This window comes from Oryx dammah, unplaced genomic scaffold, assembly GCF_014754425.2.
Source record: "Oryx dammah isolate SB20612 unplaced genomic scaffold, SCBI_Odam_1.1 HiC_scaffold_28, whole genome shotgun sequence".
Taxonomy (NCBI): Eukaryota; Metazoa; Chordata; class Mammalia; order Artiodactyla; family Bovidae; genus Oryx; species Oryx dammah.
Window position 1 is genome coordinate 51,028,761 of NW_024070212.1, and position 144,179 is coordinate 51,172,939.

Genomic DNA, 144,179 nt, shown 5'->3' on the forward strand with positions numbered 1-144,179 from the left:
TTGATTTCGGAGTTTTGTCATCTCTATGCATTGAATTTTTATTTCATAAATATGTGGAGTTGGTGATGGACAGGGAGGCCTGGCATGCTGCGATTCATGGGGTCGCAGAGTTGGACACGACTGAGCGACTGAACTGAACTGAACTGAACAGCATAGTAGTCTTTTGCATGTCTTTTCCCCCTCATAAACTATCATCTTTAAGGGCACTGTATTTCTCGCTCAGCATTGTGTTTATGAAATTTATCCGTATTGATACAGTAACTCTGGTCATTTATCTTCACTGCTATTAGGTGGGCTTCCCAGGTGACACTAGTGGTAAAGAACCTGCCTCCCAACGCAGGAGACATAAAATATATGGGTTCTATCTCTGGGTCAGGAAGATCCCCTGAAGGAGGAAATGGCAACTCACTCCAGTATTCATGCCTGGGAGTCCCATGGGCAAAAGGGCCTGGTGGGCTATAGTCTACAGGGTCACAAAGTGTCGGACATGACTGAGGTGATTTAGCACACATGCATGCTATTTGGTATTCTCTAAGTCATCCAGTGAAGAACATATTTAGATTGTTCCCCATTTTTTGCAGTTAAAAATGAGGCTGCCATGAATAATATTTTAAGAATAATAATTTAAACTTTTCCTTATGCACACATGCAAAAGTTTCTTTTCCAAAAAGTGAAATTTATGGATCATGGAGTAGATACATATTAAACTTTCCTAGATTGCTTCTCAAGTGATTGTGTCAATTTATACACCCACTAACAGTTTTCTTTCACCAACCAATATTTCTCTTGACTATACATCCTTGCCAACACTCAGAATGATAAAATTTTGGCCAGTAGGATGAGTGGGAAATAGTATTTTCATATTGTTTTAATTTGCATTTCATTGTTTATTAGTGATGTTGGATAGCTTTTTATATGACTTTTGACTTTTTGAGTTTCTTATACTTTGAAACCCTCTTCATCTCTTTTGCTCATGTGAAATCTTTCATGTTTTTTTAATACCCTTTGTGGAAAAAAAATATATCTTTAGGCCCATTATGGAATGTGATAAGGTAATTTTGTGGTTTACTATGAAAAAAAGTCATTCTGTCTTCATCATATTCAGACTGGTTGGAGAAGAATTTGACCTGTAGCCCCATGTGACATTTTTTTTTTAAATTTTACTTTACAATTCTGTATTGGTTTTGCCATACATTGACATGAATCCACCACGGGTGTACATGCATTCCCAAACATGAACCCCCCTCCCGCCCCCCTCCCCACATCTCTCTGGGTCATCCCCGCGTACCAGCCCCAAGCGTGCCATATCCTGCATCGGACATAGACTGGCAGTTCGATTCTTACATGATATTATACATGTTTCAATACCATTCTCCCAAGTCATCTCACCCTCTCCCTCTCCCACTGAGTCCAAAAGTCCGTTATACACATCTGTGTCTTTTTTGCTGTCCTGCATACAGGGTCATCATTGCCATCTTTCTAAATTCCATATATATGTGTTAGTATACTGTATTGGTGTTTTTCTTTCTGGCTTACTTCACTCTGTATAATTGGCTCCAGTTTCATCCATCTCATCAGAACTGATTCAAATGTATTCTTTTTAACGGCTGAGTAATACTCCATTGTGTATATGTACCACAGCTTTCTTATCCATTCATCTGCTGATGGACATCTAGGTTGTTTCCATGTCCTGGCTATTATAAACAATGCTGCGATGAACATTGGGGTACATGTGTCTCTTTCAATTCTGGTTTCCTCAGTGTGTATGCCCAGCAGTGGGATTGCTGGGTCATAAGGTAGTTCTATTTGCAATTTTTTAAGGAATCTCCACACTGTTCTCCATAGTGGCTGTACTAGTTTGCATCCCCACCAACAGTGTAGGAGGGTTCCCTTCTCTCCACACCCTCTCCAGCATTTATAATTTTTGAATCACTTGTCACCTCTCAGAAGGATATGTTGAGGCAATGGCTACAACAAAATTTCACCATCGTATAAGGACCCTGAACAAGGCACAGAGGACTGAAACGTTGTCTGTAAAAATTCAAGCCTAGGTGAGAAGCTTCAGTCTCCAAGATAAAGCTAGAGATTTACTAAGACTCTACACTTCAACTTTCACTTTTCATCTGAAAACCTCCAGGCATTCAGGAAACATTAATTAATTAAGCTTTACAACAGCCCTGTGAACTAGGTAAGGATATTCAGGAATGCTTCTCCAGGGAAACAATATGGCAGCTGTTTGGCAACATGCAGGAATACTAAGTGGCAGGCAGAAAGGAATTACAGACACGTGCAATTAAAACATGAGAAGAGCTCTTGGAGGTGGGTGTTGTCTTGGAATTTGGCTGGGCTCCTAGCATTGATTGCTTTAGTGTCAGCAGGAAAGCTGGTTCTGTGAGTACTGCTGAAAGCCCAGGTGAGCCTGGACCATTTTGAGTCTAAGTGCAGTACTTCAGTGTTTCCTTAGAGAAGATGATGTTTGCTTGTTTGTTTATTCGTTTAATTACATGAACTACCACTCCTCATGCTTCAAAGCTTACTCTGAGGGGTGAACAGAGCTAATGTAGAAAAATAAGTAAAATACGGACCCTTCTGAGTGAAAATGTCTATTTTTCATGATCAAAAGATTTCCTCTGAGTTTTCTTTTTTCTGTCAAGACAATCTGGGGCAGAGAACACCAATTAGAAACAAAAATCACATCAACAATGCTGGTATTTAGGATTTAGAAGGGATTTAGAAGGAAAAGTGTTTACTGTTTAAAAGTTCAAAATTTAAATAAATTAGTTTTCTTTAGTAAAGAAAAAATAGGAGGATAATCTAATTGTCTTTTCTTCTGTCTAAAAGTTTTTAATTTTAAGATCTCGTGGGTTTTTTTGTTTTGTGAACACAGGCACCAAAGTTATAAGTTTAAGGTCGAAAGAGTTTTGGTGAGTCCTAGAGAAGAATTATTCACTTTCAGTGTTAAAGGAGAATATAATTAGTGTTATTGGGTGTTTCTACCTGTGCCAAGTAACTTATATATGTTAATTTTATTTAAGTTTCTATGTATATATTTTCTTCATACATCTAATATTGGGTAGGTCAGGAAGTTCATTTGGGGAAAAACCCAAATGAACTTTCTGGCCTACTCAATATGTTAATTTCACAGAAAGATATACAATGAAAAGTAAAATATCCCCACTCTCACCATCTCTTCCTTTTACATACATTTTCAGAAAAGAAAAAAAGGTTTTATACATCTACCTGTATGTGTAGAAATATATATGGTGAATATACAATTGTAGGTATGTTTATGTGTATATATTTAAAATACATGTATCATTTTAATTTATGCAAATAGAATCATATTATGCATACCACTATCTTCATAGATTTTAAGATGTAATATATATGGGAATTTTTTCCCCTTAAGCATGTATAGACTGCCCCCATTATTTTTGACTGCATGATATTTCATTGCATGAAGGTACTGGTGCTTGTTGATGGATATTTAGATTGCTTCCTTATTTTATAATTATTAACAATTCTAAAGATATATCTGTATCCTGGCATATATTTTTGAATACGCATGTCCATAGAAAAATTTCTAGCCATGGAACAGTTGGGTTAAAGAATGTATATAGAAATTTAATAGATATGAGACAAATTGCTATCCAAAAATCTGTAAATTTACATTTTTCTGTCAATAATAGAAATTCCTGTTTTGACACACTGTTGCCAACACTGGGTATTATGGTTTTTAAATTTTTGCCAGATAGGTGAATTGTGGTCGTTCATTATTTTGATTTATATTTCTTTAAATTTAAGAAGTTGAGAATGTTTTATATGTATAAAGGACCTTTTTTATTAGCTTTTCAGGGAACTGCCTGTTCATTGTTATTGACTGTTTCCTATTGCATTGTTTTTTAAAATATTTGTTTATTTCTGCCTATGCTGGGTCTCTGTTCCTGCATGGGCTTTTCTCTAGTTGTGGAGAGCAGGGGCTACTCTCTAGCTGCAGTGTGAGGGCTTCCCATTGCGGTGGCTTCTCTTGTATTCTCTACAGGCACTAGGGTGCTCATGTCTCCTGCATTGACAGGTAGATTTTTTTTTTAATTTATTTATTTTTAGTTGAAGGATAATTGTTTTACAGTATTGTGTTGGTTTCTACAAATATCAACATGAATCAACCATAAATTTACCCATGGGCAGGTGGATTCTTTACCACTGAGTCACCAGAGAAGCCCTACATTGTCTTTTAAAAATTTATTTATATAGTTCAGTTTAATTCAGTTCAGTCGCTCAGTCGTGTCCGACTCTTAGCGACCCCATGAATCACAGCACGCCAGGCCCCTGTGACCATCACCGACACCCGGAGTTCACTCAAACTCATGTCCATCTAGTCGGTGATGCCATCCAGCCATCTCATCCTCTGTTGTCCCCTTCTCCTCCTGCCCCCAATCCCTCCCAGCATCAGGGTCTTTTCCAATGAGTCGACTCTTCGTATGAGGTGGCCAGACTATTGGAGTTTCAGCTTCAGCATCAGTCCTTCCAATGAACACCGAGGACTGATCTCCTTTAGGGTGGACTGGTTGGATCTCCTTGCAGTCCAAGGGACTCTCAAGAGTCTTCTCCAACACCACAGTTCCAAAGCATCAATTCTTCGGTGCTCAGTTTTCTTCACAGTACAACTCTCACACCCATATATGACTACTGGAAAATCCATAACCTTGACTAGACGGACCTTTGTTGGCAAAGTAATGTCTCTGCTTTTCAATATGCTATCTAGGTTGGTCATAACTTTCCTTCCAAGGAGTAAGCGTCTTTTAATTTCATGGCTGCAATCACCATCTGCAGTGATTTTGGAGCCCCCACAAAATAAAGTCACTCACTCTTCCCACTGTTTCCCCGTCTAATTGCCATGAAGTGATGGGACCAGATGCCATGATCTTTGTTTTCTGAATGTTCAGCTTTAAGCCAACTTTTTCACTCTCCTCTTTCACTTTCATCAAGAGGCTCTTTAGTTCTTCACTTTCTGCCATAAGGGTGGTTTCATCTGCATATCTGAAGTTATTGATATTTCTCCCAGCAATCTTGGTTCCAGCTTGTGCTTCTTCCAGCCCAGTGTTTCTCATGAGGTACTCTACATGTAAGTTAAATAAGCAGGGTGACAATATGCAGCCTTGACGTACTCCTTTTCCTATTTGGAACCAGTCTGTTGTTCCATGTCCAGTTCTAACTGTTGCTTCCTGACCTGCATATAGGTTTCTCAAGAAGCAAGTCAGGTGGTCTGGTATGCTCATCTCTCTCAGAATTTTCCACAGTTTATTGTGATCCACACAGTCAAAGGCTTTGGCATAGTCAATAAAGCAGAAATAGATGTTTTTCTGGAACTCTCTTGCTTTTTCCATGATCCAGCAGATGTTGGCAATTTGATCTCTGGTTCCTCTGCCTTTTCTAAAACCAGCTTGAACATCTGGAAGTTCACGGTTCATGTATTGTTGAAGCCTGGCTTGGAGAATTTTGAGCATCACTTTGCTAGCATATGAGATGAGTGCAATTGTGTGGTAGTTTGAGCTTTCTTTGGCCTTGCCTTTCTTTGGGATTGGAATGAAAACTGACCTTTTCCAGTCCTGTGGCCACCACTGAGTTGTCCAAATTTGCTGGCATATTGAATGCAGCACTTTCACAGCATCATCTTTTAGGATTTGAAATAGCTCAACTGGAATTCCATCACTTCCACTAGCTTTGTTCGTAGTGATGCTTTCTAAGGCCCACTTGACTTCACATTCCAGGATGTCTGGCTCTAGGTGAGTGTGAGTGATCACACCATCGTGATTATCTGTGTCATGAAGATCTTTTTTGTACAGTTCTTCTGTGTATTCTTGCCACCTCTTCTTAATATCTTCTGCTTCTGTTAGTTCCATACCATTTCTGTCCTTTATCGAGCCCATCTTTGCATGAGATGTTCCCTTCGTATCTCTAATTTTTTTGAAGAGATATCTAGTCTTTCCCATTCTGTTGTTTTCCTCTATTTCTTTGCATTGATTGCTGAGGGAGGCTTTCTTATCTCTCCTTGCTATTCTTTGGAACTCTGCATTCAGACGCTCATATCTTTCCTTTTCTCCTTTGCTTTTCGCTTCTCTTCTTTTCATAGCTATTTGTAAGGCCTCCTCAGACAGCCATTTTGCTTTTTTATATTTCTTTTCCATGGGAATGGTCTTGATTCCTGTCTCCTGTACAATGTCATGAACCTCCATCCATAGTTCATCAGTCACTCTGTCTAGCAGATCTAGTCCCTAAAATCTATTTCTTACTTCCACTGTATAATCATAAGGGATTTGATTTAGGTCATACCTGAATGGTCTAGTGGTTTTCCCCACTTTCTTCAATTTAAGTCTGAATTTGGCACTAAGGAGTTCATGATCTGGGCCACAGTAAGCTCCCAGTCTTTTTTTTGTTGACTGTATAGAGCTTCTCCATCTTTGGCTGCAAAGAATATAATCAATCTGATTTCAGCATTGACCATCTGGTGATATCCATGTGTAGAGTCTTGTCTTGTGTTGTTGGAAGAGGGTGTTTGCTATGACCAGTGCGTTCTCTTGGCAAAACTCTATTAGCCTTTGCCCTGCTTCATTCCGTACTCCAAAGCCAAATTTGCCTGTTACTCCAGGTGTTTCTTGACTTCCTACTTTTGCATTCCAGTCCTGTATATTGAAAAGGACATCTTTTTTGGGTGTTAGTTCTAAAAGATGTTGTAGGTCTTCACAGAACCATTCAACTTCAGCTTCTTCAGCATTTCTGGTTGGGACATATTTATATAAGGTCTTTTTAAAAACTAGGAAATTAGCTTTTGGTACATGGAACAATGGATTGGTTCCAAATTGGAGAAGGAATATGTCAAGGCTGTATTTTGTCATCCTGCTTATTTAAGTTATATCCAGAGTACATTATGCAAAATGCCAGGCTGGATGGAGCTCAAGCGCGAATCAAGATTGCCAGGATAAATATCAATAACTTCAGATATGCAGATGACACTGCCCTTATGGCAGAAAGTAAAGAAGAACTAAAGAGCCTCTTGATGAAAGTGAGAGAGGGGAGTGAAAAAGTTTGCTTAAAGCTCAACATTCAGAAAACAGATCATGGCATCTGGTCCCATCACTTCATGACAAATAATTGGGAAACAATGGAAACAGTGGCTGACAATTTTCTTGGGCTCCCAAATCACTGCAGATGTTGACTGCAGCCATGAAATTAAAATACGCTTGCTTCTTGGAAGAAAAGCTATGACAAACCTAGACAGCATATTAAAAAGCAGAGACATTACTTTGACGACTTTTACTTTTACTTTGACGAAAGATCCATCTAGTCAAGGCTGTGGTTTTTCCAGTAGTCATGTATGGATGTGCGAATTGGACCATAAAGAAAGCTGAGCACCAAAGAATTGATGCTTTTGAACTGTGGTGTTGGAGAGTCTCTTGGACAGCAAGGTGATCAAACCAGTTGGATGCGACTGAGCGATTGAACTGAACTGATCATGTATATTTTAAGTGATTAAAAAACAAGAAAATATTATTTTATATTTGCCCACATATTTTCTAATGTTCTTCATTCCTCTGTGTAGGTATAAATCTACAACTGGTATCTTTTCCCTCTGCCTACATGGCTTTCTTTAGTAATTATTACTGTGCAGTTCTGTATTATTTACTATTTCAGCTTTTATATATCTGAAAAAGCCATTATTTCATGTTCATTTTTGAAAGATATTTTTTCTTGACATAGAATTCTAGGTTTACAGATGTTTTTTACTTTCAATTTAAAGATGACACTCCATTGTCTTTAGCTTGCATTGTTCCTGATGATAAGTCTGCCGTCATTTTTAAGATTATTTCTATTATTTTTCTTTTTTTTCTGACTACTTTTCTGGTTTTTTAATCATTGATTCTAAACAGTTTGTTTAATATGTCTCAGTATAATTTTCAGACTTTTCTGAGTCTACTGAGCTTCTTTGATCTTTGGGTTTAAAGTTTTCAGCAATTTAGAAAATGTTCAGCTATAATTTTTTCAAATATTTTTCTTTCTCTGTTTCCTGTTCCCTTTAGGAACTCCAGTTATATAAGTTAGGTCACCTGAAATTGTTTCCTTTTTTTCTATTTGTTTTATTTTGGATAACTTCTGTTGTATGTCTTAAAGTTTGCTGTTCTTTTCCCTTGAAATTTGTAAGTTACTCTTATCCTATCCTAAGTGTTTTCCATTACAGAGGTTGTAGTTTTTATTTCTAGGTGTTTGATGTGAGTTTTTAAATCTTCTATATATGCAGTTAACATTTTTCTTCTTGCTTCCTGAATGCATGAAATAGTTACAGTAGTGTTTTAATGTTCCTGTCTACTAATGCTGTTTTGTGTCACTTGGGTTTAGATTGCCTCTGCTCATTATTGCTCACATTTTCCCCCCCTCTTTGAATGCTAAGTAATTTTTGATTTTTTTTGCCAGATTTTGTGGCTTTATCTTTCTGTGTGCTAGATATTTTTGTGTTGTTACAATATATAATATGTGTTCATTTTAATCTTTATTAAGCATAACCAGAGTAATGTTTATTCAGGGGTACGTTTTTCCTATTGCTGAGGCAAAAGCCTTCTGAATACACTGCTGATGCTCTGTGAGTTATTTAGTTTCTCACTTTGGCTGATAGAAATAGGAACTATACATACCTGTCCCTGTGTGAGCTCTAGATATTTTCCCCTCTAGTCTCTTTTAGAAGGTTTTTCCTTTGCCTTGAGTTGTTCCCATGATAGTCAAGTGGACTCTGCAGAGCTGCACCATGTCTTTTCTCTCTCTCTCTTTTTCTCAGTGAATCTCTCTTCTCTCCTTTTTTCTGTTTTGTGAATTATAGCTGTGATGCCTGATGTCTCAGCTCAGGGTAAGAGAGTCTCCAGCCTGCAGGGACTTTCTGGGCCTGGCTACTTGTTGTGGAGGATCCTCTTGCCAGTGCATCCTGGCCACCTGGTGTCTCTTGGTGAAGGTAGCATAGTATCAGTCCTGGTGGGAAGGAGAGTATTACTTCTGGCTGTTTGTTATCTGCAGGGCTTCTCACTAATCTGATCTGCTTTCCCTTTCCTTCACCTTGGTGTTGGCAGTGGGACTCACCTTTGATCTAGATGAGTAATGAGTATCCTGGGGGATCTTCTGTTGTTCTGTTGGAGGTTGGGAAACATCAGGGTTAAATCTTTATTAGAGCGAGAGTGGAAGGGATGTTGATGCCCTTGCCTACCACTGCCCCACCATGTTATTCCTCTAGTCCTGGGGTTCCCTAACCAGTTCACTTTCTCTTTCCACCTTTCAGAGTTCTCATTTGGTTGTGTCTTGCATTATTGCCAGGATTGTACTTAGAGGGGTGGGGAGTAAAGAGCTTGTGACATTTTGTTAGAATCAGAAGTCTCAAGACTTACTTTTTTAATAATTGGAAATTATTTTTTATTGTGGTAAAATATACCTAATATAAAATTTGTCATTTTACCCATTGTAAAGTGAACAGTTCAGTGGCTTTAAGTATATTCACACTGTTGTGAAACTACCACCAGTATCCATCTCCAGAATGTTTTCTTCTTCCCAAACTGAAACTCTGCACCCATTAAATAACTCCCCCTCCCTATCCCCCAAGCCCCCCAAGTAACCACCATGTTACTTTCTGTCTCTGAATTTGACCACTTTAAATAACTCATATGAATGGAATCATTCTGTGTTTGTCTTTTTGTTACTGGCTTATTTCACTCAGTATAATGTCCTCAAGATTCATCTGTGTTGGTTCATTCATCTAGCTATTTGATAAATAGATGAAAATATAGGTTAGTAGTTTTTCCAAACCACAGCTCTTAAACGTGGTGGGATTTTAAACCCACGTCTGCATAATTACTGCCCTGGTCACAGGTCTGCTTGTTGTCATGTAAGGCTGTCAGCATAATTTCATCCATTTGTTTATATTTTGATTCTTCCAACTAGCATTTATTGAGCTCATGCTGAGTGCTGGGCTTTAGGGATGGAGATGTTGGGTACAGAGCTACAAGATGCTGTTTCTGAATTCAGCAAGCTCACAGCCTGACAGGAGACAGAATCAGTAAACAGTGGGTTACTGTATAACCACAGTCAGTGGTTGTAGTGGGATGTGATACGCTATATAAGAGAGGAAAGTGCTGAAGAGGAGGGAACCCTCACTGACTCGCAAAGTCACGAATGTAGTTTCTGGACAGAATGTTGCCTAAACTGGAGTCAGGGCAACCTGACTTGTGTTTTCTGTTATAACCTAATACAATACCAGGAGTACTTGAGACACTATTGAATTTTGGTTATTGCACTTAGTTATAGGAGTTAACCAGAAAATTCAGGCAGGGATGTATGGGTGTGTGGAAACATGTTCTAAGAAGAAATAATGTAGGAAAAGGGATAAAGATGATGTAGAATGTGGTCCGTTTGAGGAAATGCAGAGGTCAGTGCAGCAGAAGTAGATGGGATGTGTTGGGGAGCAGCAGTAGCGGAAACTAATCAGGGCGTGGGGCAGGTCATGAAGTGTGCTATATACAGTGCAAGAGAGGGGCGTCATTGGAGGGCAGCGGTGTCAATGTAGCTGAAATCATTTAGAAGCAGCTACTGGAAAATGTGCTCTGTTTCTATTGTCCTATTTGGGTAAGAATTTTGTCAGATTTGATTTGTTCTTAGATCAAACATCTTCTTTGAAAAGTGTAGGCTTCTATCCTGCTGATTTTACAATTACTCTTTTTTTTCCCGAGAGAAATTTGCTTCAGTGCATGGCAATCATACGCCATCTACATATTTAACCACTCTTAGAATACCTTCAATACTGTGGCAGACACTACTGTGCTCTTCCCTGTGGGTGCAGGAGGAATGAATTGCCCTGTAACTTGCTCAGTGAAACCCTTCCTGTGTGTGATTTCCCCCAGGTGGAGGACTCGGGCACACAGGGTAAACTTTTCAGGGCTTGAATGTGTCTTCACCTTCTTCTCTGGAGCCACAGACCATCTGGAAATAAATATCTTTTTATGTTGAGTCAGGTTCAAAACAACATACAAGGCACCCAATTTACACCTGTGGGGAAAGAAGAAACTTCAGTGAGAGCTAATTGAATAGCTTTGCCCTTGCAGCAGGCACTTGTGTTTCTGTTAGTGGAAAAGAAGGCCCCTGGAGAACTAAGAATCAGGCAGCCCAGTTTTCCTGGGAACCCTTGCATTCTGGAGTAGTGCAGGATTTCAGAGTCAGTCTTCCTGTTTTCTGAGCATGCAGAGTATTTGCAGGATGAGCAGTCTGTTATTTCTGTGACAGCTGCAGCAGCCCTCTCTGAGGCTCTTCAAGCTGCCCACAGAGGGTGGTCACTGGGGATGGGATAATGGGAGGGGACCCCAGGGTGGGACACATGATCCTCCCTTGAAAGAACCCATCATCTGATGATTTTATAGATATTTGCCTCTGGAGTATGAAGGACTGTCAAACCAGTAGCTAGTGAATCATGATAGAGCGGATCAGACTTGCCAAGGCAAAAGGGAGAGAGCACCACTGGTTGAGAGAGCCAGACAGGGTGCTCCATTGTGGTGGGTTAGAGCAGGATTTTGAGATTAATTTGGTATTTAGCTTGAAGAAGAGGAGATGTACAGCCATTCCAAGCAGGTGGAAAGCAAATGTAGTTGGAGACAGATCACTGGAGTTTTCCAAAAGACCTATCTGATCTTGTCTTTGCCCTGCTTAAAACCTGTCATGGCTCATTTTTTGTGAGACAAAGTGCAAGCCCTTAGCTTGGCATATCACTAGTCTCTGCTTACCCTACAGCCTCCTCATCCCCGCAACCATGTGCCTTGGTCCCTAGTCTCTGGAATACCACCCTCTTATACCGTTCTGAGTACTCCTTGCTATTTCATGCCTCCATGATGATGCCTCTACTGTGTCCTCTGCCTAGAATGCCCTCTCCTGTCCTCTCAGCCTGTTGAAGTCTCATTCATCCTTCAGAGTTCTTCTGAAATTTCACCAGCTACCAAGGGACATTAGGTGATGACAGTGGGAGTAAGTCCATTTGGTCTGACCCCAGAGCCTCTGCTTTTCACTGCTGTCTGGGCCCGTGTCTTAATTTACAGAGGTGACAGCATAGAGAGGTTAATGCCATTGAAAAAAAAGTTTAGTATCACAGCTCCCCTAGAAATGAGAAGCATAGCTCACCATGCAGGGCCACAGAAAGAAAACTAGGTTTTGGTCAGGGAGCAGAAGGAGAGCAAGCGGCAGTTTAGGCAGGAGCATTACTGGGGTTTCTGAGGGAAGACAAGGGAGAGCAGGGAGAGCAGCTTAAGACTGGCTAGTATGCCCGTAGGTGTTCTCTGCTTGCCTGCTCTCCGTTCTGAGGTGATGGCCTTCTGAGATTTTTAGACCAGATAGAGGAGCTGTGGTTCTGGAGTGGTCAGCTTGCAGGTCAGAGGCCTGCTCCAGGCCGTGTCCTTTGTCGTCTCTAAGAACTGGCTTAGAACTCCAGCCAGAAAGGTTTTTTGAAGATGTCAAAACAACATAAAATACAGAAATAAAAAACATGGCAACTACAATCTCTATGCTGTCTTAGTTGGTGGCACAGATGGTACAGAATCTGCCTGCCAATGCAGGAGACCCGAGGTTCAATCCCTGGGTTGAGAGGATCCCCTGAAGAAGGAAATGGCTACCCACTCCGGCATTCTTGCCTAGAGGATCCCATGGACAAAGGAGCCTGATGTCCTACAGTCCATGGGGTAGGAAAGAGCCGGACACAACTGAGGGACTAACACTTTCACTTTCACACAATCTGTTAAGTAAGAAACCACCATGTGCTACCATTTTATACTGTATGGAATTAGTCTCAGTAGGTGAACTGAGTGCTTTGGGAAGAGAGGTTGCCTGGTATTCTAGTTCCCTGCCTGCTACACCATGTTAAGCAAGACATATTTACCTGTGGGCTTTACTTTTCTCATTTGTAAAATGTTAAGTTTGGTCTTATTTATCTACAGACTGTTTTTATTCTATTAATATTTTCATTATCTCATATTCCAGAAATATTGGTAAACTTTAGCACATTGATATAGAATTGTATTCAAGCACCTAAACAAATGGCTTCTGTTTAAAAAGTGTATGGTAAGATATGGCCTAATATGAATATTTGTTGTTGTTTAGTCACTCAATCATGTCCAACTCTTGAGACCCCACAGACTGTAACCTGCCAGGCTCCTCTGTCCATGGAATTCTCCAGATAAGAATACTGGAGTGGGTTGCCATTTCCTTCTCCAGGGGATCTTCCCCACCCAGGGGTCAAATTCCTGTCTCCTGCATTGAAGGGAGATTTTATTTTTACTGCTGAGCCACCAGGGGGATTTAAAAACAAATTGAAAACAAAATAGCACACACCTTTGTAAAAGCTGGAGGAAAGGAGGATAAAATGAGTCAGAAAGATTCCTCTGTTTGTTGACTGTGTGACTGAAGCAAGATTATCCTCTCTGATTCTCAGTTTTCCCCTCTGAAAATGAGTAAAATAATACTCTATAGGGTTGTTCTAAACATTAGGTCAGGTCCTACGCATAAAGATCAGCATGTAATATATAAATAACCCAGTAGGTTTTAGCTGTGGGTTGTGGGATGGTATGGCCATTACTTGTAGAGGGTGTGCTAAGAGGGCCAAGACCAGCCGCCCCTTATGACCTTCTTGAGGAAGTTATTAAGAATGAAGGACATCATTTCCAGGATCAGGTCTATTAAGAAATGAGTGAAACCAGTGTAGAAAGTAGTATTTATTTTTACAGCAGTAATCTCATTTATATAGATAAAACATCACTGATTGATTTATTTTTGTCTTTTCATGAGGAAAATGGTTCTTTTGAGCCTAAATGAAGGAGACTCAGTGCCGTAGCCCTGACGAGTAACCAACCATTACTGCTGCAGTGCGGGAGCCCAGGTGAACCGCCCTTCTCTTTGCTCGCCACTTTTCTGTCCTACTTTTGTCCGGGGCGCATTCTGGGTTCTCTGTCTCTCGGGGTCCGCTGGTGGTGCACGGACACCCACCCAGGGTCTGACTGCCTGTTAGTGCCGCTGAGCCTTGTTCTTACTGGCTGTGGTGACGGTGGCCTAGGAGCCCCCACAAAGCCAAGGGAAAGGTAATTGCTTAGGTGGTTATTGCCTAGGTCTGACTTCTATGGTGATATGATTCTCACCTTCTGACTTCTCACCTTCTATGGTGATATGATTTTAAAGCCTCTGTAATTGAGGTCAAAAACATTTTAACAAGAACACATCCTAAGAAGGGAATTTCCTTAGGCTTATGGAGAAGTTGAAAGGATTCAACTTTCTAATGGTGATTTATGTGTCCATAATGGGGCTCGGAAAGTGACCATTTATTGGAAAATATTTTCCTTTTTGACAAGTCAAACATCACAGTATTATGGAAATGGAAAAGAAATGCCAGGGTGAGAAAATTCTACTTTTGAAATAATAGTTTTTATTCTTTGATAGTTAAAAAAGATGTTTGAGTAAGGGCTTTACTACCTCATTAAAATAGTGCCATCTAGTGGTGACAATTTCAAATTGTAGCTGGGTGCCCAGAGAGTTGTCACAAACCTTCAGGGAGCTGAGCTTAAAGATCAAGCAGCATTTAAAGTTTGATCTTTTATTTGTTCATGTATTATTTCACTTCATTATCATTTACTACATGATGGGAATCTTTATGGATGCTGTGTGAAAAGAAGCAAGCAAGCCTTGACCTCAAGGCATGCACAGTCTAGTTGGGGAGAACGCTTGTAAACTAGCGACTGTGGTCCAGCAATAACAGCTATGGGAGCAGCACAGCGGGACCTTGTAGTTGTTCAGTCGCTCAGTCATGTCCGACTCTTTGCACCTGTATGGACGGAAGCATGTTAGACTTCCCTGTCCTTCACCATCTCTCGGAGCTTGCTTGAACTCATGTCCTTTGAGTCGATGGTGCTATCCAACCATCTCGTCTGCAGCAGAGCCTAGACAACTGAGATGTCACAAGAAGCTTCAGTGACATTGCTAGAAAGCCCTCCCATGTGTATTGAAGATGTAACTTACAGGAAGTATGGTGGCAAGGAGGAGACAAGCTGGTGGAACTATCAGCAGCTTGCACAGGGCTGGATTCCTGCCATTGCCAGACCTCTCTTTTGGGTTTCTCCTTGGATCTTTGGCCCTACCTCTAAATCAGGGAACCAAACAAACTTGCAGTTTGCTATCCAGTGGAACTCTCTCTTTTTCATGGGTTTGACTCTTGACCAAGAGTCAAAGTGGTATGCTTAAAGCCCTGGACATTTTCCAGGAAATAATTACAAATCTTTACATGTATTATTGCTCTTTGCTCATTTATCTTTTCCTTTTCTTCTCCTCTGAGAGGTTCTTTTTTTTTTAAAAAAAAAAAAAGTTTTCCTATTCTTTACATAGCTTTGTCTCTGTGTAATGCAACTCACACAGTTGTTTTTTTTTTTTTTTTTGAGGAACACTCATTGTGTGATCCAGTTGAGATATCTAATCTATCCAGCTCCAAAGGTTGTTTTCTCTTTAAAAAAACAAGGCCAATAATATTGACCTACCTACCTTAATTAGTGTTGGTAAAGTGCTTTAATTGTGATTTACTATTTTATACCATCTAAACACAAGCAAAAGACTTGTTATGCCTTTTCTTCACTTGTTTTAAGTTTCACTGTGTGAAAATTTCCCCTCATACTGTTTTTGGGTAGAGTTTAACACTTGAAAATTTTCCACTTCATTTACTTTTTAACACCATACTCCTTGAATAAGTCTTTTCACTTTCCTTCTAATTGGCTTTCCTTGGTTTCCTTAGTTTTCTCCTCCTTCTTTCCTCTCCATTTTTTCTTGAATGGCACTTTTCCATCTCTGTCCTTCTTATATACTTCCCTTATACTGTTGTAACTCTTAGTTTATTTTTTCTTTCTTCTATTGGCTATCCAAATTTTTTTTCAACCTGCTACTTCTCCTCTCTTCTGGTTCTTCCCATTCCATCTCTCTCTCTTCCATATGTCTCTCATGATGTTTCTTGTGCTATCTTTTATTTTCCACCTCTGGGAAGTTTGTAAATAGCCGCTGCTGATTGAGAAATCCATGTTTACTTTATCCCAGTGACCAGACAGGAGCACCACTCTGCTGGTGTAAGGAGGTCAGAGATCTCTGAGGAAGAAAGAGTGAATTCATTAATTTATCAGACATGCACTGAGTGCCTGCTAGGTTCCAGGCATTGTGCTAAGGGCTGGATGAAAACAGATGCAAAGAATGAGATGGTCCTTGCTTTCAGGGAGCTCATAGTCTAACCAGAAACAAATAGGTCAACACACTATTATGATACAGTTAAGAAAGAGGCTATAATAGAGATAGGTAGGAAGCATTATGTGTGTACAGAGGCCTGAAATAAATGTGTCTGGAAGAGGTGGGAAAAAATTCATAGTGCATTAGGCATTTGGACTGGAACGTGAAGAATGATTGGAGGATCACCAGGAAATGGTTTGAGACACTGAAGGGCCATTCCAGGGTGAGAGATGATTTACTGAAACAAGGAACCTTAAGTGGATGTGGTGGCTCCAGGGCAAGGCAGATGGGGGATGTGGGGTATCTTGGTAAGAGATGATACTGGAGAGATGGGAAAGAGTTTTGTGGAGATTCTTGCATTCTGTGTGATGGAGTTATGGAATCCTGTAAATATTGGGGAGCCATGGTATCGATACTTAGGTATCTAGGTTTGAGGTTCAGTTGCTAAGTCGTGTTTGTTTGCAGTCTCATCAACTGCAGCAGACCAGACTTCCTTGTTCTTCACTATCTCTCAGAGTTTGCTTAAACTCACGTCCATTGAGTCAGTGATGCCGTCCAACCATCTCATCCTCTGTTGCCCTCTTCTCTTCTTAGGTATCTAGGTTATGTGTAGCTTAAGGGGCTATATGAAAATGAATGATGAATGAATTCACCGGACATTTCAGAGGTCAAATGGACCCATGGTGAGACTGGATGTGGGAGGTGAAAGGGAGTGAGCATTGAGGGAAGATTTACCCTCACTGGCATATTTGTTCCATAGGATCTCAAATTTTCCTGAGTTATTACCCTTTCCTTTTTTTTTTTTTTCAGTAGAATCTTTCCTAAAGAACATAAAATTTGAAGTTTTCTCTTTAGCTAGGAGAAATTGTTCTAAATTGTGGCAACAACATTCTCTTTTTTTATCTTCCCTGAGTTGGGCTTACTTGTCTATCCAGGTCTGGTGGTTCTCAGGATAAGCATAGGTTCTACTTTCAAGCTTCTGAAGGAGGCAGATTTGCTGTGGTATGTGTGGGGTCAGTGCTGTTCAGGTGAAGCCACAGAGCACTTCACCCACTTTACCCTCTCACGGTATAGACGAGGCACCCTGTGGATGTTTATTGGATGGAGGCAGAGCTAATTCTGAAAGGTGGATACCATAAAAAGTATATGTATTATCTTTATATGAAATTATTATATGTGGAGGGAGGGAGACTTGGAGAGGTTGAACGTCAGCAGGCTTTACCTTCTTGCATTTTTTTTTGCTTAGATCAGTATTGAAATTTTGTATATTTTTCATAGTCAAGTAATGGAGTAAGGGAAGGATGTCAAACCAGTAAAGTTTGTGGAAACTTATGACCAGGTTAGGACTCCTCTTCCTCTGGAGGATTTGACAGGAGGTAACTATGCTGAATTAGCATAGGACCTAACCTCCTGTCTTAAGAAATGACAGATGTCAAATTTGGGATCTAAGAACACTCCTCTCTCCCCACAGCAATTGCCAACCTGTTAAATTCAGCTAATGTTTTTTAGATTTCATGTTTGTTTTTTTTCTCCTTTTAGGAGGGTCACCTAACATTCATGAACTCTTCAGATTAATCATTCCCACTCTACTTCTTCAGTGTCCTGAGGGCATAACCCGTTGTTTCATCAGGTGTATCCAGAAATTATTCTGGAGGCAACAGTGCCCTGGTCTTGAGTCTCCATCTTCATCAGCCATTAGATTGATTGTATTAGTAGTCTCAGTTGTGTATCCTTTCCATATTCATGCACCTTTGGGTGTTGGCTTTATAATTCCTCTCACTGGAGTTGAGTTCTCTGCCTTTTGGTTCTGAGTTTGGCCATGTGACTTCTTCTGTCCAATGGAATGCTGTTAGTTTGACTCCAGTTTTGATGTTTAATCATTGACGATGTTGAGGCTTCCAACCTTCCCTCCTCTACTGCATCTGGCCTTAGGAAAGAAAACACACACGTGCCTCCTGAGCTGTTGGCATTGACAGAAAATCTGAATACCCTAAAACCCACACGATAAACCCTTCTTCACCCCACCACCACCACTATAAAGATTCAACCCACTTCCTCCTCTCTTGCCATTCCAGAGTGTCTTGTGTCTGTCATGCTCCCTCATGAAATCCCTTGTGTGATTGATAAGTGTTTTTAAAAATTCTCTGTGTGTGAAGTGTCATCAGCTTTGACTTGCAGCCTGTTAATTGGAGGGTGGGGGGTGGTGTTGTATGTCCGCCCTACCTTCAAAAGATGACTACAAAACAACTGTATATGTGCGATACTTGCAGATGGTTGAAAAATGGTTTACATGTTTCTGCTTCAACTGCTGCTCCTCTGTCACGACCATGAGAACGTGCCTGAGCTAGCCTTCTAGAGGCTGAAACACATGGAGCAGAGAGCTGCCCCTTCACCCTGGTGAGTGCATCAGTCAACAGAGAGCTGACCCGTTACGTGAACAGCTCAGCTAAGATCAGCAGACCCCCCTAGTCAACCCACAGCTAATTGCAGATGTATGAGTGAGACCAGGCAAGACCAGCCAAGGCCAGCTGAGATCAGCTGAACTCCAGACTTTGAGCTATATATATGTTCATTGTTGTGTACCACTGAGGTTTTGTGGTTGTTATGCAGTAATATGGTGGAAATAATGGGTAAATCAAGTGTGGGGTGTTCTGGACTCATCATGGTATAAATAATTTAAAGTCTCCAGACTTTAACAATTCTTACTGAAACCAGCAAGTCTCTTTCCCCCTCTGTTTAAGAGTTTATTTTGTTTAATTGTGTGTGTGTGTGTGTGTGTGTGTACATGCGCCAGGACTCTTAATAAGCAATTCCAAAAAAAAGCCTTAAGTAAGATTAGCAATTTGCACCTTTTTAAAAATTAACAGCACTCTGTTGTTTTGATATTGAGCTCCATTATCAATTTGCATCTTTAAAGAGGTGTAACCTTTCTCAGATATTTTTCTTCGTGTTCTTATATTTAACTAGCAAGACTTGATTTTTACATTGCTTATGTTGCATTTAGTTCTGCACAATTAAAGCAAGGAGAGAAGAAAAAGCCCAGGACTGGAGATGCAGGGGCATGATATAGATTTCTGTAACCAAGTTCTTCAGGTACTTAAGCCAAACTATGAAGTACCTATGCGTCTCACAGACTTCACTTTAAACCCAATCAGTCTATTTTATCAAACCATGAACAAAACCAAACTTTTTCAACAATAGCCCAGTTAAAAGTGGAGTCTAACCTATATATTTTTTCAATCTCCTGAGCTGGAACCAGGCGTTGAAATTTTCTTGAACTGAGTTGATATTCTACTGAATTAAATCCCTGTTGAGATCCTGGGAGGGGAGCAGTAATTCTTGGCCACTATTTAGAGTTATGTGTGAAATCTAAAAGCTTTGTTTTTATCTTTGATTAAAGCCAGTTTCACCTTGGATAAGTTGTTCTTTCTAATGGAATATATGAAAAAAGATGATATTATTCACTGTAGAGGAGAAACAAACCTGAAGCATTCAGGCAGATTATGTTTGTCTTTACCATGTAATTTAAATCATTTGTTAAATCTTGCTTTAGACCTCAGTCTAGCCGGTTGCCATGGGATGTATCAATGTGTCATCATCCCCCATGGCATTGTTTTCTTGCTATTTATATAGTGTTTTCTTTTGGGAACCTGATCCTGGAAATCTCTAAGGGATAGTCTCTAATTTCTAACTTAAGTTATCATTAAAGTTCAGTCAAATGGTCCCCCAATTTTTAGCTCATGTGTTTCTGTAATCCAACTTACAGATTTGAAAAAATGATCATTTATATATAAACATATATAATATGTAAATAAAGATAATCATATCACTTAGGATTTGAAGACATTTTGGCTACATTGGTTAACTTAACAAAGATTAATTTTGGCAAATAATGAACTCATTTACTTTTCTAAAGATAATACAGAGAGGCCTTTCTCATATTAATTGAAAAACTCAAAGAGGAGTGAATTGTTAAGACGCTAAAGGTATGCAAGAATTGTTATATGAAATGGGCTGTGTTTGGAAATATAGGAAGAATAAAAATTGATGAGTAGACAAGTTATAAAAGGAGGCAGGGTGGTGATGAGTAGGATTTCCAAACACAGCAGAGCCTGAGGAACCATTAACAAAATTTAGCTTCTAGCTCAGCAATCAACAACAGGGCATCAGAACAAGAGGTATGGTTGTCTCTCTAATGAAGTGCTGTCTGCTACCACTGAATTCAAATTTCAGGAAACCACTGTTCTGCTTTGAAAATTTTCTTGTTTGATGTTTTCTCACAAAGTGGAGGAGGAAGTGGCAGTTGATTCCAGTGTTCTTGCCTGGAGAATCTCACGGACAGAGGAGCCTGCTGGGCCACAGGCCATGCTCATGCTCAGTTGCTTTAGTCGTCTCCATCTTTTTGTGACCGCGTGGACCGTAGTCCTCCAGGCTCCTCTGTCCATGAGATTCTCCAGACAAGAACACTAGAATGGGTTGCCATGCTCTTCTCCAGGGGATCTTCCTGACCCAGGGATCAAAATGGAGTATCCTGTATTGCAAGCAGATTCTTTACTGCTGAGCCACCAGGGGAGACCCGGCTACGGTCCGTGGAGTCACAGAGTCAGATATGACTGAGCGCGCATACACGCAATGGCAAAGTGCTCTGTTCTTGTTGTTACAAAAGAAAACCAAGAGATATAAAGAGAACCCTGATTATCACTGCCACTTCCCCTTCATATCCCGTGCTACTGAAGGATTCCGGGACAGCTGACTGGTATGGACTTCAGATTTTGCTCCTTTTTTCTTACACACATATATACAAAAATATGTTCTCATGCATAATTTAAAAATGTTTGTATTGAAATAAGACCACACATTAATCTGTATTTTGCCTAAAAATTTGCTTAAATGTACTTGGAGTATAACCTGGAAACTCCTAAGAGAGTGTAGATACAGGTTGCTGCTGCTGCTGCTGCTAAGTCTCTTCAGTCTGACTCTGTGCGACCCCATAGACGGCAGCCCACCAGGCTCCGCGATCCCTGGGATTCTCTAGGCAAGAACACTGGAGTGGGTTACCATTTCCTTCTGCAATGCAAGAAAATGAAAAGTCAAAGTGAAGTCGCTCAATCGTGTCCGACTCTTAGCGACCCCATGGACTGCAGCCCACCAGTCTCCTCCGTCCATGGGATTTTCCAGACAAGAGTACTGGAGTGGGATGCCATTGCCTTCTCTGAGATACAGATTAACGCTATCCTTTTTCATTTTAATGTTTTCTTTATGTGTACACATATACACACATGTGTACATGCACACAGAATTTTACATAAATGGGATCTTTTTAATTAAAACGGTTCTTACATGTTGATTTTTACTTTCTTTGCTGCCCTTTTCCTTGCTCTCTTGCATTCCCTCCTTTTGTCTCAACATTGTTCCTACAGTACAGTTTGGTATATAGCCTTCAGAAATTCTCTCTATTCTCCTGCAAACTCTACACCTGGGTGCGCATGCACAAACACACCCTCTGGCAGATAGATTTCACTTTGCATCTTAGCCATACAGTGTTTCAGATTGAGGTTGGAAAAGGTAACCCTTTTAAATCTCTTTTCTCCTTTGATCTCATCTCATAAAGGTTCTCAGTGGTTTTGATCATTGCCCACTGCTCTTGTTTTTCTACATAAGCCACCCAGGTAATCTCATACTTTTTTACAGTTTTAATTACCACTGTTTTGTTGAACATGCCCAAATTACATTTCCAACTTAACTTGCTGCAGGGTATTTCCAGCTAATTTTTCCATAGGCACCCCACACTGAGCATGCTCCAGCATTTCCCTTCTCTCCTCCCCTTTGTATCCTGATTATCTGTTGCAGTTCATGCTGCCATCATCTATCTGGATGTCCAGCTAGGAATCTGTTGCTTATAATCAGTCACCAGATTCTGACAACTGTATCTCCAACACAGTTCTTGATTTATTTTCTCCTTTCTGTTTTTCCCTATTAGAGTACTGGTTCAGATGTTCATTAAGCTTCATATAGATTATTACAAAATCTTTCAGGTTTTAAAAAAATCAGACCCCATAGCAGTGGGTCACTGGGGCCATATAGCCCCTAACCTATTGAAGAAAACACATATTGTTTTTGATAGGGTTGGAAGTATGATGCAACTGTTTATATGAAGGCTTTATTTGTTCTCTCTAGAGTAGAAAGTGTAAAATATTGTTCAAAATTTTAAACAAAGATGAAGAATAGCCATGAGCATAAGAATCTGGGCAGGAATACTCTGTTCCAGGTATAGGAAAAGCAACTAAATCCAAGGAAGCATTGATACTCTAGCAACATGAGGCATACTACCTTTACCCCACCCCGCCCCCCTGCAGCCCTGCCTCCACCCCTGCTCTTGCTGGTACCTTCCATTTTAGACAAGTGATTTCTATGCCATTGCTTTTGTCTCTGTTCTCCTGCAGCCAGAATGAGTTATATAAAACACAGATTTGATCTTTTTATCACTTAGCATTGTGGTGCATAGATGAATATGGTTGATTTTAAGGTTAAGTTCAGACTTAACCAGCAGAAGAATAACCAAGGAAACAAGGACCATGAGTGATGGAGAAGCTGCTATCAGAAGACCACTGGTCTCATTGGTGATGGAAACTGAGCTGACAAGACTCTCCTTGGCTTTCCTGAGGCACTGATACCAAATCACCCATGTGAATGGACTCTTTCTAACCTGTGTTGCTGGTCAGTACACTTGGTGTGTATTCTCTGTAGGATACTAAGAGCTAGAATAAATGTCATCTGTAGCTTCTTGGGGCTCAGTTAGATGTCAGCTGGGGAAACTGAGCTTAGGGAATAGAAGGTAGGAATGTTGGGTTATGTGACAACAGACAGAATAGAACAAAGTGTTTGGAAGGAGGTATAGATGACAGTGTTGTAACAACTGGTAATAGGAAGGAAGAAGACCCTAAAATTCTGATGATGGGTGTTGTTTCAGTGAAAATCCATTTTATTACTGTTGAATTTTTCTAAGCCTTTGAAGAACATTTCAGGAATAGGGCAATAAACTCGTTCTCGTTAGTCATGGACATCCAGCCTCCTTAAAGACTCTGTTGGTAGTTTTGGTAGTTGTTATGGATGTGAATCTTGTGTCATGGGGATTTTTGTATTATAATATGACAGGAGGGCCATAGAATGAGGTGAGGTCAGTATGAAGTTCAGTACCATCAGTGACCAAGAGTGTTGCCGGATTAAAAGGTGCTGAAGTTTCTTTCTGGGTTCCTTAATCATCTCCATGCTTCACAGATAGTTAGGAATGGACTATTATATTTCATTCTGGACACTGACTACCAAAAGTTCCATGTTACTTTGTGAAAAGTTTGAGAGATGTTTCATTGGCCTGAAGGCAGGATCATAGCACAGAGGTATTTTATCTAGTTTAGGTCTACTCATGTAGATCACATAGGTGTAGGAAGCTCTGAATATGGGCAGTGTCAGAAAAAGCTTGAATTGTTAGGTACCATGGGGCTTGTTTTTTGATAAGGGAAATTGGACCCAGTTTTCAACAGAAGGGGGTTTGGTCCTCAGGGTCCTCAGGGAAGGTCTAGCACCAAAAAGTTCTGGAAGTTATGGGAGAGGGCTTCTGATTCCAAATATTAGTAGGACTCAGATGATATGAAAGTTAAAGTGGAAAAGGAATCAGACATTATTCTTTCTGCAGAAGCAGAAGGCTAGTTTTTTTTTTTTGGTCAGTTATATACCTATAAATCATAATGTCATTAGCTTTGGCCCCAAGGCTGTCTAATAAAATAAATGAGTCATAGCCCCCCACATGGAGAAGGCAATGGCAACCCACTCCAGTACTCTTGCCTGGAGAATCCCATAGATGGAGGAGCCTGGTAGGCTGCAGTCCATGGGATCGCTAGGAGTCAGACACGACTGAGCGACTTCACTTTCACGTTTCACTTTCATGCACTGGAGAAGGAAATGGCAACCCACTCCAGCGTTCTTGCCTGGAGAATCCCAGGGACGGGGGAGCCTGGTGGGCTGCCGTCTATGGGGTCGCACAGAGTCGGACACAACTAAAATGACTTATCAGCAGCAGCAGCCCCCCACAGTGTGCAGTCTTTACATTTAGAGGCACCATAAAAAGTGGGAGTTAATAGTAATACCTGTTTTTCTGTCTATCAAGGGCTAATGCCTAAATGTGGGAGATGGAACAGCTGAAAGTGCAAAATGGTAGCTGTCTAAAAGCATTTTCCCTGACCTTCCTTAAAGCCAACTGATCGTTATCATGGACCATGTTCCTATTGGTGAATAAACGTAACTACTAGGTATAATGATATTCTTGTGAGAGGGGTGGAAAGTCTGGAGATTTATACTGCCCCCTTGAGAAAATTCTCACTTTTTTGTCTCCCCTGCAGGACGTGTCAGAGTTAAAAGGAGATGACCCTCCCTAGGAGCTCCCCCAATGTAATCTATGCTAGTGCATTAGTATCAGCTAATACTAACCAGAGGAATGCATTGCTATTTAGTCTAGACTGGAGAGGAGAGAGAAAATGAGCCAAAAATGCCTTGACCTTCAGAAGCCCCCCAAACTGTGATGTCATAAAAATGAGTGAGAGGTTGGTGACTAAGTTCCACTCAATTACAGTTACCTAGAGGGTAAACAGGTAGACTTTAACAGCAATGTCAGCCCCCTGTTAAGCCTTAGGCTGGAGAGTGAAGAGCCTCCAGTCACATCAGTTGGCGTGAGATGTGTTGCTTTCTAAAGTTTAATTTTCAGGACTCAGCAGCTTCAAAGCATTTGGTTTTTGGTTTTTGTATATTGGGGGGGGGCAAGGTAAAATAAAATGATTAGGCAAAATATATCCATATCAAGGTCATATTAAAAGCCTGGTTTTACCCAATGTTCTTCACCATTCTATTCCATCTAGTGAAATTTCTCTCAGCTCCTTTTCATTCTCAAGCCATTGTTTAAGTGCTCCTGTGGTTCGGCTTTCTGGATTACAGCATGGCACAGAATGGGCAATAAATATACTGCTCTGGAGATGAATTTCAAGTATTGAGTCTTCCAGAAAATTTGAAATTTAGCCAGGTGTCTTTTCCCATTCCTAGTTTTTATTCCTTATAATTTCTGAGAAACTTTCCTGCTAGCAGACTTCTCAGACAGTGACAAACTGGATCCTCATTAAAACAAAGAAAGGTTAAGGGGAAAAAATAACCTATTTAAAATGAGGTAACTCACCAGTCTTTCAGCTGTAAATTGACAATAGGATTTATATAAATCCATAATTGTATCTCTTTTACCTGCAGTTAGGCTAGTTAATGATGAAAAAAGTATACAGCTGATCGTGTGGCTTTAATGAGGATTCTTTTTACAGAGTTAAAAAAACCCACCAAATTAAATTCTGCCAATTTACTCCATTGCAAATTGAGCACCACCCTCTGAGAAAAAAAAGAGAGGAAAAAAAAAAGAAACGAAAAAAATCATCAAGTAGCTTAAATCAGTTACAGCTAAATGTGTAAGTCAGCATGTGCTTTAGCCTTTAGTCATGAAGAATATATTAGATTTTAAAAATAAATGGCTTTCTGCTGAGTCTTCATTGCAATGGCTTTCTGACTTTTAATTAAATTTTCAGTACTTGTGGATGCTTCCTCATGTACCCTGGCCACAGAGCTCGAATTGCCTCCATCATTAACTGGAGTGGAAAACCCAATTGGAGATTATTAAGCTTGTTCATTCCTTTGTTATCAGTAGCTGGTGATGCTCTCTCCTTTTTCACTTGTTAAATAAGGATGGAGTTTTCTACCAGGATATTTTCCAAGAAGGAAATAAGCTCTTGTAAACAGAGCATGATTAGCCCTAATGCAGGAGCTTGTTAAATGTTCCTCATTATACATTTCTGGTCTGTTTCATCAGTGTTAAATGAACTTAATGTAAATTAATAAAAACAGGTTTGCATTATTTGTAACAGCATTGAAAGTAAAGAAGAAAACTGTAAGCAACACTGAACTCAGCAACTAATGTTGAAGTTTGCACTTGTTCCCGCTGTCCTTTCTATTCTATGGAATTGAATAAATTGTTCTGAAGATTTAATAATCTTTTGGAAAGGAACACTACAGTTTAGGTTTTACATTAGAGACTTTAGTTGCTAATTTGATGCTTTTCTGCAAACTTTATTTTTATTTCTGAGAAACTTTCCAGAAATAAGAGATTTATGAGAATTATGTATTATTGTAGGAACAAGTCTTCAACAAAGAAATTTGAACTTCTATAACAACCAGGGTCAAGAACAACATAATTTTGACTCTAGGTCTAATGGTTGGTTTTATATTCATATTTGTTTTGATTTATAAAAATGAGTTCATTGCAGAAGCTTAAGGCAAATGTGTGATGTAAAATTCACATTGTTTTAAACAGTGACATACTTAAAATACAAGGCTTTTTCTCCTAATTAAGAAGAAGCCAAACTGAACAGACACTTAAACATGCACAGAAGGTCAAAAAGCTAAGGGCCACTAAGCTAAGTGAGAAAATGATTTATCTCTGAGATGTGGAATTAGATGCCCATGAGCAGGTAAGAATAATTGGGGATCCCAACATTTAAAGTTTCAGGATCTTCGTTAACTAAAGTCAAATGCACCTAAATTTCAGACTCCTTTAGGTGGTGGTGTCAGGAATGTGAGGCTGCAGTGACTTCAACTTTGTGGTTATTGATGGGGCCAGTGGAATGTCTGTATGTGATCATGGTTGTTTGTTGCCTCCATGAACATTGAATGCTCACACGGACCAAGCTAGTGTCTAGAAATTTTGTGAAACCAAGGTAAAAGTTACTAAATTATGGAAAAATGCATCATGCACCTAAGGATGTAGTCTTATTTTCTGTAGGAGTTTTCTGGAACTTAACTTTTTACTAAATATTTTGTAGCCCACAGACCCATAGTGAATATTAACCATTTGTATAACGTCAGTGGGAATGTGTTCTCAGAGAATGTCATTTTCCCCAGTCTGGAACAGGAAAACAGATTGTAATCCACAAATATCACCCATGGCAGATACAACTAATTGTTCACAGAGCTCTTTCCTGCTTAACCTGAATTGGCCTCAGACTCCTTCCTTCTCAGTGCAATAATGTAGGCACACCCCACCAAAAGATTGCAGTTGTTACCTGAGATGAGGCTTTTTTGCCATCCCTATTCTAGTTAGAGCTTCCCTGGTAACTCAGACAGTAAGAATCTGCCTACAATGCAGGAAACCCAGGTTTGATCCCTGGGTTGGGAAGATCCCCTGGAGGAGGGCATGGCAGCTCACTGCAGTATTCTTGCCTGGGGAATCCCATGGATAGAGGCTGCTGGGCTGCAGTCCAGGGGGATTACCAGGAGTCAGACATGACTGAGTAACTCTCACTCACTCAATTTCTAGTTAGTGAAACTTTGTATTATTTAGATTTAGTCAGAAATTTTTTTTTAACTTTTGTGGCTGAAACATTCTACACTGTTTTCTGTCTTAGTAGGGAATGGTAAACACATTTTAATTGTCATAGCATGATTCATTTTAATCTTCACTCTCTGGAGATTTTATTTTGATTCAGTGCCATCATTATGAAAATTAATTTTATTTTTATAATGAATTATATATTTAGAAAGCATAGCAGATTAGACTGAAATTGTACTGGACTCAGAATACATAGTGGAAAATTTCTTTTTTCCTCCTTCCTTCTTTCTTTCTAACAAATCCTTGATTCCTTGGGATATGGCCAGATAACCAAGAAATAATTTAAGCTTTTCAATGGCTTAGAGGAAAGGCCAAACATAGGCCTTCTGAAATGTCCAGTTGAAAATGTTTTTATCTGGCTTTATCACAGGGTTCCCCATTTTGAATTTCAATCTCCTTCTGCTTTGTTGCTTTCTGTTTATCTTCTGCCCTGGTTCAACCTTGATCTTATCCTCTGATGTTTCCATGCTGGCTTCCTTGCTAGTGGCTAGTTCCTTGTCCTGGTCCTTTGGCTGGACTGAGAGACATAGTTTTCTCCTTACTCTCCAAGTAAAGCATTAAAAATAGATTCTGATTTATTGATGAAAAGCTTTTATTAAATTGGCTCTATTTAATGGTTTACTAAATATAGTAACTAAAAGAACAGCAAGCTGAAACTCATTTTTGCTGTTATGTAGTAAGGACCAACCAGTACTTCTGTGTGTGTCTGAGTGTGAAGATCACAGGGAAAAGATTAGCCATTCCAAAACAACCTCAGAGAAATCAAATGTTACCTTAGTATAAAGAAATTAAGAGGTTTGACATGTTTTTTTACAGGTAGAGTAAATGTGCTAACAATAAACAGCTCTAGATAAAATCAGCTTAAGGCATACACAAATGAGTAACAAAGTATTCTTAAAATTAGAAGAAAAAGAAATGAATTATATGTTTGTGAAATAATATTAATTTAACAATAATACTAATAGTGATGATCAGTTCAGTTCAGTCGCTCAGTGGTGTCTGACTCTTTGCGACCCCATGAATCGCAACACGCCAGGCCTCCCTGTCCATCATCATCTCCTGGAGTTCACTCAGACTCACGTCCATCGAGTCAGTGATGCCATCCAGCCATCTCATCCTCGGTCATCCCCTTTTCCTCCTGCCCCCAATCCCTCCCAGCATCAGAGTCTTTGCCAATGAGTCAACTCTTCGCATGAGGTGGCCAAAGTACTGGAGTTTCAGCTTCAGCATCATTCCTTCCAAAGAAATCCCAGGGCTGATCTTCAGAATGGACTGGTTGGATCTCCTTGCAGTCCAAGGGACTCTCAAGAGTCTTCTCCAACACCACAGTTCAAAAGCATCAGTTCTTCGGTGCTCAGCCTTCTTCACAGTCCAACTCTCACATCCATACATGACTAATGGAAAAACCATAGCCTTGACTAGACGGACCTTAGTTGGCAAATTAATGTCTCTGCTTTTGAATATGCTATCTAGGTTGGTCATAACTTTTCTTCCAAGGAGTAAGCGTCTTTTAATTTCATGGCTGCAGTCATCATCTGCAGTGATTTTGGAGCCCCCCCAAAATAAAGTCTGACACTGTTTCCACTGTTTCCCCATCTATTTCCCATGAAGTGATGGGACCAAATGCCATGATCTTCGTTTTCTGAATGTTGAGCTTTAAGCCAACTTTTTCACTCTCCTCTTTCACTTTCATCAAGAGGCTTTTTAGTTCCTCTTCACTTTCTGCCATAAGGGTGGTGTCATCTGCATATCTGAGGTGATTGATATTTCTCCCGGCAGTCTTGATTCCAGCTTGTGTTTCTTCTAGTCCAGCGTTTCTCATGATGTACTCTGCATAGAAGTTAAATAAGCAGGGTGACAATATACAGCCTTGACGGACTCCTTTTCCTATTTAGAACCTGTCTGTTGTTCCATGTCCAGTTCTAACTGTTGCTTCCTGACCTGCATATAGGTTTCTCAAGGGGCAGGTTAGGTGGTCTGGTATTGCCATCTCTTTCAGAATTTTCCACAGTTTATTGTGATCCACACAGTCAAAGGCTTTGGCATAGTCAATAAAGCAGAAATAGATGTTTTTCTGGAATGCTCTTGCTTTTTCCATGATCCAGTGGATGTTGGCAATTTGATCTCTGGTTCCTCTGCCTTCTCTAAAACCAGCTTGAACATCAGGAAGTTCATAATAATTGAAGACTTACTATGTGCTGACACTATTCCGAGAACTTTTTGTGTGTATTAACTCATTTCATAATCACAACAAGTCTATGGGATAACTTATCTTATTTTCCCCACTTGATGAATGAAAACATTGAATTGCATAGATAACGAATGACTTGTTCTTTGTATATAGCTAGTGAATGCCAGTGGAGAAGGCAATGGCACCCTACTCCAGTACTCTTGCCTGGAAAACCCCATGGACGGAAGAGCCTGGTAGGCTGCAGTCCACGGGGTCGCACAGAGTCGGACACGACTGAGAGACTTCACTTTCACTTTTCACCTTCATGCATTAGAGAAGGAAATGGTAACCCACTCCAGTGTTCTTGCCTGGAGAATCCCAGGGATGGGGGAGCCTGATGGGCTGCTGTCTCTGGGGTTGCACAGAGTTGGACACGACTGAAGTGACTTAGCAGCAGCAGCAGCAGTGAATGCCAGAGCTGGGAATTAACTTCAGAGGATCTGACTCCAGAGTCCACATTTGGTATGTGCTCCCTGAAGCCAAAATCTGTGTTTTTCTCCTTGCGTTGTTAGACTTAAGAAAGAATTTCTGTAGGTACAGTCACATCTTGTGCCAAGCTCTTTTGGGGAAAAGAGACATTTCCAGATTGATAGAAAGTGGGTGTATTACCCAAAGGGCTTCATTTTTATTAGTATAAAGATACTAACCTCCAACAAGTCAAAAGAACCAGAAACTAGAAAAGGATCATCAAATCTCAGACTTCTGGATAAAATTAGACCTTAAAATAATATTATTCTTCATATTAATTAAATTCCCTTATTTCTTTTTTTGCCCCCTTATTTCTTTTATGATTGTGTTGGGGGTGAAGAAATGAGATCATTTGTTATTTTATTGCATGATTTGAAAATGTTCACAGGCATCGAAGGAGGTGGGTGACCAAAGCTTCAAGTTGGTATTAATAAAGCAAAAGCTGGCACAAGTCAAGGTGAAGAGCTGGGTCAAAATCTCCCATCTAGTTAGGAGGAAGTAGAACAAAAACAACTGGAAGGTGCATGTCGGTGATCTAAACAAAGCTGATGATGGTGTGGGTGATGGTGGGGTTCTGGGGCAGGGGAGATCTGGCCAACAGTTGCCACCCAGGTCATCTGACAAAGCTGTTGATTGTGGCATACCCTAAAGTAGTTGCTTTTAAGAGCTTGCGTTTTGGATCGACTCTAAGAAGTTGCCTTTTAGAAATAGATTACTGTTATTTCATACTTACTGAACATCTAACATATATGAGGTCTTGTGCGGAATCCTAAGATGAACACAGGGATACTTAGAGGTAATTTAAAAGACTATAGGCATTCATGTTTTCCTTCGTCCCTGTTCATCCCTCCTCATATTAGCAATGCCGATTTAGTTAAGGGATACTCAGAACAGTGCCATGAGCCATCCATTTCAGTTCAGTTCAGTCGCTCAGTTGTGTCCACCTCTTTGTGACCCCAGGTATGACCTGAATCAAATACCTTACGATTATACAGCCATCCATTTAATTTTCATTAAAACTCTCTTCTCTGCCACCTTTCAGGCAGGTACTGAGGTAGGTAGCGCCGAGGTTGGTGCTAATTTGCACAGTTAGAATATCATCTCTTCTGTTCATCCTTCCACACATCAACTCTTTATCAAGTAAATGTACACAATGTGTTAGGCTCTAAAAGTGTACAAAAATTTGAAAAAACTGATAAGGGAACTAAGAATTGCTAATTCTAACTTCTGAAATCTGCAATTTACTTCCGGGGAAAAAAAGAAAGCATAGGAAGAAACATTTCTTATTCATATAATTTTTTTCTAGAATGCTGATCTTGTTGAAAATAATCCCTGAGACATATAGCAGAAGTGAGGATTGCCATGGAGGCTGCCATGCTGGACTTCCTCTGTAGGATTCTTAGAAGAATTTTGAGTGGTTTTCATTCATGTTTGCCAATTTCACAGACTTTCTTAACATAAATTGAGAAAGCAGAGGGAAACTCTAAGTGCATTTTTTTGAGATAATTTTCTAAGAGGAGTTTTCTCAGAACCAGTTTGGCTCATGTGTCTCTCTAATAGGACAAAAGGCCTCCAACCCAACTATTCACCTCCTCCATCCTGCTCTTTCCTTTGTCCTGCAAAACAGCCTATGAGTAGATCAACTGGCTTAATTAGGAAGCTATGCTGGGAAAGAGTGTGGGCAGGAGGAGAAGGAGGCGACACAGGATGAGATGGTTGGATGGCATCACTGACTCAATGGACATGAGTTTGAGCAAACTCTGGGAGATAGTGGAGGACAGAGGAACCTGGTGTGCTGCCGTCTTTGGGGTCGCAGAGTCAGACACGACTTAGTGGCTGCACAACAGCATGCAATAAGATGTAAGAATAATAACTTGTTTAGTCACTAAGTTGTGTCCAACTCTTTTGTGACCCCCATGGACTGCCTGCCAGGCTCCTCTGTCCATGGGATTTCCCAGGCAGTAATACTGGAGTGGATTGCCATTTCCTTCTCCAGGGGATCTTCCCGAGCTAGGGATTGAGCCCGCATCTCTTGCACTGCAGGCAGATTCTTTACCACTGAGCCACCAGGGAAGACCCTAGTAGTAGCTACAACTTATTAAATACCCACTTTGTAACAGTAGATTACCCATATGTACCATTTCTTTTAGTTCTTATGGCAACTCTGCAGGGCAGGTACAATTCCTATTAGGTGGTTGAGAAAAGTTAAGTGATGTTAGCCATTCAACCAGTAAGAGGTGGAGCTGAGGTTCATAAAAAATGTCTGCCTATTGTAAAGCCAATGCTTTCAACACTTCACCATCCTGCTTCCCTGTCTACCTTCTGTTAAAAATTTTGTGTCCCCTACTTCATGCCAGAAACAAAAGACCAGTCATTGCCATGTTATAAAGTTAAATACTTCGAGGGGCCATTCAGCCCCACTTGGGGCTGAACACTTAAGAACCAACGCTTTGGGTACAGGCTTAAAAATTAGGCAAGTGGGTTGGCTGGATGGGATTTAAGGCCCTGGAACTCTTTGCTGAGCAAGGTGCTCCTTCCTGTCAGAACACGTTTCCATAGAGCCCTGCAGCCTGCAAGCTGGTAGCACCTCCTCCTGCTTCTGCCTCCTAGTGGGCTGTCTGAGGGAGGCTATACATATGTATTAAGTTATTAAGCGGTGGTATGGGTTCTCACAAGTTCAAACACAAAGCATGCTGTGTCTCTGCTGGAGCATCTCCAGGAGGGCCTGGATTAATAGAAATGCAAATGGAGCATCTGCACAAGGCCGTATGATTAGAGCCTCCCCCTCACACCTCAAAGTCAAGAGCAGAAAAACACTGCATGTGAAATACAACAAAAAATGGTGAGATAATATGCAAAGTCTGTTACCCATTTCAACAGCAGTCAGCAAAACATTTCTACTCACACCGCTCAGAACAATTTTGCCCTAACTTTATTATGTAAGCTAACATTTTTCATTGGGATAAACTTGCCATTGGTCTGTTGAGTCTCTACTGACTCCTTTGATGCTTAAGACTCTGCACATCCTTATCAGGCCCGCTCTAGAAAGATGCTGTTAAAAGGAGAAGTGAGGCTTTCGTTTTTGTTTTTCCCACCTCTGCTCTCTTCATTTCTCTGGGGTAGAAACACGATGGTCAAAGAAGCAACTAGCCTGGAGTTTACTTTTTTCGTCTTTAGGAAAGAGCTAGGGATCTCAGCCGGCCAGGGCCGCCTTCCAGCTTGGTCTGGTGCGAGGCACAGCCTTCCCCAGGTTGGCTTGGACTATGGGGTCAAGTTGCAGGTTTCGTCTCCATTTGACTTAGATGGTGTCAATCACTTTTGCAGAGGTGCTTTTAATTCTGTGCCTTGGCAGACAGCACTCTGTGACTTCTCAGGGCAGGGACCAAATCCCGGCCCCAGCAGTGTTCGGATAGGTGTGTGGGATGATCAAATGCGTGAATGAATAAAAGGAAAAAGAGGCTGCTTGCACCCTGGCGCGTGCCATGGGCAGGAGGGGATCTGTGTGAGGGAGTGTGAATGATTCAGTGCGGCCATCCCCATTGGACAGACAGGTCGAGCTTGCCTGTAACTATCCCTCGTCTCTTTTTTGCTAGTGTTTTCCCTCCCTAAACCCATCCTTCCTCTTTGATTTAGTTAGTTAATTTGGTCAATGTTTGGCTGCTTGACTTTATAAAAAATACTCTTTCTCTAGTCATGACTCTGCAGGGTTATGTAAATGAGTGAAGGATTGCTGCTTTTTCCTGCCCCAGAGTAACAGGGGCCACCTGTGTGGCTGGGAGCGAGTCATGTCTGGGGTGTTTGGGTGTTCTCCGTATTGAGGCAGCTTCATGCTTTGAGTGACTGCTGAGCTGCTGGAGATATCGTTGAGAGACCCATCAGAACTGGTGCTTATGCTTAGTTGTATTTCTGAAGAACATCATTCATTAGAGGACGTTGGCAGTGGATTTTCCTACCTTCATACAAGGCATTCATACAAGGTATCCCATCTACTGACTTCTTTTATTTCCTTTCATTTATTTTATAATAATTTAATATAAATATACATAACATAGTTAATATATAATAAATATAATTTAATATAAAATATAAAATATTTTATATTGGAGCATAGTTAGTTAACAATGTTGTCTTAGTTTCAGGTTCACAGCAAAGTGATTCAGTTATACATATACATGTAGCTATTCTATTTCAAATTTTTTCCCTGTTTAGGTTATTGCAGAATATTGAGCAGCTTACTGTAGTGATGCCCAGCACCACCCTACTTCTCACTGAGGCTAAGGTATCTTCTTCTGGCCTCTGGCTCTTCCCACCATTCAGTTAGACATATACACACTTCTTCCAGATTTGTCCTGCTATATGTACCTCTGGGAACTCCTCAGCTAAACGTCTTCAACAACTTACCGTTGCCTAATAAATAAATTGTAAACTTCTTATTCTGGCGTTCAAGGCCCTCCAGGATCTGGCCCCAGTCTGCATTCTTCACCATGTAAAATTGCCTGTGCTCCATTCACACCACGCAACTCATCCCTCTCACAATTCCCTCTCACTGGAAACCCCTTACCACCATTCACGTCACTTAAAATGAAGCCCCTTCCCAGTCCCATCGTTCAGGAAGTGTCTTAGCTGTCACCTTCTGTTTGAAGCTTACCCAGATGCAACCCACCAATCCGTGGGATTGCCCAGCACACTCTGTCCCTCCTTTTGCCCAGTGTCCTGATTTCCCTAGCCTTTCAGGTGATGCTTGTCCCTTGGGTATGCAGGCGACAGATATTTGTTGAACAAGTAGGAGAATGTTGAGTGACTCTGTACCTCTGTCTTATCTCCCCTTAGAGTTTGTGAGATTCCTGAGGGGGGTAACAGTGTGATACGGCAGAAGGCATTGGGGCTTAGGGGTCAGAGAGACCTAGTGGGGAGCTCCTCGCTTGTTTATCCCCTGGGGGCCCCAGATGAGCTACCCAGCTTTTCTGCACCCCCACTTCTATCAATACCTGTTGAATGCATGAACTTTCGTGGATTCTTCATTCATTTGCATCTACTGTACTCCCTGGAAATGCTGAGAAGCAAAGCACTGCTTGTCTTACAGATGCAGAACATTTTCTTCACATATAAATCATGGCATGAACTGACATCATAATATGCAGCACACACCCAGTAAGATGGCACTTGAAAAATAATGAGGCCGGTAAGTATTACATGATCACATTAGCATCTACCCCTTTGACAGCTAACTCTGAACAATGGAAACCATCTGCTTGCTTTTAAAGACGGTATGTTTTGGTAGTTTAACTAATTTGGTTACCTGGTAATGGAAATGACACAGTGCTACTAATACAAACATCTATGATGAGGAATCTCTTGGAAAAAGATAGAGAAGGCGGGAAAAGTTTCCACAGTGATCGCTTGCATCTGCAATCCTAAATCTAATTTAGTATTAGTGCTCCTGACAGGAAAAGAAATTTCAGGGCAGTTACTCACACTTTTGAAGGTTTTATTTGGTTTAACCTCAGAAATAACTGTACTGATGGTGCTGAGTGCTCTCAGATGTGGGTTTTCTCTCTGAAATAATGGACTCTTGAGTTTCTTCTCTTCCTAAAATTAGGTCTGAGGTGCTGTCGAGGCTTCTTGACGAGTAGCTTTAACTACTGTGTGATGTTATAACATAAAAAAAAGAATAATCCTCCACCCACTTAGTGGGGTATTTTTTTGAGAACATGCAGGAAGCCGGGAGGCCTTACTGACCACACCATAGATTTCACCACGCTGAATAGCAGACCTCGTTGAACCACAACGAAGCTCCCCCCCGAACCCCCTACTGCCGTCATGCACCACCCCTGTGGCCAGGGCTGCTCTTGGTGCCAGGGCCACTGAGTTATGAAGAGAGTTCCGTCCGTGTCTCAGACACTGTCTGGGAGTCGTTTCCATGTCATTTACAGCACTGTCTCCCTTTCATGACATTTGTCCTTGTCTTTCAAAACTTCCCTCTGGCCTCTTGTCAAACTACAGTAGCAAACATAAAACTCATTTTTCTTTGTTCTATTGGGCATGAGATAAACAACCAACCAAGAAATAGTCAATCTTATCACAGACACTACAGGTATAATACTATATTATGTCATGGCATCGGCAAAAGAAGGAGTTCCAATTTTTATATGGGATGTAATTCAGCTCAAGACTAGATTTTTATTTGGATATTTTTGTTTTTTCCCTATATCTTGTATAATTTTAAAGAACTCTCTAAAAAAAAAACCACTAACATTTGTGTAGTTGCTTACTGTTTATAAAGCACTTCTCAGAAAATTTTTCTTTTTTAATAGCTGCTGCTGCTGCTAAGTCGCTTCAGTCGTGTCCGACTCTGTGTGACCCCATAGACGGCAGCCCACCAGGCTCCCCTGTCCCCGGGATTCTCCAGGCAAGAACACTGGAGTGACTTGCCATTTCCTCCTCCAGTGCACATCTTTGTAAACATGATGCTGTTTTTCTGATGATGAAACTGAGGCAGGGAGGTGTCATAAGTTAAGTAATGCAAATCATGGGTCACCTTTTAGTGGTTATAGCCGTGCTAACCTTGGGCCTCAGTAACACAGGACTTGGAACTCTACTCTCAGACAAACAAGCCTGGGGCACAAGACAAGGCCTGCTTTCCGGAGCCTGGAGTACAACTGGCCTGAAGGCTCCAGATCATGAAGTTGAGGGAGATTTGAGGTAGAGAAGAAGCCCAAATAAAAGTCAGACAGGAAGTCTAGAAGTGTCATTATGAGGGGGCAGCAGAAGGGGCAGTCCAAGAAGGAGGTAACTGGACAGAACTTATGCCCACTTACCAGCCTGTGAGGGTCCATATAGGGAGATGGGGCCTGGTAGGAATCCCCGAGTAAATACAGAATAACTCCAGCACTTTTGTATAAGACATTTGCAGCGTTGGCCATGATCTTGGAGGAGCGAGCTTAGATGTCAGATCATGAATTTGGGACTGTTTAGTTAATTCTTAAGAACAAAAACCTCCAGAAGAGATAGCTTTGGTTTTTCCAGTAGTCCTGTGTGGACATGAGAGTTGGACCATAAAGAAGCCTGAGCACCAAAGAACTGTTGCTTTCACACTGTGGTGCTGGAGAAGACTCTGGAAGTTCTCTTGGACAGCATGGCGATTAAACCACTCAGTCCTAAAGGAAATCAACTCTGAATATTCGTTGGAAGGACTAATGCTTAAGCTGAAGCTCCAGTACTTTGGTCACCTGATGTGGAAAGCTGACTCATTGGAAGAGACCCGGATGCTGGGAAAGATTGAAGGTGGGAGAAAAAGGGGTCGACAGAGGATAAGATGATTGGATGATATCACCGACTCAATGAACATGAGTGCAAACTCTGGAGATAGTGAAGGACAGAAAAGCCTGGCGTGCTGCAGTCCATAGGGTCACAAAGAGTCAGACATGACTTAGTGCCTGAACAACAGGAGATATAGCAAATAAAGCGAAGAAACATCTGAACACACGTGATGCATGCAAAAGAGAAACAGCACTACATCCAGTGACTCCCAGGCCATCTCTCCCTTCTTTCTTCTGTTCTTCCTCGACTTTCTCATCTGTCTCTATCCACAGTTCTTCTTTCCCCACCTTTCTTCATTTTTTTAAATGTATAATTAATTGACACTTTACTAGAGACTGTGTGAGGCTTTGGGGATGCAAACTGACTGATAAAATCATTTACGTGATTTTTGGTTAATGTAGGAAAAGCTATGTCCCTATTGTTGAATTATTTTTGTCTACATTTTTAAACTTTTCACCTCAAGTAGGTGAATTCATGGGTTGAAAGTTTTAAAAAAATCATTTTGGATGCTCATACTGAGTGCCTATGTGTGTTTATGTGTCGTGCACACTCACAAAGAAATATATTGCTTACTAATTGGGGTGTTTAAGTGTGATAAGGAATACCCGTAGTTTGAAGTCATAAATTAACTTTTCATATCTATAGTAACTTTCGTATATCTCATCTCATTTGTATAAACACAGCAAGCAGGCAATAAATATTTGCTGATTTATTATCTTTTTTCCCCTTAACTCCAAACTTTCCATAAATCTCTGGTCCTAGAAGATAATGGTTTATATTTCAGTATTTTAATATACTTTTCCTATATGATTTAAAGTACTCTTTTTCAGTCTTCACCTTGTTCTCACTGGTTGATTGGATACTTAAAGAAAGCAGATCTGAAGATGGAATGGGGGTTGGTTAAGGTAGCTATCCAGGTAATTTATAGAATCCTAAAACTTTAGCTATGGAAGCAAAAGTGTTTGGGGCTTGAAATACTTTCTATGTGGACAACAGTTAGCCTGGGTAGCAGTGTATGTTTTCAAATTAGTATTCTTCATTAATAAACATTTTCCTTTATGGAACACATGACTGTACATAAATTGCAATGTTTAGGAATAAGGTAGAGGAGTTAATCAAAATATACAAACTTACCCTAGAGTCCCACCGTTCACATCCCTTTCTTTTTAGAGAACCTGTATGTTAATGGTGATGAAGGAACTTTGAACAGGGTATAGCACTAAATCAACAAGAGGTATTATCATCATTATTATCATTTAGCATTCATAATTTATCCGCATGCACTTTCCCTAGCCCAGGGTACCAATATTGAAAGCACTGGATATATTTAAGCTTTACCTTCATGGGCTTGTCACCGAGATTCAAGTACAGTTTATGGAAAATAACTACCTAATATTCTAATTATATATGTCTATTTTACTTGAACTCAGACATTTAAAAATCCCTTGTGTGTAGTTTTTCCAAATGATTGCCCATATCAAAATTACACAGGCAAAAAGGAGGAATAATTAGCGAAATGAGGAGCTAGATTTGGGGCTCATCTCATTTTCCATGCTAATTGCTTTCCTTGGGAGCCCATTCTGGGAAGCCACAGGACGTGGATCTTCGGTACGCGTGCAGCTGGCTGTGAGCCTCGCCTGTGCACTTCAAGGCAGCGAACAGTGTCTGTGGCCCCAGAAAATCATCTTGCAAGTGATATGGGGAGACAGCAATGCCTCCTACCTAGAGAGACTCTCAGCTGAGATTTTTCCAGGGTCTGATTCTAATTGATTGTGTATCCTGGACATTTTATGAAAGAGAACGAAGAAACTAAGGAACATTCTCCCACTTTGCAGATAGTCTCACTGAAGTTTTCCATCTCAAGTTGTAGATGTGGTCAAAAGTAATACCTGGTTCTGAATTTATTGTTCAGGTAATTCACCAACCTAAGAAAAAGACCAGATAGGACTGTAAAGTCCAGAGAAGAAGAATGTATTTACAATGGTAACAAAATGCCCATAGGACCCACTCACTTTTCCCAGCCCCTCACCTCCCAAGCAAATAATACCAGCCAATAATTATTTAGTAAATCTGGAGACAGATTTATTTCAGCCAGCATTGGGAGAAGATGATAAAAGAAAGTAAAGACCAGATCTGAAAAAATGAACTAAACCAATTGGGTTCTTTTGAGAAATTGAACAAGTTGCCAGTGAGGAAATGGGACAGAACAAGATGCATCAGGAGATGTCTTGAGGTGGAGAAAGGCCATGATGGGCTGTGTGCAGGCTGAGGAAAGCCAAGGAAGCTGACTAACAGAGAGGAGAGTGAGCCGCCGACCTGTATCAACCAGAGGTGGCTCACGAAGACCCACAAGAGAAGAGTTGTTCACTAGAGCCCTAAGGAACTGGAATTAGTTCCAGGGAAGACTGTTCCAGTTCTTGGGTTCCATTAAGGTCACTATCTTTGTTATTGCTCCAGTGTAGCCTTACAAATCCCAGGGACGGGGGAGTCTGGTGGGCTGCTGTCTATGGGGTTGCACAGAGTTGGACATGACTGAAGTGACTTAGCCAGCAGCAGCAGCAGCAGCCTTACATTAACTTATTTGTCACCTCTCCAGTGTGTCATTTGAGTTAAGTTCTGTTTACAGCAATCAGACATAAACTTCTTTTACAAAAATAAATAACACTCCCACTTCCCACCAGAAACAACCAACAGCATTCCTCAACATCTGTTACAAAGCAGGTTTGCACTTACATCTGTATTGAGAGATAATGTATATGGTTGGCAGAAGCCACCTTTTTCTTAATCTGCTGATATATTGCTCTTTAAGGACTTTTGGCAAGCCTGGTGGAGATCAGGACACCTAAACTCGTTGTCCTTGACCAGCCTTTATTCAACTGAATAATCTGCAAAGTTGTTCAGTTGCTAAGTTGTGTCCAGCTCTTTGCAAACCCATGAACTGTGGCACACCAGGCTCCCCTGTCCTTCACTATCTCCCAGAGTTTGCTCAAACTCCTGTCCATTAAGTCGGTGATGTCATCCAATCATCTCATCCTCTGTGGTTCTCCTCCCGACCTCAATCTTTCCCAGCATCAGGGTAGTGATATGCAAAGCCTTTAAAAGCAGGGCCTGGACTGATAGTATTGTCTGTGGTTCCAGTGGTTTCCGATAATCCTGTCAAGTTCAGTTCAGTTCAGTTGCTCAGTCGTGTCCAACTCTTTGCGACCCCATGAATCGCAGCACGCCAGGCCTCCCTGTCCATCACCAACACCCGGAGTTTACCCAAACTCATGTCCATCAAGTCAGTAATGCCATCCAACCATCTCATCCTCTGTTGTCCCTTTCTCCTCCTGCCTTCAATCCTTCCCAGCATGAGGGTCTTTTCTAATGAGTCAGCTTTTCACATCAGGTGGCCAAAGTATTGGAGCTTCAGTTTTAGCATCAGTCCTTCCAGTGAATATTCAGGGCTGATTTCCTTTAGGATGGACTGGTTGGATCTCCTTGCAATCCAAGGGACTCTCAAGAGTCTTCTCCAGCACCACAGTTCAAAAGCATCAATTCTTCGGCGCTCAGCCTTCTTCACAGTCCAACTCTCACATCCATACATGACCACTGGAAAAACCATAGCCTTCACTAGACGGACCTTTGTTGGCAAAGTAATGTCTCTGCTTTTCAATATTCTGTCTAGGTTGGTCATAACTTTCCTTCCAAGGAGTTAGCGTCTTTTAATTTCATGCCTGCAGTCACCATCTGCAGTGATTTTGGAGCCCAAAAATATAAAGTGTGACACTGTTTCCCTATCTATTTGCCATGAAGTGATGGGACCAGATGCCATGATCTTAGTTTTCTGAATGTTGAGCTTTAAGCCAACTTTTTCACTCTCCTTTTTCACTTTCATCAAGAGGCTTTTTAGATCCTCTTCACTTTCTGCCATAAGGGTTGTGTCATCTGCATATCTGAGGTTACTTATATTTCTCCCGGCAGTCTTGATTCCAGCTTGTGCTTCTTCCAGCCCAGCATTCCTGTCAAAGTTCCTTGCAAAAGTAGAAGTTTATTGATTAAGTCACTGCTTGCAGGAGGACAGAAGAGAGGGTGTTAGGAGAGATAGATAGAGAAAGTAAAGAACCGAGTAATGGTATTACTTAGTCCCAAGTCATCAGGTAGAGTTCCTTGCTAATCAACTTTCCTGGTTAACGGGCAGATTGTCACACACAGCACTGCCCTCCTACAGTCTGTCTGAGAGCTGATGAGCTGAGTTGGGGGCTTCCTATCGCCCTACATAATGCCAGTAGGTCAGTAGTGCTCTGTTGCTTGCTGAGAACCCCTTAGGCCCTGCTGTGTTGCAGCTCTCCTAAGTGGTAGGAGAGGGGAGTCTGTACCTGTTTAGATTTCTTGAGAAGAGTTCTGAGCTTGTTATTATGAAGGAGGTATAAGATGGAGGAGGATATGAGACATTACAGATACCCCAGATATGAAACAGAAAGCATCTCTCTCCACCAGGAATTTGTACACAGTGGTACTTTCCTGCTGTGTTCCTAAAATCAGCGTCTGGTCTTTGCACTCTCATTGCCAAGTGATGGATCTTGGGCATTTCAGGTAACAAGTCACCTGCTGTCTGAGTGGAAGTATTTAAATCCCTGCTGTTTTTCATCATTCAAGTTGTTTCTCCCTATGTTTCTCCTGCTAGGGAGCAAGGCTGCCATATGTACATGGCCACATGGCTGGCAAAACATGAGGCTCATGGTTGATTTTGGATTTGTTTGATGGTGTCATATTCCTGGTGGCTGGGCTAATGCAGGATTTGCTCTGGCAATTCTGGGAGGAAGTTATCATCTTATGCTCTAATTTAAAGACCATCCACTGGATTCTAGTCTAAGTTGAAAGGTTCAGATCAGTTCAGTTGCTCAGTTGTGTTCAACTCTTTGCAACCCCATGAACTGCAGCACACTAGGCCTCCCTGTCCCACACCAACTCCCAGAGTTTACCCAAACTCATGTCCACTGAGTCGATGATGCCATCCAACCATCTCATCCTCTGTTGTCCCCTTTTTTCCTGCCCTCCCCTTTTTTCCTGCCGTCAATCTTTAATCGTTCCCAGCATCAGGGTCTTTTCCAATGAGTCAGCTCTTCACATCAGGTGGCCAAAGTATTGGAGTTTCATCTTCAACATGAGTCCTTCCAATGAACACCCAGGACTGATCTCCTTTAGGATGGACTAGTTGGATCTCCTTGCAGTCCAAGGGACTCTCAAGAGTCTTCTCCAACACCACAGTTCAAAAACATCAATTCTTCGGCACTCAGCTTTCTTTATAGTCCAACTCTCACATCCATACATGACTACTGGAAAAAACCATAGCTTTGACTGGATGGACCTTTGCTGGCAAAGTAATGTCTCTGCTTTTGAATATGCTATCTAGGTTGGTCATAACTTTCTTTCCAAGGTGTAACCGTCTTTTAATTTCATGGCTGCAATCACCATCTGCAGTGATTTTGGAGCCCAAAAACATAAAGTCTGACACTGTTTCCACTGTTTCCCCATCTATTTGCCATGAAGTGATGGGACCAGATGCCATGATCTTAGTTTTCTGAATGTTGAGTTTTAAGCCAACTTTTTCACTCTCCTTTTTCACTTTCATCAAGAGGCTTTTTCTGCCATAAGGGTGGTGTCGTCTGCATATCTGAGGTTATTCATATTTCTCCCGACAGTCTTGATTCCAGCTTGTGCTTCATCCAGCCCAGCATTTCTCATGATGTACTCTGCATATAAGTTAAATAAGCAGGGTGACAATATACAGCCTTGACGGACTCCTTTTCCTATTTGGAACCAGTCTGTTGTTCCATGTCCAGTTCTAACTGTTGCTTCCTGACCTACATATAGGTTCCTCATGAAGCAGGTCAGGTGGTATGGTATTCCCATCTCTTTCAGAATTTTCCAGTATTTGTTGTGATCCACACAGTTAAAGGCTTTGGCATATTCAATAAAGCAGAAATAGGTGTTTTTCTGGAAATCTCTTGCTTTTTCGATGATCCAGTGGATGTTGGCAATTTGATCTCTGGTTCCTCTGCCTTTTCTAAAACCAGGTTGAACATCTGGAAGTTCACGGTTCACGTATTGCTGAAGCCTGGCTTGGAGAGGGGCATGTTAATGTAATGCACATTGCCTAACAACTAGGATGGAGTCATTATAAGTACTTTGGATGTTAGCTTCAAACCTTAGAGTCGTTCAGTTTTGAGGAGCACTTATGATCTTGGGTTCTGGTATGGGGAGGCCTGGGTTTAGAGCCAGGCTCCACTTCTACTGCTGTTTGACATGGAACAAATTGCCTCACTTCTCCAAGTCTCAGTCTCCTCATTTGTAAAGTAAGGATGAAACAGCAGCCATCTCACAGAATTGTTTTGAGGATAAATGAGATGATGTTTGTGAAGCCCTGACCTTATGTCTATCACACAATGAACATTCAGCAAATATTAGCTCTGTAGGCTTGTGTCAGATGTGGACACTTCTTATCCTTCTTTTGTGTCTTCCTTGACCCAGTTTGCAATGCTCAAAGTATTAGAGAGCTTGTAGAAAAGATGTAAGATTTATTTTCTACTTTTTTCCTTTAAATATTTCAGGAAACTGAACTTTGCAAGATTCATGCCAAATGCAGAGCAGTTCAAAGGCTTATAAATGCTGGCTTTTTTGGTGGCCCTGCCTTTCAGAAAATACTATAGGTACATGAGACATGAAGGCAATGTGATAATAATTCTCTGTGTCATAAGTGTCTCATTGAGTGTTATCCTTAGCTTTCTGTTGGTGACTTTAATGTTAACAAATTTGTTTCATCTTTCCTGTTCTCTTCCTGCTGGCTATGGTCCACATTTAAATTCTAGGTGCATAAATGAAATTTTAAAAATCGTAGATCTTGGTTGAAAAGGACTTGAAAAGTTGCTGATTTCTGTTGCGAGTGGCAGCTTGTTCTTCTGTCATATTTTGGGTATACTCTAGTAGTTCTGTAAAGTTCTTATGGGAGAAGTGTTGCGAAGGCATTATATGAGGAAAAGAAAGTGATTGCAAATGTAGTATCATAAGAAAGTCCTCAAAAGCTTTTTGAAGGAGTGGAAAAAGAAGACAACAGATGAAAATAAATTAAAGGAAGAATAACATGTTTGAAAAATTGGACTATGTAAGAAAAATTAGACTATCTAATTGAAACAGATACTTGAATTAGACTGCAACAGGAAAATTTCTGGAGATATTAAGAATGAAATTCATAATGCTATCAAGTTTTATGAAGCATATTTTTAAAATATCTTAAGCAGTTTCTGCTTCTAGAATGCCCAGAAAAAGCTCTCTCCTTCTAAGGAGCTGTTAAGTTGTGAATATTATGATCAAGACTTAGTTTCTGTAATTACTGTATATAGGGACTCTTAATTTTATCTTGACTTTTTTTTCTAAGTAAAAGATTAGTCTGCAAGCTGTGAGGGTTATAATACTAAATAATTGTGATATTGTTCAAGATATTCAGCCATGGAAAAACCCAGTAATGATACTGAATGGACTGAGAAAAAATGAGCTACGTTCATATTTTTTTATTTCAAGTACCAAAGTTGGATAGTTGAGAAATTAGCCTATTTATTTTATGTTTCTGGAAAAAGGAAAAATGAAAGCAAGCTTCACTTTAGTCTCTGCAGTCAGATATAGCGAGATGAAATGCCAAATTAACAGACCACACTGGCAGCTGTAAACAAGCTAATCCTTTTATTTATTAGAGCAATAGAACATGCATAATACATTGGATTCTTGTTACCTATAGAGAATTGCTCAGTTATCACAAGAGAGAGGCAATACTAGTTGAAGAACATTTGTATACTAAATTTCGTGTGTAGGAAAGAAGACAATAATGTGTTAGAATATTAGTAATGTTATTGAAGAGTCTGTTGGCCTGGGCCTGTCACATTATTCTCTATTAAGTAACTACTTTAGATGCAGCAGGTGACCTTGTAACCAATTCAACTATTCCAGCCTAGAAGCTTTCCTAATGATAGTTGGGACTACTAGTTTGGGAGAATTCTCAAGGAAGAAAATGAGGTCATAATCAAGGGATAGTGCAGGCAATGCTCTATAATAGAAGCCATTGATAGAATAAGACCAGATCACTAGAGGTGATGATTTGTAAAAGTATATATTTTAAACAAGGAGGGTATAAATGCAGTTATATCTTTCAGAAATAGCCATATAACTAATTTAATCCTAAATACTTCTTTCAAATGCAGGTGAAAATTCAGGATTTAAGTCACCCAAGTGAGCAATATTCTTGTGAATTAACATCACAAAGTGGATATTTCAGTGGGTCTTATGTAATGTAGCAAATGTTAGAGAATTTGTAGCAACTATGACTCATTGTCAGTTTTTGAGACCCTGTCCTCATCTTTCACATACATGGTGTTTGGAAGTACCTCAGAGCTCATCAACTGGATAAATATGTGGGCAAAATTGAGGCCCAATCTAAAGTGACTCACTCATAAATAAAAGTTAATTAAGTCTTCCCATTGACTCTGGAGACCCTAAATAGCTCCAGCCTTTGGAAGCAAGATTCCAGGTGTTGGGAGCAGAGATAAGGAAGTAAACAAGCTCTTTTCATCCTTCAGTAACAAGATTATTTCTCCTTTCACTTACCTGTAGACAATCAGGATTTCTGTTTTGACTGCCAAGGCTCTGTCACTACCTATACCTGGAAGAGGCATTTTCTTGTCTGTGCAATAGATAATCAGTTTCTGTCATTTATTTCTTGTAAATGGCAACCCACTCCAGTGTTCTTGCCTGGAGAATCCCAGGGACAGTGGGGAGCCTGGCGGGCTGCCATCTATGGGGTCGCACAGAGTTGGACACGACTGACGCGACGCAGCAGCAGCAGCAGCAGCAGCAGCAGCAGCAGCAGCAGTCGACCTATAGATTTTCCACTTCTGACCCCTGCCCCCATTGTTACAGATGAGAAAATTGGGACTAAAAGTCACACAGTTAGTAAACGGTTAAGTAAACTGAGATTTGAACCTAGATCTCTTGACCCTAAAGCCACTGGTCTTCCCTGCCCCATCCTGCTGCACCCTCAGTCTTTGCAGTGTCCCTTTTAGGGATATTTGCATTTATACTGTAGAATGTAAGGTTTTATACTGTAGAATGTAAGGCAAGAATACTGGAGTGGGTTGCCATGCCCTCCTCCAGGGGAATCTTCCTGACTCAGGGATGGAACTCCTGTCTCTCATGTCTCCTGCATTGGCAGGTGGGTTCTTTACCACTAGTGCCCCCTGTGAAGCCCTTTGACTCATGTTAGAAGACTTTTTAGCACTGCCGAGTAGATGGTTGGGTATATTGGTGACATGGTGAACCCCTTCTGGCCTTCCTGAAATCATGTACTTTATTCCCTGGGTAACAGGTTGACAAGAATATGCAGAAGAACTATACAAAAAACATGTTCACGACCCAGATAATCATGATGGTATGATCACTCACCTAGAGCCAGACATCCTGGAATGTGAAGTCAAGTGGGCCTTAGAAAGCATCACTATGAACAAAGCTAGTGGAGGTGATGGAATTCCAGTTGAGCTATTTCAAATCCTGAAAGATGATGCTGTGAAAGTGCTGCACTCAATATGCCAGCAAATGTGGAAAACTCAGCGGTAGCCACAGGACTGGAAAAGGTCAGTTTTCATTCCTATCCCAAGGAAAGGAAATGCCAAAGAATGCTCAAACTACCGCACAATTGCACTCATCTCACACGCTAGTAAAGTAATGCTCAAAATTCTCCAAGCCAGGCTTCAACAGTATGTGAACCAGAACTTCCAGATGTTCAAGCTGGTTTTAGAAAAGGCAGAGGAACCAGAGATCAAATTGTTAACATCCGTTGGATTATCAAAAAATCTAGAGAGTTCTAGAAAAACATTGATTTCTGCTTTATTGACTATGCCAAAGCCTTTGACTGTGTGGATCATAACAAACTCTGGAAAATTCTTAAGGAGATGGGAATACCAGACCACCTGACCTGCCTTGCGAGAAATCTGTATGCAGGTCAGGAAGCAATTGGATCCAAATAGGAAAAGGAGTATGTCAAAGGCTGTATATTGTCACCCTGCTTATTTAACTTCTATGCAGAGTACATCATGAGAAACACTGGGCTGGAAGAAGCACAAGCTGGAATAAGATTGCCGGGAGAAATATCAATAACTTCAGATATGCAGATAACACCACCCTATGACAGAAAGTGAAGAGGAGCTAAAAAGCCTCTTGATGAAAGTGAAGGAGGAGAGTGAAAAAGCTGGCTTAAAGCTCAACATTCAGAAAACAAAGATTATGGCATCTGGTCCCATCACTTTATGGGAAATAGATGGGGAAATAGTGGAAACAGTGACAGACTTTATTTTTTGGGCTCCAAAATCACTGCAGATGGTGATTGCAGCCATGAAATTAAAAGACACTTATTCCTTGAAAGAAAAGTTATGACCAGCCTAGATAGCATATTATAAAGCAGAGACATTACCTTCCCAATAAAGGTCCATCCAGTCAAGGCTATGGTTTTTCCAGTAGTCATGTATGGATGTGGGAGTTGGACTATAAAGAAAGCTGAGTGCCGAAGAATTGATGCTTTTGGACTGTGGTGTTGGAGAAGACTCTTGAGAGTCCCTTGGACTGCAAGGAGATCCAACCAGTCCATCCTAAAGGAAATCAGTTTTGAATATTCATTAGAAGGACTGATGCTGAATCTGAAACTCCAATATTTTGCCCACCTGATGTGAAGAGCTGACTCATTTGAAAAGACTCTGATGCTGGGAAAGATTGAAGGTGGGAGGAGAAAGGGATGACAGAGGATGAGATGGTTGGATGGCATCACTGACTCAATGGACATGAGTTTGAGTGAACTCCGGGAGTTGTGATGACGGGGAGGCCTGGCGTGCTGCATGCAGTCCATGAGGTTGCAGAGTCGGAAATGACTCAGTGACTGCACTGAACTGAACTGAACAGATTGGTTCTACCCCCAGAATTTGAGCTTATGATGTAGTGTCATTATAAGGTTTTTAAACTGAGCAAGTGAGGTACAGAAAGGAAAAAAAAAGAACTAACTTCTCAGTCTCCAGTTTATGAGGAGGAAACCAAAGTTTAGGTAAAGGTTCAGTTAAGGCAAAAGCTCAAATTTTGGCCTTTCCATGTGTGTCTTTTCCAGCAGACCCTGAAACCATCATCTAGTTTATCTAAAACCAGGAAACTTCATTTGCTAATCCAGAAAACCCCCAGCTAAGCCCAGCTCACTGTGTGGTTAACAGGGAAAATTCTTTAAAATGGCTTTTTTTTCCCTTGCTTAGTGTTGCTGGCATCAAGTATAGTTATTTATATGTTTTTCGTTTGCTACTTGATTTATTTTAGAGACTGACACTTTTACAAGCTGACATCTCAGCATACAGACACTCTTTTTTTTTTTTTTAACTCCACTGAACGCAGTTGATGGCACTTACTTGATGCCATGCCGAGCAGAACCTAGTTAAAGGTTTCTCTTTGTGCCGCGATCCATCACTCCTTTTACAGTTCTTCATCTGGAAGAGTGTAAACTGCCTCCTAATTTTGGCATCTGCTATCTGCCTTTCTGGCTGCTCCCTGTTGCTTCCTGATATCGCTCTGTCAGGTAGACACTTGAGGATTTCAGTGCCACCTAGGTGTGCAGCAAATTCAAAATTATTTCACAGTTTTTTTTTTTTAAAGCTCCTGTTGAGATCATTGTGATGGATGAGTGATTAATAGGAGATTCGGTATTGAAATGGAAAATTGATCAACTGCTGTCAGTTGGTTATCCATTTATTTATTTCTACCATTTGAAGAATATTTACTGTAAGGCACCCGAAGATTTAGAAAAAGATAGACTATCACTTCCCTCAAGGAGGTCTCAGTGTAGTGAACGATTGTAGGATCATCTGATTGATAACACTTTGGAGCAGATCGGCTTGCCTCCCAACTTTTGCATTTTTGCTGCTTCTATCTTTCTTTCCATGTCTTTTTCCTAGAGCCATGCAGAGTGCCCTGCACTGGGGCCCTGTTTTTGTGACCTTTCTAGTGTCCTATTTAGCATTATAACGTAGCTGTCCTCTGCACCTTTCTCTTGGGGTTTTGTTCTCTCCTTTTGTACAACTGAGTAATCTGTTATACCCATCCAGTGTGTTCATGCTGTAGCCTTCCTGGGATGAGATGTCACTTTGGGGACAGAGTTTTTCAGGTGCCATGGACATATGGGTGGGCATTTGTTAGGTCAGGAATTCCTTAGTTTGCTTTCTCAGAGTCTGAAATAATGAATGTGTAAATGAATGTTTAAAGATGGCGGATTCATGTCAATGTATGCCAAAACCAATACAGTATTGTAAAGTAAAATAAAGTAAAACTAAAAATTAAAAAAAAATCATACCTAACAGAAGCTATCTCCAAAATAAATAAATAAATAAATAAATAAAATAAAGATGGTAAAATAATTTCTCTCTTAATGTGAACGTTTGAGCTGGTAGCTGTCCAGGGGAGAAGGACAGCTTTTTCCCTGGAGATAATAACACCTCGATTCTTTCTATCATGCTGTACTGCTGTTCCCTGGGTGCTAACCTCATTCCCGAGGCAGGCTCGCTGCTGTCGTATCAGTGTCTCATCCCAAGAGGAGTAGGAAAGAGGACATGGAGGGTAAGCAGTTTCCTTGTAAGAGCATGACCTGGATGTTGCATAAACTGCTTTTGCTTAAATCTTACTGGCTAGAATTAACTAAAAGGCCATACCTATGTTAATGGAATGCTGGCAAATCTTATACCTAGCTAAAACACAGAGGGGATTTTTATGAAGGAAAAGAAGAGGAGAGTGGGTATTTGGGGAAATCGGCTCTCTCTGCCTCAGTGCATGTGTAGAATCTTTCATAAGAGAAGGGCCATGTGAACTATCTGAAGTCACAGGGATTAAAGCAGAAAGAAACAAAGTTTCTAAATGTAGGACATCATTGCAAGTAGTACATCTGCAACTACATCAGTGACGTAGTACATCACTGAAAATTGTTTCAGCTGGCTGTTGAAATGTTACTTGAATTTCTTTTTCCAGTGTTTTCTGAGGAATACATGGACATTAAAGACATCTATTCCAAATGAAACTGGCACACTAACTCGTTAATTGCAGCACACCTGAATTTTTTTATTATTCCCTTTCTAGCACTTGCATTTATCAGCATATGTCTGGTTGGGCATCTCTGGTCAGCCCTGGAGAAGCTGTTTTCATACTGATGATGACTGCTTGCAATCCTCCTATGGATCCCATTTTGAACCAAAACTAAGTCTTTCTAGTCTAGTTTATTTCCACTCAGTTCAACCAGGTTGTCATGAGTGCCTACTATGTGTCTGGTACCAGATGCTGAGGTGCTATCAAAAGATGCCACCTCTGTTTTTCAGCATCTCACAAGTTAGGAGGTGAGACAGACAAATACATAAAAAGTTTCAAATGCAGGATAGACAGTGATATGTGTGAGACTAGAAACACTAAGAAAGTGCTACAAGAGCACAGGAAGTGAGGGTGATTCTGACTGCAAGTGCCTGGAGCAAGAGCCTTCCTTCAAGTTGTAGGACTTAAGCTGAAGAAATGTATGGTATTTTACTTGCTGTGCATGGGGCAAAGGCTCTCTCTGGCAAGTTTGTAGTTCTTAAGTATTCAGTTCAGTTCAGTCGCTCAGTAGTGTCCGACTTTTTGCGACCCCATGAATCGCAGCACATCAGGCCTCCCTGTCCATCACCAACTCCCGGAGTTCACTCAGACTCGCGTCCATCGAGTCAGTGATGCCATCCAGCCATCTCATCCTCGGTCATCCCCTTCTCCTGCCCCCAATCCCTCCCAGCATCAGAGTCCTTTCCAATGAGTCAACTCTTTGCATGAGGTGGCCAAAGTATTGGAGTTTCAGCTTTAGAATCATTCCTTCCAAAGAAATCCCAGGGCTGATCTCCTTCAGAATGGACTGGTTGGATCTCCTTGCAGTCCAAGGGACTCTCAAGAGTCTTCTCTAACACCACAATTCAAAAGCATCAATTGTTCGGCGCTCAGCCTTCTTTACAGTCCAACTCTCACATCTATACATGACTACTGGAAAAACCATAGCCTTGACTAGACAGACCTTAGTTGGCAAAGTAATGTCTCTGCTTTTGAATATGCTATCTAGGTTGGTCATAACTTTTCTTCCAAGGAGTAAGCGTCTTTTAATTTCATGGCTGCAATCACCATCTGCAGTGATTTTGGAGCCCCAAAACATAAAGTCTGACACTGTTCCACTGTTTCTCCATCTATTTCCCATGGAGTGATGGGACCAGATGCCATGATCTTCGTTTTCTGAATGTTGAGCTTTAAGCCAACTTTTTCACTCTCCTCTTTCACTTTCATCAAGAGGCTTTTTAGTTCCTCTTCACTTTCTGCCATAAGGGTGGTGTCATTTGCATATCTGAGGTTATTGGTATTTCTCCCAGCAATCTTGATTCCAGCTTGTGTTTCTTCCAGTCCAGCGTTTCTCATGATGTACTCTGCATAGAAGTTAAATAAGCAGGGTGACAATATACAGCCTTGACATACTCCTTTTCCTATTTGGAACCAGTCTGTTGTTCCACGTCCAGTTCTAACTGTTGCTTCCTGACCTGCATACAGATTTCTCAAGAGGCAGGTTAGGTGGTCTGGTATTGCCATCTCTTTCAGAATTTTCCAGTATTTGTTGTGATGCACACAGTCAAAGGCTTTGGCATAGTCAATAAAGCAGAAATCGATGTTTTTCTGGAACTCTCTTGCTTTTTCCATGATCCAGCGGATGTTGGCAATTTGATCTCTGGTTCCTCTGCCTTTTCTAAAACCAGCTTGAACATCTGGAAGTTCATGGTTCACGTATTGCTGAAGCCTGGCTTGGAGAATTTTGAGCATTACTTTACTAGCGTGTGAGATGAGTGCAATTGTGCGGTAGTTTGAGTATTCTTTGGCCTTGCCTTTCTTTGGGATTGGAATGAAAACTGACCTTTTCCAGTCTTGTGGCCACTGCTGAGTGTTCCAAATGTGCTGGCATATTGAGTGCAGCACTTTCACAGCATCATCTTTCAGGATTTGAAATAGCTCAACTGGAATTCCATCACCTCCACTAGCTTTGTTTGTAGTGATGCTTTCTAAGGCCCACTTGACTTCACATTCCAGGATGTCTGGCTCTAGATGAGTGATCATACCATCGTGATTATCCGGGTCATGGAGATCCTTTTTGTACAGTTCTTCTGTGTATTCTTGCCACCTCTTCTTATTATCTTCTGCTTCTGTTAGGTCCATACCATTTCTGTCCTTTATCGAGCCCATCTTTGCATAAAATATTCCCTTGGTATCTCTTAAGTATTGGGTTAGTACAAAAGTTAATTGCAGTTTCGGCCCATGAATTTTAAAAATTGTAACTAGGTTTAAACATATCTTTATTAATCAAAATGCAATCAATACATTCTTGCTGATGAGAAATAAGTTTGTTTATTCCTGTAGCATAAAAATCCATGCTTCAGGATTCAACAAACTCTTGGAAAGCATTTTTCTGCCTCCTGCTGATTGTGGAAACATTTTCCTTACAAAAAGTTGTTGAGATGCTTGAAGAAATGGTAGTCAGTTGGTGAGAGGTCAGGGAATGTGGCAGATGAGGCAAAACTTTGTAGCCCAGTTTGTTCAGTTTTTAAATGCTGGTTGTGCGCCACGTCACTGGGTGTTGTCCTGGCGAAGAACTGGGCCCTTTCTGTTGACCGGTCTAGCTGCAGGGGCTGCAGCTTTCAGTGCATCTCATTGGTTTGCTGAGTGTACTTCTCAGATGTAATGGTTTTGCCAGAATTCAGAAAGCTGTAGTGGATCAGACCAGCAGCAGACAACCAGACAACAACCATGACCTTCCTTTTGTGTGTGTGCTGCCAGTTTGGCTTTGGGAAGTGTTTTGCAGCTTCTTTAAAGTCCAACTACTGAGCTGGTTTTTGTCGGTTGTCATATATAATCCACTTTTTGTCACACGACACAATCCAATCAAGAAATGGTTCATTGTTGCTGTGTAGATTATGAGAAGACAACGTTTCAAAATGACAATTTTTTTTGATTTGCTGTCAGGTCATGAAGCACCCACTTTTCGAGCCTTTTCACCTTTCCAATTTGCTTCAAATGCTGAATGATGGTAGAGTAGTCGATGTTGGGTACTTCTGCAACTTCTTGTGTACTTGTAAGAGGATCAGTTTCCATGATTGCTCTCAGTTGGTCGTTGTCAACTTCTGATGACTGGCCACTATGCTCTTCATCTTGAAGGCTCTTGTCTCCTTTGCAAAACTTCTTAAAACATCACTGCACTGTGTGCTCATTAGAAATTCCTGGGCCAAATGCATTGTTGATGTTGCAGGTTGTCTTTGCTGCTTTATGACACATTTTGAACTCAAAAAAATTGCTCGAATTTGCTTTTTGTCTAATATCATTTCTGTAGTTTAAAATATCTATAAAATAAACAGCAAGTAATGTTATTAGCAAAAAACATAAAGTGAGAAATGTACATTAAAATAATGTATAAAATAACTACATTTAGTTAAGAATGTATTCCAATATCAAATAGCAAACTTCAGCAATGTAAAATTGCTATTACTTTTGCTCCAACCTAATAGATTGATGTTGCTAGAAAATAGCAGGTAAAAGCCATGGGAAGGAAGGAGAGGACTGTTGCGGGCAAGTAAGGTTGGAAATACTGATTTTTTTTGGAGTCAAATCATCCAGGTGTTTGCATACCAAAGTAAGAGAACTCTGGGAATGGTGTGTAGGACATCTTAGATGTTGTGTATGATAGCAGAAGTGTGTGTGTATATGTGTGTGTGTGTGTTTTTGAGGGAGATGGGAGCCTTGAGGTGGACTGGTTAGGAGGTGGTATTATTAGTCTAATTGGGAAGAATTAGCTCATTCAGCTCAATATCAAAATGAACAAACAACCTAACCAAAAAACGTGTGAAAGACCTAAGGAGACATTTCTCCAAAGAAGACATACGTATGGCCAACAAAACATGAAAAGATGCTCAATATCACTAATTATTAGAGAAATACAAATCAAAACTACAAAGAGGTATCACTCCACACCAGTTAGAATTACCATCATCACAAAATCTACAAACAATAAGTGCTGGAGAGTGTGTGGAAAGAAGGGAACCCTCCGACACTATTGGTGGGAATGTAAATCCCATACTGCCACTATGGAGGTTCCTTAAGTTAAGTCGCTCAGTCGTGTCTGACTCTTTGTGACCCCATGGACTGTAGCCCACCAGGCTCCTCCGTCCATGGGATTCTCCAGGCAAGAGTACTGGAGTGGGTTGCCATTTCCTTCTCCAGGGGATCTTCCCAACCCAGGGATCGAACCCAGGTCTCCTGTATTAGAGGCAGACGCTTTAACCTCTGAGCCACCAGGGAAGCCTAAAAATAGAGCTACCATATGATCCAGCAGTTCCACTCCTAGGCATATGTTCGGAGAAAACCAGAACTTGAAAGGATGCATGCACGCATGTTCATTGCTGCACTATTCACAATAACCAGGACCTGGAAGCAACCTAAATGTCCATTGACAGAAGAATGGATAAAGAAGACGTAGTATATATACACGATAGAATATTACTCAGCCATAAAAAGGAGCGAAATTGTGTCATTTGCAGATACATGGATAGATCTAGACATTGTCATACAGAATGAGTAAGTCAGAATGAGAAAAACGAATATTGTGTAATATCACTTATATGTGGAATCTAGAAAAATGCTACAGATGAACTTATCTGTAAAGCAGAAATAGAGCCACAGATGTAGAGAACAAACATTAAGGCGGGGAAGAGGGTAGGATGAACTGGGAGATTGGACTGACATGTACACACAATTATATATAAAATAGATAACAGATGAGAACCTACTATTATAGCACAGGGAACTCTACTAATTGCGCTAAGTGAGCTAAGTGGGAAGGAAATCTAAAAAACGGTGGACAATTTTATACATATAACTGATTCACTTTGCTGCATAGCAGAAACTAACACAACATTGTAAAGCAACCATACTCCAATTAAAAAAAAAAGTATAAACTACGGACTGGGGCATGACTGTGTAAGTATGACAAAAATTGTGAGGGTTTGATCACAGCTGGTTTTGAGGGTGAGAGAAAAGTAGAAAGGCACTGCCAGTTTTCAAGGCTGGACTGTTGAGAAGGTGATACCACTAGTCAAATAAGAAACACAGGTAAATTCATCGAGATAATTGGGCATATTAATACCCACCACCTCCTGTGTTCAAAGGATATCCAGAGGGCTTGGAAAACAAAGTGCCAAATAAATGTAAGATGATATTTTAACCTGTGCATTCTGAGGGAGCTGTCTGGAATGTTCCTACCTGATGGCAGGGACCATGGCTGGCTTACTTCCCACTGGATACTCAGAGTCTGGAGACAGGTCAATGAACATGAGCATAAAAGCTTCCAAAAGTCCTTAAAAAATAAACCTGTTAAACTTTGTTTAACCCAGGATTTCATTTGGTCCAGAACTTTCTTGATGAAGCTATCCTATAAATGTCTCACAGAGAATTCTCCAGAACACACTTTGAGAAATATTGCCTTAGGCTAATATATGATTAATGATTAGATGAGTAAGATAAACATTGTAAAGAGGGAAGGGGGTTGGGGTCTATGTCTGTCTGTCTGTCTATCTCTTTTCCACCTAACAGAACTAACTGTAGTGAGATCTTCAGAAGGAGTGTCCCTTGGCAAAAGCATAACCACAAAGAAGGATGAATGGCTGACCTTTCCCTCTCACCTGATCACAGGTTTTAAAAGATTCACCATCAATTTTAAACTGTGTCTTTAAAGCTCTAAATATGGCCCTAGGACTTTACTCTTCAGACTCAGGTTCAAGATAATGGTCACAAGCATGTGCTGGAGGCAATTTTGAGCACTTTAAAAGCTTCATTTAGTTTTCAAATGTTTATCAATGCTCCCGGCACCCTGGAAGGCCAAGAGAGACTTTCAGAGTTCAATAGAAATGTAGAGAAAGGAATGGGGCACAGTGTTTAATTATTTTTTTTAAAAAATATATGCTACTGGTTCTCTTATAGAGGAAAAAATGCGGTATGCACACACTGCAGAATTTATATATTGTCTATTGTTTGGCACCTCTGTGAGAGATGAGTAATATACAGAGAGAGAATATCAATGCAGCAAGTACCAGGGATGTTTATTCCTTTCTAAGGAGAGATTTTAAGAAGGAAAGAAATACTCTCCTTATTTATTGCAGCATAACCTTTTTTATTTTTAAAAGAAGGCCCCACTGAAAAGTTTTAAGACATTTTAGTAATCTCTGCTTTATAATATGTCAGTCATTTCTATAATACCTATATTACATGGGCCTTGTTTTATAATAATCAAGCCTGGAGTCAAGCCTTGGATGTTTCCCTGTTATACTAAAGCACATGTCCTTTTACTGCTTATTTAATAACTAGGGGCCATGCCTGCTTCTTGTCAAAAAAAGACTCTTATTTCATGAATGATTAAAGTGCTAGAAACCCAAGATTTGTGGCTCTCTTGCTCAGAATGCTCATGTGGCTCTTGTCTGATTAAAGATACCTATCGTTGAACATATTTCATTACAGTGTAATTCTTGGGTTACCAAGGTAACATTCAGGTTAATCAGCTGCACCACACTTTGCTTAATTGAGGGAGAGCACTTCAGCTCCCACTTCAGTCCATGAGAGACAGCAGTCTTGTGCTTTTGGTTTTTTTCAGTCTGACATTTGGAGGCTCTTTCAGATGCTCTTGACTTCAGAACTGTTTCCCTTTCTGGCCCTAACACATGGTGCTATGCCCTCACATTGGCTGCTCTTAAAGAACTAGGTTTTACAAAGGTCGTTTCCCTATTTGTTATGTGTAAATAGGATCACACTATTACGTACTGTTCTCTGGAATTATAGTAAGATGGTTGAAAATTATGATTTGTATCTTAATGTCAGCACGTTCGAACGTGTTTCCTATTTTCTCTTCTCAGTTTTCTGAGTGCCTGACCACCTGAGTTATGTGAACAAAAAATTTTATTTGAAGTTGGGGGTTGAGAAGACTAGGCTGAACTTTCTAACTTTATTGGGCATAGTGAAATGTCTGACTTTTTCCCTTTCTTACTACTTCATTTTTCTCTGAAAAAAAGTGCAAGAAGTCACTCCTCTGGTCAGCTTCTAGTTGCTGCACTGAGTCAGACACTAGATAGCATCAACCAAAGTGAAAATGCATGGCTGAGGATAGCTGTTGGAAACAGATGTATGGACTATTTAGTATCCAAAGTCAAGAGCCATTGTGTGAGAGAACCAGTCTATGAGACCATGTAAAAGCAAGACCTCTAAAAATTACTTTATATCTGCCCATGCTGCTGAAATTCAATTAGGTGAGTTTGGGTCTTGACTAAAGAAAATTCAAAATAAAATGTTTTGATTACAGGGCTGAAAAATGATTCCACTGTTTTGTGTTCTCTAGGGGGTTGTAGATTTTTCTCATCAATAAATAAGGATATTAGGCCTTTTAATGTAATATTTGCCATAAATATACCTCTAGTTTGCTATTTGCTTTTCAGTTCTGATTATCTTGAGTATATGTAGTTAAATCAAAAGGTTTTTACTTTGTGATTTCTTTTACTGTCTCAATCATTCTCTCTCTAAAACTTTGATATTTGATCCTATTTCTTTATCTTTTGATAGATTACTTTTAAAAACAGCTGAACTTTTAAAATTCAACTGGAATTGAAGCGGGTACATGAGACAAGATAATGACTAAATTGGTTTCTTTTCCTGATGGATAATAGCTCTGTTTATCAAGACAGTATTCTTCTCCTCTACTGACTTTTGACTTTTTCTTCCATCATATATCATATATTCACATGATTTATTTCTGAGATATTTTGTTATTGACTTTTCAGTCTATTCTTATGCTATAATCATACCTTTTAATTAGTATTAGTAGTTGGTAATAATTAGAACCCAGGTCTCCTTCATTGTAGGCAGATTCTTTACCAGCTGAGCCACCAGGGAAACCCATGAAAGTGTTAGTCACTCAGTCATGTCCAACTCTTTTCCACCATATGGACTGTAGCCCACCAGTCTCCTCTGTCCATGGAATTCTCCAGGCAAGAATACTGGAGTGGTTTGCCAGTTCCTTCTCTAGGGGATCTTCCCAACCCAGGGATCGAACCCGGGTTTCCTGCATCACAGGCAGATTCTTTACCATCTGAGCCTAAAGATCTAGATGTAATCATTAGAATCCAGTAGGACTAGCACTCCACCAAAAAATGAGGATTCTTTGGTATTGTAGATAGCAAGTAAGCCTTTAAATTATAATTTTATTATTAACTTATGAAATGGTATCTTATGAACCTATTTGCCTTTAAATATATATGTAGGTTCCAAAGTATAAAAAACATATTCATTCAGATTTAGACTATATTTGAAGAATTGCTTTTCTGTTTATTTCAAAACTTCTCAAAATTACATCCAGTACATATACGTCCATGCCATGAAACCTGGTTTAGAGAAATCTTCTCTGTTCTAAAAATAAACCCAGGCACAAAACAAAGCAGAGAAGATTAAAAACGGAAAATGCTACCACTTTATACTCAAGTATTATTAAGGCAATTATGGACATCCTTGGGCAATAAATAAGATCATGCTTCTCTCTTGCCCTCTTTTCCCAGTCCCTTCCCCCTTTAAAAAAATACCTTTAAGCATAATTAAAGAAATTTTGCATGATACATTTTATTCAAGGTATAAATTATATATCATCCCAGCAGTCATGATTCTATCAATTACTGTGAATTGAGAATGTAGATCTCTCTGACTTAATATCATCCTTGTGTACCTACTCTCTTATACATGTTACAGGAGACGTAAACAATCTACTTTATTCTAAAAGCACAAGCTGCTCTGGATTGATTACTCTGCCTACCAGAATTTAACTGCTTTCAAATAAGGATATTTAGTCAGATATAATCTATGCAGCTTTTTTCCCATTCTAAGAATTAGCATTTAATCTCTGTTTAGCTGAAATTTAGTTAGCAATGTCGACACCTCTGCATTTTAACACTGGGATTTCTTTGTGGGACACAATTCCTTTCAATCAACTTAATATCCCATCTTGGTCTCTAAGGGACAATAATTGAGTTTAGGCTAGTTTTAAATAGCGATAAGGACAGGGAACACAGATGGGTATTTCATTGATTAACACTAACCCTGCCCTAAGGCCCCAGTGTCAGGCATTAGATTAGGACATTATGAGGAGAATGACAGAGTTTTGGTACTTTATTCCTCTCAATAACATTCTTTCACATATTAAGTTTATCCCCCCCTAGGTAGCTACTTTATCATGCAGAAGGCCTTAATCCACTGATGTGACTCTCTCTGCTCTCACTTTGATGCAGCGTCTGTTTACAAGAGTAATGCGGCCTGTGTAAGACAAAGTACTCGGGACAAGGACAGCTGAATAAGGCTTTTAGATGCACAGTGATCCGACCTAAAAACAAAACAAAGCAAAACCCACACCGCTCACAAACACACACACAAACACGGAGGCAAACCCACAAGCACAGGCACGCCTGCACGTACAAATGCCAACAAAACTGAGGCTTTTTGGAAATGCAATTACGGTGGTTGCATCCTGAAGAATCAGACATTAGGATTTCATCAAGAAGACCCTACGTTACTGATCTCCTTGTTTGGCACTTTATCTTTTCTTCACCTTTGACCTTTCTTTCAGGCTCTCTTCAAGGCATCATGAACGTAAGCCCTTGTGGTGTTCTTTTAGAAGTAGGATTGCTGCCATCCCCTCTGGTGAATTGAAGCAGCTGCCGGAATCAGTGACAAGGTTGGGTCCAGACTTGGTATCCCGGCTGGGAAAGAGATTATGGGTCAGTCCCCAGTGCTAGGATACAAAAGATTCAAGCAGTTCAGGATTTTTTGGATATCCGAAAAAGATTTCATGAAATTTGTAAAGATCTAACAGTGCATCGCAGATTTCATGTGGTCTAAACAGCTTATACGAAGTCAAACACCCGGCAGTCAGTAAATGGTGTTTTCACAGCTATGCAGTTTTTCCAAGATTGAACAGGCCTGAAATAGTTTAATTCCACCAAATTGTGTAGTTGCTGGAAGAAGCCAGTGGTGGTCCTTTACATTTAGCTGCTTTAATTGTTAATGGGTAGCCTAAGTTTAGAGCACCCCCTGTTTATATGCTCATCTTAGTAAATTTAGATAATCAGGCAGTGACTTTATTCTTCAAGGCACTAGTAAGTTATAAGGTTAGATACTATAGGAAGTATAAATTCTGTAGGAAATAAATTTATTTAAATAAAAATTTATTTAAATGAAATATTTTCCCCATAAAAGGAATAAACCGTAGCTTAAAAGACTTATATTTTATCTTTTGCCATCATCTCTTCTCTCACCAAAGTCTCAAGAGAAAATCTTTGAGATTTACCTAAGGTTGAAAGTTTTTTAAAAAAATTGTAATATTCTTACCTAAATGTAATTGTGAAGAGATATATTGTAATTCCATGTTGAATTTGTACATTTCTGATTATCCAAAATGCAATCTGTCAAAATCTTCAGCATTTTGAAGGGAGAAAATTAAGTATATTTATTACTCATGCCTTTCTCTTTCTTTTCCTTCATCTACTTTTCCTCCAGGAATTTTTAATAGAAATCCACAAAATGATTGATATTGTGATCCCTGTGTATTAAAGACAGTAAAAAATAAGCAAAAAGCAGGAAAGATTTATTTTTAAAAGACAGAATATTTGGCATGACCTGCACATTCACATCAGACTGTTGGAATGGCCAAACAAGTCCTCTGGCGTTGACCATTGCTGCAGTCAGGGCAGCAAACGTTAACCAGTACTTTCACAGTGCATCATTGCTGTCCTAAAATTGCCTCCTTAAGGACAGTGGCATGTTTTTTTTGCTCTTCAGAGCTGATAGTATGTTCTGGAGGCCAACACTGATGTTTATATTTATTTTTCAATTAGTTGGAACCATGCTAACTCACGTTTGGATCAAGTCTACAAAAATCCACTGAGGACACAGCATTAGCATAGTGTATACGCGTACAGAGCACCAACTCTGGAGCTTCCTACCAAGAATACCTCTTCATCTAGGCCAGGACATGCATCATTTCAGAGATTTACAAAGCTACCAGAGATCTTAAAGATTCTCTGGTTTTGTGGTTCCTAAATTTTCATCCATCAAGACCTCTTTTATTATTATATCTTTATGGTACACATGTTTTGAAAGATTTGAAATGTGTAAGTTATGAGTTTGGTTTCCTTTAGGCTAAAAAAGAATTGCAATTCATTCAGGAACAGTCATCTGTTTGGGATGTTGATTCTTGGAGATTTTTGTGGTCCCATTTTGGGTACCTGTGATCTCAGGTGACCTTGTTCTATCCATGAAGGATTTGCACTTACCTAGGGCCCTCCTGCCCCCACCGCCTTCCACTCAGGATCACAGAGTTTGTTTGGAGCAGAATAGAAACTGGGCTCTGGATAGAAATGAATAAGTTCTTCAGAGAACAGGTAAAAAATGTGATGGTTTTTCACCTCTGGACAAGTGGAATCCATCTAAAGGCAAATGTATTTTTATATACAATTAGTCTTTTCTTTCAGATGTTGTTTGGGAAACTCCCAATGACTAAATTCTCACGCCAACAATCACAACAAAGAAAAGCATTGTGTACTCTTTAACACACTCTCACAAGAGTTTCATCATTATGAAGAGTGGCTGTTATGACATTCATATGAGTCTGACCTGAGTTAGCAAAAGCCAGGAAAATCGATTAAAGAGGAAAATTTGACCTCACATTTTGTGTTCCCACGGGGGCTTCCTGGAGCCTCGGGGCAGCCCGAAGCTGACATGTGGCTCATCTCTGACACGATTTTGAAATAAAATGAGGTGGATGCTGAAGCTCAATCCTTCCAAAAAAAAAAAAAAATCACAGAGTGTCCCTTTGGTCCATTCAAGTTCCCACCTAAGCTCATGCTTTCATGCCATTTGAGTCCTAAATGAAAGCTACTATATAACTCTGATGTGGAAAATGAGGCCGTTGATTTGAATTCTTAGGTTAGATTTTTTTTTTTTTCTAAAGTAATAATTTGCTCATCTTGTGCGGGTGGATTTGGTCTCTTGCATTTTCTGAACGTCCAGGAAAAGTTAGCTCAAGTTTTGCTCCCTCTGCCATTAACAGATGGCACGCAGATCTAAGCATAAGCTGTGGCTCCCGGGCCACAGGCAAAGGGTGAGGGCCGCTCCCCTGTGGACACCCTCAAAAGGCCCTAAGCTTGAGTAGCACAAATGAAAAGGTCTAGTGCTGGTGTTAATTACGCAGAAACCACACAGAAAGTGTTGGCTGTTACTGAGTTGAGAGGTTGGGCATCTCTTCTTCCCCAGATAAAAGGCTTGATATGAAAACATTTTGCAGAGGACAATGAAGTGAAGATTAGCATAATCTTCTGCAGTATCCTCAGTAAGCTATCCATGAGTGAGTTGCTTTTTTCTCATTCCTCCGGCTCTAACGTCTGGATTTAAGGAATGGTATTGTTAAAAGCAGGCTTTGTCCTTGGAGCCTGACAGTTGTGTTTTTCCCGCCTTCATGTGATCATCCTGGTTGCTAGTCCCCTGCTCTCTGGCTAAGCAGACAATGGAAGGAAAAATGAAGTGTCAGGTCATTGACAGAACCTCTATGTGCTATGTTATTCTTAATCCGGACTCTTCAGTGGTTTTTTTTTTCTTTTCTTTTCTGTTTTTTTTCTCTCTTTTTTAAACATTCTCTCACCCATGCACCCTGCTTGAATAGGGGAAAGTCCATTTAATACCATCCTGAGGGAAACGTAGAACAAGTAACACTGAACTTTGGAGCTTTAGGCAGCTTTAAATAAAAAATATTCAAATTGTGTTGTTTTTTCTGTACTTCAACCAGAACATTAAACTGCCATCCGTTCTTACGTTTTATATCAGAATGTGAGTAGCTGTTAAAGTGACTATTCAAATGTATGAAACTAAAAGCCTCAAGTGCTACGGTTTTTCACGGGGAGAATTTAACTACTTGCACAGTGCAGCTTCATGCAGTTCTCTCGGGGGCTGGTCCGGTGGCTAATGCCCTCATGTGTTGACCACTTTGATCCTGGCTGCCCCATTTTAAGTCTTGCTATGACTGGTTAAGCTAGTGCTCTGCAACCCCGGGGATAACTTGAGGGTTCTGAAAGTCACGAGGCACAGTCCCCAAGATCAAAATATAAAAATAGGTCTGGGGTCAGGGAACTCGACAGGCCCCCGGAAGCTCTTCACTTCTCCAGCTGGAGCCTGTCTCTTATGTATTTAGAATTCGTCATTAGGATTCTGACAAAGAAGTGCAGTATGGGATTGCTGCGGGGCAGGCTCTTTGAATCCTCTTCCTGATAAAAAAAGAAAAACCCATCTTCTGACTGCTGACAGGAGATAAGGCAAGTACAAGGAACGCATTAAAAAGCAGCTTATGTCTATTGATGGCTGAAGAAAGGTTAGGATGGCTGAGTTTTAAGTTTGGGTGAAAACTTGAGAGTTTATTTGCTATACAAGATGAGTTTGGGGAGTCACAGGTGGTTTCTAAAGGCCTGGAGAGCCCCTTAATATCTTGAAAGCCTGTGTCAGATAATTTGTCGACCTTCCCAAAGTTCCATCAAGGACAATTTTGACACAGATTCCACCCTGGACCTAGACATTCCTACCTGTTCTACTGCCCGTGTTTGACCCACCAGACTTGGCTAAGATTTTCTTTCCTTATAGAAATCCTTAGAATAAATTTGATTTTCTTTCATTGAGGCAGTTCTTCCACTTCAGTCTGTATTCCAAATTGAGGTCAACACTTGATGCAACCAAAATCAACTGGGCCTGTTTCAGTGGCCAGAGGTGACTATGTCGCTATGGTGTGACATCAAACAAGAAAGGGACTTTATATGTCACCGATAGTTGCTGTACCATGATACCAAAGTGTGACTTGGAACCAGAGGTCCAGCCAGATCACTCCACCAGGAGATCTGATGATTTGTGTGGTCAAGTGAAAGGAGCTCTTGATGTGGAGTTGACACACCTGTGAGTTCCAGCTCTGCTCTTAGCTGCTGGGTGACCAGACTTCTGAGAATATCCTTCCGTTATCTGTGCAGCAGTCATTGCAGTGGCAGCTCCACAGTCCTGTTGAGAGGATTAGAGGAGATGATGTCTCTTAGAGCAATTTGTAAACTGTAAATCTTCACACCTACAAAAGGTGTCATTATGGTTCTTTTAGAAAGTTTCCCACTGAACATTGACTCATTTAACAAATATTCCTGAATGCTTACTATGTGCAGACACTCTGAACTTAGGAAGATTACAAAGACCAATATGGCACAGTCCTTGCCCTCAAGGAAGTCAGAATCTAGCAAGAGGCAGATGAAACCAACCAACCAACAGCCAAAACCAAACCAAACCAACTTGCACCTGGGACTGCCGTAAGTTTATGAAACTCTAACCCTTCTAACAAGTTTTGGTGAAAATCTTGACTATGTACACTGCGCTGTGCCGAATAATTTGTAGTGGTGGGAAATTACTGAGGAGTCATACTGGGAAACTACTGATGTAGTCATATATACTTTATAGTCTATTTGGGGAGGTAAGACATACATGCATGAATTCCTCTACCTACTAACATAAGACAGTAAAAGAAAAGTGCCAAATGAACAAAGTGCAGAATAAATTCAAAAGAGATAGCCATAATTCCCAGAGAAGATGGAGTTTGATTTGGCCAAGTCTGAGAACGTTTAGAACTCTCATAGCACTTAATTTTATCTCCTTGAGGCACTTTCTCTGTCTACTGTAAGTTCATTATAAATAACATTATCCTATTACTGCTCCTAGGAAGCTCCCTGAAAGCAGGTTCTTATCTTACTCATTTTTTATCTTTTGTGATGCTTACTAAAATGCCTCGCACAGAGTAGACACTCAAATGATGTTTGTTCAATGAATATAGGTTAGAGGGATGATTTAATAGTGTGTAGACAGGGATACTAGAGACCTATTTCCATTTGTGTATCCTCAAATCATTATTCCAGTTCACCTCGGTATCTTTCAACACATCCAGCAGCTTTGAATGAATAAGTACATGAATTTTGAATGAACACACCTGGAACTTCTTTCTCTCCACAGCCTAACCAAATGCCTTGCCCACACCACTTTTACATCTCTTGAAATCTGGCTTCCTCAGTGAACGAAGCCTTTTACTCTGGACCAGAAAAGTGCTCACATTCTTTTGACACTCCCCACCCTTCTCCCCATGGGCAGAGGGAGAAAACACAAGAGGGATTCTTCTGCTCTTTTCTGTTTTTCATTTCTTAAAGAAACATTTTCCAAGGTATTATCTCTAATCTCAATTCCAGTTCTATCTCTAAAATACTTTGATTTACTTTACCTTTGAGTGGGTCAAAGTCCCCATCTCAGAGCTTTTCAAGGTGCTGATGGGTGATTCTAAATTCCTGGAGGTCACTAGGGCCATGTAATTTACTTGTGATAAAAAAAGCTCATTGCTTAGTGCAGTTAGAAACTTAATGTTTTTAAATAATAAAATGAGTCATTTAATCAATTCTTCCTGAACATTTTTGAGAGTGTTAAACTTATGACATTGCTGTAGCTTGAAAAGTTTAGCATTTTGTTTGTTTCTTTTTGTTGTTGCTGGAAACCTGCTGTGGTGTTAGTGTGAATAGTTGACCACACGACGCTGTTCTTTTCAAAACCTCTTTATGAATGGGAGTGGGAGGTTGTTGGGTGATACAAAGTGTGAGTGGTATGCTAATGGCATGGAATCTTCTAGAATTATTTTGGAGTGGTTTGTTAAGATGGTTTATTATTTCCCTATTTCTGTCTTCCTTCAAGTTATTCTACATGACCAACCTAAAGCAAGATGCCAGGCTGGAAGTGACTAAAGCAAACAACTCATGCTAACCAGTGGCCTGCAGTGGCTCACTCAGAACTCGGTAAACACTTTTCTTTGAGTGCCACTGCTCTGCTATGACAGTCAGTTCTATTGCAGCCTTTGCTATTTCTGTAATATAAAAATGTCTCTATATTTCTGTTTGTATTTCTCTCATTTCTGTTGTGTCTAGGATACTATATTTTATCATATTTGACTTTCTTAAAAAAAGCTCTAAGTCACCAGTAATATATGTTAATCATATCAACGCTGAACAGTGGTCACTCAAGTCTGAAGCAGTGGACATTATTTTGAGGGGAAAAGAGCAAATATCCAGCATGACTGGTTCCAAACTCCCTGGTGGGTCTGAGAACTCTGTAATGCTGTGATGGAACCCCCAGGAGATGGCAAGATAATATTTAGTTGAGAAAGAAAGGCAGTTAAGCACTGGGTAAAGGAAAAGGGGAAAAATAATGCTGCAAAAAGACAGCTTGAGGAATCATTTAAACACTTGAGAATTTTCATAGACTCGCTATGATGCAGGTCACTAGACTGCCTTCATTGTCACTGTGGATCTACTGCTTTTGGACCAAGGCAAGGAGGACTGGGCACAGGAATTTTGGACACTATTAAAAATAAGTGAAAGTCAGCAGGATCAGAACAACATCCTAGAATCGTTGTTAGGCAGTTACTACTTACCTAGTTTGGGTACAGTGGTAATCTGACTTCTGAGGATGGCTCAGGGCAGAGGAGTTGTAAACCCACGCATATTATCAGCTATGCCTTTGCCACACAGGATCCCTTGAGATTAAATTTTGCCACACACGATCACTTAAGGTTTAGTTTATCACTCAAAATGTGGGTGGGTTTATTAATTTGATTGGAATAAGGGAGCTTAAAGTACATTGATGATGGTGATAGAATACAGTTCTACTTTAAATAATCTAAACAATATGCTAACTTTTAAAAGACTTGGAGATTTAGAAGGTTAATTGGATGAGAAATTAGTTCAAAACAGTAAGCCCTAAGGACAGGAGCTGACCCTCATCCATATTTGTACCTCTAGCCTAGAGCACAGGTCCAGCACAGAGAAGATGCCCTCCAAATACTCAGTAATTTATGTTAAATTTGTCTGTCTTAATTTTAACAGAAACATACCTAGAGGAAAACTGATATGACTCCCCATCTGACAAAAATGACTTGTTTTGGTGAACTTAGCATTTGGATATTTTGGTGCTTTTTACCAATGGGTTATAAGTAGTTGACTTGAGAACATGATGTGTGCACTCTTGTTTGAAATTATCACCATTAAGTACATGCCTTTGGTAAAGAATCCACCTGCAATGCGGGATCCCTGGGTTTGATCCCTGAGTTGGGAAGATCCCCTGGAGAAGGGAAAGGCTACCCACTCCAGTATTCTGGCTTAGAGAATTCCACAGACTGTGTAGTCCACGGGGTTCCAAAGAGTCAGACATGACTGAATGACTTTCACTTTCACTTTGATTAAGGCACAGATTTTAGAAGGCTTTTGTTAAAATGCACATGTCATCTGGGATGGGCATAAATTAACCTATGCATATGCTATAAAGATTAAGTAGCAGAAAGCAATTCCTTGAGTGAGCAGAACCTGAACAGATGGGTTTTGACTGGAGCTATGGGTGAAGAAAGGAGACATGAGATGTGTGGTACCATCCACCTTGAAAGTCATTGCATTAGGCAACCAGGATACAGACTTGGATGATATAAGAGGTAGGTTTGGGATGCTACCTACCTCAGGGTCTGTTTACCCTTTTGATGCTGTGCAATCATGATGTCGACCTTGTAGCATGAATTCTAAGAACCTAACAGACTTGTCCTTAAACCTACCACACCACTTTTGATCCTGTTTGTGCTAAATTCAGTAATTTTGATTTTTCCCATAGAATTAGGGGAGATGAGTCAGACCAGGCACCAGCCCAACGATATCCCAGTCAAGTTGGTTGTGTGTTGTTCTCAGTGACTCTGTATCTTCCTATTTTGGTGAAGTGCCATGGAAACAAACTGTTATAACACCTATTACAGTATTTCCAGAGTGGCCCAGCAGGAGAAAAAGCATTCAAGAGAGAGAGATTGGAATGTAGCGACAAAATAGCTGGGTCTAAGAAGGGTGGTAGACAAATGGGGCGAACAGGAGCTAAATGTGGCGGTTATGTGGAGATCATAGTGCCTGTGCTGAACTTTGAATTTCCCACCCTTGCCGGCACAGTAACATTTAGTGGTCTGTCAAATGTGTGAGAGGCAGCAGGGGACGATGTGGTTTGAACCTGACATGGGAACAGTTAAGACTGTCCACTCACTGAAGACTTGAAGAATTTTAAATAGTCACTATAATGCCTACAAGCTGAAAGGTTATGCTTCTTCCAATTCCCCCTCCTCTTGAGGTCTAATGGACTCATAACATGATTGAAAGTGTACACTTTCTCTGCTACAGATTGCTTTACCAATGGAGGAGAAGAGGTGGACTCCTATGAGCAGGTATTTGTTGAACATCTCTCTAGCTCTGCGTTATGAAGGAGGGCAGAAGTCTCACTGCTCTCCAGTTAAGGTGGTGTGGTGTTAGGGAAAGAGCAATGAATATGGAGTGTGGCAATCGGCTCTGATTCCCAGCTCTCCCCTTAATGAATACTGTCATGTCAGTAACACCTTCAGCCTCTGTTTCCTCATCTGTGAAATCCACAAAGTTCAACACAATATATCGACCTCAATGTGCTATAATGGAGATAAAGTCAGATTATATGTATGAATGTGCTGAAATATCTCACAACTATAATATTATTTTTATTTGCAAGACTGATGTGCATGAAAGAAAAACTAATGCTTTTTATACAGTGTGTATAATTAGGTATTTAATGTAGTTAGGTATTGTAGTAAGTGCAGGAAGAAGTCAGAATAGGGAGATGTTGGTATGAATTGCAGAGGCCAGGAAAGTTTTTAAATTATTTCCATTTGCTTCCTGCAGTTATTCATTCCTCATCATTCCGAATGTCTTCTTACCCTTGAACAAAGCAGACATAGTTAGCACTGGCTGCCTTTGTTCCCTGACAGTAGTTAAAGCTTCAATTAGGCTGGTATCCATTGAAAGTTGACATACCCATTTCTTTTACGTATTTGTACAGACATAGAAGCAAGTCTGTATTTGGGTTGTGTTTTGGCAGGGTTTGAAGTCGTGTTCAGAGATCTAAAAGAATTGAATGACTGAGGACACAGACTAGAATTCTAACCTTCAGATTATGTGCAAAATCAAAAACATGCAAAGTTTGTGGTATCTGAGCTTCATCTGATCGTTCGAACATGAAAGTATAAAAAGAAGGCCCAGAAATAGGAGTCTTGTCAGTTTGAATGTTAGTTAAATAAGTACATAAGATAAACAGTTCATGGAAGGTTATGCAGCTGAATTTTCAATCAGAATGCACAGGAGACTGTTGCAGTACTGTCTCCTGATAACCAGAGCCTTCTGGGTTTGTTGCTATCCTGCTTAGGCAGACAAGGTTGTGAGTTTCAATGCTGGGCGCTTTAGTACGCCTACATCTTCCTCTCTTTAAACTTTGTTAGATGTGCTGACTTACACCCCATTCTTCCTTGCCTTAATATTGTTTAGGAAGTGAGTAACAGTACCTCAGTTCAGCCACCCCTCTGCTTCCCTGTTATTGCTCCCATGAAGAATTTTCCACCGTGAGTGCTAGAATCAGCTGACTTCTTGGACTCTTCTTATCTTCTTAGGGAGAAGAGGGATATAAAGTGAAGGTTCCTGGTGGTCACAGAGTAGGAAAGGATCTGGTGCTGTGTTGTGCTTAGTTGCTCAGTCATGTTGGACTCTTTGCGACCCCATGGAGGAGTCAGGCTCCTCTGTCCTTGGGGATTCTCCAGGCAAGAATACTGGATTGGGTTGCCATGCCTTCCTCCAGGGGATCTTTCCAACCCGGGGATTGAACCCAGAACTCCCACACTGTAGGTATATTCTTTACTGTCTGAGCCACCAGGGAAGCCTAAGAATACTGGAGTGGGTAGCCTATCCCTTCTCCAGGGGAACATCCTGACCCAGAAGTCAAACTGGCTCCCCTGCATTGCAGGTGAATTCTTTACCAGCTGAACTACCAAAGGATCTGGACCCTGGGTATTTGTGAACCAAATGTGAAGAGTCCTGAGACCTGTTCTTTTCTTATACTCTCCATAATAATAGCAGAGATCGTCTACAGTGGTGTACTTAAGTCCACTGATTTTTGGATAGTAGGTTTGTGTGGATGTTTGTGGAGTGGGGCAGTATGTGGAGTGGGGAAAAGCAATGGCTCAAGAGTCCAACAGACCTGAATTTTGAATCCTGTTTCTTTCCCTTGCTCGTTGCCTGAGTGTGGGAAACTTATTTCACCCTCTGTGAGTTTATTCCATTTTTACAGCAGAAGCAACTTAAGATCTACTATTTATGGTTGTTGTAAGAGTTCAGTAGTGTGATGTTGCGGAAGAGCTTTGAGAATTCACTGCTTGTCACAGATTCAGCACTCAGTGAGTGGCTGCTTGTCAGTCATGTTCACCATCGTAATCATGTATAAATGGAGAATTCGAGCCTACTGCATTTTCTCAGTTTTACTTTGAGTTCTTCACTTTTGCCTATCAGTATCTGGTAACAGAATCCCCCAGGAATGAGTCTGTGCTGATTTCAGGAGACAAGCGCTGAGGTCCTGCTTCAGTGGCTTTGACCGCTGCCTTACTACAGTGACATCTTCTTCCCTGCCTCTGGCCTGGCCCAGTCTTTATCTTTGTTCTTATTTTTGCTCTCTGTTTCTATCCTTTCTACCCTTCTATCTTTACGTACATGCTCTTTTAATTCAAATGCCACTATTATGAATGTGCAAAGAAAAGGAATACAAAGTCAAATAATAGGGAACCCCCCCCAAAAAAACCCTACAGTGAAATAACCATAACAAACAAAACTTTCCCAAGCACCAAAATGTTTAATAAAAAGACTGCATAAATTATCTGTTTTATTTTTCTGTGTTAAGTTCTTTCATGCCTTTGATATTAACAAAGTGAACATCTGCTTCAAAAATTTCTATGCTGTGTTGGTGTCCTAAATATCCATATTATTATAATACACATTCAGATATACACACACAAACATATACATTAAAAAAAAGTGATGAAAGGAAGGCACAGTAAGAACTTATATTAAAAGAATAAAAAAGTAGCTGAACTATACCTAAAATATGCACCAATTGTTGAATCTGCTTCTAATCCTGCCCCAACTGTGAAGGGATTGCCCATTCTCTAGACATGTGTAGAGACTAACAAATTAGTGGAACAGCTGCCTAAGTGTGGCATTCTTTAGATAATGTGATTTTAAAGAGTTTCAGTAAATATCAGTTATAAATGAGAGGTTCGGGTTGCAAATATTAGACCCAAATGCTGTAGAATGCACAAGTTGGAAGAGACGTGATAGATGTTTTAGTCCAATCACCTGTTGTTTTGTCTGAATCATTGTTTTGATAATATTTTTGCCACGTGATTGGTTAGCCCATGCTGGCACACCTTTAGTGATGGGGAACTCGTTGCCTTCCTAGGAAGCTCCTTCCATTCTTAGATGATTGTGATGATTAGAAAGCTCTTCCTTATATACTGAGACAGTGTTGTATTCTCCAGGGATTCTTGTTCTAACTAAGGCATAGATTTTTTCCCTCTACAGGTTTATTGAGGTATAACTTTTAAACCATAAAATTTGATCATGATGTTAAAATTCGACGATTTTAGTGAATAGGTTAAAAATTGTACAGCCATCATCACAATCTGGTTTTAGAGGGTGATGGAGTTGTTCAATCATCACCCCCTAAAATCCGCCCATGCCTGGCTGAGAGCAATCCTTACTTCCATCCCCAGCCCTGGGGAACCACTGATGTGCTTTTTGTCTCTGTTGTTTTGTGATGACTAATCATTTTGCATAAGTGGAATATACAATGTATAGGCGTTTGTGCCTGGCTTTTGTCATTCAGCATAACGTTTTTGTGGTTTGCCTATGTTATTACATTTAATAGTGGTAGCAGTGTAGTTCATTGTTTATTGTTACTGAGTGGCATTTTATTCTACAGATGTACCACATTTTATTTATCCATTCACTAATTGATGGATATTTTGGATGTGTTTCGTGTTTGCCTATTTTAAATCATGCTGCTATGAATATTCATGTAAATAGCTTTGTGTGTACATTCATTTTGACTTCTCTTTGGTAGAATGGCAACCCACTCCAGTGTTCTTGCCTGGAGAATCCCAGAGACAGTGGAGCCTAGTGGGCTGCCGTCTGTGGGGTCGCACAGAGTCGGACACGACTGAAGCGACTCAGCAGCAGCAGCAGATGCCCGGGAATGGAATGGCTGTTGCATGGTTAATTTATGTTTAACTTAAGAAAAAAAATAACTTCCAAACTGTTTTCCAAATTGGTGGTGCCACTTTACATTCCTAGCAGCTATGTATGTGGACCCCAGTTTCCTCACATCCCTGCTAACATTTTATGCCATTACACTTTTTGACTATAGCCATTCTAATGGATGTGCAGTGGTATCTCATTGTGATGTTAATTTGTATTTGTCTAATCATTCATGTTGTTGAGCGCTTTTCATGTGCTTGTTCACCATCCTTGTATCTTCTTTATTTATTTAAAACTTTTGCTCATTTTAAAATTGGTGTTTTTTAAAAAATCTTCTTGTTATTGAATTGTTCTTCATATATTTTGGATGAAAATTCCTTATTAGCTATAGCATTTGCAAAAATCTGCCTATCTGTAACTTGATTTTTTATTTTATTAATGATGTCTTTTGAGGACTAGAAGTTTTCAGTTTTGGTAGCAACAGTTAGAACTGGACATGGAACAACAGACTGGTTCCAAATAGGAAAAGGAGTACGTCAAGGCTGTATATTGTCACCCTGCTTATTTAACTTATATGCAGAGTACATCATGAGAAACGCTGGACTAGAAGAAACACAAGCTGGAATCAAGACTGCCGGGAGAAATATCAATCACCTCAGATATGCAGATGACACCACCCTTATGGCAGAAAGTGAAGAGGAACTAAAAAGCCTGTTGATGAAAGTGAAAGAGGAGAGTGAAAAAGTTGGCCTAAAGCTCAACATTCAGAAAATGAAGATCATGGTATCCGGTCCCATCACTTCATGTGAAATAGATGGGGAAACAGTGGAAACAGTGTCAGACTTTATGTTTTTGGGCTCCAAAATCACTGCAGATGGTGACTGCAGCCATGAAATTAAAAGACGCTTACTCCTTGGAAGAAAAGTTATGACCAACCTAGATAGCATATTCTTGAAAAGCAGAGACATTACTTTGCCGACTAAGGTCCGTCTAGTCAAGGCTATGGTTTTTCCTGTGGTCATGTGTGGATGTGAGAGTTAGACTGTGAAGAAGGCTGAGCGCCGAAGAATTGATGCTTTTGAACTGTGGTGTTGGAGAGACTCTTGAGAGTCCCTTGGACTGCAAGGAGATCCAGCCAGTCCATTCTGAAGGAGATCAGCCCTGGGATTTCTTTGGAAGGAATGATGCTAAAGCTGAAACTCTAGTACTTTGGCCACCTCATGAGAAGAGTTGACTTGTTGGAAAAGACTCTGATGGTGGGAGGGATTGGGGGCAGGAGGAGAAGGGGACGACAGAGGATGAGATGGCTGGATGGCATCACGGACTCGATGGACGTGAGGCTGGGTGAACTCCAGGAATTGGTGATGGACAGGGAGGCCTGACGTGCTACAATTCATGGGGTTGCAAAGAGTTGGACACGACTAAGCAACTGAACTGAACTGAACTGAATTTATTTTTAAATAGATTTTATTTTTGGTGTTTATATTTAAGAAAGCTTTGCCTACCTCAAGCTTGCAAGGTTTGCTCCTATATTTTCTTTAATAAGTTTTAGTTATAACGCACATTTAGGTCTGAAATCCATATTAAGTTAATTTTTGTGTGTGGTGTGAAATAAAGGGTATGAACATAGAGAGGAAAGAGCAATCTGTTCAGCCTAGAGTAATGAGAGAAGGTATCCAAAGGAGAGGTAAAAACTTTTCACTCTGGGCTTGAGCTGGACAGATCTTCATGGGGAAGAAGCATTTAGGCAGATAAGTATGTGAAGAGACACCTGTTTCTGTACATATTACACTGCAACTCTCTTTACCCAAATAGAGGGATGGCTCAGTCATAGCATCCTGCTGACCTTGCACATCTCCACTTAGGCTGAATAAGCAAGACTTGACTGTGAACTGACCAGAGGTTGGTCAAATACTGTGTAATTCCTCCTGGGGTAATGAGAGATGAGCCTGGTGAGGAGCCACCATAAGGCACCTTTATCTTGTGGGAGGCTGCCATAAGGTATTCGTCTCCTGAGTTTCACTTGAGCATAGGACTTTCCATCTCATTTCCTGTTCCCATCTCCTTCAGGCACATCTGCAGGCTTCTGTGCAAGTCTGTCAAACTGCTTGTCTGTCATCTAGAGTTGTGGCAGAGCAGCCTATCACTCATATTACCTCTTGTCTGGCTCCTGTAGCTCAGTGTCCTCCTGTGGGATAGGGATGCAGGAGCTGACACCATGCCCTTCTTGCTTTGGCTGGCTGTCTAGGTAATAACATGTCTTTGGACTTCATTGTTGTTGTTTAGTCACTAACTGTGCCTAATTCTTTGCGATCACTGTCTCCTGAAGTTTGCTCGAATTCATGTCCACTGAGTCAGTGATGCTATCTAACCATCTCATCCTCTGCTGCCCACTTCTCCTTTTGTCTTCAGTTTTTCTCAGCATTAGTGTTTTTTGCTTCATATCGCCTTTCTGTATACATCCTGGGACATGAGAAAGCTAGCTGAGCAGGGGTGTCTGTTGCTGCTTCCCCACTGGACAATTTCTCCATCCCCAGTACTAGACTGTGAGCTCATTTATATTCCCACTGTTTAGCAAAAGGTGTTGCACAGTTGCTTAATGTGTGTGTGTGTTTAACAGAATGAATTAAGAAGTAAGCAAGCCAGCATGTTTACTGTGCCTGGACTAGAGGTGGAGTATGTAGCGATGGGTAGAAGAAGGTGTGACAACTGGGGCTGACTGTGGAGGGTCTTATATGCTATGCAATAGATTAGGCAGGGCGGTGCCCTGAAGACTTTAAAATGAGAGAATAACATGGTTATATCTGTCTTTTTAAGGAACTCTCAAAAGGTAAGAGATAGGGAGACCAACTAACAAACTAATGAACTAGAAATTCAGATGAGAAATGATGAGAGTCTACATTAAGAGCATAGCAGTGAGACTGCTGAAGCTGAAGCTCCAATACTTAGGCCACTGACTCATTGGAAAAGTTGGGAATGACTGAAGGCAAAAGGAGAAGGGGGTGGCAGAGGATGAGATGGTTAGGTGATGTCACTGACTGGACGTGAAATAGAGCAAACTCTGGGAGATAACGGAGGGCAGAAGGGCCTGGTGTGCTGCAGTCCATAAGGTCACAAAGAGTCGGACATGACTTAGGGACTGAACAATAACAACAACAAAAATGAGGTTGACAGTAAGGAACTAGATTTCAGAGAGTTTCATTTACTCTTGTTTTTGTTTACTTCTTTGTTTTTTGTCTTTTTAATTTATTTTTTGGTATAAACAGTAGAACTCATGCTGACTTGATACAAAGGAAAAAAAAAAGCCCAGAAAACAAAAATCAATAAACGTAATTTCATCAATGTTCATTCATTTTGTGTTAGTTTTGCTCTAAGTTCTTTACTATTTAAGTACTTGTTTTTCCATAACATTTAAAACAATTTTATGTTTAAATAATCATATCTAAGCATCCTGAACTATTCTGGTTTAAAAATCTGGATTCAACATTTCTGCGGTGACCAAGATAATTCATCATCTCATTAGCTTGTATCTGATCACATCTGACAGCAAAATCTACCATTGGGCTCTACTATGTTACAAGCACCTTGGGGACTGGACTCATGTATTATTTAAATTCTGTATTGTTTGTAGCACCTATTTTGGCATTGGACCCATAGTAGAAGTGTAATAAATATTAATTGAATGACAAAAGTCACCTATTTAATTATGTAAAAGTTTTATCTGAAAAAAGCCTTATCTAAAAATATTGACTTCTTTAAAACAAATTACAAATATAAAAGTAATTTAAGTACAGAAGTCACACCTCATAAAGACTTTGATCTTTATTTTTATCTTTTCAAATATTAGTTATAGTGTACTTAATCTATTCTCAAACATATCATAAGCAATTCAGATTTAAATGAAATAAAGAAGATCCTACTCTTTTAGAAATATAGCATTTAGTTAGTGAAGGAAGATATATCCTTATGTGAAGCTGCTAAATGACAAAGCAGAATGAATCCTATCTGCTGAAGGATCTCAAAGGGGAAAGATCATTGTGGATGATTTCTTAGAAATAGATTTTGCAAAATGTGAATTTCTATAATGTTTTTATTAAACTGAGCTTTGCATTAAGTATGCAATTTTTCCCCATTTTATTTTAGAGGGAAAAGAAAAGGCGTTTTAGGTGAGGAAACATCTGAGCAAACATCCACAGAAGGTAAGAAGAGGGAAAGTTTAGAGGCCAAATTTTATATTCAGAGAAACTAAATCACTGTAGTGAGAACTGTTTGAGAGCTATGTATATAAAAACTACCACTAAAAATATGTGTTGTCTTTAATGATTCACAGTACATTTACAATTATCATGTAAATTACTGAGGAGCACCCAAATTGCATCTACCCTCAGCATCTCAAGAAAATTGAATGTTCTTAAAGGAAGAATCATGAAGACATCTTTTGAGAGCCTCCTGGAAGAGAATATTGAACTCATGTATTGGGATTCAAGTAAATGAAGCTTACTCAAGGCACAGCTTAAGCTAACTGATAATTTTCTATTAATCATAATGTATTATTAATAATCTCAGGATACTTTATCTCATATTCTAGGGAACAAAAGTTGGCACATTAGTACTCAGTATTGGAAAAATGCTTTTAGTATAGATAATTGTTTTGGGAGAGTGTTCAAACACTAGCCATATAATTTTTTTACCTTCATCTCTTCAAAGAATTTTACCTTCATCTTCTTCAAAGAATTCATCTCCTTATCCTTATAATGGACCACCACTGACACAGTACTTTGTGCCCTGGTTTCTCCAAAGCCCAATAAACATTTTTTTTTTCTTGTTAGGTAGCTCCGTCCCAAATCATTAGATTGTTGTTGGCTACTTGAGACAGAAATGCATCATCCTCTTCTGTGTTACCCATACTGTTTAGGTGCCTGATAAATACACCTTGATTGACTGACCAGCTGACCAGAAAACCTGCCCTTTCTACTTTTCCTCAGTAGAAGCCACAGCTACATGCAGATGCCTGTTCTTCTAGCCATTGTGTTAAAATGGCTTGTACTTTTTGTAGAATATGGACAGGCAGCAAAGCCAAGGTGACTACTGTTGAAATTGTACCATTATGTAGAGGCTCTACATATGGTAGGATTTTACATACAATGATTTTGTTAACATTTAGAATCAATACCTATTCTACTTCTGAAAAATATGTCAGATTTCTTAATATAATGCAGAACAATTAAATAAAAAACTGAAAACTAATTAATGGTGGCAGAGGCTCTGGTTTTTAGGGTATTTGGATACAGAAACTCTAGTTTCTTAATAGTCAATGAGAGATTAAAGATCTGCTTAACTCCTTATCAGTACAAGTACACAGAAATATAGGACATTGAAAATTGGTCTGTGATGCATTTAAATTGTAAGATGTCTGGAGGGTCTGAGCTGGAAGAAGCAGAAATTTCCTTGGTTGCCTTTTCCTTTTGATCATGGCCACTCACTCTGGGGAGAATGGATACTGGCCTGAAGGTGACACATGGCAGGCAGCTTCCATATGAATAGTGTCTGTTGTTTCAAATACCCACTAGACAAGGTTCTGAATTTTCTTACAACTAGACCAGAATTGAGAAAACGTGCCTAATGCTTGTTATGATGGACTAGATCAGTTCTATTGTATTGTTATTTAAAATACCCAAAGGAAGACATTGAAAAATGCTTAAAGTTGGGTTGGTTGCTCTAGCAACAAAGCTAAGCTTCTGAAGATTATCCTCAGTGACTGCAGCTTTGGCAGCAGAGCAGCAGAAAGGAAAGGTAATTAGTCCTGCAACTTTGCTTTTAAGACTTGGCTTTAAGTACCTAGACAAGCAGCAAATAGCAATGTTTATATGCTTTGAAATAAAACTTGGAAATTATTTTAATTTTCAGTAGAAATGCAAAACATATTCTTCACATACTTTCTGTTTATAGGAAGAAAAAAATTTCACTGGAATTCAGCCCAAAGAGAAGAGTAGCCATGAACACTAGGTTATTGGGTACCAAATGAAATTAGACATGAAACTGGGGAGGGTATGAGTTCGACCATACCAGATATTTTAAAGAAGAATCTTTTCTCCTGCCCATTAGCAACTTGTTTATGTACCTTTGAACAAAGAACAACTTCAGGCAATTGAGTTATAAACAGTGGTGATGTTTGTTTACTATGCACTAAATGAGCTAAACAATGGGCTATATAAGGAGAGATCTGGCTAGTTAAAAAAAAAGAAAGAAACGAATCTTTGCTTTTATCTTCAAGTTTAATTTAGCTAGGCCTTATGGGAAGACTGAAATGTCCAGGGATTGTTAGAACCATCCTACTTCTTCCTTTCACAGAATTGACTTATGGCAATCAAGGAGTAGACCAGACATTTTAGCTGATTGATTTAAGTAAAACAACAAAAGGCTGGATTATAATTTGGAATTTTAAAAGTCTGAGAGAGAACTGATACAAGTCTGATTCACATGATAACGAATCCTTAGCATCATGACTCAATGGGAGACATGAAGGAATTAGATGCTCAGGTTCTGAAACTTTCTGGGCGTTAACCTTGATCATAATCCTATGACGTTTGTTGTTTGTTGGTTTGTTTGATAATGCTGGAAGATAATTCTTGCATCATACTTTTAGTAAAGCTTCATTGGGTCCTCAGAAATGTTCTCTTTTATGGTACTAGAATATGCTCCTAGGCCCAAAAGATAACATTTGAACTGTGGAAATAGTTTGAAATATATTTACTTACAGAACCTGAAAAATCAATGAAAGAAATTAATATCATTTCACCTTGACTTTGTAATGTCGAGATGAGTTTAATAAATAAATTTTAGCCTTGGGAACTTTAAGTAATATGAAATGGTCCTTATGTTTCTCTTCTTGGGGCCTGTGTTTTTATCATTCTATTTCTTACCTTTTCCCTTCCTAATCACAGTTATCCAAGGACTTAGTTCTTCTCAGTGATAGACTTGAGTTCAGCTCATTTTAAGAGAGTCATCTATGCGCCCAGCAATATATTAGTACTGTGGGAGTACAAAGATGAATAAAATATCCCGCTAGGTTTTTATAATATGGCAGAGGAGAAGGAAAATCTATGTAACTACTTATAATTAATACAAAGTAGAAAACGTAAAAGAAGTGGATTTTGAGTCCTGCCTTGGCAAAGATGAAGCATTGAGGTTGAAGGAACAGTAAAGGAACAAAGGTATGCAGGCTAGCACATTTCTGAGGAGCTATATAAATTGCTTATTTTGCCTACTCTGTCTTACTGTATCACAGTCTAGAATTCTATCTTACCTTCTGTAATGCAGTATAGCTGAAGCACTGTGTTTACAGTTAAATGCAGTATTAGAAGAAGCTGGGAAAATAGGTTAAAATCAGATCAAGGAGAACCTCAGTGTGAAAGTCAGTTTTTTGAGTGACATAATAAGTATTAGGGTAATTTTAATGTGAGTACTTTATAAACTGTAAATTTCTTCTGCCTTCTTGAATTTTAGGATGATTAATCTAGAGGCAAATAAAGAGTGGGAACAGATGGCAAATAGGAGAGCCAGTTATAAGCGTATCTTATTCATAAACTAGCCCATGCTATCTTTTCAGGTTCGTCTTCTGCCACTCCATTTCTTTCTTTTTTTTGGGGGGGGGGAAGAATTTTATTTTATTTTATTAAAATTTATTTTAATTGGAGGCTAATTACTTTACAGTATTGTGGTGGTTTTTGCCCTACATTCACATGAATCAGCCGTGGGTGTACATATGTTCTGCATCCTGACCCTCCCTTCCACCTCCCTCCCCATCCCATCCCTCAGGGTCATCCCAGTGCACCAGCCCTGAGCACCCTGTCTCATGCATCGAACCTGGACTGGTGATCTATTTCACATGTGATAATATACATGTTTCAGTGCTATTCTCTCAAATCATCCCCTCCTCGCCTTCTCCCACAGAGTCCAAAAGTCTGTTCTTTACATCTGTGTCTCTTTTGCTGTCTTGCATTTAGGGTCATTGTTACCATCTTTCTAAATTCCATATATATGTGTTAATATACCTTATTGGTGTTTCTCTTTCTGACTTACTTCACTCTGTATAATAGGCTCCAGTTTCATCCACCTCATCAGAACTGTTTCAAATGCATTCTTTTTAATGGCTGAGTATGGGAAATAGATGGGGAAACAGTGGAAACAGTGTCAGACTTTATATTTTTGGGCTCCAAAATCACTGCAGATGGTGATTGCAGCCATGAAATTAAAAGACACTTACTCCTTGGAAGGAAAGTTATGACCAACCTAGACAGCATATTAAAAGGCAGAGACATTACTTTGCCAACAAAGGTCCGTCTAGTCAAGGCTATGGTTTTTCCTGTGGTCATGTATGGATGTGAGAGTTGGACTGTGAAGAAGGCTGAGCACCGAAGAATTGATGCTTTTGAACTGTGGTGTTGGAGAAGACTCTTGAGAGTCCCTTGGACTGCAAGGAGATCCAGCCAGTCCATTCTGAAGGAGATCAGCCCTGGGATTTCCTTGGAAGGAATGATGCTAAAGCTGAAACTCCAATACTTTGGCTACCTCATGTGAAGAGTTGACTCACTGGAAAATACTCTGATGCTGGGAGGGATTGGGGGCAGGAGGAGAAGGGGACGACAGAGGATGAAATGGCTGGATGGCATCACTGACTCGATGGACGTTGGTGATGGAGTTGGTGATGGACAGGGAGGCCTGGCGTGCTGCCATTCATGGGGTCACAAAGAGTCGGACATGACTGAGCAACTGAACTGAACTGAATTAGTTAGAGAGTGTACTAAACAAAGAACCAATTACTAGACATTGGAGAACTCCAATATTTCATGCCTTTAGATGAGGATAGGCTTGCAAAGGACGTTGAGAAAGGGTTGCCAGAAAGGATAAAACCAGGGGAGTCTGGAGCATCCTGGGGATCAGAGGAAGATAGTACTCCTAGAAGAAGAGAGTGATGTGTTTGATATAGTAGTCAGTGTTTATACATCCATGGAGCCTTTTCTCTGGTAAATATTAGGACAACACAATCCCAATGCCATCCAGCCCTCTATTTACCTATATAAATTCAGTAGGAAATTTATGGAATGATAAGTAGAATTTATCTGAACAAAGGTTTACTTAACATTATTACTAATTTTAAAGCAAAATACTTAGTGACAGAGTTGTTGTAGCCAATTTCTTATATCTATTAATAATATCTTTGGATTTGAGATACATGTGACTTGGAGAGGAGATTAAAATTGAATTCTGATTGGAGAATAAATATTTAAGTAAAAGTATAAACCAGAAAACTTTCATTATTTCTATGTTTACTGAATGAATATGAGCAGTGGCTTTCTTAATGAAGAGACGCAATTGTCATGTAAAATGTTTTAGAGTACCAAGAGAAATCTTAAACCCATTGTTGTCAATAATATATATTGTAGTAATATCTTAAATAGATGTAAGGAGTCTGCAGGAGACTTTATGATGTGCTTTCTTCAACTGCCTCTATTACTATATGGAATTTACACTGTGGTGGCGACAACATACAAATGGGCATATGTGTGTTTTTCCCTATTTCCTTTACCATGTAAAACTTTCATCCTCTCCACAGAAATGTACACAGAGAGATTGTTGCTCTCATCTCTCTATCTTGCCATGTAATTTTTACAGCTGTTCCTCAGTTGTTAATATATTTCTGTGGAATATGTGTAAATAGATATGAGCAAACTGTCTAAAAGTTATTCAGCTAGTCAGTGAACCATGTAATCTGTTGGTTCAGAGACAACAGATAATAGAGTGAGATATTTGCTTTACCATCCACACACACTCCATGTAGCATCTAGGCTCCAAAAGTCAATTTGTGTTCTGTTGGGGCATGTCTCATCACACTATATTATCACGTCAGGGATAGGAAATTTGGATAATGACTATCTGATTTACAAAAAAAGGAGACTATTTAGTGAATTGAGTATCTGTGAGGTGGGAATTTTGAGCTTGAATTTTGTTCCATCCTTGGTTAATTTGATACTCTATCTGTGTTTCATCACAGTTTTCCTCTCTTTAACAATGTGAGTTAGAAATAACCTTGTTAATTAGCATCTATTCTTGGGTTGATGACATGACACAGCCAAGACAGAGTGGGAACATTCCAGCACCACCATAGGACAAGCAATAAAACGCCTTTCTCAAAGGAAAAGCTACCATAAAGCTACTCCTTTATAAGAGTGTACTTAGAGAATGTACCTGTTTTGAACATTCAGAATTTAAGAAAGTGTTAGATAAAAGGTTCATCGAGTAGCCATCTTATTTGGCACATGCACCTAAAAACTGGATGGTAGCATGTCACTTCCCCTCTTTATAAACTTCATTTGCTCCCTTCTATCTCAACAATTAAGTCCCTCAGCAAATACAGACCGCTAAGTTGTGGACTCTATGAAGAGTTCTCGTCTAGTGGCAGTCTAGTAGCCCTAATTCAAAAAGCAATATGGTGTGTACCATAGAAAGGTACAGTTAGCCCAATCTTCTCTATCAAGCTTAGAGCATTTGAATTCTGATTTAACTCCAGGCCTGAGTTTCCTCAAGCTGGTTTTGTCCATGATACCACAGTAGACCCCAACAGCTCGGTAGAGGTTAAGTGCACTAAATGTGTGCTTGAACGTGGGTGTGGCCATGGAACAGGGTAGATTGAGGCCGACTGTGAGACAGTTTACGAAAGATACAGAAACATTTCTTTGCAGGTTTTTCCAGGTTCAGTCACTTACATATTTTGTGCTTCAACTGTTTTTCAAGTAATTTCTTTCTTATTGTGAAACTAATATACAATCATTGTATGAAATTTGGAAACCAGGTAGAAGTCTAAAGTATAAAGTAAAATCTTTTGTTCTCTTATTTTTTATGGATAGCCATTGTTAACATTTTTGTGTATAATATTCTAGTTTTTTCTTTACATGTTTATTATATTGCATATATATTATACTCAACAATATATAGCATATAATATAATATATTATATTAAAATCATACTTGTACCTAAATTATAATAATCTCCTTTATTTACTAATGCCTTGTGTGAATGTTTCTCCATATCATTAAATATTGTACAGCATAATTTAAAGTGTTTTATGTATTTAACCAATCCCTTACAATTGGACATTTTATTTATTTATTTTTAAATTTATCCAATACTGTTACTAAATCTTGGGATAGATGTGCTTGCTGTATTCTCTCCCTTTAACTTCGATACAATGATAGAATAATGGAAATGACATTTAGAATTGGAAAACAGATTTATTTCTCATTGTAGAAGCATAGTTGATTTACAATATGATATTAGTTTTAGGTAGACAACATAGTGATTCAATATATATAGATTATATATATATGTAGACATATATAGATTGTACTCCAGTAATATATACTCCAATATATATACATTATTCTCCGTTTGTGACAGCCTTGAGAGGTAGAATGAGGTGGGAGTTGGGATGGAAGTTCAAGAGGGAGGAGACATACATATACCTATGGCTGATTCATGTTGATGTATGGCAGAAGCCAACACAATCTCGTAAGACAGTTATCCTTCAATTAAAACTAAATAAAAAATAAAGTTATTACAAAATAACGGCTCTGTTTTCCTGTGCTGTACAATATATCCTCACTGTATTTTTGTGTTATACACAGTAGTTTGTGTCTCTTAATCCCAGGCCCTTTCTTGCCTGTCCTCATTCCCTCTCCTCACTGCTAACCACTGGTTTGTTCTCTGTATCTGTGAATGAAACAGATCTATTTGGAAATTGTAGCTCTGTTTCTTACCTTTATGAGCTCCAGCTTTCTTATCTGTAAATGAGAGTGCAGATACTTCTGCAATTTTCAAGGTTGTTGGGAGAAGCAAGTAAGAACATACATGAAGGTTCTTAGCTGGTTATTAGTTGGATTTAATGTAATATAATAGAAGATGGCCTAGCCTAGCTTATCTAGATTCTGTTTCTTTGTCATTATGTGACCTTAAGTAGATGAACTAGTGCTGCTTACACTGGATATACCTGGAGGATTGAGTAGTAAAAGGGGCTAGTCTGTAAGATTTCTGGTCTGCAAGGGGCAATCAGTTGATCCACAGAGCTTGAGAATTAATTTAGAACTCATGGTACTTTTGGTATGGCTTGTCTGCACACCAGAGCATAACAAGGGCTGATGACTGCCCAGGGGCCTATCCCAGTGAAGATCTAAGAAGGAACTCAATGCAATGCACTTTGTGCCCTTATAAAAAATTATTTTTTTATTCACCGATTGAGCAATGACTGTTTGCCAGGCAGGATGCTTAGGGCTAGAATGACAGGAAACTGTCCTGCCATAGTGGAAGGAGATAGACAGGTGAACAGATAATTGCAGAGGAGTATGGTTAGTGATGTAATAGAGATGTCTCTCAGAGCAGTGGGAGGATACAGGCTAAAAGGATCAGGGAAACCTTCCTGGAAGAAGAACTGTCTAAGCAAAAGAATGAGTAGAATTTTACAGGCCAGAGTTTTGCCATGGAAACACTATGTACGGAGGCCTTGAAGCTAGATAAAACAAGGCAGGTTCTTGGAAATATAAATAGTTCAATAAGGCCTGAGTGTAGAGCATGGGGTTGGGCAGGGGAGGGGAACTGGGAGAGGAGAGGGTTAGTAAAACAGGAAATTGTAGAGGTGAGCTGATTTTAAGAGTTTTTTCCAAGCATGATCATGAACCATTAAAGGGTTTTTAAGCAGCAGATTGACAAGATAAACTATTTGAATTTAAAAATATTTCAGTTTTCAAAAATGTTTTCATTGCCAGTGGGCAACATGTGAAGATGTATATTTCAGCTGGTTAATGAGCAAATCAGTAGAAGTGAGGCAAAAGTCTCAGAGCCTTTAGCCACCTAGCAATGTACTCACATGGAAATGGCTCACTGTGGGTTCTTTTTTGTCTGTTTGCAGTCAAATCTTCTGCATGCATAGTCCTCCTATTCCAGCACTTAGCAGGGTGGAGATGGAGCAATTTTCCAAGTCCATAGAAGAAGCTACACTTTTTGCCAATGTTATGGAAGGGATTGTGTTTAGGGACGGGTGTATAGCTTCAAAATAGACTTCACTAACATTAACGAATGTATCTAAATAATGTTTGGCTTGGGGTACAATTACCCCTGTACCCTTCTACCCTTAGAAAACTAAAAGCTCAGTCTTCTTTGTTACTTCACTGTAGCAAACAGACTTGACTGCCTTCCAAAATGCATCCACTTCCCGTATGCATTGGCTGAAATGGCCCTTATCTCCAGTTCCAGTGGGGTTTATCTTGACTGGTCCAGGCCAGTTGTGAGAACTCCATTCTACTTTGTTTAGGGTTGCCTATGTAACCTAGTTTTAGACAATGAAAAATGAATATGAAAGAAAATCTGCTAGAAACGTCTGGATATTGGTATAAGAAGATGTGATACTTGCCAAATGTGGCCTTGGGGGTTGCTCGCCAACATGTTGAGGATGGTAGAGCAGGAAGGAAAACCTGGGTCCTTGATAACAAAATTGAGCTTGGAATTAACAAAACCCTATAGCCTCCCTACCTCGGGACTTCCTGTTAAGTTTAAGCATCCTTTACTCAAGCTTTCTTGCCTTAGCTTAGTCGCTAAGGCATGTCTGAAACTTTTGCAACCCCATGGACTGTAGCCCACCAGGCTCCTCTGTCCATAGGATTTCCCAGTACAGGCAAAAGCACTCTCTGACACCACCACCATGTCTGTTTATAAATCTTCCCCCAAGACTGACAGCCCACAAGTGTGAGCCAGGCATGTCTCTTGTTTCTGCAGTACTTGCAATATTGTCACAGTAATAAAACCCAACCTTTGGATGGCAGTCATCAGTTTGCACAGTGCTTTCATTTCATTTGGTTCTAATGACAACCTTGTGAGACAGAGGTGTTAAAATATATTACTAAGTATTAAGATACTCCACAAACAAGTACTAATATCATGCTCACTCTGGGAAATCTGAGGTGGAGAGGGTGGTATTTATTGAAAACCTGAGAGATTTCTTGGCAGTCAGGGAAGAGTAGATTGAAATGAATGGTTGGTCACTCGTGGCAGGTCATAGGAATGAAGACGGTGATGCAAAAGGCCATTTTCAGTTTCTCAGGGTCTCAGTGGGTGAGGCACCAACCCCGACTCTAGGCAGTGAGGCGCCTGGGCTCTGTCCTAGGACACTGCTTCTCTGTGGGGAGAAATGCTTCAGACACACGTGTGTATTACTTCATTGTTCTCCTCCCAGCCTGGTGGTCTTTGCCCCAAATTTGAGACAAAGGGAGTGTATTTGATAACAGTCTTAACAGAAAAAGTATTATAATATACCAGAAACATTGGGCTCCTTTGGGAGGGTCTTGATAAGAGAGTTGTAGCCTTGTTAGAAAGGGAGAGCCCCTCTGCTTGAGAGGGAACAATGAAGGCAGCTAAACAGACTCTGGGAAATATTGGTAGCTCAGAAGCTAGGTGACATCATTGATTAATTGAACAAATGCTTATTAAGCTGTGATGAATAAAGCAGATATGCCTCTTGTCTTAAAGATGAAAGGTACCTATACTCTAGTAGTGAAGATAGATAATAGTGAAGTAAAAAAGGAAATGTTGGTTGCTCAGTCGTGTCTGACTCTTTGTGATCCCATGGACTGCAGCCCTCCAGGCTCCTCTGTCTATGGAGCTCTCCAGGCAAAAATACCGGAGAGGGTTGCCATTCCCTTCTCCAGGAGATCTTCCCCACCTAGGGATCGAATCTGAGTCTCCTGCATTTCAGGCAGATTCCTTACTGCCTGAGCCACAGGGAAGCCTACTAGAAGAAATATGTAATTACAAATTGTGGTAACTACTACTAAGGAGGAAGAATAGCACACGTGAGAGAATAGTGGGGTGAAGGGGCTGCTTCATTTTGGGTGGTCAATATAGACCTCTGTGAATAGCTTACACTCAAGGCGGGACTGGAAAAGTAGGAAAGAGTCAGCCATTCAAAAGGAAGGGCTATGACAGAGTAAGGGTATTGAGTGGAGAGAGCAGGTACCAGCCACAGCATGTGCAATGGACCTGAGGTAGGAAATAGTTTATATGTTCAAGAAACTGATTTTCCAGGTAGGGTTCTCTCATCATGTCAGCAGAATTTATTGAACTTTTACCTTGTGTCTAGTTTTGTCCTAGGAATTGTGCAGGATGGATATGCATATGTGTATGTGTAGGCTGATTGCCATAGGATACTTGATGGGGGAGCTGGGTGCGACTTAAACTGGAATGCAAAAAAGTGAGTGGGATTTAAATGGGGAGATGGTGAGAAGCAATATGTGGAAAGAGAGAGAGTGGAAACAAACACTGTGTTTGTGGGGCAGTGACGAGATTGTTTCTGAGAGTGAGAATAGTGAATAATCTTGAATTAATTCTTCTTAATTGAGGATTAATTAGTAACTCTCTGAGATTCCCAGGATACCACGACTTCTCTCCCTTTTAAACTTTACTACTCCTGTCCATTTACTTAAATTAATTAGGTCAGCCCAGTGCTTCATAAAGAAAAATAAAGTAAATATCCTGCCACTGAGACTTGCTTTCAAAGCACACGACTGCTGAATTTTCAGTGGCAAATGTTCCTGACCTCCATGATTCCCCATCTTATAGTCTATCCTTATTTTCATTGTGTGCGTTATCATGCTGCAGGCCTTTCTCAATGTTTTACACTGTTTGAGCCGAGTGCTGGCGAATGGCACTTTCAAACACAGGTCATTCACTCTCACAGCTCCACAGAGGTGGGGAGGGGCAGGTAGCATTGTGTCTGTGGAATGAATGAGGAAGCAGAAGGGCAGAGAGGTTAAGTGACTTGTATAAATCACACAAGGGTCAGGGGCTGTGTGTGAATAGGACTCAGCCTCCAAATTCTCAGTCCAGGGCTGTGTCCACTAAGCCCCCTTTCCACCGCAAGCAGTTCTGAATGTTAGAGGAACAAGGAAGTAGTGTTTCAGCAATCCAGACGGAGAAGTGAAAAAGGGAGGTGGTGCATGGAAAAGATTTATTTCACGTCAGGTGAATGCTACCAAATTGTTTACCTTTTTATTAATTTTAGAGCATTGCGCATCTTCCAGTGCCCAAATTGTAGTCTGTCATGATGCAGGTAGTTAGAACTTTCGGAAAGCAGAGACTCAACAGTGAGTGATTAGCCTTACACTACCACACCTGTCTTTCCGTCCCTGCTCCTTACCCTCTGCTAGAGGACGTATATCCTCAGTACCATCACAGTCAGATGCCTTCAGTGCTCAGCCCCTCGGTCCGCAGGTCACCCTCCATCTTATCCCTGTAGCTGTGCTGCTTCCAGATCAATGTTGTTTGTCTTGTGCTACAACTTTGAGGACCAAAAACTGTAGAAAGTGCCACACCTGAAGTTTTTGCCCTGGATGGGCAGCTGCTTTTCCTATTTGGATGCAAAAAGCAACATAAGCAGAGCCTGCCGGCTGCCCTTGCTAAAGCTTCTCCTCCTCCTACCCCAGTGCTCCAAGTCCAGCAAGATCTGTGCTCACAAAAACTTTTCTGACAATTTAGTCTTGGATTCAAGTCTTGAGTACAAACTTCTCTGAAATAATCACTTTCCAAGTGAGTTTTAAGAGTCTGAAAAGTAGTCACGAATGAAAAGTGTGTCTTTCCAGCCTAAGCTATTATCCTACAGTTGCATCACTCTACAGTTGGAACCTTTTTTAAAAAATCTTGACCCTGCATTTTCTTTAAATCTTGACCCTACGGGGGAGTTCTAATGAAATGGTGAATTGGTTTCTGCCCCACTAGAAAGAGACAATTGAATATAAGTTGTATTAAATTCAGAGAAACTAAGACCTATCCTGTGTGGGGTTTTCTAGATAAATCTGCTTCTGCCCTATACATTTTTAATGACAATGTGGTTTCAAACTCAGTGTTATTCAATACAGAATCAAAGCTGACTCGGAGAAAAATACTGTTTGATTCTATTTAGTCCACATTTCCCTCCCCACTTTTGGGTGTCTGCCTGTGCAACTGGGGGTGGGTTTGTGTATAATACGGTCTGAATACATTCTTATAAGTATTAGAAGTATGGAAACACAGAGCCCTCTGTGACCCCCAGAGCCCTCTGTTGATCACTGGTGTTTGTTGTTGGAGGAAGGCAAACATAAGCATAGAAGTGTTATTGAACAGAAACCCCTTCAAAAATGTCTCTGGGCTTTTGTTCTCAGGGTTGCATAGCAGTAGGGGGCCCCCCTCCTCAGAAAGCATACTTATGCAAGTATTAAGAACTGGCTGAGATAAGAAGTAAAGCTTAAGAGACCTTCATCATTAGCTGCTAGTGGTAGAGATTAGTGATCCTACTATAGGATTACAGACGGAAAGAGTGCCAGTGTTGGTTAATTGTTCATTAATGCTTGTAAAATAAGCCAGCTGGAGGAAAACTGACCATTGTCTGCTCTCTCAGAGTGAAACTAAATTGGATCTGTTCATCAATGGCAGTATTGATGTCAGGAAAAAAAATACACATGTAAACTTCTTCCTTGTGACTCCCTCTCAATTTTAAATATTTAATTAAAAACTGTTATCCTAACAATGACTAAGTTATCAATCCATCTTTCTCTCTCTGACTGGCCTTTATCTCAGTTAAGAACATTTTCCTTCCCATGCATTTGCTTTTTGAGTTTTTGATCTGATACAAAAACAGAACCGATTTCCTAAAATAGCCTGTAGATACAAATAAGCCTTATGTTTAGTGGTTGTGATGTTGAGATATGGTGGGCATGCTACTTAAAAATCCCAGACAACATTGAGCCCTTCTTTTCCCTGCCTCCCTACTTTGTCCCTTCCCTCCCCCACTCCAAACCTGCCCCACAGTAGTAAGGCTCCCCTTTCCCACCCCACCCCCAGGCACAGGCAGGGTTAAATGATTTGTCCAAAGTCACACGCCTTACCCTGTCTAAGTTAGGAAGAGAGCCAAGAACCTTTGCCTTCTGGAAAATGTTGTTGTAAGGTCAGAGACAATATAGCTAATTGTTTCTGAATCCCCAAATAGGAAATATTTAAGCATGTTCTTCCAGTCTTTGTATTTAAGGTAATGGTTAGAGTAAGTTTATTCACTCAGGAAGTATTTATTGAGTTCCCAGCATGTGCAACAGTGATGAACAAATGACACAGTTCCTGCCTTCGTTCTGTTCATAGGATTGTGGAGACATAAAATATCTTACAAATAAAAATGGAGGGTAAGCGTAATGAAGGGGAAGCAGTGACTGTGGCTGGGGCTTATCACAGAGGGATGTTTGGAGTGAGACGTGGTCTCCCTAAGAGAGGAGCTGAGGGCTGGGTAAGGGATAGTCCCCCTTTTCTCTGGGGAAAGGGGTTACAGTGGATGCTGGGGAGCTTGTATGAGACCCTGATGTGTGACGACATCTCTGTGTTGCAGACCCAGCATAAAGGAGAGGTTACTCACTCGGAATTTGGAAACAAGTTCGGGTAGCCATCTGTAGAGGTGACCCTTTTGACGAGTGTTGCTGATGAGCCAAGAGTGTGAGTGTCTAACAAGAATCACAGTCCACCCCCGCCTCTTCTCCTACCTAATCTCTTCTCACTTCTTGCTTATCATCCTTAAGCCACAATGGCCTTCCTTCCCTTACTCTAACACCCGACTCCGTGTTCCTGCATTTGTCAGCCCTCTGCTCTCTTGCACATTTTAACATCTGTGAACCCTTCTCTCTTCTCTCTGTTCATTCCTTCACTCATTCATTCAACAAATATTTATTGCGTGTTTACTAGCTACCAGCTCAAGGCACCACAGATTTATCAGGAAACAAAACCTTTCACCTCCAGTTCTAAAGTCACCTCCTCAGAAGCGTATTTCCTTCCTATTACATGGATGTCTTTTTGTTACTTATTAGAGCAGGTTTCACACTCTGAGGTTATTATGTTATTTCCTGCATATTTGTTATATATTTTCCCCTTAAAATGCAGGCAACTCAGAGGGCAGGGACTGTGCCCCTCAGGTTCATCACTGTACCTCCAGGACTTAGAACATTGCCGGACACACTCTGTAATACTGAATGACCAAATACAGAAAGAAAAAAAATAACAGGTTACAGATTAGACAGTGGCTGATGTAAAGTGCATTTCCTTCCAGGAAGTAATATTTATAGAGCACTGTGGCCATTCTTCAACTGAATGCCAGGTTGGTGTGTTATTGCCACATTCTGTAGCCACTCTGCTGTATTAGCTTTTAAAATCCCATTTTCTTTGTTTAGATACATTTCAAAATTTTACTAATTAGTTGAATTTGTTATATGTTTTGCTTTACAAAAATGCATTTATGTGATCAGTGATGAAGACACAATCAAAACCTAAAATTTCCTTGACTTCACTAGTTAAATAGCTATCATGGAGAATGTGAGGCCATCACCATGGAAAGGATGCTGGTATCTGGTTGTTATTTTATATTTCACCTAAGGCTAGAATGAAGTATATGAAGCCCCTCATTTTATATCTTGTGCTCTAAACATTTCAAAAGCATTCATTTGTTTATCCTCAAAGTAAACAAGCAGACTAGAGGCAGACTTTATAATGATCCCCCTTTTTTAAAATTAATAAGTCAGTTGTGGTGCAGAGACAATAAATAACTCCTTACCATTATGCCATTTCAGAATAGACTGCATATGACGAGTTGAGGTTCCACATCAGATCTGCACCAGGGATTATGGGATGTGGTGGCTTGTTCCACAGCCGACTGGCCATTGTTGGCATTGGCTATTCCAGTGAGAAGTGCCTATTAGCTTAAGAAGAAGGTAAATTTGGTATCTGGGATCCCCTATTATCATTATCTATTCTTCTGGCCTGTTCTGTGTTTCCTATTAAGTCCTGATTTCTGCCTGCTCTGCTTCTGGCTTGAAAAGCCTTGTGATGCACTCAGTATCCATTGGTTAGAAGCAAGGCAGAAAACTAAAACACAGGCAGGCATTCAGACCCAAATAAGGACCGACTCTCACCATATTCTGTGTCCATGTTGCAGTGTGTTTATCCACTGATATGAGAGATTTTTCAGGATAATGTAAAAAAAATCCAGAGTCTTTGGCTATGTTTTGAGTCATTTGAGCTATAACTTCCAATTGTAGTTTCAACTATAACTGTCTCCAGTAGTTGGGAATGGTAGCAAGATTTCCAGAGATGCAGACATGTAAGACAGAGTGCTCATACCTCTATAGCTGATTGCTCTAACTCCAATGTACTGTTTATCTTGGTTCTATTTTAGTTTAATAATATTACTCAAAAAATATCTGGCATTGGATTTGCAAGATCAAAAGGAAAGAGTCTATAATTCCGACCAAAAGAGGACTGATGGAGAGAAGAAGAAAAAAATAAGAGAGAGAGTAAGAGGCCACCAAGCATGGGTCATCATCTAGGCCAACATGGCTCTAATTGGAGCAAGAGGCCTAGGGGTAATGGGCCTTGGAGGGCTTGTGCAGGCCTTACAAAGAGGGTTGAGGAGAAAGTTTATCGGTCTTGACCCAGCTCTCAGTGCCGTTGATGGTGGGGTTGCATAAGAGCCCACAGATTGCAGGCGGCACTGTGTATTGTTAGCATCAGTTTTAGCAAGTTATAGGGATGATCTTAACTCCCTACACCTTGCATCTTAAAAACAGTTTTTAAAAAAGCTTTTCCTCACCTCTTTATAGCAGTGACGAGCAAAATTCAGCTTGTGACCATCTAAATATATCAAATTCCCAATTGCATTGTCTAAGTCTTATTTTTGTATCTTAATAACGCTGGTAAACAGGGCAGAAGGGCCTGCTTACTATCTGCATTACTCTATTCCACACATCAGGCTCCACAGCAGAGGACAGAGGTCCTGCAGTGAAGGGAATAGTCTTATAGGTAAATCTGTGGATTTGCCTATTCTTTGTGAAGGTGTGAACAGTTAACCATTTCTAAACTTATGTTTTCAGGTACAAAGTTCTTTCAGATTCACAATCAAATTTAAAAAAATCAAGAGGAAGAAACTCTAAAATCTGAAAACTAGGACTTCCACATCTTAAAACAGACATGTTCACGAGTCTATTAAGGTTCAGTAGGCAAATTCTAGGAATCAGTAATGGACTGGAATGGGTGAATTTAACTCAGATTACCATTATATCTACTACTGCGGGCAGGAATCCCTCAGAAGAAATGGAGTAGCCATCATGGTCAACAAAAGAGTCTGAAATCCAGTACTTGGATGCAGTCTCAAAAATGACAGAATGATCTCTGTTCATTTCCAAGGCAAACCATTCAATATCATGGTAATCCAAGCCTATGTCCCAACCAGTAACACTGAAGAAGTTAAGTTGAACGGTTCTATGAAGACCTACAAGACCTTTTAGAACTAACACCCAAAAAAGATGTCCTTTTCATCATAGGGGACTGGGATGCAAAAGTAGGAAGTCAAGAAACACCTGGAGTAACAGGCAAATTTGGCCTTGGAGTACGGAATGAAGCAGGGCAAAGTTTTGCTAAGAGAACGCACTGGTCATAGCAAACACCCTCTTCCAACAACACAAGAGAAGACTCTACACATGGACATCACCAGATGGTCAACACCGAAATCAGATTGATTATATTCTTTGCAGCCAAAGATGGAGAAGCTCTATACAGTCAGCAAAAACAAGACCAGGAGCTGACTGTGGCTCAGATCATGAACCCCTTATTGCCAAATTCAGACTTAAATTGAAGAAAGTAGGGGAAACCACTAGACCATTCAAGTATGACCTAAATCAAATCCCTTATGATTATACAGTGGAAGTGAGAAATAGATCTAAGGGACTAGATTTGATAGACAGAGTGCCTGATGAACTATGGAATGAGGTTCATGACATTGTACAGGAGACAGGGATCAAGATCATCCCCATGGAAAAGAAATGCAAAAAAGCAAAATGGCTGTCTGGGGAGGCCTTACAAATAGCTGTGAAAAGAAGAGAAGTGAAAAGCAAAGGAGAAAAGGAAAGATATACCCATTTGAATGCAGAGTTCCAAAGAATAGCAAGAAGAGATAAGAAAGCCTTCTTCAGCCATCAATGCAAAGAAATAGAGGAAAAGAACAGAATGGGAAAGACTAGAGATCTCTTCAAGAAAATTAGAGATACCAAGGGAACATTTCATACAAAGATGGGCTCGATAAAGGACAGAAATGGTATGGACCTGACAGAAGCAGAAGATATTAAGAAGAGGTGGCAAGAATACACAGAAGAACTGTACAAAAAAGAGCTTCACGACCCAGGTAATCGTGATAGTGTGATCACTCACCTAGAGCCAAACACTTCTGGAATGTGAAGTGGGCCTTAGGAAGCATCACTATGAACAAAGCTAGTGGAGGTGATAGAATTCCAGTTGAGCTATTTCAAATCCTGAAAGATGATGCAGTGAAAGTGCTGCACTCAATATGCCAGCAATTTTGGAAAACTCAGCAGTGGCCACAGGACTGGAAAAGGTCAGTTTTCACTCCAATCTCAAAGAAAACAAATGCCAAAGAATGCTCAAACTACCGCACAATTGCACTCATCACACACGCTAGTAAATTAATGCTCAAAATTCTCCAAGTCAGGCTTCAGCAATACATGAACTGTGAACTTCCAGATGTTCAAGCTGATTTTAGAAAAGGCAGAGGAACCAGCGATCAAATTGCCAACATCCGCTGGATCATCGAAAAAGCAAGAGAGTTCCAGAAAAACATCGATTTCTGCTTTATTGACTATGCCAAAGCCTTTGACTGTATGGATCACAAGTAACTGGAAAATTTTGAAAAAGATGAGAATACCAGACCACCTGACCTGCCTCTTAAGAAATCTGTATGCAGGCCAGGAAGCAACAGTTAGAACTGGACATGGAACAAGACTGGTTCCAAATAGGAAAAGGAGTATGTCAAGGCTGTATATTGTCACCCTGCTTATTTAACTTATATGCAGAGTACATCATGAGAAACACTGGGTTGGAAGCACAAGCTGGAATCAAGATTGCCGGGAGAAATATCAATCACCTCAGATATGCAGATGACACCACCCTTATGGCAGAAAGTGAAGAGGAACTAAAAAGCCTCTTGATGAAAGTGAAAGAAGAGAGTGAAGAAGTTGGCTTAAAACTCAACATTCAGAAAACTAAGATCATGGCATCTGGTCCCATCACTTCATGGCGAATAGATGGAGAAACAGTGGAAACAGTGTCAGACTTTATTTTTTGGGGCTCCAAAATCACCACAGATGGTGATTGCAGCCATGAAATTAAGACACTTACTCCTTGGAAGGAAAGTTATGACCAATCTAGACAGCATATTTAAAAGCAGTGACATTACTTTGCCAACAAAGGTCCATCTAGTCAAGGCTATAGTTTTTCTAGTGGTCATGTATGGATGTGAGAGTTGGACTGTGAAGAAGGCTGAGCGCCGAAGAATTGATGTTTTTGAACTGTGGTGTTGGAGAAGACTCTTGAGAGTCCCTTGGACTGCAAGGAGAGCCAACCAGTCTATTCTAAAGGAGATCAGTCCTGGGTGTTCATTGGAAGGACTGATGCTGAAGCTGAAACTCCAATACTTTGGCCATCTTATGGGAAGAGCTGACTCATTGGAAAAGACCTTGATGCTGGCAGGGACTGGGGGCAGGAGGAGAAAGGGACGACAGAGGATGAGATGGCTGGATGGCATCACTGACTCGATGGACGCGAGTGTGAGTGAACTCCGGGAGTTGGTGATGGACAGGGAGGCCTGGCGTGCTGTGATTCATGGGGTCGCAAAGAGTCAGACACGGCTGAGCAACTGAATTGAACTGAACTGAGGCAAATTTAATATTTCAAAATATTAGTTTTTGGGTCTTTTTTGATGGTTTATTAAGGACTTTTAATCCTATTCTTTTTGGGGAATTAGATGAGAAGAAATATATTCTTTTCCCACTAAGCCATCCCACTTCTATCATGTGAGGAAATAATAGTAAAGTTTATAAAGCTCTAACAAGTGTTCAGTCTTTCAGTAATCTGCCTATGGTTTTAAGGGGGTATTTTAAAGCACAAATCAGGTCATAATATTTCTTTCCTTTAGAACAACCTATTGACCTCCCTCACAAGCTGAAAATGTTCAAGCCAACTTATCAGAAGGATTGGAACTGTCAAGAAATGACTTTTATTTCCTACCATGGCCATCACCCTTGATTATATTTTGGGTAGACGCTATTACTTTCTGTCCCTATTGGCTATCAGAAAGTCTTCTTTTTAATGTTTAATAATTTGCCTAATATATATCAAAACTTCTGTTTCCTATTTAATTCAAAGCATGACCCTTCTGTTTAGTAAGGTTCAGAAAATAACTGGGGAGATGGGTGTCTGAGCCGTCTCTCTTTCTGACTAAATTCCCCCTTTCCCCTTTGGATCCTCTGAAGTACAGGTGGGGAGGAAGGGAAAGAGGTACTATATGCAGTTCTCTGAGAACTTTAATGCTCTATTAAGGAGTGTTCCAGTGTTAATGGCATCTTTGGGCATATACTCCTTGGGACAGCCTATGCAGCCTTCCGCATCGCACTGTTCCCTGACTCAGGAGACACTTTCCCCTCCTTTCTTCCCTTCCTGCAGTAGACTCCTGCCCTTCTCCCTGATAGGGTCCTCTTGGGCAGGGTCCATTAGTGATGACTGAACTGCCTTCTCCAGGTTCCATGTGGCCTAGGGGAAAGTATGCATGTCCTTGCCTTACCAAATGGAGGCACTTGATTAGCTGCCTGCTCATGGCTTCTTTTGCAATCTTTGCAGATCTGACTAATGTGACTAAATATAATCTATCTCAATACTTGCTTATAGCACATTTTGTTCTTGAGAGTTCCTTGGACTGCAAGGAGATCAACTAGTTAATCCTAAAGGAAATCAACCCTGAATATTCATTGAAAGGACCGATGCTGAAACTGAAGCTCCCAATACTTTGGCCACCTGATGGGAAGAGCCAACTCACTGGAAAAGACCCTGATGGTGGGAAAGATTGAGGGCAGGAAGAGAAGGGAGTGACAGAGGATGAGGTGGTTAGATAGCATCATCTACTCAGTGGACATAAATTTGAACAAATTCCAGGAGATAGTGGAGGACAGAGGAGCCTGGTGTGCCATGGGGTCAAAAAGAGTCAGACATGATTTAGCAACTGACTAACAGCAACAAAGCATTCAATAATGCCCTCTGTTTACACTGTAGTATGTATGCTGTCTGCCACACTAGATTGTAAATTTGTGTCCATTCATTTATTCCTTAATTCAAAACTATTAATTCAGCTTTTCAGCACCAGAGAACATATTTAATGAAGTGGAGAAAAAGATGAGTGAGGCATGATCACTAACCTCAAGAAAATTATTTTTGGAGGGCAGACAGAACATAGACATGTGAAAGTAGGGGTTTATTAAAAGATAGAATAGGCAAAAATCTCTCCCTTGAAGGGGCCCGCAGTTTAACTCAAGAGAGACAGCAATAGCTGACACTTAGAAAATGTCAATTTACTGATTTCACAAAGATTTATTCCATATCTTCTGTGCATCAGGCACAGGAGTGGGCAATAAGAATATAGTAGAGAATAAGAAAAGTCCATGTTCTCATACAGCTTAAAAGATAGCGAAGAAAACAAGTAACAACAATTACAAGTGGTAAGTTTTATGAAATGTGGCGTTTTGGGTCTAATAAAAGGGGTCAGAAAGATACTTAAAGTGCTACTGAATTTGCGTTTATCGATATTTCCTTGGGAATTTATTTGGGATTCATTTGTTTATTACCCTTACTGAGATCTCATTAGGGATGCTGGGAAATTGTTGGAGGGATTAGCTTTATACTTGGTTGACGTGCACAGTCGTCTCCTTGCTCGTCAACTGGCCCCACTTCTTGAGGAGGTCTTTGAGACTATATCTGTATGGAATCAGAAAGGGTCTTATACACAACGCCTGTAAAACTTTGAAGTCATCTCTTTCTAGCTTGGAAAAGTGAATATGTTGGTTATAACAGCCATCTTCAATTTCTACACTGAACAACCTCACCTGAGTCAACACCACATTGTATGACTTCAGCCTAAACACATTGTTGGTAAACAAACAATAACTATTCTTGTAGTCATCAGAGTATCATACAGAATTTTGTCAATAGTGGGCCCTCAGTAAGTGTTAACCTTAATCCATTCTTGATTTGAATAGTCCTCTAGTGTTATAAAACTGGAAAACTGTCTTTTTGAGTGATGAGGTGTTATCACACGATGTGCTAGAATAATCTCAGGAATGATCTTGAAACAAAATGCTAATTTTAGATTGAAAGAGAGAAAATGCTCAAATATGCCAAATTAAGCCCTCTTTGGTGCTTAATTTTGACAACTAATTTATAGGCAAGTAAATGCATGCATATGTATGTATACCTGTACACGCTCTTGTGTCCATGAAGCAGAAACTGGTATCATACAGAACATTTCATTTTGGAAAGTATGGATGTTTTTAGTGGATGCCTCTGAAAATACTCCAAATCTGTAAACTCTCACCAAGAATGAATATGTTTCCAGATATCTTCTCATAAGTGGGGTAAGAGTGAGGAGCTCTTGTTAGAAATAAAATTATTTTCCATGGATTCTTAGAACACTTGAAAAATGCCTGAAATGTAGTGAGAGGAAACATTAACCATGAGAATGTTTTCTTTTCTAAAACAGGTTTTTGTCTTCTTTCATATATCCATAGTCAAATGCAGACATGATTTTTATGAACAATAGCTAAAGAAATGTTAGCTTTAAAATAGTCCCTAAGAAGAATCTCTGACTTTCCCAGAATGCATATGAATGACTGTATTAAAATGACTAATTAATAATGCAGAGTTTCTCAGAGTATTTTCTGAGGAACACTAGATCTGTGGGATATTAATAGATGATATTCCTCCTGCCCCCACCAGGTGGCTCAGTGGTAAAGAATCTGCCTGCAATGCAGGAGACGCAGGTTCGACCCCTGGGTCAGGAAGATCACCTGGAGTAGGAAATGGCAACATCCTCCAGTATTCTTGCCTGAGGAATCCCATGGACAGAGGAGCCTGGTGGGGTACAACCCACGGGGTTGCAAAGAGTCAGACGCAACTTAACGATTAAACCGCCACCAAGAAAAAATAAGGACTAGTTGGTTAAATGAATTAACTTTGGAAACACTGAGTTAAAGTGAAACATATTTGACTTTTTAGAGCTTTTCAAATTTAATATGCTTTGTGAATCTCCAAGTGTTTATATAGTCTGAAAATGAAAGTAAAGTGAAAGTTGCTCAGTCGTGTCTGACTCTTTGTGACCCCATGGACTATACAGTCCATGGAATCCTCCAGGCCAGAATACTGGAGTGGGTAGCCTTTCCCTTCTCCAGGGGATCTTCCCAACCCATGGATCAAACCTAGGTCTCCCTCATTGCAGGTGAATTCTTTACCAGCTGAGTCACAAGGGAAGCTCTTACTTATATAGTATGAAGCATTTGCCAAATACATAGGAACATGTGGTTCTGTGATCATATTAAGACCAGTGTTTTGAGGAGCACACTTTGGGAAAGACTAATGTAGTAGTTTCTTATGCCTGGGATAACAGATATTTCATGTGAATTTACTCAAACTGGAGACTTAAAGTAAGGAAATGCTACCTAATAAAGGGAATGCCAGCATCAGTTATTGAAAATTAATGAGTAATGGCATTGTGTTTATCACTTAAAGTTGTCACCGAGGCACCTTCAGTTCACTGTACTAGGTGAATGGGATATGAATAAGTAAGACACCTTGTGTGTAGAGATTGTGGTCAAATTTGGAAAAAAAATGCAAAAATCAGTCATTTCAATGTAATGATGTAATTACCAGGACTGAGGCATATGTAAGATAGAACAGAAGCTCAGAGAAGGGACACTTAAGCCAGCCTGGGCATTCAGGGGATACTTTCTGGAGGAGATGATGCCATAATTGATTCTTTCTGTCAAAATTTATTTATTTGGCTGAGTTGGGGCTTAGTTGCGTCATGCAAGATCTTTCCTTGCATTGCATGGACTCTAGTTGAGGCATGGATGCTCAGTTGCTCTGCAGCATGTGGGATCTCAGTTCCCCAAACAGGTACTGAATTCGTATCTTCTGCATTGCAAGGCAGGTTCTTAACCAGTGGACCACTGGGGAGGTCTACACCATAACTTACTCTTAATGAAAAGTGGGAGTTAACCACATGGAGGGTGGAGAGAGGAACCTTCCAGGCAGTACATTACAACATAAGCATAGATGAGGGAAACTGGGGAGCTACAAGCATTTGATTTTTGGTATTACAGATAGAAGAATCTGAAAAAGTATCACTTTAGAAGAAGAGACTGTAGCATTTGGGAGAGGGGACGGCTAGTAGAGTGCTTGGGATACAGCACAACCACTTCACTCAGGTACACATATAGCACTCAGGCCATGACCAACACCAACACCTTTAGCGCAGGAGAGTTGTTTCTTTTTTTTAACTATGTCAAAGCAAAACACACCTAGAAGTGCCTCAAATAGCTAAATTTGGGTCTGTAACAGAAGAGGAAAAGAGCAGTGATGGTCCTCTGCAGCAGTGAGGGGCTTCTGAGAGGAAGATGACGCCTCTCACTCTAGCTCATTATGCTGTAGCTGGCGGACTGAGCAGAGATGTGCTTCTCTGAATAGCAGCTCATTAGCAAAAGAAGAACTCTGACATTAGTTAAAATGTTGATAGATGTGACAGGTGGTGTGAAGACGAGATGGTGTTGTCAAATTGGAGTGGGAGCCCTCCAGCCTCGTGCCTTGCTTTATATAACCAGTTTATGCAGCATGTATTAAACTGTTAAAAAGAGAGTCTTTATTGAGTAAAACATACTAGGAAATTACAGATTACTGTTTTGTGGACTGAAACAAAGTCTAATAGTAAAAAAAATTGCCTTACACTTAGTGCTTGTAAATATCCAAATCTATTATTTGACTTTATCTTAGGTCTTCTTGGTTATACACAGCATAGTTATTTTCTCTGATCTTCAAATTCTCTATTTGATCCCTTTTATCTGCCTAAAAATATGCACTGGGATCCTCCATCGGGGAACAATGGAAAAAAAAAAAACCCAAAATAGAAACAATAAGAAAATCTTTCCTCGATCCAAGATTTTTTTGAATTACCATACAATCTTCTCTTTCTCTCATCATCTTTGATTGGCTGAAAAAGGTTTTCATTCACTGCTCATCATTTCCAAACCATGTGCTCACTTTAAACGTCTGCAATATGGTTTTAGTTTCTAGCACTATAAAGAGACAGCTCTTTCAGAGATCCTCAGTGACTTTCTGCTTCCTACTAAGCAAATTTGACAGCCATTTAGTTTTTTTTTTTTTAAATTTCATTGTTTGTTCTCCATAATCTTTCCATGCCTGTAGCACCACTGAAACTATAGTATTCTTGAAACACTCTACTTCTTTGTATTTAGTGGTTTGTGTATATACACTTGTTTTTCCTTCTAAGGACTTGGGTTGCAACCCCAGGTATGCTACTTACTGTGTTACTTGGGGGCACATTATTTAACCTTTCTGAGCTTCAGTTTTCTCACCTCTAAAAGGAAAGAAAGATAATACTGACCTGATAGATTGACTCAAAGATTAAAATTAGGTAATCTATGTAATATCATTATCACAGTAGTAGGTACTCAACAAATATTGGTCCTTTTCTGAAACTGGACACCAGAAATTCTGCCTCAGCCACCACAGAAGAATCAACAGTTCTTATTACAGTATTTTCCAGGTGGCCATGTATTCCTATGCAAGGCCATCTCTCCTTGTTGCTTGCTTCTACATTTTGGTTTATGACATCATCAAGACCTATGTCACAATTCTGCACCACAGCTACAAAGGAATATGGGAAATACAGCTTTTAGCTTTCCAACCTTTGCAACAGAAGAATAAAAATGAAAATGGGAGTAGAATGGTTTAAATTTAAGCAGTTTACCTACCTGCCTCATCTAGCTTGAATTCTTGATCATCATCATTACAGTATCAAATATAGAAATGATACTAAGTGTATCAAAAAGACTCACACAAGCCCCAGCTCTGCCCTCTTGGCACTTTAAATCAAGTGTATAAACACTGATACAGATAACCACATATGGAAGCCATGTAGACAGGTAGCAGAGATGTAGCTTGCTGACAGATGGTCCAACATTATCAAGGGTTAAGCACATTTGAAAATTAGGTTTAGAGACAGAATCGGGAAGAAATTTTCATCTTGTTTTGAAGTGGTTCTGAAAGAAAAGTCTATGGAGGCTGTGGAATTTCAGAAAATGTTTGGCTAAGGGAAGAGCATGCTGGAGAAGATGGGGGGTATGTGAAAGAATGGTGCATATAACAAGCAGGACTCAGGAGACGTGCCAGAAACTGGAGCTTGAGGCTTGGGCCCAAAGTGCACCTGGCCTGTGAGGAGTAGAGGGAACTGACTGGGGATATAGAATGGCTCATGGGAAGCCTGGTCCTTTAAAATTTCTCAGGAGGATTGCTATCACCTATCCTCTCTGAGAACTGATCAAGCTGGGTCATTCTTCAAGGAATGAGTTCTCCAGCAGTTGTGAAGGGTAGCGTGATGAATGTTTCCCACGTATTCCCACTGAAGCAGCTCTGTGGGTCTGGGCTTCACGGCATTTCCAGACATTTGTGTTGGTCCAGTTTTGCCACCTGATGGGATGGGAAGAAGCATGAGCTCATCACCCACGAGCTGCTGCCAAGCAGCCTCTTTTCCAGATATTGTAGCTGTATGTATCAAGCTCTTCTCTGTTGCTTTCTGCATCAACACCTTATCATGTTCAGTTCCATGGGAACAGTTCAGTTTTATCACCTGTTAAACGGTGATAACTGAGCTTTCTGCCTGCCTGTAAGGGTACCAAGAGCAAAATGAGAAAACATAAGGTGCAGATGCAGTAGAAGAAACTTACAACTGCAGCATGTGTTCTCAACCTGTTCTTTAAAGAAATCACAAAAGGTCCCCTTCTTAACCAGCAGCCCATTGAGGATGGATAAAATGTATGCTTTTATTCCCTGGATGGGTAACAGAGCCCCTTTATTCCTTCTGTTTCCTATATTTCCTAATTGTCCCGTACAACATCTACTCCTCAGTAATTTTTAATTTTGTTTCTGTTTTCTGATTTTGCTATCTATTTTGCTCCAGATGATTATAAATCTAAGCTGGGTTGTGAAGAGTAGTTATTTAAAATATGGTTCATGAAAGAAGCTACCAGTCCTCAAACCATGTGATACTAACTTGGGTGGAATAAAGAGCTTGCTCCAGAATATGTCAGCTACCTTACTAACAATACTGTTTAGCTCAGCTGACATTTATTGTTTTGGAAGAAGAAATTTACTGAAGAAAGCAGCACATTAATTTTTGGTGCAAGTTCTTTGTCTTATTCAGGACTTCCCAAGTAGCACAGTGGTAAAGAACCCATATGCCAATGCTGACGATGCAAGAGATGTTGGTTTGATCCCTGGTTCAGGAAGATCCTCTGGAGTAGGATATGGCAACCCACTCCATTTCCTATTATTGCCTGGAAAATTCCTTAGACAGAGGAGCCTGGCAGGCTACAAGTCCACAGGGTCACAAAGATTTGGACACAACTGAGCAACTACGCACAAGTACACAGCACCCATCCTTGTCCTATTACAGACTGGCATTTTGAACAGAACTGATATACATTTATATCAGTAAATTGTTTTGCAGAATTTTCTACTAAAGTTAGACCACTATAAATATGAAGTGACAATTTAGAACCCATATTAGCTTTATTAATTACTTTGGACTCTGTAAAGCATCATTTTACAGGATAACACCTCAGGGAGAATGGACTAAAATGCCAAAGGAATCTCAATGTGTTGGGCAAAGATACTGAGTCCAAGGCAGTCTGTTGAGGTGGGGCACTCTCTTTTTTTCCATTTTTCACACCCCACTTAACATAGCATCTCATAGAGGAGACTGCATAAGGTAGACACTCATAAATAACTTACTGAATGCAATCTTCTTTTTTTCAAGTTACATTTTTTCTGTGTCGTTTAAAGAAATTTAAACTACTCAAGTTTTGGCTGGAGTTTCTGCAGCATGTCTGTGAGCATGCAGCGACTTGAATCCCTGACAACACCTTCTCACCCATTGCGAGAGGAGGCCTGATGAGGCTCGTGCCCTTTGCAGAAGGCATCCTTGGCTCATCATCTACTCAATGTAAGGGAGACATTTCCATCAGAAAACTTTTCTGTTTTCTCTTTCTAACATTTGACTTCCAAGCAAGAATCACAGGTGCCCTTAACCCCCTGTTTTACACTCTCCCCTGTGATACTTTTAAAAACTTAATTTAAAGTCAGCATGCTGAGACTCTGAAAGTTCTTTTGTAGAAAACCCCAAACTCTAGCAGAGTAGGAAAGAAAAAAAAAAACTTGACAAAGTAAAATAATCAATTACAAGTTGGTGAACCTTTAAAGAGTATTAATTCAATTGGATAAACTGCAGTTAAATAACTTTCATCAAGCAAACTGGGTTAGGTGGTTAAAAGCAAGGAAAAAAATTCTAAAAACATACAGTGGGTAGTAGTTTATGTGTCAAGAAAAACTGAGAGAATTTTTGAAGCTCTGATGTCTAGCAGATAGCACTTAAATCATTTTTCTCCAAACTTCAGTCATAATACTTCAAAGAGTTATAGCCATAATACAAATTTTTAGACTAAGAAGTGGTGTTTGAAGTTATTTTATAGGATTTTGCTGTAAGGGCTCCAATTGATTTGTAGTAAGATAAAAGAAGAAAACTTTATTTTCGAAGCTTTGTCGGGAAAAGCTTCCCTTCCATTGGTCGTTCTGCCAATACGCCTGCAGGGCATGATGATGTAGACACTGATATTATATGCCTGTATGAGCGGAGCAGGCTTACACCTCCTGCTGTGTGTGTTATGGTTAAAATCTGTCACAAAACTAGTGGTGATTTATTAAATGTTTAATGAAGTAAGACAAAAACTTCAATAACTACAAACAGAAAAGTAGAACATCACATTAAAATATAATAATACATATTACGTTTCTTTTTTTCTTCCGAATTTTCACTTGCTGAAAATGATAAGGGCACCTTTGGAAATCTAGACAGCATGAAAAGAATATTGAGAAGCACCTACTCATGTTAACAAAGGGTATGCTTTAGTTTCACTCTTTGCTTTCTTTTTCTTCTCCATAAGATAGAAAAAACTCTGTTCCCACGCAACAGAGAATATGCGAACCTTGCCCACTAATAGCTTCTTTGCTAAACTTTCTATTAATAGTATATAAGATACTTCACTATCCATGTAGAACTAGATGACAGATTTGAAGTGTGGGGTTAATGCTCCATCAGTTTTATGGAATTCTACTTAAATATCATTCTAATAAACTTTAGCAAAGTTCAGAAATATGAAACTGTATGACAATACACAATTATAGGCATATCTGAAACTTGTCTTTTAAAAATAGATTCTATTTTTTCCTTCCTCTTTAGAATCTAGGATACCATTTTAATTGAAAAAAAAAAAGGAAATTTTCACATTGTATACCTAGCTGCCCGTATGTCTCAAGCTAATGTCTATTCTGTGTGTGTGTGTGTATATGCACAGGGTAGTTGCTATTTTCATTACATTATTATATTATGTTTATAACTCTCTTCTTGTTATGTATTTTACTGCTCTCACTCTCCTTCCTTCTCTATCTCTCTTCTAAACTATTTAATGGATTTGTAGTATCAAATGATTCCTTATGTTTATTGATTCTGATTTACTTAATCCTTGTAATGGAGATTTATAGTCTAAGTGAAGGTGGAATTTTGAAAATGCAGAAGTATTGATTTTGTTATAAGCATAAAATTCCAACCTAACTATACGAACATCTTGTTTGCATTAAAATTTCTAAAAGGTCTTGCCATTTATGTTATCTGATATAGCCTGGCTTACTAGAGGGTCATTTCTCTGTAGACCTGGTTGATATAAGTTTAAGGATATCTTCCAATAAAATAATTAAATGATTTATTTGGAAGAAGGATGACCTAACAATTAGTTGATTGGCTAAAATTTTCACTTCTTAACTGTCCTTCCCCAATTTCTTGGGTTCCCAGGTGGCACCAGTGGTAAAGAGCCTGCCTGCCAAGGCAGGAGACATACAAGATGAGGGTTTGATCCCTGGGTTGGGAAGATCCCCTGGAGGAGGGCATGGCAACCCACTCCAGTATTCTTGTCTGGAGAATTCCCATGGACAGAGGAGCCTGGCGGGCTACAGTCCGCAGGGTCACAAAGAGTTGGACATGACAGAAGCAATTTAACATGCACGCACATGGTGAATCTATACAGTTTTAGCTTCTAAAGCTTTGTTTCATTCACTCATTCATTCACTTATCCATCCATCTATCCATCCATTCATATTCATTCACAAAACATTAACTTAACCCTACTCTGCATGTCCTATAGAAAACACCAGGAAAATAGTAATGAGAAAAACAGATACGGTCTCTGCCTCCATGGAATTTATAGTCTTGTTAAGGAGATAACAAAAAGCAAAATAATTAAAAAGTTGCAATGGGTTCTATGAAAGAAACAAAGTGCTTTTACTATAAAAACTTGAAATTCTTTCAGATCCATTGAAGTAGAGTGATGTGTAAAGGCTGACTGAACAACAAAGTGACTTATCACACAGTTATATCTGACCAACTAACTCAAATAATTTTTATGAGTATCATTATTTCAGTTATCTTGGCATATCAAATAAGATTAACCATGGAAAAATCAGAACAGTTCATCACTTACTGGTCTAAGAACTATTGGTCTGGTATAAACTTTTTTAAAATAAAAAAGCCAGATTTTGTAACTATTTCTTTCTGGATTCAGTATTCCTTGATATTTCCAAGTTTCACCATTTTAAGCAACTTGACTTTAAACAAAATTATTGTCACTTAAAAATTAGAACTTGAACTATTTTCCATTTAAAAATGAACATTGTGTGCTATTGGGAATGTAAACTGGTACAACCACTATGGAGAACAGTACGAAATTTCCTTAAAAACCTAAAAATAGAGTTAGCATATTATCCAGCAATCCCACTCCTGGGTATATATTTAAAGAAAACAAAAACATTAATTTGAAAAGGTATATGTACCCCAATTGTTCATAGCAGCATTATTTGCAGTTGCCAAGATATGAAGACAACTTAAATGTCCCTCGCAGATGAATGGATAAAGATGAAGTAACATTCCGTGTGTGGCTTCCCTCATGGCTCAGCGGTAAAGAATCCCCCTGCAATGCAGGGGAGGCAGGTTTGATCCCTGGGTTGGGAAGATCCCCTGGAGAAGGAAATAACAACTCACTCTAGTATTCTTACCTGGGAAATCCCATGCACAAAGGAGCCTGGTGGGCTACAGTCTATGGGGTTGCAAAGAGTTGGACACAACTTAGCAACTGAACAACAGCAACAAAATATTCCATGCAGTGAAATATTACTCAGCTATAAAAAAGAATGGAAAATTTGCCATTTCCAACAATATGGATTGGCCTTGAGGGTATAGTTCTTAGTGAAATAAGTCAGACAGAGAAAGATAAATACTGTATCTTTTAATTTACATGTGGAATCTAAAAAATAAAAGAAACAAGTGGTTATAATAAACCAGAAACAGACTCAAGGGTATAGAGAAAAAACTAGTGATCACCAGTGAGTGGTTGAGGGAGGGGCAAAATGAGGGAAGGAGATTGAGAGATCCAAACTCCTAAGTATAAAATAAGTAAGATGCAAAGTGCAATAATGTATAGTACAAGGAATATAGCAAATATTTTATAATAACCTTATATGGAGAATAATCTATAAAAATATCAAATCAGTATTTTGTGCACCTGAAACTAATATAATAATAGTAAGTCAACTATACTTAAAAGCATGAACCTTGGAAATCACTTTAAAGTTTATAATAATGAATAATTATATCTTTCCCTTTAATTCCTCCCCCCAAATAGAACCATGTACCATCTATAGATAGTTTGGGCATAATCTAGTATATTTAGATACACATAAATCTTATATTTATAAAAATGCTTTGGTCATTATGTTGGATAGTAAATTTGCATATCAGCTGAGGAATAGAGTGATGGCGTGGGCAGCCTGCTCGTAGGCCTGGTTTCCAGCTTTGACGCTCCTACAACTTTGTAAAACTGTAGAGAAGCAAATCCATTCAACTCTATAGATACTCAACAAGAGTTTATTTAGTCCATGCCATTCAAATCTTTACAAAAATTGAACTGTCTTTAAGAACATTACCATTTATTTTTGAGGGGAAAAGATAATTTCATTAGTCACACATGGTGGAATAAAATCAGAGTCATAAAGAAGAATCAACTAGGAAGTAGCATTATTCAAATAATATATAAATCATAGAGAGAAGAGTAAATCTGGAAAAGCTCCACACAGGAGCTGGCATGCAAAACAGGCCTTGAAAGTAGATAAAATTCCAGTGAGCAAAGATGGATAAATGGAGGTTTCCAGGGAGATAGCTCACCATGAACAAAGGAATGGAGGCAGGAAAGTATGTGTCAACTTCTCTGACTTGGAACTGTACACGCAACAGAATAAAACAGTTTGAACCTCCCTTCTCCCCTAGTATTTCAGTATTCCCTTTTCCTCCTCATGTGATTGAATTTTAAAATTGCTTTTCGGATTCTTCTCGGAATCTAATTGTCCTACCCCAATGTAAAGGAGGTTAAAGCGTCTGCCTGCAATGCAAGAGACCTGGGTTCAATCCCTGGGTCGGGAAGATCCCCTGGAGAAGGAAATGGCAACCCACTCCAGTATTCTTGCCTGGAGAATCCCATGGACAGAGGAGCCTGGTGGGCTACAGTCCTCGGGGTCGCAAAGAGTCGGACACAACTGAGCGACTTCAATCACTCACTCACTCTCTCAATGCAAAGCAGTGCAGAACCAATTTTGATAAAATGCCCTACACATAGGTGCTCAATAAATATTTATCCAATAAATGAATAAAAGAATGAATCTCTGCTCCCCATCCTCTCCTCCCTTGCTTTCCAGTCTCTTCTCTTGGGCCCTGAGAAATCAACAGCTCAAAGGTCTTAGAAGAAAAGTGATTCAGATAAGTCATTTTAAAGTGGGACCTCTTAGCTCTCAGTCCCCATGTAAGGTACCTAATTTGTGGCAGCCGTGGGTCATGCTAAAGGAGGATCACCCCCTTGACCCTGAGGTGCTTCTCAGTGAAGCTGAGAAAGTTTGCAGTTCATCCCTCTTTCCTTTGTCGCTGCCTGTGGCTACCGTGGAGACAGTTGAGCATGCTACTGCACAAGCAGGCTAGCCAAGGGGGAAAACAAAGGCACTGGTCTTGGGGGAGTTCTAATCCACTCATTTGAGAAAACAGAGATCTCTAGCTTCCTAGGGTTGCAGGGTTACTTTCACCTGGAATCTCATTCCATCAGCATGGTTTCAATGTCCTCCACTTGTCTTATAGGATAATTCTGCACCATAATAGTAGAGCAGACACATGCCCAGAGAGGCGAATGGCTTTTTAAAAATCATTTTTTTGGTAATACCCTATTGCAATGTTTCTAGAAATTTTAAACTATCTTAATTTGTTTTTAATCTTCCACCTCAAAATGATTTTCAATCAAATTTCAAAAAAGAGAGTAAAGTAGACTTGAGGAGTTGTAGACCTTGACGATGATGTCCCTCGTCTTGGCTGGGGATGCCATGTCAAGGTTCCTGTCCTGCCAGCGTGTCACAGTGCTGCCAGGAAAGGCATTTGCTGTTCGCCATCCTCTCTGTGGGGTTCTCACCAAGCACCACCGAGAACAGCTTATTCCTCCATTTCCTTTTCAGACAACGCTGGGGATCTGAATGGATACACTGCTAGCATTCCCCGTACCATGCACCATACTCAAACAATTGGGAGCTAAAGACACCCTTTCACATTATACATTGGCACACATTATTTATCTGCAGGTACTTTTATGCCTTGTTAGAAGGTGGAATTTTAGAAAGGTGTCACACTGCTTTTAAATACCTTCTGTGCTTCACAGATTCATTGTAATAATCACCCAAATTGACAGACAGTAAAATTTCAACTTTAATTTGCTTAGCAGTCATGGAAGATAACATAGTGTGAACAGTTCCTCTGAATAAGCTATAATTGTTTTGTTATACCCATGCATTACTCTTCTCAGAGAAGGAAAGAATCTGTAACAAGACAGCCTGTTGAGCCTGCTAAATGAGAAAAATGAAGCTTAATTAAAAGATCTATCTTTGCAATCAGGGAATTATATTTGTGTGTGTGCGTCTGTCTGCATGTGTGTCTGTGTGTGTATTCTTTCCTCATTATGAAATATTCTGAGATAAATATTCCAATCATACTTTTACGTTATAATTATCTGCAAATGACCAATGGCATGCTAGGCTTTATCACATAACCTACGTTGCTGTATTTTACTTTGCTGTGTCAATAGGAAATGCAGCAGAAAAAAATGGTTGGCAAGCTGTTTTGGAAATCCAGAGCTACATTAATTCACATCAGAAACATCCATTGCTGGGCTAAGAATGCAAATCTATGTACCAGCGTTCTTCTTGCTTAGTCCACAGGACATCTAGTGGTAAGCAGCGCAGTAGCAGCAGTTCACTGAGGCCCCTGTTAGCATTTTCCATCACCAGTACCCTTCTTCAGGAGGCCAGTGTTTCCTTTATTGCCTTTCTGGGAAAACAGAAGACTGGCTGTCTGTCCCAACTGCAGTTTTTTTTTTTTTTTTAATAGAAAACAAATACAAGCTCATCTGTCAGATTCAAACAATCAAATGATATTTCTGTAATTTGAGTGGAAAGAGAATTTCAAAAGAAATGTATACATGAACTACAGCTTATTACTAAAGCAGTAAGTTTTAAATTTTGGTGATGTGTGATTCTCATGGGTAACTTCTCTTTCTGGACATTGTGATGGACTTTCTCAGTGATCTCATTTTTCTTTATACTGTTCTCAGAGTTTTGTTTTCAAAACTTTCTACTCCTCCTTGGGCAGGATTTTTTTAAAATAAGGTAATATAAAATAATTAACACATTTTATATAGTTACTATAGGTTATTTAGCTTTTGCCCTCAAATATTTGTGAATATTTACTTTCTAATTTTCCTCTCAACATGCATTTTCAGTATGTAATATGTAGATAAAAATGGGAACTCTGAGAAATGAGTGACAAGCTGTAAAAAAACACTATCCAACAGCCAGGGCATTTTATCTGTATATGTTACAAGAACTTAGCTTCCCAGATAGATTTTGGGAATCAGTAGGATCACATTTTTTAACTGCTTTAATACCAATATCTAAAATATAGACACAAGCTCCTATGATGTGGCTATTAGTAGGTTAATTAGGTAATAATGAATGAGATGCCATAGGTTAGCATAGAGTTAGCACAATAGGATTTGTTTCAGCATGAAATGATGTTGAGTGTTAAAAATTTAATCTTTATGTGCTAATATGCATGGCGTACCTTGTTAATTATTGCCAAAAGATTCTTTATGCTTCTGAACACTAATAAATGAGTAATTCAGAAATAAATTATTTTGTAGCTATCCATCCATATAGATTAGTTTGACAAGGTCTACAAGACACCTGAAAATTATATAGGCTTTTAGTATGAATACTTACGATATATACCAAATCAGTTGTAAACATTGTAGTATCGGATACTGATGTCTTAAATTAGGTAGAGAAAATTTTTAGCTTTTAACTTATTTTCTTTTAAAGCAAAAGCATTCATATCTGAAGATAAAATTATACTTGCTGTGTATGAAAGCATATATTTGTGGGCTTCTCTGGTGGCTCAGTTGGAAAAGGGCATGGCAACCCACTCCAGTATTCTTGCCTTGAGAATCCCGTGGACAGAGGAGCCTGGTGGGCTACAGCCCATGGGATCGCAAAGAGCTGGACATGACTGGAGTGACTTAGCATGCACGCACCGGTGGCTCAGTGGTCAAGAATCTGCCTGTCAGTGCATGAGTCATGGATTCAATCCCTGGTCTGGCAAGATCCTGCATGCCATGGAGCAACTAAGCCTGTGAGCCACAGCTACTGAATCTGTGCTCTGGAGCCTGGGAGCTGCAACTACTGAGCCATGTGCTCCAGCTATTGAAGCCTGCATGCCCTGGAGCACATGCTTGGCAACAAGAGAAGCCACCGCAATGAGAAACCCGTGCCCCACGCTAGAGAGACCAGCACTCCCTCACCGCAACTAGAGAAAAGCCTGCGCGGCAATGAAGACGCAGCACAGCCAAAAATACATAAACACACTTCAAAATGCATATACTTATTATTACTAAAGCCTTCTCAATTTTTTACTTCCTTCACCACTGAAGGAAAGTGTCCTTTACCTTTGGTATCAGTAGTTCTGATTAAACTAGTGATGTTGGTTTTCAGAAATAGTGCTAAGTGTCTAAAATATTGAATTAGGTGTGCAAATACAATTACTGAAGTAGCATCTAAATTTCATAACATTTTGATATCATCCACATCTATAAAACAAATATTTTAGCAAAAGTGAGTTTTATCACTTGCTGCATTATTTGCAACTCCAGTTTAAAATCAACAGCTGAATATGAAACATGCTGGATTTTTGGAGATTAAATAATTACTTGTCTCTTTTGTGAAAATAAAACACTGAATTTCACAAAGTAATTTTCTTTAATGAGGTGTAATTGACATTAAGGGACTTCCCTGGTGGCTTAGATAAAGAATCTGCCTGCAGTGCAGGAGACCTGAGTTAGATTCCCAGGTCAGGAAGATACCCTAGAGAAAGGAATGGCTACCCACTCCAGTATTCTTCCTGGAGAAGCCCATGGACAGAGAAGCCTGGCGGGCTACAGACCACAGGGTCTCAAAGAGTCAACATTGTATTAGTTTTAGGTATTTGATATAATGATTTGATATATGTATGTATTTTAAAGTGATTACCACAATAAGTTTACTTAACATCCATCACCACACATGTTCACAAAGGTTTTGTTTTGTTTTGTTTTTTTTTTTTAGTAGTGAGAACCTCTCAAGATCTATTCTCCTAGCACTTGCCATGCTCTCCTCCAGGGGCTCTTCCTGACCTAGGGATCGAACCCACATCTCTCGTATCACCTGCATTGGCAGATGGCGCCAACTGGGAAGCCACATATTGCAGTATATATTACAGTATTGTTAACTGTAGTCATCATGCTGTGCACTACACTCCCAGGACTTATTTATTTTATAACTAGAAGTTTGTATCTTTTGACCATCTTCACACATTTTACCATGGTTGCCTGTGACAATCATGGATCTATTCTCTAGGAGTTTCGGTGTTTTGTTTTTTTGGTTTTTAGATTCCATACATAAGTAATATCATAAAGTGTTTGTCTTTCTCTGTCTGGCTTACTTCACTAAGCATAATGCCCTCAAAGTCCATCTAAGTTCCTGCAAATGGCAGGGTTTTTTTACATGACTATTATTTTCACGAATAGTATTTCATTGTGTGTATGTGTGTGTGTGTGTATTTAAATCTGTTTTCTTTATCTACTCCTCTACTGATGGACACATAGGTTATTTTCATGTCTTGGCCACTGTAAGTAATGCTACAGTTAACATAGGGGTATGGATATCTTTTTGAGTTGGTGATTTTGTGTACCTTGAATAAATACCCAGAAGTGCAACTGCTGGATCTTATGGAAGTTCTATTTTTAATTTTTTGAGGCATCTCCATGCTGTTTCCCGTAGTGGCTGCACCAACTTAAGTTCCCACAAACAGTGCACAGTTGCTCCCTTTTCTTCACATCCTTGCCAACACTTATTATTTCTTTCTTTTCCTGACAGTTTGTTATTGTTATATAGAAATACAAGTGATTTTTGTGTATTGATTTTATATTCTGCAATTTTACTGAATTTGTTTCATAGTTCTAACAGTTTTTTGGCGAAGTTTTTAGGGTTTCTTATATATAAAGTTGTGTCATCAGCAAATAGAGGCAGTTTACTTCTTCCATTACAATTTGGATGCCTTTAACTTTTCTGTGTGTGTCTAATTGCTCTGGCTGGGACTTTGAGGACTGTGTTGAATGAAAGTAGCAAGACTGGGCATCCTTGTTTCATTCACAAAGCCATTTTTGGTAAAATTGTATTTAAATGTTTTGCAGTAGCATGATTTCTGAAAACCACTCAATTATACTGTCTTATACCAGACCACCTGACCTGCCTCTTGAGAAATCTGTATGCAGGTCAGGAAGCAACAGTTAGAACTGGACATGGACCAACAGACTGGTTCCAAATAGGAAAAGGAGTATGTCAAGGCTGTATATTGTCACCCTGCTTATTTAACTTCTATGCAGAGTACATCATGAGAAACGCTGGACTGGAAGAAGCACAAGCTGGAATGAAGACTGCCGGGAAAAATATCAATAACTTCAGATATGCAGATGACACTACCTTTACGGCAGAAAGTGAAGAGGAACTAAAAAAGCCTCTTGATGAAAGTGAAAGAGGAGAGTGAAAAAGTTGGCTTAAAGCTCAACATTCAGAAAACGAAGATCATGGCATCCGGTCCCATCACTTCATGGGAAATAGATGGGGAAACAGTGGAAACAGTGTCAAACTTTATTTGTTTGGGCTCCAAAATCACTGCAGATGGTGACTGCAGCCATGAAATTAAAAGATGCTTACTCTTTAGAAGAAAAGTTATGACCAACCTAGATAGCATATTCAAAAGCAGAGACATTACTTTGCCGACTAAGGTCCATCTAGTCAAGGCTATGGTTTTTCCTGTGGTCATGTATGGATGTGAGAGTTGGACTGTGAAGAAGGCTGAGCACCGAAGAATTGATGCTTTTGAACTGTGGTGTTGGAGAAGACTCTTGAAAGTCCCTTGGACTGCAAGGAGATCCAACCAGTCCATTCTGAAGGAGATCAGCCCTGGGATTTCTTTGGAAGGAATGATGCTAAAGCTGAGACTCCAGTACTTTGGCCACCTCATGCGAAGAGTTGACTCATTGGCAAAGACTCTGATGCTGGGAGGGATTGGGGGCAGGAGGAGAAGGGGACGACAGAGGATGAGATGGCTGGATGGCATCACTGACTCAATGGACGTGAGTCTGAATGAACTCCGGGAGTTGGTGATGGACAGGGAGGCCTGGTGTGCTGCGATTCATGGGGTTGCAAAGAGTTGGACACGACTGAGCGACTGAACTGAACTGAACTGATACATATTGTACTCTGTAACAAGTAAGATATGTAAATATGATTTTATGGCACCATTGTCGTGAAGTCGCTCAGTCGTGTCTGACTCTTTGTGACCCTATGGACTGTAGCCCACCAGGCGCCTCCATCAATGGAATTTTCTAGGCAAGAGTACTGGAGTGGGTTGCCATTTCCTTCTCCATAGGAGGTCCGCAAATAGTATCTGTTTTTCTCCACTCAGATTGAGAATTTACTGAGAGATAGGCCTAGGGATCAGGCAGATTGAGATCAAAATTGTAATTTAAGAAAATGAACTGATAAAACTTTATTAAGGAGAGCTTCGAGCACAGTGGGTTTGCTAATATTTTATCTTGAATTAAACTGGTTAGACAGGTCCTACTTCTCCACACATGCACCTCTGTTTAAATGAAGAGAAATGGTCTTGCTAAATTTACCACTTGGGCAACAGAACAGATGAACTTGCACTGTCCTTGCAGAGAGGCAGAACTGAGGAACAGAGAAAAGTAGAGCTGAGCTGAGCTTCACTGTCTTCTTCCCAGGTAGCTTTTATGGACTGAATTGTGTTTCCCTCCCCTGACACCCCATTCATATTTTGAAGTCCTAACTCTCCATGTGACCGTACTTGGAGATAGGACCTTTAAGGAGATACTTAAAGTTGGATGAGGTTATAAAGACAAGGTTCCAATCCAATGGGTCTAATGTCCTAATAAGAAGAAAGACCACAGGAAAGCATGTACACAGAAGAAAGGCCATGTAAGAGCACAGGGAGAAGACAGTCTTAGGAGAAACCAGTCCTGATCTTGACTTCTGCTCTCTAGAAAATACATTTCTGTGGCCTAAGCCACCCAGTCTCTGGGCTTTTATTATGGCAGCCGGAGCTGACTGATCTTGTCACCAGGTGTTGCTCTAGTGGAGGTGCCTTCATGTGGAAATACCAGGAGTGAGGACTGAGTCACTCTAACACAAGCTATTGTTTCACAGTGTTCTCCTGGGCTAGATCATAAAGGCCTCAGGTTCAAAGATCTTGTATTTTGATTGTTTATTTTGACAAAAATAATTAGCATGTTGGTACTAGGTAGATATTTGTAAATTAATAATGCTTTTGCATTTTATAGACTTTTCTGCCTTTTAAGTTTTATTATTTTCTTCTTTCCCCTAAATTCTGTGTAGTACAGTAAGGTGACTTTCTTCATTAGTAGTGCAAGTGAGCTAAATCTCCAACTAGAAAGCTCTGATTCTGTGTGAGGATGTTAATTATTGTGTATTTATAGAATATCATGCTGATGAATGTAAAACTTTCAGCTAAAGAATTGCAAAGCGAAAGTTAGATGATTTCATTGCAGTTGCCACGAAAATACAGTTGCTTGAAGTTTTGTGTTCAATCTATGCATGAGCTGATTTACAGTTTTTAAAGAACTTTTTGGAAATATTTTTAGCCTTAAAAAAGTTACAAAAATAGTACAGACAGTTTCCACACTGCCCTCACCCAGATTCCCCTAATGTTAGTTTATCATATAGCCATAGGGCAATTATAGAAACTAGAAAATTAATATTGCTACATCTACTTCTGCTTCACTGACTACGCTAAAGCCTTTGACTGTGTGGATGACAGAAAACTGTGGAAAATTCTTCAGAAGATAAGAATACCAGACCACCTTACCTGCCTCGTGAGAAACCTGTATGTAGGTTGAAAAGCAGCAGTTAGAAACAGACTTGGAACAATGGACTGGTTTCAAATTGGGAAAGGGAGTATGTCAAGGCTGTATATTGTCACCCTGCTTATTTAATTTCCATGCAGAGTATATCATGTGAAATGTTGGGCTAGATGACGCCCAAACTGGAATCAAGATTGCCAGGAGAAATAGCAGTCACCTCAGATATGCAGATGACACCACCCTTATGGCAGAAAGTGAAGAGGAACTAAAGAGCCTCTTGATGAAAGAGAAAGAGAAGAGTGAAAAAACTGACTTAAAACTCAACATTCAAAAGACTAAAATTATGACAGCTGGTTCCATCACTTCATGTCAAATAGATGGGGAAACAATGGAAATAGTGACTGACTTTATTGTCTTGGGTTCCAAAATCACTGCAGATGGTGACTGCAGTCATGAAATTAAAAGATGCTTGCTCCTTGGGAGAAAAGCTATGACCAACCTTCAGCTGAGTTCAGTCACTCAGTCACGTATGACTGTTTGTGACCCCATGGAATGCAGCACGCCAGGCTTCCCTGTCCATGACTACTTCTCAGAGCTTGCTCAAACTCGTGTCCATAAAGTCGGTGATGGCATCCAACCATTTCATCCTCTTTTGTCCCCTTCTCCTCCTGCCTTCAATCTTTCCCAGCATCAGGGTCTTTTCCAATGAGTCAGTTCTTTGCATCAGGTGGCCAAAGTATTAGAGTTTCAGCTTCAGCCTCAGTCCTTCCAATAAAAATTCAGGACTGATTTCCTTCAAGATTGACTTATTTGATCTCCTTGCAGTCCAAGGGACTCTCAAGAGTCTTCTCCAACACCACCGTTCAAAAGCATCAATTCTTTGGTGCTCAGTTTTCTTTGTAGTCCAACTCTCACACTCATACATGACTACTGGAAAAACCATAGCTTTGACTAGATGGACCTTTAACCAACCTTGGCAGTGTGTTAAAAAGCAGAGACATTACTTTTCCAACAAAGGTCCGTCTAGTCAAAGCTATGGTTTTCCCAGTAATCATGAATGGATGTGAGTGTTGGACCATAAAGAAGACTGAGAGCTGAAGAATTGATGCTTTTGAACTATGGTGTTGGAGAAGACTCTTACAAGTCCCTTGGATTGCAGAGAGAACAAACTAGTCAATCCTAAACAACATCAACCCCAAATATTCATTGGAAGGATTGAGGCTGAAGCTGAAACTCTAATACTTTGGCCACCTGATACAAAGAGCCAACTCATTAGAAAAGACCCTGACGCTGGGAAATATTGAAGCAGGAGGAAAAGGGGACAACAGAGGATAAGATGACTGGATGGCATCACTGACTAAATGGACATGAGTTTGAGCAAGCACCAGGAGATAGTGAAGGAAATGGAAGCCTGGCTTGCTGGAGTCCATGGGGTTACAAAGAGTTGTCCATGACTGAGCAACTGAACAACAAGATTGATACAATTTATTAATGAACCTAGAGACCTTGTTAGAATTTTGCTAATTGTCCCACTAGTGTCCTTCTTCTGGACAATAGCCACGTTGTGCCTGGCTGTTCTTAATTTCCCCCAATTGCAACAGTTGTTGTCTTGGTCTTTGATGACCTTGATACTTTTGAAAAGTACTGGTCAATCATTTTGGAAATTATCCACAATTTCTGTTTGAGGTCTTCTTGTGATTAGATTGAGGGTATATAAAAATACCACAAGTACTGTGACATTCTCAGTGCTCATATCATGAGATGTGATGTCAGTGTAACTTATTGCTAATGATTATAACTTGGATCACTTGGTAAAGATACTGTCTGCCACATTTATCCCTTGTAATGGGACTACTTTCCCTTTTTAATTAATAAGTGGGGGAGTACCCTGAGACTATGAAAATATTCCGTTCCTCATCATTAACTTTTGCCAACTAATGTTAGTACTTCATTGATGATTCTTGCCTACAACAATTATTTTGGTGATATCTGCCTAATGGTACTTTTCTACTTCCATAATTCCTTTTAATTTGTTAACTGGAATTCTGTAGGGAGAATGAGCTGCCCTTTCTCCTTTCTGTTTTCTTCTTTCTTTCCTCTTTCTTAGATATAAATATAGGTTCATGGATATTTCTTATATTTTATTTGTATATAGATTTTATGTCGATAAAGTCACTCTCCTAGAATTAATTAATATTAGACTTAGACTTGAAATGATGAGGCTTGTATGTTCTGATGTGTGTTAGTTGTGAAAAACAGAAGTGGTGCATGGCAGTCTACGCCCTCAGGACATTCATAGAATAACTGGGTAGACAGAGAGACACCTCCAAAAATGCAATGATATTATATTTGTATAAAAGCTCAAGACAGCAAGAGAAGATACAGTAAGAGACAATCTATGTTTGATTGCCAAATGAGGTAGGCAATGTCAACGCACTAAATGTTAAAGCTGACCACCTATGTACTACATAGGCCTGTTTCATGCTTCTCTAACTTGGAAGAAATCACAAAGCAAGTAGCATATTTTCCAAGGAGAAATATGTCTTCATACCTATTTTCCTCATAGGTGAATATTGACCATTTATTTGATGCATAAAAGTACAATGAAGTCAATGAGCTTGATGTATAAATTCTCATAGTCAAATCTGAGCTGCCTCTTTGGCCCGACTTAAAACTTTTCTTCCTTAAAATCCACACTCCTATCTCATTCCAGGCACGTGGAACTTAATGTTCCAGGTTTAACTCATTTCCATGCCTCTGCACATACTGTTCCCACAATCTGGAATGCCTTTTAAGTTCACTTTGCAAAATTTATTCTCATTCTTTAAAACCCATCTCAAAAACTACTATCCCTCAGAAAGAACAGTCAGCTCCTGGACGTACAGTTGTTTTCTGTCTCAATGCTCTCATGGTTCATTCATGCACCTGCTTTAGATCTTACCAGGGTCAGTTACAATTTACCTGTCTCTTCTAGTAGTTTTTCTCCTCCATGGCACTGAGACCTCACTGAGGGAGTGGCTCTGTCTTATGCTGTGTTATGCTCAACATCTAGCTGGAACAGTGTCTGTAACAGAGCAGGTATGTGGTAAATGCTTGTTGAATGAATGAATGATTCACTGTTGAATAGTAAAACATTTTACAGATATTCTTTCTAAGACAATATTTCAACATATGTCCATGAGTTGGCAACATCATAATTCACCTTTTTGATGAGGTGCTTTGTTTTAGCCCACCTTCATCACCATGAAGAAATAAAAACAGACCATAATAAAATATTAAAGAGTTTTCAGTACCCTAGGGACAAATAATAATTAAATTCATTTGAAAACAAAATATTTTCTATAGATTGCCCAGCATTTGCTTTAAGTACAATAAATCTTTCTTATAATATGTACTATTGAATTTATATCAAAAAATTTAACTGATAATCTGTTTTTAGTTATATTGTTTAATGATTAAGCCTGCCGAAAAATGATCTTGCTTATTAATACATTTATTAAAGTAAACTTGTAAAGCTTCTCCTTGTGATTTACTGAGCTAACCAGACTTAAAAAATAAAACTATCCTCTTCAAATATTGTACACCGGTCTGTTTCCACAACCAGAAAGATCTGACTGTTCCTCTCTAGCATATTGTTTGTGCACTTTTGAATCTACTGAATACAAATGGTGAATTCACACAACAAGGAAAAAAAACTTATTTAATACATCTTGTCATAGAGCAATAGGTCTGTCTTGTTCAGAGACTAGGTGCCATATTCTGAGTTTGACATTTGAATGGAAATTAAAAATTTTAAAAGCAGACATTGACAAATATTATAGTTTCTTAAAGATATAGGTCTCCTATTGAAGTTGTAGCTAGTTATCTCTGAGAAGCCTCGACAATGTCCATGAGGTCCTGGTCCCTTCCGGTCTGTTTGCGTCTTAGGTCCTGTGGTTACGCTGTTTGTGGGAGGGTGAGTAAGTGGAATATGAAAATATGTCTCTGAGAAAGCCATACCAAATACAGATGACTTGCTCATTTTCATCGTTGGGTGCTCTTTGCAGCTCTTCTATACTGAAGAGATAGCTGGAGAGCAACTTAGGATGAGCTGTGAATGCAGCGAATCCTATGATCAAGAATTAAAAGAATTACAAAGGGAGAGCTGAAGTGTATGTGTGTATGTATGTATATATGTATATCATGTAGATTATATATGTACAAATATATGTACTTACATGTTCTGTGTTTAGATAATTAGAAAAGACATGTATAGGCCATGTTTATGAATACATACACAAATATATGAGCACATATATACCTTCTCTTTGCAACCCCATGGACTGCAGTCTACCAGGCTCCTCTGTCCATGGGATTTTCCAGGCAAGAATACTGGAGTGGGTCGCCATTTCCTTCTCCAGAGGATCTTCCCGACCCAGGGATTGAACCAGGTCTCCCACGTTGTAGGCAGATGCTTTACCGTCTGAGCCACCGGGGAAGTCTTCAAAATATACATATATATAAAAATATTTCTGTGTCTTATATGTGGGGTGTGTGTATATAAATGAAATCAACTAGTCTAGAGTTCTGGAAAGGTCATAGGACATAACACCAAATGATCTGGATTCTGGTGTCACTTCTGCCATTTATAAACCAAGTCATTCTGGGTAAATGACTTCATTTACTCAAGTCAGCTCTGAGCCCCAGTTTAATGATATCTAAAATAGTATTGTTATGTCTGTCTCAGCTACACTCTCAGACAGAATTGTAAGAAGCAAATGGGATTTTACATGCGAAATAATTTTGTCAAGTGTGAAGTGCTTATGTCAATGTGAGTTAACATTCATTGATTCAGTTTTTTTTTTCCATTGATTCAGTTTTAAGCAACATCTTTGTGCTGTACTAAAAACAGGTACATGATACAGTTCTCACAGACTCTTCCTCAGTAACTTAGTCTAAATGGACATTGATCAAACCCAGAAACTTATATCTAGTGTGATAAGCCTGATATTAAGCTCTCATTGTTGAAAGTTATTTTGGAAACACAGAAAGGGACTTACAGCCTGGTGTGTGTGTGGCAGAGGAGGAGGTTACTGAAGGAAGTGCCGTGTTTCAGCATTAAAAAGTGAGAAAGAGTTAAAATGGTAAAGGAGAGTATGAGAACAAAGGGCATTTCAAATGGGGAAGCAGCATGAGCATGGATAGGAAAGCCGCAAACTGAGTGGGGAATCAGAAGCATTTGGTTACTGTTGGAGTGTGAAAGGTAAGGGAAGTCAGAAAGCAGTGTGACGTAAGTAAGGATGCTCAGGGCGAGCCATATCCAAGAGGAGAATGGGAACGAAGACGGGGTTGCAAGCAGGTCAGTTGCGTGGACAGATTTCCATTTTAGGCAAATTACTCTGCAGACATGTGTATAATAGATTCAAAAGGGATAAAACTGAGGGAAGAGAGACCTGCCAAGAGGCTGCTGCCATAGACAAGGTAAGGTGTCTCAGCTTTGGGACTATTAACATTTGTAACCAGATGATTCTTGGTGATTTTTGTGTGTGTGGTGGAGTAGAGGGGGGTGGAGTGTTGTCTACAGGATGTTTTGTAGCTTTCCTGGCCTCTACTCAAGAGATAACAGAAGTATCCATTTTCCACCGCTAGATGTGATAACTAAAATGTCTTCAGAGTTTCCAAGTGTCCATCGGGAGGTACCATTGTTTTGGTAGAATATCACTAGCCTTGGTAAAAGTTGTGAAAGGTCATTCTAGTATTTTGGTAATTGGTAATAGAACAGAGAGCTTCCCAGGTATCTCAGCTGGTAAAGAATCTGCGTGCAATGCGAGAAACCCTGGTTTGATCCCTGGGTTAAGAAGTTCCCCTGGAGAAGGGATAGGCTACCCACTCCAGTATTCTTGGGCTTTCCTTTTAGCTCAGACAGTAAAGAATCCCCCTGTAGTGCAGGAGACTTGAGTTTGATCCCTGGGTTGGGAAGATGCCCTGGAGGAGGGCATGGCAACCCGCTCCGTATTCTTGCCTGGAGAATCACCATGGACAGAGGAGCCTGGCAGGCTACAGTCCACAGGATAGCAAACAGTTTGACATGACTGAGTGACTAAGCACAGCACAGCACAGTAATAGAACAGATTCCAGAAGAGTTTAGGAGGTAACATTGACAATTTTCAATGATTGGTTTGTGGGAGAGGAAGAAGGAGGGGAGAGAGCCAAGACTGACCCAGATTTTTGGCTTTGTTGACTGGTTATGTCTCCAGTTAAGATGAATAATAGAAGAGGATGGGCATTTAATTGGGTATGCCCTGTTTCAAATATTTTGGCAGCAAAAATGTCACTGGGTCCTTCCTTATGTTCAATATCAGTAGATTTGACAAATATTAAACTTTTATAAATCTTACATGTCAACTAGAGTAAAAGTGAGTGGAATTTTCTTGGAGAGAGGGAAAAAAGTGGACAGCTCATTTAATGCATAGATAAATCTTAGGGTCATAGAAGGCAATGAAATTGTTTAATCCTCGAGAATCAGGAGATATTTATACAAACCTTTCAACTTAGATGGGAACCCAATATATTTCTAATTCTGAACCTCTTCTTTGTTACAGAGAGTTGTACAGAATCAGAAGAGCAGTGGGCTGAGATTAGCCCTGGTGAAACACTTTGAAGAAAGAATTTTTAGGAGTGAATTTGGAGAAGGGGAAACAATGAAATTTATAGTGAGTTGAATATAACATTAAGTAATGGTGACTGTAGACTAGATTTTTCTTTATGTATTCAGTTAATTTATTTAGTTATTTTATTAAAGTATAGTTGCTGTGCAGTGTTCTATAAGTTGGGCTCACTGGTGGCTCAGATGATAAAGAATCTGCCTGCAATGCAGGAGAACTGAGTTAGGTTCCTGGGTCAGGAATGGCAATCCACTCTCGTGCCTGGAGAATTCCATGGACAGAGGAGACTTGTGGACTACATTCCATGGGGTTGCAACAGGTGTACAGTATAGCGATTCACGACAGTTAAAGGTTATACTCCAATTATGTTGTTGTTGTTGTTGAGTTGCTAAGTTGTGTCTGATTCTTTTGCAACTCCATGGACTATAGCATGCCAGGCTCCTCTGTCCATGGGATTCTCCAGGCAAGAGTGCTGGAGTGGGTTGCCATTTCCTTCTCCAGAGGATCTTCCCAACCCAGGGATTGAAACCGGGTCTCCTGCACTGCAGGCAGATTCTGTACCACTGTGTCACCAGGCCTTCCCACACTTCACTTATAGTTATTATAAAATATTGGCTATATTCCCTGTTCTGTGCAATAAATCCTTTCAGCTTATTTTATACCTAAGTTTATACCTCTTATTTTCCTACCCCTATATTGCCTCTTACCCCTTCTCTCTCCCTACTGGTAATCACTGTATCTGTGAGTGTCTGTGAGTCTACTTCTCTTTTGTTATATTCACTACTTTGTTGTATTTTTTAGATTCCACACATAAGTGATATCATACAGAAGTTATCTTTCTGCTGATTCATTTCATTTAATATAACGTCTTCTAAGTCTACCCATGTTGCTGCTGCAAATGGCAACAAATGGAAAAGTTTCATTCCTTTTAACGGCTTAGCAGTATTCCATCATATGCCATATCTTCTTTACCCAGTCACCTGTTGAACACTTAGGTTGTTTCCATATCTTGGCAGCTGTAAATAGTGCTGCAATGAGCATTTATGTGTATTAATTTTGTCTTCTCAAACTTTATTTATCCTTTTAAATTATAGTTTTCTCTAGATATATGCCAAGAAGTAGGGTTGCAGGACCATATGGTAGTTCTATTTTTAGTTTTTTAAAGGAACCTCCATACTGTTCTTCATAGTGTCTGCACCAGTTTAGATTCCCACCAACAGTGTAGGAGGGTTCCCTTTTCTCCATACCCTCTCCAGCATTTATTGTTTGTAGACTTTATAATGATAGGCATTCTGACCAGTGTGAGATGATACCTTTTTGTAGTTTTAATATGCATTTCTCTAATAATTAGTGATGTTGAGCATCTTTTTATGTGCTTTTTGTCCATCTGTATGTCTCCAATACTTTGGCCACCTCATGTGAAGAATTGACTCATTGGAAAAGGCCCTGATGCTGGGAGGGATTGGGGGCAGGAGGAGAAGGGGACGACAGAGGATGAGATGGCTGGATGGCATCACTGACTCGATGGACATGAGTCTGAGTAAACTCTGGGAGTTGGTGATGGACAGGGAGGCCTGGCATGCTGTGATTCATGGGGTCGCGAAGAGTCGGACATGACTGAGCAACTGAACTGAACTGAACTGAATGTCTTCTTTGGAGAAATGTCTTTTTATATCTTCTACCCATTTTTTGATTAGGTTGTTTGGTTTTTCATATTGAGCAGCCTGAGCTGTTTGCATGTTTTGGAGATTAACCTTATTGGCTGGTTCATTTGCAAATATTTTCTCCCATTCTGAGGATTATGTTTTTGTTTTGTTTATGATTTCCTTTGCTGTGCAAAACTTTTTGGTTTAATTGGGTCCCATTTGTTTGTTTTTGTTTTTATTTTCATTATTCTGGGAGGTGGATCCGAAAAGATTGCTGTGATTTATGTCAAAGAGCATTCTGTCTATGCTTTCCTCTAACAATTTTAGTATCTGGTCTTACATTTAGGTCTGTAATCCATTTTAAGTTTACTACTGTGTGTGGTATTAGCGAATGTTCTAGTTTCATCATTTTACATGTAGTTATCCAGTTGTCCCAGCATCACTTATTGAAGAGACCATCTTTTCTCCATTGTTTATCGTATCCTCCTTTGTCATAGGTTAACAGACCATAGTGTGAAGGGTTATTTCTGGGCTCTATATTGTTTCACTGAATTATGTGTCTGTTTTTGTGCCAGTAACATACTGTTTGGAATACTGTAGTTTTGTAGTATACTCTGAAGTCAAGGAACATGACTGTTTCAGTTCTGCTTTTCTTTCTCAAGATTGTTTTGGCTATTTGAAGTCTTTTGTGTTTCTGTGCAAACTTTAAAATTATTTGTGGACTTGCTTGGTGGCACAGTGAATGGGAGTCAGCCTGTCAATGCAGGGAGCATGGGTTTGATCCCTGGTCTTGGAAGATTCCAAATGCCACGGAGCAACTAAGCCCATGTACTATGACTACTGAGCCCAAACTCTAGAGCTTCTTGGTCACAATTACTGAAGCCCATGCTCCCTAGGGCCCACATACCACAACTACTGAGCTCACTGCAGGTACTGAAGCCTGGGCCTAGAGCCTGAGCTCCACAACAAGAGACGCCACCATAGTGAGAAGTCCACACAGTGAGCAGCGCCCACTCGCTGCAACTAGGGAGAGCCCAGGCAAAGCAATGAAGACCCAGTGCAGCCAAAAATAATTAAATAAATAAAAGTATTTTAGAAATTATTTGTTCTGGTTCTATGAAGAATATCATTGACAATTTGATAATTGCATTAAATCTGTAGATTGCATTGGGTAGTATGGTCATTTTAACAATACTGATTTTTCTGTTCCAAGAACATGATATATCCTCCCATCTGTTTGTGTTGTCTTTAATTTTCTTTCATTGGTACAGGTTTATTCCTGGGCATTTTAATTCTTTTTAATGTGATGGTAAAATATGATTGTTTCCTTAATTTCTCTTTCTGTTACTTCATTGTTTGTTAGTGTACAGAAGTGCAACAGATTTCTGTGTATTAACTTTGTATCCTCCAACTTTACTGAATTCACTGATGAGCTTTAGTAGTTTTTTAGTGGCACCTTTGTTGTTCAGTTGCAGTCATGTCTGACTCTTTGTGACCCTGTGGACTGCAGCACACCAGGCCTCCCTGTCCTTCATCATCTCCCAGTTTGCTCCAACTCATGTTCTTTGAATCAGTGATGCCTTCCAACTATCTCATCCTCTGTCACCCCCACTCCTCCCGCCCTCAATTTTTCCTTGTATCAGTGGCACCTTTAGGATTTTCTATGTATGGTATCATGTCATCTGAAAACTGTGACTTTTTTGCTTTTTTCTTTTCAATTTAGATTCCTTTTATTTCTTCTCCTCCTCCAATTGTTGGGGCTAGGCCTTCTGAAACTATATTGAAAAAAGTTGGTGAGAGTAGACATCCTTGCTTTTTTTTTTTAAATAGGTTTGGTTATCAAGAGGGAAAATGGGTTTTATGGTAACAAGAGAAATCTTGAGGCTAAGAGGAGCATATTTTTCTCAAAATGTGAAAGATTTGAACTTGTTTGGGGACCAAAAAATCAGGGTGCATGGTGGGGTAAAATGACAAATCCCGAGAGTAAGAATGGGTCAAAAGAAGAAATGAATTTATTCTGGATAGAAAAAGGGACACATTCTCTGAGACTAGAAGGAAGGAAGGAGAGAGGCATTTTATTATATTTAAATTCATAGTTAGACATTCTAAAAGCAGAGGACAATAATGACTGGTGGCTTTGTGATGACAAGGGCCTCTGATCATCTGCTAAAAATGAAAGCAATGTGGATTATGAAGAATGGAATAACTGTGGGAGAGAACTGAGGATGAATGAAGAATGAATAAAAGAAGCAGGGCAGTGTTGTATTTAGACAAAATGAATTTGTAGCTGAATGGTTTTTCTCAAAGCAACAAATGATACTGAATATAAAAGCAGACAGGGTAAATTATAACAATGATAGAAACTGGGTTTTGCTAAATGGATATGATGGAGGTACTAGCATGTAAGGAGAGTCAAAGGAATTGATGGGACAGTAACTCAGCTGATCAGCCATGAGGTTCAGAATGGGGGAAGAAAGAAGAGTCCAATTCTGTATTTACTAGCAGTTGGAATCTGGGCAAGTTGCTGAAGATACTGTATATGAAAAGTTTTTAACATGATATCTAATACATAATAGATCCTCACCAAGTGTTAGTTTCCTCTCTCTTTTCCCTTCTAGGAGCAGTATCAGAGGTGGAGAGGCCAGTGCCATCAAGCAAATGACATAGTCAGAGTCTCAGTCTTTTTACCTGTTAAATGGGCATGATAATGATGGCTTTCTTTTTTCTACCTCAGGGAGTCATTGTAAACTGTAAAATAATGTGCCACTATAATCAGCATAAATTGTAAAGTATTAGAGAAATTAACATTATTATAACTACAAATCAGCGTAATATAATAATCATGTAAATTTCATGTTTTTAATTATAAGATACAGTTCAGTGATACCTGTAAGTGAAAATGTAGTCTTCCATGTCACATCTTATTTTCAGAAATTGTGAACATGGTGGGAATAATAAATGTAACATACATTTTATTCCAGAATGTTGGACAAAGTATGATGATCATGTCATTAAGCTATTAATACAAGCATTATATATATGCTGCTGCTAAGTCGCTTTAGTCTTGTCCAACTCTTTGCAACTCCATAGACGGCAGCCCACCAGGCTTCCCCGTCCCTGCTATTCTCCAGGCAAGAACACTGGAGTGGGTTGCCATTTCCTTCTCCAATGCAGGAAAGTAAAAAGTGAAAGTGAAGTTGCTCAGTTGTGTCCGACTTTTAGCGACCCCATGGACTGCAGCCTACCAGGCTCCTCCGTCCATGGGTTTTCCAGGCAAGAGTACTGGAGTGGGGTGCCATTGCCTTGGATATATGCTAAAAAGTGCAAAATGCAATTGGCAAATAGATAAATTAATAATGAGCAATGGTGGAAGGCTGACATAATCAACTACCTTAATTAGTGGGGAAGTGATAGGGGGAAATCTGCCTATCAAGAAGGAGGTGAAAGTGAAAGTCATTCAGTTGTGTTCGATTCTTTGCAATTCCATGGACTGTAGCCTGCGAGGCTCCTCTGTCCATGGAATTCTCTAGACCAGAATTTTGGAGTGGGTAGCTGTTCCTTTCTCCAGGGGATCTTCCCAACCCAGGGATCAAACCCAGTTCTCCTGCATTGCAGGTGGATTCTTTACCTTCTGAGCCACCAGGGATAACATGCCAAGAAGACCTGGGTCAAAAGAAAAAAAAAAAAGATTTCATATTCAAGAGATGCATATGACAATGGGACACAAATTCTTCTGTATCAATCCACTCTTAGGAATGGTCACCAGACCCTGTTTTATTGTCCTAAGAGAAGAAGTTGCTGTCTAAAATGTAGGAGTAGGGAAAGATAGATATTCCTTTGACAGATTTTTACTTATTACCTACATGTAACTAAATCACCTTTAAATTTCTCACTGGGCTTAAGAATAGTGTGATTTTAGGAAGTCCAAAGATGTTTTTCCACCTACTTGATAATGTAAGCATTGTCAAAGACACTAAAGATGGAAAATTTGGTTAAGATAATAGGTTAAAAATTATTAACACTAAGTAAGTGAACACTTGGGCTTCCCAGGTGGTGCTAGTGGTAAAGAACCCACCTGCCAGTGCAGGTAGACAAATGAGAGGCAGATTCGATCCCTGGGTTGGGAAGATCCCCTGAAGGAGGGCACAGCAATCCACTCCAGTATTCATGCCTGGAGAATCCCATGGACAGAAGAGCCTGATGGGCTACAGTCCGTAGGGTTGCACAGAGTCAGATATGACTAAAGCGACTTAGCATGAATGCAAGTGAATACTTAACTCCTGCTTTGTTAGATGGGAGAGGCTGGCTAATCAAAGAACACTTGAATTAGGGGGTGAGGGGGGCAAAGCCACCAATGAGAGGGGAAAGACCACAGAAAGGGAGACAGAATACTGAACACAAGCCAAACTGATTTCACACATTAGTCCTTTATCTGCAGGGTGTGAGCCTTGCACCCTTCACATGGCACTAAAGACCCTCTCCAACCACACCTTTTAAAGTCTGTCTTTATTACTAAGAAGTTTCATTATTTGTGAATTGAGATTCTATTATTACTTCTATATTATTATTTCTATATTCTACCTGAGTATAATTCCACCAGAGAGTAATTTTAAAAACATTTTTAAAGTTAATTGCCAACCAGGTTAATTGTTAGATGACAAACAGCCTCTTATACAATAAAAATAACTTTTTCATTGATTTTTGTCAGTAAAAACATATGACTTTATGCATGTTATCTAATCTTTCTCCTTTTCTTATCTCCCAAATCCCTTCTAATTCTAGATTTCCACTCTTGTATGATACAAAGTGAAAGATGTGTTAGGCAATGACAAGATCCAATTTATTCAATAGTCAAGAATCAAAATATAATACAGCATATTGACCAAATTGGCCACAGTTCAAATAACTAAAAGATAGTCAGAAGGTTTTCTTGTATTTTAGGAGGATAAAAATAAGCCAAATGGAGCCATTGGAAGAAAGCAAGTGAACAAACAATTCTGAACTGAGAGCACGACATATTGAGACTATCAGGACTGCAATATTTGGTTTTCTCTCATTTTGGTAATCTGATAGTGAATAACCAGCCTAATTTTCAAGCCATATCTATATGTATAACTGGTTTGGAAAATTCAATGAAATGATTTGTTTGAGTAAGCAAATCTATAGAGTGATCTTTTGTTGTCATTGTTTCCTGTCTGCTTAGTAATAACAAGTTGAACGTGTTTTTAGCTATTTTAGAAAGTCATACAGTCTTATGCATATAATTACAAGTACTCCAAATTACTTTTCTCTTAAGGATCCTGAAAGTATTTTTTCAGTTGATCTCATAAGTCTCAGAAATGCTACTTTCTTTTCTTGGAGTCGCCATAGAAGCAAGGAAGTCGTTTTCATTTCCACATACAATAAATCAATTAGCATTTATAGAACACCTATCTTGTTCTGGGCCTTAGGCTAAGCAGTGTGGTGGATTCAATGATGAATAAGCGATGATCTCTGCCCTCCAGGCAATCCAGGCTCTTAGATAGAAGATACCAAACAGACAATACTGGGCAGCATATGATAAGTGGTGTATGAATGGCCGGGGAAATAAGAGTTCAGTGTTTTGAGGTGGGAGAGATCATTTTAACCTGAGGTAGTTCGAGAGGGCTTTGGGGGAGTGTGTGGGGAGGGCCTGAACCTTGGGCTGGCACCTGAAGGCAAGTAAGTAGAGAAGGAGGGCGCGTGCAGAGGAGCTAGAATGAAGAGTCATCGCGCTGTCCTCCATGATGGGCCAGGCTTAGGGCACAGGGCTGGGCTCAGCCTTCACTGGAGACGTCATATGGCTGATAGCAGAGGCAACACTGGCGTGGCAAAATGCCAGACTTCATTCTCAAGTGAGATTCAGCGCTGGTGGGCTCTGGTCCTCTGGCTCAGAGAGAACTGGCCCCTACGTCCCCTCAAGTTGGAGTGGAAGCAGCGCTGGAATCCTTGCTCTGCTGTGAATTAATTCTGTAAACTCTGTCAAGTCATTTACATAGCCATGCCTCAGAGGCCTCCCCTTCTAAGGAAGATACCCGGAGTGGATCCACCTCTGAAGTTGCTCTCCTTCAGTGTCTATGTTGGCTGTATCTCTCTGGATAGCTGTCTTAAACCTCCACAGTGTAACTAAAGTATTCTTTATAAAGAGTAAGCTAACTACCAAGGCTTTTTCATTGTTAAAAGCAATAGAGTTAGTTGTTTTTAGTTATTCAAAATAGTAAACAAAGCTAAATGAATCTGCTTCACATATGGTTCTTGTTAGATACAGGTGAAAACAATGTAGGTTAGTGATTAAGTCCACCACTTGGGTTCAAATCTTGGTCTTTTCAATTACTAGCTTTGTGCCTTTGAGCACGTTACTTAATTTTTCTAAACCTCGGGTCTCTATATCTGTAAAAGAAACCCAGAAAAACAAAGATGACATTAGCACCTACAGATTATGATTTACTCTAACAGTGAGTACACACGAAAGTGCTCAGCATGGTGCCTTGCACGTGGAGAGTGTTCAGTACACGTTAGCTCTTTTATCATTATTAATATAATACTGATAGCTGTCATTGGTCCTTATTCACTTTTTAAAGGGATTCTGAAGAATTAAGTAATTAAGAATTGTATTATCAGATATAAACTTGGAAGTGTATGCATTATAGATTAACAAGCAATAATAGAAAGAAACCCAGTACTACTAGACATTTGAAGCAGAAAATAACTAAAGTTTAAAATAGGAAGGAGCTAAGTGCCTGGAGATAAATGATTGGAAACAGAGATATCCAGTGAAAGGCAGAAATGCCTCCAAAGCCCTAGAGTCACAGTAAACAGCACCTGGAAACTGAACCTGCAAAGTGATAAGATGATACAGTTCTGGACACCTGATTATTAGAAAGGTGTTAACCAATAAAAAAGAATGGAAAGCAGAAAAAGGGCTCGAGGGAGTAAAATTTGATTGAAGATTTTTGAAAACTAGACATCTATATCACAGAATAGCAGATCTGTCTTATAATATGCTTGTCAGGCTCACAGATGGAAAAGGTAGTGATATCGGGGAGGGAGATGAGATAAAAGAGTGGTGGGCACATGTTCTCTCTGCCTGTGGTGGGATCAATTCAAGGAAAGGAAAGCATTTCTAATGGCCAGCCTCCCTAGGGACAAGAGCGAAGCCATTTACATCCCGTCAGGACACAGCCCCAGAGAGCACACTGGGATGTCAACTGCAATTGGAGGGGACTAAACAAGGCAGTGCTTCCAGTCACTGTGAAGCCATTCAGAATTACAGCCCTCTCCATGTGGGGACACCGTGGTGACTGCACAGAACAAGGGGCTGTCCTGTCAGATCAGGAGCTAGTGTTTGCGTGGTGTTCAGCACCAATCAAGTGCAATATAAATGTTAAATAAGTGAAAGTAGAATTTCTGAACATAGTTGGCAACTGAATCAGAAATCATTAGTCTTGTTTCAAGGATGAGTGGGTTTACTTTCCAACTGAGAAGATGATCAGTTATAAAGTCAAGCCAAGAAAATTCTTTTGGAAGCAGTGTGGTTGCTGTGCCATCCATGACTTCCCAGTGTAACTGAAACTGGAGGTCATTTTGCATATAGCACCCCTTTCCTTTCAGCTCATTGGTAGAGCAAAAGGTTTTAGAAAGAAGACCAAACAAAATTTCCTAAGACTTCTGTTTTGAGAGAGAATTATTACTGGAGCTTCTAGGATTGCCTAGCTTGTCTCATCGCCATCAAACATTCTCGTAATGTATGTATATATATATTTAATAATGATCTTCTTTTTATTTTTGGCTGTGCTGCGTCTTCGTTGCAGCACGGGCTTTTCTCTAGCCGTGGAGGGTGGGGGCCACTGTCTAGGTGCAGCGCACGGCCCTCTCATTGCAATGGCTTCTCTTGTGGAGCACGGGCTCTCGGGCACCCAGGTTCTAGTTTGTTGCAGCATGCGGTTTCAGTAGTTGTGGCATGTGGGCTTAGTTATTCCCCAGCATGTGGGATCTTCCCAGATCAGGGATTAGTCCCATTTCTCTTGCCTCGGCAGGCAGATTCTTTACCTCTGAGCCTCCAGGGAAGCCCTCTGTCAACATTTGTTTAGAGTTTACAGCTGACCACAAACCTTTGACTGCTTTTCCTCTGCTCACCTGCTGACACACATCTGTATACTGCCTGCACCACTGCCCTGTCATCTCAAGGAGATCGATCTACTTGGCATCACCTGGAAGGACCACTTTTTTTGGTAGGAAGCTAGAGCACTCAACCTCTTGATCATGGCCAGATAGCTTTCCACCTTAGAAGGAAGTTTGCTTATCAGCATTATAGCCTCTTCTCTCTTTGAAAGAAGTTCTCTCTGTTGCCTTCTCTCTTCATCTCTTTCCTCAAGGAAAATTGAGAGAACTCTGTTCAGCCTTCTTTTTCCTCCTCCCTAATGACTACTTATGAAAACCCCCAAGTCCTATGGGTGATTGGGCCAATTTGAAGTTAAGCTGATAGTGGGTCAGCCTCTGTAGACATTCTTCAGAGGCCATAGAGTGTCTAATGTGGCTCTATTCCTGACCCAACCTCCTGGGAAGGTTGGTGTGGTAGACACTTGTTGTGTTGTCACTAAGTTGTGTCTGACTCTTTGTGACTTCCTGGACTTTCCCGCCAGGCTCCTCTGTCCATGGAATTCTCCAGGCAAGAATACTGGAGGGGGTTGCTGTTTCTTTCTCCAGGGGATCTTCCTGACCCAGGGATTGAACTTTTGTCTGCTGCATCTCCTGCGTTGGCAGGAGGATTCTTTACCACTGAGCCAACAAGGGATTGGTGGAAAGTGCAAACAATGAATGCTGAGAAATGCCCATAGCCCGTCCTTTGTTTACAGGAGACTTTCATTAGTGTTCTCTCAGTAATTTTTACAAGTCTCCCAAGTGGTGAGTCAGGGGAGCATTACTAGTATCCTTCTTGTATACATAGGTAAACATATCTTCAAGTCATTGCCTGATCTTATATGTGTATTAAATAATAGCCCCTGAACTCTAATCTAGGACTTTTGAATGAAAGTTACTAGCTCTTCCTCCTTCCTAAGGTTGAATCTGATGTTCAGAAATGTAGAATATATATTTGCATTTCTATTAAATTAATTAGTTTTGATGTTATTCTGATGGTCAAGTTATAGTCAATTTCCTCATAATGAGATTGAAGGTTTCAGTTTTTAACTCTTAGTGATTTGTTAAGCCCTTTCTTTTTTTTCACTTTCCTTAACTCAGAAGATCTGGTACGCCCATTTGTTTAGTTCATTATAAAAATAATAAAATATTACAGAAGCTTAGGAAATAGAAAAAATTACTTGGCAGTCCCTCACCTAACCCAGTTTAGCGTTTTCTTTATTGCCTTTCAGTCTTTGTTCTTAAACACAATTGCAGTCACAGTGTCATTTAATTTTATATTCTACATTTCACTTAGCCTTGTAGAATAAAAGTGTTTCTACAGTATTGTACATCCATAGCATGTACTACATCACAATTCAACCATTCTTATGTTGTTGGACTTCAAGAGTCTCCAAGTTTTTTCCACTATCATAGACAATGTTACAGTGAAAAGCCTTTCATCAGAAAGTTATCCTTTCATCTAAACATATCCTTAGGATAAACTTCTACAAGTGAGCACCTTGGTTAAGGAAAGGTATGATTCTCGTTTCATATTGTCAAATTTCTTTTTAAACATTTTAAAAAATGTTATATAAATTTTTACTATGATTAGCAAGGTGGGAACATGTTTCACTGTGCCCTTGTTGATATTCGGAATCATCTTTTACTTTTTTTTTACTAGTTTAACAAAAAAAGTCTCTTGAATGCTTTCATTTGTGCTTTTCTGATTACCCTCAAGGTAAACATTTTCTCCTGTTTATTTACTAGTTGTATTTTCTCTTGTATGAATTTTGCAACTTTTAGTTTCTGATATTAGAGATAATGTATGTCCTGAATTGTATACAGTCAGACTCTCTGGAAGGATTAGCAGTTATAATGTGTGGGTTATTTTTTAATTTTAAAATATATTCTCCAGTTCTCAGCAGAAGTGTCTCTAGCTCTTCCAAGGTTGTAGAAATTCCTATGTGGATACCTGAGTCTGTGAAAGGTGATGTGAACCTTTGTTGCTGTGGAGTGACCTACTGAAGTCTCTTCTGTTATCACACCATGCAGCGTTGGTGGTGGTTGGGGGTGATTGGCAACAGCTTGGGTTTTCCAACATAAATTTGGTAAAAAAAATTTTTAAATAAACATTCTGTTTTTTCCCTTTGGTTTTGATTAAGCACAGTTTTCCTCATGTTCAAGTGGGGAAAACTTTTGGAAAATGTTGCCTTTTCCTTATTCTGTTAGAAAATCTGAAACCATAGTTGATCCAGTTTTAAAAAAATAATCTTTATGTAATAATGTATATTTTCTGTGATTCATGAAATCTGTAGCTTGATTAGAGGCTCGTCACATGCGTCACACTTCCTCATACTTCAGTAACTTTGTACATGCTATTCTTTCTCCTGGAAAGCACTTCCCTACTGGTTTGCCTGGCAACCTCCTGTTCTGTCTTTAAGACTCTCTCAGTGTGCAGTCACAATAATAGAAACCACATGAGCTAGTTTAAGTGAAAGGAATTTAACAAATTTACACATCTGTATAATCACCATAAGATGTACATTTTCATCACTTCAAAAAGTTCCCTTATGTCCTCTCCCAATCACACACACACCATTAACCCTGAAAACTGATCTACTTTCTGTCACTGTAAATTAGCTTTGTATTTTCTGAAGTTACATATGTATGTAATCATACAGTATAAACTCTTTTGAATCTTCTTTTCCTCAGTGTAATGTTTTTGAAATTTGTTCATGTTGTGGGGTATATCAGCAGTGAATATCTTTATATTGTGGAGTAAATTCTATTGCATGGATAAACAAAACACGTTTATCTATTTACCTGTTGATGGACATTTGGGATGCTTCTAGTTGGAGCTGTTAAAGGTGCACAAGGTTATTACACAAAAGTCAGCTGCTTTTCTACACACCAATAATAAACAAGTGGAATTTGAATTTAAAAACACAATACTATTTACATTCAGTTCAGTTCAGTCGCTCAGTCATGTCTGACTCTTTGTGACCGCATGGACTGAATCACACCAGGCTTCCCTGGCCATCATCAACTCCTGGAGCCTACTCAAACTCATTTCCATCGTGTCGGTGATGTTAGCCAACCATCTCATCCTCTGTCATCCCCTTCTCCTCCTGCCTTCAATCTTTCCCAGCAACAGGGTCTTTTCCAATGAGAGTTCTTCACACTGTGTGGCCAAAGTATTGAAGTTTCAGCTTCAGCATCAGTTCTTCCAATGAATACTCAGGACTGATTTCCTTTAGGATGGACTGGTTGGATCTCCTTGTAGTCCAAGAGACTCTCAAGAGTCTTCTCCAACACCACAGTTCAAAAGCATCAATTCTTTGGTGCTCAGCTTTAGCACCTCCTAAAATAAAATATTTAGGCATATATCTAGGAAAATATGTATAAGGTTTGTATGAGGAAAACTACAAAAGTTTAATGGAAGATATCAAAGGAGAACTAAATAAATGAAGAGATACTCCATGTATATGCATTTGGAAGACTCAATATTGTCAAGCTATTGCTTCATCCCACATTGGTCTGTAGAAGCAATGCAATTTTGTTTTTCCTGTTTATGTCCTAGACAACATATTGAAAAGCAAAGACATTACTTTGTCAACAAAGGTCCGTCTAGTCAAGGCTATGGTTTTTCCAGTAGTCATGTATGGATGTGAGAGTTGGACTATAAAGAAACCTGAGTGCCGAAGAATTGATGCTTTTGAACTGTGGTGTTGGAGAAGACTATTGAGAGTCCCTTGGACTGCAAGGAGATACAACCAGTCCATTCTAAAGGAGATCAGTCCTGGGTGTTCATTGGAAGGACTGATGTTGAAGCTGAAACTCCAATACTTCTACCTGATGCGAAAAGCTGACTCATTGGAAAAGACCCTGTTGCTGGGAAGGATTGGGGGCAGGAGGAGAACGGGACGACAGAGGATGAGATGGTTGGATGGCATCATCGATTCAATGGACATGGATATGGGTGGACTCTGGGAGTTGGTGATGGACAGGGAGGCCTGGCGTGCTGTGGTTCATGGGGTCACAAAGAGTCAGACATGACTGAGCAACTGAACTAAACTAAACAACCTAGAGGGGTGGGATGGGAAGGGAAGTTGGAGGGATGTTCAAGTGGGAGGGGACATGGGTAAGCCTATGGCTGATTCATGTTGATGTTTGGTAAAAACCAATGCAATACTGTAAAGCAATTATCCTTCAATTAAAGAAAAAAAGCCAAAGACTGGGAGAAAATATTTGCCAGGTATCTGATAAAGTACTGCTATCCAAAATATACAAAGAACTCTTAAAAGCCAACAGTAAGAAAACAACCCAGTTAAAAAGTAAGTCAAGACCTGAACAGAATCTTTATCAAAGAACATATAAAGATGGCAAATAAGCATGTGAAAATTTGCTACACATGATATGTCATAAGAGAGTTGCCACGTGGAACAACAATGAGGTATGATGACTGTGAATTGTGGATATTTTTCACTCAGTTTATGGCCTAGCTTTTGATGTTCTTAATGGTGTATTTTGAAGAACAAAATTTTTAAATTTTGATGAAGTTGAACTTATCAATTTTTTCTTTTACAGCTTATGTATGTATATGTCATTTGAGAAATCTTCATACATGTAAGATCACGTATATATTCTTCATTGATTTTTTCCAGAAGTTTTACATAGTTTTAGCTTTTATATTTAGGTCTATGAGCCATTTCATATCAACAATTGTATGAGGTAAAGGTGGAGGCATGTTTCTTTCCAAGTTTCTATCCAATTTCCCATCACAGTTTGTTAAAGAGACTATTCTTACCCCAGTGTTCACTGTGGCACTGTTTACAATAGATAAGACATGGAAGTAATATAGATGTCTATCAACAGGTGAATGGATAAAGAAGATGTGGTATACACATTCACACAGACACACACACACATACACACAGTGGAATGTCACTCAGTCATAAAAAATGAAATAATGCCATTTGCAGCTGGATGGGCCTAAAGATTATCACACTAGATGAAGTAAGCCAGACAGAGAAAGACAAGTATCATATGATATAGTTTATATGTGAAACCTAAGGAAAAAAAATACAAATGAACTTCTTTCCAAAGCAGAAAGAGACTCACGGACATAAAAACAAATTTATGGTTAACAAAGAAGAAAGGTGGGGGATAAATTAGGAAACTGGGATTAACATATACACAGTCTATATATAGCTAACCAATGAGGATCTACTCTATAGCACGGGGAGCTATACTCAATATCTTCTAGTACCCTATAAAAGAAAAGAATCAGAAAAGGAATATATATGTGTATGTTGAATATATATTCTTATGGTAATAATATGAGTTTGAGCAAGCTTTGGGAAATGGTGAAGGACAGGGAAGTCTGGTGTGCTGCAGTCCATGGGGTTGCAAAAAGTCGGACACAACAATAGTAATAATATATAACTAAATCATTGCAGTGTACACCTGAAAGTAACACAATATTATAAATCAACAATACTTCAATAAAGATAAGTAAATAAAAAGAAAAAAAGAGAGAGAGAGACCATCCTTTTCCCTCCCAATTATCTTGGTACTTTTGTCAGAAAACCAAATGACCATAATTATGAGGTTTAATCCTGTATATTCTATTCTGTTCCCTTGATCTCTTTGTGTATTCTTTTGCCACTATTACAGTATCCTAATAACGCTTAGAAGTTTATAAGTGTTATTTACTTATAACACTTTGCTGCTTGTTTGGTATTACTTTCATTCTCATTTTTCCCTTTGTGGTTTGATGATTTTCTTTTGTATTGTGCTTGAGTTCCTTTCCTCTTTGTTTCTCTGAGCCTACTGTATGTTTTTGATCTGTGGTTACTCTGGCTTTCAAGTATGTTAACCCATAACTAAATCTATTTTCTTGAAACTAGTAGTCATGTAAGTTCAAACGTATTCTGAAAGATCTACATTTTTTACTTCCCTCTCCCACATTTTGTAACTTTGATGTCTTGTTTTACTTCTTCATGTTTATCCTTTTGCTGTTAATTAAAACTGTTATAATCTCTTTTCATGTTCTTATTGGCCATTTGTATATGTTTTTGGAGAAGTATCTATTTAAGGCTTTTGCCCATTTTTGAATCAGGTTATTTTTTATTTTTGAGTTTCAGGAGCTCTCTATATATTCTGGATATTAATCCATTATTAAATATATAATTTGCAAATATTTCTCCCATTCTGTAGGTTACCTCCTTATTCTCTTGGTAATGCCTTTTAACACAACTTTTGGTTTAGGTGATTTTCTCTGTTGTTTCCCTATTCTCTATTTTATTTATCTCTGCTCTGATCTTTATTATTTCCCACCTTCTGCTAGCTTTGGGGTTATTTTATTCCTTTTTTTCCCCTAGTTTTTTAGTTGTCAAGTTAGGTTGTTGATTTGTGATCTTTCTTTTTTTAATGTAAGCATTTATAGTTATAAATTTCCATCTTAACACTGATTTCACTGTGTCCCATAAGTTTTGCTATGTATGTTTTTGTTTCCATTCCTCTTTAAGGATTTTCTAATTTCTTTCTTAATTTTTAAAAATTAATTAATTTATTTTAACTGGAGGATAATTACTTTACAATATTGTGATGATTTCTGCCACACATCAACATGAATCAGTCACAGGTGTACATGTGTTCCCCCCCATCCTGAACGCCCCTTCCACCTCCCTCCCCACCCTATCCTTCTCGGTTGTCCCAGAGCGCTGGCTTTGGGGGCTCTGCTTCATGTATTGAACTTGCCCTGGTCATCTATTTTACATATGATAATGTACATGTTTCAATGCTATTCTCTCAAATAATCCCACCCTTGCCTTCTCCCACTGAGTCCAAAAGTCTGTTCTTCTTTGATCTACTGGTTATTTAAAAGTATGTTTAATGTTCAGAATTTTGTGAATCTCCCAGTTTTTCCTTTCTTATTGATTTCTAACTTTATCCCATTTTTGCCAGAAGGGATAATTTGCACAATATCAGTTTTTCAGTATATATTGAGACTTAATTTGTAGCCTAAAATATGAGCTATTCTGGGTAATGTCCCATGCGCACTTGAGGAAAATGTGTATTCTGTTGCTGGGTAGAGTGTTTTATATACATCTCATATGAGATTGGTTTTTATGTTGGTTAAAAAAACTCCATTATTGTGAGTGGGATGTGAAAGTCTTTAGATATTATTATAGCACTTGTCTGCCTATTTCTGTCTTCAATTCTGTCAATTTTTGATGGTCTGTCATTAAGTGTGTAAATGTTTATAATTGTTATAGCCTCTTGCTATGTTGAAGATTTTATTAATATATTATGTCCTTCTTTGTCTCTTGTAATCTTTTTGGATTTAAGGTCTATTTTGTCTCATTAGGATAACCACCTGTATTCACTTTGGGTTATTATTTGCATGAAATATCTTTCTCTTTCAATCTGTTTGTGTCTTTGGATCTCAAGTGAGTCTTGCAGAGAGCAGAGAGTTGGATCATGTTTTTTATCTATCTTGTCAAGCTCTGTCTTTTGATTAGAGAGTTTAATCAATTTACATCTAAAGTAATTGCTGGTAAGGAGAGACTTCTGTCACTGTGCTTTTCATGTTGTACATACCTTTTAGTTTTTTGGTTCCTTGTTTCCTGCATTACTGTCCTTTGGTTTAGTTGATTTTTTGTAGTGAACTGTTTAAATTTCTTTGTCATTTCCTCTCATGTATATTCTATACCTATTTTCTTTGTGGTTACTATGGGGATTACAAAATTTATGACACTGTAATTTGAATATATGCCAGCTTATCGTCAATAACATGTGATAGGTCTGGGATATTCTTTACTCCAGGAATAATTCACCCCCACTACTGAGGTGTGATCTAATAGAGTTTCCTATAAATACTGTAAGGGATCACCAATGATTCTATTTTTTTGGTTAGAGTTTGACTATCTCCCTACTTTGTGTAAGTTCTGGGAGTTGTTTAGCATACAAGTCTCTACCCATGCCTTGGCTGGTCTTGTGGAGTTTTATTCTACATGTCTTAATAATCACAAAGACTCAAGGCAATTCTTTGCTGATTTCTGGAGCTGTTTTTCTATAAGCATCCTTCTTTCAAGAACTCTCCCCTGAAACATCCAGCCACTTCGGCCTCTCGGAATTCCAATTTCCTCAACGTAGTAGAGCAGCTCTAGTTGAGTTCATTCTTGCATCTTGCATAGTTTGAAAATTGGCTTCACACAGTCAGCCAGAGTGATTATGTACTTGCCTGTTTCTCTCTTGGAGATCATTGTCCTGAACTATCTGCTATCCAATGTCTGACAACAGTTTTCTACAACTTTCTAACTGTTTACATTGTGAAGTTAACTCAGGGCTTTCCTTACTTCACCATGGAAAGAAGTAGAAGATCTTAGGCTTTTAGCAATCCCAATTAGGTATCTTTTGGATAGACAGGAAAAGAGGCTCATAGTTAAGGTTTCAGAGGAAAGCACGTTGAGAAAATATAATTAGTGACTCTAAGAAAGATCTTGTCTAAGCATCTGGGTTCATTTTTCTTTCCTTAAAATAGTACCAAAGTACTCAGTTTGAATATGAATGATACCTGGATCTTCGTTTCTGTTTGAAAGATTCTTTACTTTACCATCTTAATATATTTCTTTCTATTATCACTCAGAGCTGTTACATTTATGAATGTGACTGATTCAACCAGAGCATTTGTCCATTCCACTAATTTGAGTGTTTACTGAGGAAATGTGTTTGTCATGTGTTTTTCTCACTAAATTAAGATGGGAGGCATTCAGCAAAATAGGCGCTATGACGATGATATGACTTTTAACATTAAATAAGAACAGCTCAGGATATCTAATAGTTGAAATAAAAGTATTATTTTCTTAGCTGTCATCCTGCCATCTTGAGAATTCTATGATGTAGTTGATCCTGAGATGAAAGGGTTTCCATTCAAGAACTCCTCCAGAGCATTTATCCATCTCCTAGAAAATTAAGTTATCTCTTAACTCCCCGCTTTGTATAATAACATTAGATATTAGAAAAAATAAAAACAGAAATTATTTTATTTAGGAGAGTTTTCCCTGGTTAACAAAATTTGTCTAAATTGGCTCTGAAGCATGTAAGGGTCCCAGACATTATAGATAATTTTGTTAAATTCCTCTTATTATTAATTCTGTTAGCCAAGACTAAAGCTGATACTATTTACATATTTCATTTAAATCAGTCTTGTCAGAGATTGTAAGATGTAAAGAAGAATACTGTTGACTAAAAAAATACCTTCTGTCCTTTTGGTGTGCAGAATATTTATCTGTGCTTTCTGAAAGGGCTTTTAAAGTCTTATTTGTATATAAAGATATTTTTTAAAATTTCATACTTTTGAGAGTGGTGGCCAAGATGGAGAGTAGGAAGATCCTGAGCTCACCTCCTCCAGTGGGAACATCAAAATTACAACTACTTACAGAGCAACTATCTATGAAAAGAACATGAAGACTAGCAGAAAAGATTTCCCACAACTAAAGATATAGAGGAACCACAATGAGACAGGTTAGGTAGAGATGCTGTATAGTTGATACCCATACCCCCTTATAGATGACCCACAAACAGGAAGATGTTACAATGACAGAGGTTATCCCCAAGGAGAAAGGGGTCCAA